Here is a 143,558-nt window from a genome sequence, read left to right as displayed (position 1 = left end):
CATGTGCCTAACATCATAAATGTCACCTGTACTCATTTATGAGCTGCACAGAAAAAGCAATAATAGAGAGCATACCATTTGCTTTCATCTTCATAGCCTTAAAAAACAAAATTATCCCATCCTGACTTTCCCATACCAAGGATGTTGTAAGCCAGAGTGAGCTCTCAGGAGACCTGGTGTGCAGTGTTGTTGTCATAATGGAGTACCCAGTACATGGCTCTCCACAGGGCTACGTTTGGGTACACCAGTGTAGAGAGAGGGAGGACAGATCTTGTGTGGCTCATGAAGCAATTTTTTAGGGGGATTTTACCTCCTTCTGTCTTGGATTCATCTCTTTTGAAACTATCTAACTGCCTCCGCCCCTCACTCAGTGCTTGCCCTTACTGTAAACCAACAGCAGCTCCTGGAGCCATGGTTCTCTGCAGGGTTATTGCTCCTGTCCAATCGTTGGGTCAGGTTGTGAAGAGCCCATTTGAGTGGTCAGGGATCCAAAGTAATTACACAACAGAGATCTATCTGCTCCGGTGGGTTCTGGTTCTCTGAATTTGTTGTAATGAGTCAAAAGACGTTTGACAGTAGTTACTACAGTTGGCCTCTAAAAGAATGCTCTAACATTATAGGGAATACACATGTGTGCTTTCTTGCTTTGAGTTAGACGAGAATTTTGTATCTATGAACAAAATGGCTATATGACAATTTTCCTTTAATGATAGGCTGAGCATGGACAGCTTGAAAATGGGTTATTTAGTACTGCAGTATAACAGGGTGTTACTTTAATAGGTTTAGGGTTTCTATCATATAACCCAGTGGTCTCCAACCCCCGGGCAGTGGACCAGTACCGGTCCGTGGGTCAAATGTTACGGTGCCACACATAAAAAATTCTCAAATTACATTATTTCAGTTTGATTCATTATCTGTTTCTTGGCAATGTTTTATTTTGAAAAATGACTGGATTCTCTCCATCATACCCGTCTATGACTCATTCTTGGTGCCACTGACAGAACATAAAATTGGGGTAACTATACTTAAAATAATACTACCTTTAGCTTTTATACCAACATAGACGCACATCTTCATGGAGGCTGTACCACACCACTTTTTGGTACCTTTGTTGTGGTGCCAGACGTACTGATCCGATCCCAGAAGGTGGAGTCAGAAACACTGCAGTCCGTTGATTAGTCAAAAAAATCGTTAGTTCCTGTGCAACAGTGGTAATGAAGAACAAAATATAAACCTGCCACGTTTAAATCTGCAGTCGACTTTGTGACGAGAACTTTCTTTTTGTTGGAAAATGGTGTCACGAAACTGCCGTCAAAACAAAACTGTCATGTTTTCCTTCTTTGTTGTATTTATTAGTGGGATACACTGTGTTGCACTGCTATGCTGTCATGCCATTACATAGCTGACCCAGCTATCAGCTGACACTACGCCTACCAAGAAGGGAACAGTTGGCTGAGTAAACACAAACAGGATCAAGCTGTATTGATCCCAAATACCAAACTGTTGTGATCCATACCAGACCACTTGGTGGAAAGTGACAGAACAGCTCGATGGTTCCTGGCTACACTCTGCTTCCCAGAAGCTGTAAAATTCACATTCATATATTTACAGCCAACCCACCACTAATCAATTAAAGATGTACTGAGTGTGTTCTTTCATTGTAGAATCTACATAAAGCATTACATATGTATCTCTACATTGCTTGATGTGGTTATATTTAGTTCATCTACTATCCAATGTTGAGATTTGCTTATTGAGAAGAGATGATGTTAGATGGTAGGGGAAAAAGTGCTAGGTTGGCACAAGAGGCAGGAGTATTAACTATTACTGGTAAAGCACATTGTGAGTAAACAACAGCTGCAAGTAAAAAAGCAATTTTCTTTCCTTTTTACTGTGTTGTGAGGGGTGAATTGGTCAGGAGAGAGCAGCAAAACCTGGCAAACGCCTCCTGTGACAAGATGCTGGGTGTTGAGCACAAGTAATAAAATCATTTTACCACCAGTGAACTACAGTAAATGCAAACACAGTGCGAGTGTTGAGATTAAAACCGCAAAGCAAGACAAGGGTCATAATGAAATTGAAATGGAGAAGAGTACTGTTAATAAGACATGGTGTACCCTGTCATGATTTCATGATAACAAGCAAATTTAATGTTCAAGACTTTTTTTCTGCTTTGTCAAAAATGTTCAAAAAGGAAACTCACTAAAATTTAATAGATAGATGCATACACATCGCATGGCTTTCTTTCACCAACAAAGCAAAACAAGGAGTTTTCCTAATTAATTTTCTGTAAATGCAGCTCTGTTTGTGTCATGGAGCAAAATTGTGCTCAGTTTATGTCCTAGAGGTGCGATATAAAAAACAGATCTCATTTATTGTCAACACTGAATTAAAGAACCTTGTCTTTTGTACAGTATTTCATAAAACACAGGATTATTAAGAAATAACATTCATTAAAAGAAGTGACAGGAGGCAAGGTGGGTGTTACATAGTGGGAGGCTGCGTCATAGACCAAGTTCACAATAGCAGCAGCTGACTGCAGAGCACTAGAGGTATAAAACCTCACTGGAAAGTATATCATTTTTATAATTAAGCAACAAACTGATAAATGAATGAGCGTCACATCCTGTTACAGAGATAAAAGGATGATTTGGTATTACAGCAACCACTTTAGTGTGGTTTGAATCACATCTGTCAGATTGCTCTGTTTGTGCATATTAATGAAAAATCTTCTGAGTACACTGAGGGCGGTCATGGTGTTACACACAGTTCAGTGCTTGGACTGATTCTTTTCACTTAATATATGCTTTCTCTAGACAATACCATTTGGCTGCAAAAATACATTTTTACAGACATCCCACCTATAACTCCAGGTATTTGTGTGATAATAGAGGATGTATCATTGAAAACACAGTAAATTAGGACATGTGCAAGTCTAGTTAAGGTTTCTGTAAAAGTGCCTTTAAGAGTGTTGACTGATGTACCTGGACACTCAGGTGAAGAGCCCAGACAAACAGGAGAGGCTCGGTGTACAGTGGCTGCTCCTCCGCATCAAGAGGAGCCGGATGAGGTGGTTTCAGGTACCTGGTGAGGATGCCTCCCAGACGCCTTTCCTAGGGAGTTGTTTTCAGTATGTCCAGCTGGACCCTGGGGTAGACCCACAACACGGTGGAGAGATATCTCTTATCTAGCCTGGGAACACACGGTATTCCTTTGGAGAAGCTGAAGTGGCTGGGGGCGGGTGCCACTGGTCTTTGCTGATGTCATTGCTTTCCCTGTTGCGTGGACCCAGACAAGATGTGGAAGATGGGATGGGAGCTTACTGTTTTGGTCAGTGCCTCCCCCAAAACCCCCACAAAAAAGAGGTATATTCCCAAGGAGCTGATGTAGAACAAAACAGAAGACAACAAATGTTACTTTCATCAGTTGTTTGGAAAAAGATGCTAAGAAAAAGTCACTGCAAATGTTATACCTTTGTCCTGCCTAATAACAGCCCTTTGACTTGAGAGCCTTGGTACTGTCTCATATCTCTTCTAAGCAGTGATAAAAAGGTAGAACTGTACACACAATTGTAAAAGTAATTATAGCCATTTCTTAGTTGTTAATTAAACCAGTCTCTTTTATTAAGGTGTTCATGACCTGGAGAACGCTATGATGAACACCTTGATACATTCTTTTGCAATGTCACAAAGTCACAAGACAAGTCTCTGGGATATTCAGTTTTTCGAACTTGATTTTTCACAATTTAATTTCCATCTAAAGGGAAACCACAAGTATTTTAGAAGTGGAATACAATCGCATAAAAAAGAGAAGACAGAAAAAAGAAGGTAGGGACAAGAGGAAAGGCAGGATCTCCTGAGAAATGAAAATCCCAATTCAAAACATCTGGAACGAGGAGAGTAAGGTCCCAGGACAACTGAGTGTCAAGCACATGGAAATAGCCTGATTAAAACAGACAGCTGTTTAAAAAAAACAGCAAAGAGAGAAAGGAAAGAGAAGCAGATGGTAAAAGTATCTTTTTAAAAAAGCCTGTCCATGGTTTCAATTCTGGCTCTTTTAAGATCAGTTGGCTGGGCTCAGTGTATGAGCTGGCGCTAAGACACGATTTATTAAGCCATCCTACTATTCATTAAATTTAAAAGAAAATAAGAAATCTTTGCTCCTAAGTCTTTCATGGCTGCCAAAACTTTCATACAGTTTAATCTCTAAAACTTGGAGACAGTCTTCTTGGCAATTGTACACACATGGACTTTAATCACTTATTTCTGAACTACACAATATTTACTTTCTTTTTCTACTTTTTATTCCTGTTATTCAGTTGTAGGGTAGTTTAGATAAATGTGCTGAATGCTGAAGAACATCAAAAATTAAAAAGTTGGAAATGTGTCAGGAAATTATTCACCTCATTAAACAAAGACAGCCAATGTGACTACTGAACGTCTCAGGCTCATTCATTATAAATAAAAGGTAAGGGTAGCACACAAGCTTCTTTACCAGCCCACTGCATAAGCAAACACAATGAAACATCACAAAAGGCTACGCTAGTTAACCCCTGTTTGAGTGGACTTTGACAGTTGTGACCTCACTGTGCTCTGACACAGCCAGATAAATGAGAAGCTCATCCTTGTTCGATGTGGAGCTGCATAAAATCCTTCAAACCGTTTGAAGAGTTCTCCGACTCATTGACTGACCCAGTTTGTTTGCAGAAATAACCTTCAGAGATTATTTCTTCACTCTTGTTTCTGTGCTGGAGTTTTCCATCCTGCCATTTTACAGCCCTGCTAAGTTTGTATTCCAGCCATCTAACAGGGGACATACTGAAACCTCAGATGCTTGGTAAATTTAATTAACGACAATTAACCACCTGGTAAGATAGATAACCAGTTGCACAGTGTGTCCTCAGGTCTGGATTGAACCCTAATTAAAGAAACAAATCACTGTGTCAATTAACAATGCATAGGATACATGATGCTGAATTTTTCAATTAAGTAAAGATAGAACAGGCAAAGAGGTCTGTACAATGTCGCATTCATAAAGTCAGAGCTGGACAAATCATCACTCACCAAAGCAGACAGGTGGGAAATTGCACTTATTATAGTCTTGTTTCGAGTTTGATGAAAACAGTTTCGCAAGTGCCTACAACACAATCAGCCGGTTTAACAGAGAAGCTGGAGTAAGGAGTCCACATATACCCCTTTCCTACAAAGCTGGTGCTAGTGCTAGTTCCAGGCCAGTGCCTGACTCAGCACTGCTTCTTTTTGTTTCCATTGACAAAGCACTGGGTGCTCAAAGCTGGTGCTTAGCAGGCACCAACTTTTTGTTGGGCTAGAGCAAGGTGCAGACTATGTCAGGGGTTGTGGATGAAGTTATTGTGACCATCGATCAGCGGTAAAAAAAAAAAAAAACAGCCATTCTTAAAAGCGAAAGCTGCCAAGAGAGTCGTCTGTTGTTTTGTTGGAGTTTTTTATTCAAAACTTGAAATAGAGGCGAAACTGAAGCAGCATTGCACCGGAGATCAGGTTTATGTTCTTCAATTTAACGGACTAAATCCCCTAGTGTTATTAATCTTATTTACATAACTGGATGACTGGATGTCATTTCTGCCTCATGTTTGTGCATTCACGTTTCTTCTCTGCTCTCTCTATCACACTCAGCAGAGTTCCACCTCGATGTGTTCACAGACACAAAAACAAATAGACCTGCACACCCCATGTAGCGCTCAGTTGGGAAAAACAATGTCACAAACACAGAATTAAAATAAATTGATAATATAGCTTTTTGTAAGTGCTTCCAAGGCCATCTTTGTTGCTGCCCCCCACCACCAGCAACACATGGAATAACGTACTTGTGTTTTGCTGATGGAAAACCAAACCGGTTTTTAGTAAGAAAATGATTAAAAACCAACTAAGTGGTAGCACTGAATGAGCAAAGGGGGTAGAAAAGGGGTATGAGAGAAAAACATGTTTTACACAGATTTCGCAACTTAAATGGATAAAACAAATGAGCTTCACTGTGTTATTCATTGATTATTAGAGGTACATTATGCAATAAGTTTTTACTTTTTCACATTTCAAATTCCACTGCCCCATCCTTGCCAACTGGGTAACTTCACCTACCTATACTTTAATAAAGGCTGTAACTGAGGGTGTAATCCATTTCTTCATTTAATTTTCAGCGACTATAAACAACTAAATTATCTATTGGCCTTTTGTTCTATCCATACTTTATCAACTGCTTGGCTTGACAGTTAAAACAGGACACTGAGAACAAAACTCAAAGGTTAAGAAAACCCTATTAGCTCAATGTTGTTCAATAAAATGTTAAAGAATAAAAAATAAAAAATCAACGCCACACTGCCCAGGGAAGCCAGAAAAGAGATGTTAATGAGGTGATATGCTGTGATTACTTAGTTGGCTTTATCAAATGCAGAAATGTGTTTATTTCCAAGTCCAGTCTCCCAGATAGCCGAGCTTTGATCAAAACTGAGATCTCTTCTATGTGTAAAATATCTGTTTTGTGTTTACCAGTAATGGTGTCTCCTGGGTCTGGATATACAGTATGTGTTTGGGTTTTAAATGAAACCCAAGACTTCTCAATAAAAGGACCACAAAGCAGGCTCACTGCCTCTCTGATTACACTAATTTGTTTTTTTTATCTGAGTAAACAAACCCCACCACTGATTCTGATACTATTGACAGAAAAATGTTTGCCAGAATGAACCCTAGGGGGTTTGATTATCCATCTATAGAGTGCCAAGTTGATAAAGCACTGAGCTTCACAAATGGCCTGACTTAGTTTTGTAAGCTGCGATGGTATTATAGCGTGTAATGTCATAATTGTTGCCACTGGCAACATGCTCAATATGGAATGGTGATTTCTTTGAGTTAAAATGTGCAATCTCATTTCCAGCAGAAGCTGTTTCCAGACATTACTTTTCTCTCACAACACTGGCAGCTCCCATACACAAAAGGGTCTCTATGTGATGTTTTATGCTTTTCTTGATTGTCTGATATTCCCCCTTCACCTTAGTACACAAACAATATATTTCTTACGCTGCGTTATTGCCAAACTTAATTTCATTTCCTCTGAATTGTGAGCTGCCACCATCTAAGCCCCAGATATAAGAAAACCCAGACAGACAGGACCACAGTGTAATCCACACAACACTGAGCCTCTAAATCACCGCGTTTAGAGATGAAAGCCTGCAGGATGCAGACTCAGGGCTGTAAACCAATTAATTCCTGTACTGCCTACTAGTGTACAAACACCAATTTTAAGCTACATAGTGTTGCAGCTCCCTCCAGTGTAAAGTGATGGACAGCAGTGAAATTATTACCCATTAAAACCTGCCTGGGGGCAAGGCATCAATAGAAATACCCAGTGCACCCTTAAAACAAGTCCACTAGATAGAAATCTCACAGTGGTGATAGTTCATATTTTGTCCTCCTGTCCGATTGATTTGACCCGAAGTCTCATATCAGAGAGTCTGGGATTTTGATAAGTGCCTCTGATTGAAAAACACGAAGGCTTCTTGAGGTTTCCGTTGCCAACTGGAGGCTGAGAAACTGTGCTCAATTCAATTTACCACATTGATTGTTTTCATTGCTGCCAAGGTTAGTTTGTAGCCCCATTTCATAAAGTGACCCAGTCAGTGGCCATGAGTATTCCTGTCAGCACAGACCAGGGTGTTTGATTTTGATATGACCTGCGGTTAAAAGACTAATTTTTTTTCTTTTTTTAACTAAGATGTGGGGCAGGCAGTTTTCTATTAGTACATAAGACATATGGGAACTATGTTTTTATGGCTGCTGCAAGGCAATTGACTTCCTGCACCATTCCAATAACTTATGGGATGTAAGAATTTGCCAAATTGGCATAAAAACTGAATTAACTTATTTAATACAGTTTCAAAACCTTAGTATCAACTTGCATGTGTATCAGCCAGTTTTACAGAGACTTGCAGCTAAGTGTACAGTAGATATTCTTTACAGCAACTCACAGTTTTACAATAATTACTTTAATATGCTACAAGAAAGACAACTTTTTACTGGATACAACACACTGAGGTAAGTATTAGTACATTTACCTAGCAATACACGTGTTTGAAACGTGACACCAAGCAAACGTTGTAGTAGCCGGCTTTATGTAGCCACATCGTTAGCCCAGTGCTCCGACATATCTGTAGGCTAACATGACAACAAGTAAACACTGTCAGTTTGTAAGTAGTTTAGTAGCTGTTTATATTTAGCGCAGCTGACAGCCCGGTGCTCTAAGACATGTCTGTAAAGTGTAACGTTAGTAAATCCTGGTTATATCCTGCCAGTCATCCACCAAGCAGAGCTAACGTAACCTCACTCTTCATTTTATTGATAGACTCTCAAGTTTGAACAGACCACTGCATAATAACTGCTGACCGAGGGTTGGAATGAACATTAGCACAAACAGATTAGCTCCTGTGTTTTAGCCTTCAGCTTGTGCTGTGTCACTCTCCCGTTTAGCTTTCTTTGGCTCTTCTGTCCTTTTTCTGTCAGACAGTTAGGTTCCAGTTTCCACCATCACTACAAAATAAATCACAGAAATTGTTTTCAGCAGAGAGAAACATGGCGCGATATTGTCATGGAGACCTAGACGTGCCATAAATCAATCTGGTCCTGCTTGGAAAGCTAAGAAGTAGCAATTTAAAACAACCTGTAACCCTTATTATTGGTGCTGATAATCTCATTTTAAAGTGTGGATTGTGATCAGGCAGATATCCAGAAGGGAGACTTTTTTCAAGATTACTTTCAAACTCCTCACAGTCACTTTAAGTATTAAGCAACATATATTTATCACTTGGAATTTTAATAAGAACTTGCAAAATGGTTTAAAATGATTCCTGAGAAACCAGGCTAATTTATAAGTTAATTCACAAGTTTGTTGAATGGATATGTTTGATGTTTGAACATTTCTTTTAGAAAACTTGTGTTGTTGGCTGTTTCCTGCTGTATTGTCCTCATAGAACACTGGAGTGCGTACTTTTATTTTTCCTTAGTAGTCATCTTGGTTACATCTGGCATGTATAAATTATAGTTAAGTTAGCAGTCCATTCTTGTGGAATGAACACCATGAAAATTTAATGCAGCTTTTGATATGGGAGGTGTGTATAAAACTCCTTACAAAAGCTTGGTTTAGAACTTGTGCGCTCTCATAGTGCTTCAGTTTTGTCAGTTGAGTTTCATTGTAATGTGTTTTGTGTCTTCGGCTTTAAAGGGGTATGACTGTTGAGTTTTTATTAATGTGTGTTTGCAAAATATCTTGTAGAGGTGCCATGTTTTAAAGGAGACTGATGTTGATTCTGCAGTCTCATCAGTTTAAAGGGGATCTTATTATGAATGGTTTGATGGATGGATTGGTGGGTTTTAATTTGGGATTGTCCTGTTTCCTGTGATTGTGGCTCCTTTAGTATTCTAGTTGTGCATGATAAAAATGTCCATCATAGCCCACTGAGTACGCCTGTATTCCACAGCAGCTTCAGAGCAAGAAAACCATGAATAAAAAAATGTACTAACCACAGGGTGAAAAACTATTTGCATTTTGACAACTTATAATTGCAAAACCAATATTTTAATTATATTAACACTCAAATGAATATGAGTCATGAAATACTTTAAAAAGGTTGATTTACGTGCAACAGTTCAAGGCAAAAAAGCATAAAACAAGTCTAACAATCTAACTGTATGCAGGAAAAATTAATAATAAATTAAAAGTGTTAAATGTTATTAAAGATAACAGCAAACCAATGATGCTGATGAACAAGAGGGAAGTGTACATATCCCATTTCAGGATGCTTTGAATCAAAAACAAAGAAAAAAATCAACATATATTTCTTTTGTAGAGTATTCATCAACCTAAATGTCATCCACAATCAATACCATCCATTGTTAGTGTTGTGGGAAATTTATGTTCATCTGTTTTCCGTAGAGAATTTCCTGTGGTTCGAGTCCTGGGGACAGAAACATTTGGCATGTAGTCTGGGTTTGCTATTTTTCATCCGGATTGCATTCCGCAGAGTCTTTGCAGCAGAGTAAACATATGCACCAACAACAAATAAGACAACAAGAATGAAAAAAGGCACTTCGGTTTTCTCAAACAACAAATTTGTTCTTGGTGGTTGAACCGCTCTTGGTGGCCGTGTCTGTGTGAGATTGGTAGCCAATGGTCATCTTCGGGGGGAGCCCCAAGCGCTCCTTGTAAACTCGCCTATTGAAAGGACAACAACAATGTAAGAGGATGTAAAGAATGTCTCCACATATATGTGGATGAATGTAAACATTTAGAAAACCCGCCTCACCCTATGTGCGTCACAGCTTCCCGGTTCTCAAAGTCTGATGTCCAGACAGCTATTTTATCTCCTTTTGTGCGGATGTTGACCACTGCGCCGCAAACATCATCACTGTAGTCGTCAAACGCTTCTCCAACTAAGCACAGGAGCTGTTAAAGGAATGGAAAAGAAAAACATTTGGGGTTTTTTCTTAAAATGACTTGCAATATTTTATTAAAAAAAATAGAGAAATCTTCTCTGCAAATATAACCTCTTTGGAAAAGTTCTCAGGAGTCTGAGCTTTGAATAAAAAAAATACTGAACAGCATTTATTTGTGTCATTATAACCAGACTATAAACTTTCCAGGGTTACTTGCGCTTGCTTTCAATCAAAGGTGTGACTCAGTTTTGAGCTGCTTAGTGTTGCCAATGTTTGTCAGAGGTAGTATTATAAAACAGATTTTATTAACCAATGACAGATCCCAACCTCCTGAATCCCTTTTCTAATTTTATGACGCAGGACATGAAAAGAAGCAGAAGTCCTGTACCAGAGCTACAGATTATCTTCAGGAGAAACAACTTTTCCTTTGACTGTCTGTATTCATTGAATGTATCATTTCCTGCTTCAGATATGCTGACGATGAAGTGTAAGTGACAGTCACAAAAGAGAGCAGTCAAACAACTGCAGTGAATTCACTTTGATAATAAAGTCAGAGCTGTTTTCTATAGTCAGTGTTTTTTTAAAGCAAATCCAAACACTTTGAAGACTGCAGACTTCACAAACAGGTAGTTGGTTTTCAGATGCTCTTATTTCAAAGTCTAATGTGGGCGCCCTTCCATCTAAACATAAAATTACATGCATTTTTTTTTTTTTAATTTTCCGTAAGTATTGTAAAACAGATCAATTCATTTTCAGCACAGCTTTTCCAAACATCCTGGTTTTACTTTGGATGCCTATGGTGTAGGGGTGTACCAATCTAGTTTTCTGGCCAGTCAACAATCACCAATCTTTAAAAAGCCTTACTTGCAGATACTGATTTTTTTTTTACTGGTTTTCAGTTTTTATTTTTTATAATTGACAGCATATACCTTCAATTTTCTAATCTAATTTCATTGAAAATCATTGAACAATACCTGTGAAAAAAGGAAATCTTTATGTTTTACAACCAATTAATTGTCCTGAGTTTTAGGTCTCAGAGCAAAAAGCAACAATGGCTGGCTGTTAGACCTTCCCGGAGATACATAAGGTCATTTTCATATGTAAGGATGGGCCAATCACCCATTCCCCAAACTTGGGGGAATCGGCACAGATCAATCGGCATGTCTACTACAATGTTTTACTTTGCACATAGAAACCAAATTATTTCACAACAAAAACAAAAGAAACTACCAGGGTCAAAATTATTAGCCTCTCTGATTTTTTTCTTAACTGTGTCTCCTTTATGCTGGATATTAGCATGCAGTCGTATGGGTTCACTCTTGTTTTCTGGAGGTAGCTCTTCACCAGGAGCTCCGTATGTTCTGGGTTGCTGTCTTGTCCCAGTTTTGCTGCTGACTGTTTGAGGTTTTCTCTCAGAAACTTCACATTTCCTTCTTTCTACATGATTCCACCAACTTGACGAGATTCCCAGTTCCAGATGCACTGAAGCGTCCCCACAGCATGATCCTCTCAGCACCATGTTTGGCTGTGGGCAGTGTTGTGGGTGAACGATTGAGTGCGCTCATATTTTCATAAACGGTGAACTGGACCGCTCAGTTTATAAGTCATGAACGGGAATGTGAGTGTAATTCACTCCTGGGGGGAGTGAACGGCCACTCACACCGCAAGAGGCGCCTGAAGGTGCTGAGCAAGCATGCAGCGAGCGTTGTGTTTTACAGCAACGGAAGTCGGATCTACAGCGGCACTCTTGGTGCATTCAGCAGGGCTAATCCTTCTGACAGTTCACAGCTAGCAGCAGCAGTGCATGTGAGACCAGCAGCAGCTTTGGTCCAGCTTTCAGTGCTAAAACTGTTCTTTTTGTTAGCTTAATATCTGTCTGTGGTGCTACAATAGCATACAGGGATTCATTTATTTTGGGAATTGGCTTGAGGAATTGGGTTTAAACTCTGATGGCTCCACTAAAAAGAGAAATTGTAGAGAAAAACTGAACGTGAACTAGTTCATTTTTTGGAAAATAGTTTAAGTTGAAAATGTTCAAAAATTGACTAAAACTATGAACTACTTCATTTTAACTGGTGTGAACTGAACTTTGAGCTACCTCACATTTTGCGTGAGCTGTCACAAAACTGCCAGCAGGGACAGTATTCTTTGGGTTATACCTATCTCCCTTCTTTCTCCAAACATAAAGTCTAGAGCTGAAACGATTCCTCGAATGATTCGAGGTACTCGATTACAAAAATTACTCGAGTAATTTTCTCCACCTCGAGGAATCGTTTAATTTTAAAAAAGATCAAAAAGTGGTATTTCAAATAGAGCTGAGGCCATATTAAGAGAGTCTTCAGACCCCTCAAGCTACCTCTTATACAAAATAGCAACTAGCAACAAATCTAGCTTCTTCTCTGGAGTTTGGAGACTAATGGGTCATTCTAAGAAACAGGTGCCATCTGGGTCCGCAACATTTGATGAGATGTACAAGGCACAAAAAATGTGTCAAAGTGTGTTTACAGATTTTGGAGCTACCAAAGCAAGTGCTCTTATTGACATGCTGTATCAGAAAATTCTATTTCTTAAAGAGAAAAAAATTCATTTGAAAAATAACTGCTCTTTAACTAAACAAAAATGTATTTTATCCGATTACTCGATTAATCGATGGGATTTTCAGTAGAATACTAAAATATTCTATAGCTGCAGCCCTAATAAAGTCTCTGTGTCCAAAGAGCTCTAGTTTGGTCTCATCTGACCATAGAAACTTCCAGTACGCTTTATCTTTCTACAGATTGTCTTTAGCATCCTTCACTCTGCTGGCTTAAAGGTGTCTCTTTCTCTTCTGTAGATGTGGAGTTTTTCTTGGCCTGCATCCTCCCCAGCAGTCCATTTCTGTGACATCAGGGCTCTAGAGACTGTCTTCTTTTACACTCTGACTCGGCTTAGCCATTAACTTGTGTTTTAGTTGTTGTTCTAGGGTCTCTAGACACATCTCTCACTAGTTTTCATTCCTTTTGAAATCTTTGCCTTCCTACCTCTGCTGAGTTGCTCTCTTTGAATTTCTTGATGATACGTCTCACTCCACTTCTTGACAGCTAGAAACCCTAACTCTACTTTTTGATATCCTTCTCCTGCTTTGTGAACATCAACATTTCTCTTTCTCAAATGCCTAATGAGGTTTTTATCCTGAGCATTAAGTGTAGGACAACCCTCAGTTTGAACTGGATTGATTGAATGATTACAAGCTGCGAGCATGTGACTACAACACAACAGTGGTTTGTGCTTTGGCTCAATAAAGAGGTCAGTTCTTAGAGTGACCAATGATCTGACCCTGGTAGTTTTAGGTTTTTGTGAAATGATTTTGTTTCTGTGTGCAAAGTGAAATAATGTAAACACCCAAAATAAAACTAGAATGTTTGGGTAAGCTGTGTTTTAAATTCATTGATCTGTTTAACGGCACTTGTGACATTTTTGATTTAAAAAAATCCTTGGAGGGCTAATCAATTTGATCCTAATTGTATGTGTATTGTATTGTACATGTTTGAGAGCTGGTGAACAAAGACATCCAATCAGCCAATCTCAAGACAGCAACTCAATAAATTCAGTTAAGTTGACGTGGTCAAGATTTAAGTGACTTTCACCATGGCATGGTTGTTGGTGCCAGACGGGTTGGTCTGAGTGTTTCAGACACTGCTGATCTACTGGGATTTTAACCAATAACCATCTCTAGGGCTTATACTATTGTGTCAACTGGGAGAAAAAAAGTCTAAGCCAGAAAGAATTAAGGCAGTTCTGACAGAAAAAGGGGTTCAACCTGGTACAAACAAGCTGTGGCTGGTAATTGTATATTTAAATGATTGAATGTTTTACATTTAATGTGATATTGTGTTACTGCAAATGTTAAAAACAATAGAAAATACTTTGTAGTGCACATGGCTTTTAAAAAACAACGTATTAAAGACTCATATCAGCAGTTTCACATGATGATAAAGATCATTTGAAATAATGACAGAGTCAAAAAACTTCTTTTAGCTGTTAGTAGGTAGCATGTGAACTGCTTTGGGTAGACACTAATGAAATAAGTAACAGCATCACCTCTTTCAGTGACAGTATTTAACAGATCAAAGAGCACAGAGGTCAAACCTACAGTTTCCAGCCAGAATCGGTCCAGGTCTAATCTTCTCTGCTGCTTGTTGAGTGTGATCAGCCAGCGGCCGCCACGCTTGTTTCTTTCGTCCTCCCACATGGGTTCAATGCCATCCTGAAGCAATGGTTGAAATTGTCAATACACATTCTAAACTGTGGCAGCAAAACTTAAAAAAATAAAAAAAACCTTTTAGTTGTGAAGTTTCAGCACGATTTAACATCACCCTAAAGAGATGTGTCTTTTCTAACTTTGCAACGATAACAGCAGAAAAGCTTTTGATCTGGTTAAAGAGTTTGAAGCTGAAACACTAAAAAGGTATCAGGAACTCAGGCTGTGCCTTTTGATGGTTGAAAACTGGGTAAACATTTTACTCTCAAGTTGTATTTCTGCTCTTCTACACAAAGCAAGTTATATATAACTTAACAGGATGTGTCATAAAGTTATAGAGGGAATAAACTAACACCCTTTCAATCAATGCAAAAGTAGCAGTCATGAACATGTTATATGAGCTGCAAATACAGGAACTGATTTTGTTTTGCTTTTCTGAGGCACTTTTATATTCAAAATGAGAATGAATGAATTTAAATTCAGTTCAAAACACTGCCAAAAGATAGCTGTTCCTTCGCCAAGCATGGATGACATCAACCGCCATATGTGAGGGCTACAGATTGGGTTCAGTCCTCAGTGACATGAAGCAGTTTAACATGAGACAAATAACATTGGTTTTCCTGGTCATGTTGATAAATTCACAATAGGAAATGTGGACATTCAAAGGTCATTTTTAAACATAGCTGACTAAACTTTAGTTGGTATCTGAACGCCTCTTTCTTTTCAGATTTAAATGAATGATGGTTTAAGCATACCTTAAATAGGGAGTAATCACAGCCTGACATGAGGTTGCTTGACAACTGGATATGGTTGTAGAGACTGAAATAAAAAATAATAATTATTAGAAATCATGACACACCAGTGTGTCAGCTTCAGTTACACCATTAAAGTACAAAAATACAACCGAAACTCAAAACATTTATTGCTCTTACGCCCAGAAATCTTCAACTGTGTCAAATTTAGAGATGAGTCGCAGGTTGGCCTGCCATGTTTTGCTCTTATCGTTTTTGAAGAACCACAGGGACCATCTGTTGGGTTAAAAACAGAACAGGGAATTAGCTCAAGTGTAACAAGCTCCTGATAAAACACAAGATAAACAGAGGTAGTTACGAGCAACAGAGGTTTGATACAAGTGAGCAATGTATGGATGCAGATGCTTAAATATGGATTTTTTTTTGTTGTTGCATTAACTAAGGTTTTCCCTTCTGTCTAAAATTTTTGCTTGTGTTGTAACTCGCTTTGGACAAAAGCATCTGCTAAATGAAACTGTAGAGTTGTAGAATTGGATTTTAGCCACACAGAAGGACATCATATAATTTTTTTCTCATTTCACCAAAAGCTATTCACTTCCAAATAAAGACACAATGTTAAAAGTTTAAAGTTTTGTCTTATTTCCTCATAATTTTCCCTTTCCAGGCCTGAGTGAGGGGTTTTTGTTGCTATAGTTGGATTTTAAAGCTGAAACAAGGAAGCACAGGAAAAAGGAGAAATAAGTAATAGGGCAAAGTAACTGTGGTGGATTTATTTCAACACAGTGACTTAAAACAACCCTCCACTGACAAACACACTCCTTTTAAAACATGTTTCTTTGTAATATCTTAATATACAGGGGTGCTCTGCAATTCTGACCAGCTGACAGTTAGTGACTGACTTAAACAGCTGTCTGACTGGCTGCTGAAACAGGTGATGTTCCTTATTTTCTAAAACTAGCTCATGCAGACCTCCAGTAACAAGCAGTTAGCACGAGCATAATGCTGAGATGGGCAAGTTAGCAGTGCTGCAATTTTCCTCTGCAGGACTTCTACTCTATTGTTATCTGCCTCAGCCTTAACAGACCTGATGCTCACACTCCCTAACACCCTGCACAGACCCTCCCAAGTCAAGAGGCACGATTGATGATTGTAGAATAACTTAAAACTAAACCACTAAATACCATGTTAATCCACGTTTTAAGTGCCATTTTTATCCAAACTTGTAGAAAAAAATATACTTATTTTAAACCACATTGCTGGGCACTGCAAATATTTCTACATTTGACTTTCATCTTTATGTTCCAAACCTTACTGCTGAATGGTAAACAGCATTCAAGTGTTTAAGGTCAAACTTTTCCCTGAGCTCAACAGTATTTTGTTTGGCTTTTAATATTTGACCCTTGAGGAGACAAATATCCTTGTGGAAATTCAATATACATAAAATATTCAATTGTTTCATATTTGTATTCAGCACAGAAGGGAGCTGGACCGGATCTGTGTGTGGACTAAAAGAAAACACTGAAGCACTCGAGACAGGTCGCCAGGCCATCACAGACAGTCACAGACACACTGTGGGGAAATAAAATCTTCAAACCATCAGACTTTATGGTCTGTGAGAGAAAAATCCACTCTAGTGCTCAAAGACAAAGAAAAAGACAGGCAGAGCTGGAACCATGAGTAACTGTGCAGATCACAGCTCATCATCTGTGGAAACACTGACATGAACAATCATTTCATCTTACAGTTCAAAACATGGTAAATATGTTAAACACCTCGTGTAATTTTAGAATTATTGACGTGTGATACATCTGTCATCAATTTTTTTCTGGCTCTACAAAGGATCCCTTTTTTAAAGTAATGACTTCATCTCAAGTGCAAACACGTTGACAGCTGGAGTAACACATATCTTTTACTTTAATGAGTTTTCTTTTTTTCTTTCATGTTCATGCCTTTACTGTGTGCCATGCACAAGCAGCTTGGCTAATTGTTCAGCTTCCTCCAGCTGAACAAAGCACTCATTGTTCTGTTGAACAGTATTCTCTTTCTCTACTATCTGTGCCATCATTTTAAAAAGTGAAGGAAGGGTCATTCAGTTTGGTACTTTGCTACGGATCAGACAACTGCATTACAAGCAGTGTTGGCAGTAACACATTTCAAGTAAAAAAGTTACAGGAACAAGTTACAGTAACATTACTTTTACTAGTAAAGAGTTGCGTATCGAATTTAGGGCTGCAGCTATCGAGTATTTTAGTATTCGAGTATTCGATTAATTAATCGAGTAATCGGATAAAACAGATGTTTGTTTAGTTAAAGAGCAGTTATTTTACAAAGCTCCAAAATTTGTAAACACACTTTGACACATTTTTTGTGCCTTGTACATCTCATCAAATGTTGCGGACCCAAATGGCACCCGTTTCGTAGAATGACCCATTAGTCTCCAAACTCCAGAGAAGAAGCTAGATTTGTTGCTAGTTGCTATTTTGTATAAGAGGTAGCTTGAGGGGTAAGAAAACTCTCTTAATATGGCCTCAGCTCTATTTGAAATACCACTCTTTGATCTTTTTTAAAATTAAACGATTCCTCGAGAAGAAGAAAATGACTCGAGTATTTATGTAATCGAGTACCTTGAATCATTCGAGGAATCGTTTCAGCTCTAATCGAATTACTCTTTAAATTCCAGTTAACTCACACACACAAAAAAAAATCATTACTTCCAATTAACCTGTTAATGATTAAAATACAACAATTTGCAGATCAATTTCATCGCACCAGCAGCTAAGTAGATGGCTTAATGGTTGCCAGGTATGCAGTTCTGAAGAATTGGACATCTTTTTGGGCACTGTCATGGGTAGCTTTTTTGGCAGATAAGCTTATTTAGGAACCATGGCTACCTAGAATTGAGGAGCAGTACAAGTTTACCTTCAGCGGCAGGAAATATACCCACCACTTCAGTTTTTTTAAGAGGAAAGATGACAGCAACAGTAGCCACATTTACATGAGGAGTTTTTCGTCTTTCCGAATTGAATCTTTCTGAACGACTTTTCCGAAAACAATAGTATACATGGAAAGGACTATTCCAATCTCTGGTCTACACGCGACGCTATAATCAAACAGAGTACTCAATGGGGCATGCGTGGAAAAACGTAAACATCATGTGATTTATCGAAGACGGAGGACAACAGTTTTTTTATCACGCAATACTCCATATTGCGAGTGTCCGTCCAGTCTTGAAATAATGTTCAGTTCTTCAAAGTTTGGACATTTTTAGAATAAAGGAACGTCTCTAGTTGCGTCTTATGTCATATCTGAGCATGCGCTGAAAGAACACACCCTGACAACTTTCCTTCTGAGTGGATACATGATACCTCAATCAGTTTGGGGAAAGGAATATTCCACCCCTGTGAAACCGATTAAATGTCCATTCGGATTGGCACTTTTCTTTCGGAATGAGGTGTATACAAAGGTTAAATTCTTTCCGTTTGAGCAAATAAACCGAATGCAAGCGGAATATTTGGGTCCATGTATACGTGGCTATTGTTGTCAAATGTAAACTGTGTCCTGCCACTGGGTCTCTTTCAGCTTTGATCAGCTTGGACCAGATTTCCCATTGTGTCTCCAGGTGAGCATGCAGTATATATTAATTTATGTATATTTATTGTATTTTAAATCTGTATTTTTTAACAACATCACCAATACATTACAATTACCAGTATTATATGTAAATCTACAATTCTTCAAGTTCTAGTTGGACACATAATGTTTGCAGATAAATACTAACATCAAAACAACAAAAGAAACCAATAACTGTTATTTAAAGGCCGTGATAACAAATAATCTTGTCCTTAATCAAGCTGCTGGGACCACCATCAATGACATCTCTCCCCTCAGAGTCCTACCTGTTCTGCAGAGGGTGTTTGATGTACGCCTCAGGGCTTACAATCTCCTGTCCAGACTCCTCGGCTCCATCTTCATCAGTCTGGGTTGGACTTGGGTTGCTATTCTGAAGGGAGTCATTTAATGTGAAATGTGAGCTTCTTTTTTTGCTACCCAACACATCACATTTTGTAGAGTAAATTGATGTTGACATAATAACAATCTTTTGACAATAATAAGATATCTGTCACAACATCATTAGCATCTCTTAAGTAGTGTTTCCATAATAAATCAGTCATGAACCAGACAGCAGTGATCTCTGGAAATTAGTAGCAGTAAATCAACTTTCCAAACAGTGAGAAAATACAGCATCATTATTATATCGTAAACGAAAATTATACAATTTTCTCAATAAATTGGATTAATACATAATAATATGTAGCTAACTGGTAAAATGTGATCAAGACCGGAAACATTTTATTAAGACGTGAGACTTGAGCAGAGTTAGTTCACTTGTTGTTCCTACATCTACTGTTTGCTAGGAGCGTCACTATAGCGTCTATACTTACACCTGGAGCTGCATGACGCTTGTTAATGAACGACAACCTACTTCTGGCTATTAATAAATCTTTAATCATAATTAAAGAATTTTTTTCATAAAAACGAATGCTCTCTTTAATTCTCTTAAGTTTTTGCTGAAGAAGAGAGGACTTTCAAAGTCGACTGTCTAGCTTTCTTGGAGTCTTGTTTAAGCATGACTTAAACATTAACTTCGTTAGTCCATGTTATCGTGAAGGTCGGACAGCACTGTTCACAGCGGGCAGATAAAACTCCAAAGGTGTTATTTAATCAGTACAAAATTAACACGACGAATTAAGAGCTCGTTTAAAACGTTCAAATTTGTTGAAATAAGCGCCATCAACGTCTTGAGATTTGCTAGGTTGAACCAATTACTCTCGCCATAAAACTTGGTGTGGCTCTCATCTGAAAGGTGAATGGCACGTCGGTTAGCTATAACGTCAGCCTTAAAGTTGGGAGCACTCACGAGCATTCCTTTTTTACGCCTAGGTCGTGGCACAGAAGAGAAACTTGAAACTGGTCAAGACAGCGCATGTGGTTGTAACAACTACCAATTTCCTTGAATTGAAAATCATAAAAAGTTGTACACAAACTTCCCATACGATCTAGCCTTCTATGTTTATAGATAATAGCCTGACGATTGTTTTGATATGTTCTTCAGAGAAAGTGCTCACCGGTTCGGCAGTCGCCATCTTACAAATCTGTGTTTGGAAAGTTAATGTTGATTGGACGGAACTGTCCAACGTGACGCTTCCGCTTCGGACATGCGCTGTGTGCTTCCGCTGGCTGGCTGCTTCTCTGCGACTCCACCCCTCCTGACCTGGAGACGAAGGCATGGCGAGCACCGAGGCTAGAAGGGAGTGCGAGACTGAAGGCTGCAGCAAGGACGCTAAACTTCAGTGTCCCACATGTATCAAGCTTGGTATTCAAGGCTCATATTTCTGTTCTCAGGTACTGTTGCTTCTTAGTCATGTCAAGTTTAAAAGTCGTCTCTTGTCACACACAAGGGCCCGGTGTTTCATCACGAGGCTGCTAACTGTCAAGCTAGGTGGACATGTGTGGGTGCTTGGTATCTCGTTAAAACGTTGATGATTTTGAAGAACTTTAGCCCTCTGGTTTTATAAGTATCCACAGATTGATGGGGATGCACGATGCATTTGGTGATAATAACAGACACTCTCTATGACACGGCCCCGAGAAAACGATAGGCTCACGTTAGCAGGCTGTCTGCAGGTTTGCTTAAGTTAAAAATACAGCGTCCGTAGTCTGTCAAAAAGTCTTTGTATGAAGTTATTTCGCTGCAGTTGTTTGCCTGCACTTCAAACAGTAAAATGTGTTTGGTGAACAGATTTCCAGAAGTGATTGTTACTGATTCTCTAAGTCCTGTTGGAAAATAGAGATTATGCTGATGTCTTGTTCACTATTTGCACCCTATTCCTACTTGTTGAAACCCCAATATGACCAATATAAGATCAAATTCAACTTAACCCTATATTTGTTAAATGCCCAGCTCAGGAGCTCATAGAGTCAGAATTTCAGATTTATGAAACTTTAATTTTGTTGATAGAAGGAAAACCATGTTGGACGAGGTCCTGATCAAGAACCACCGTACTTATACATGTCATAACTGCAGGTGATTATCCAAGAGGGTCCACTGACTTTAGATAAACAGGTTTATTTTTATTTGTGAAAATGTAAAAAAAAAAAAAAAAGACCAGAACACAGTTTATCAAGTCTTTATCTTGCATAGCTACACTTCAGCTATTTTAGGCAAGTGAGTATCACTTTCTTAGATATCTGCAATAGAGTAAAGTTTCACCAATTCTGAAAGTTTGTAAAACTACAGGGGCTCTGGATCAAGACCTTGCCCAATGTGGTCTAAGGAAAAAAAATAAGTCTCATTTTTGCATTTATCAAAAGAGACAGTTTGAAAACCTAAAACTTTATTTTTGTTCAGTAAATGTGCTAAGTGATGCATCATACATTGTTTAGACTTTTATTTTGATCTTATTCGAATGTTTATAACTGAGACCTGGCTTTATATCATTGTCCGTCTCAATTAACAGTTTGTGTTTGTGTCTTTAATACAGGAATGTTTCAAAGGAAGCTGGGTCTCTCACAAGCTGCTCCACAAAAAAGCAAGTATGTATGCTTGATCATTATCTCACACCTGGTACTTTTATGCCTGTGAGGAAGTTTTTTGAAAATGTTTTCAAGTTAGATTTTGAGTCCTTTAAAATAGTTCTAGCTTGGGACACTCTGTTTCTAAACTTATACAGAATGCTTAATTCTAGCTAATTTGTGCATGTCAGATAATATATAATACCTCTTTAAGCATGGTTTAGTCTTCTGCATTGACACAATGCCATAGTGGTTTTTGCTGATGTGAGAATTCAATCTGCATTTTAGTGTCTGTGTCAGTGTGCATTTCTTCACCCAACAGCTAGTTGGCAGTGGGATTTCTGGCAGTCGTTAGTCTCACAACGATTGCTATCCTTGTCTGCACAGGAAGCCAACCAACTCAGAGCAAACTATCAGTATATTGTGGTTGAATTGGAGCTGATAAATGTGAAGCCGCTTTTAAGTACTCTGCAGTTAATACAAAGAGGAAAAGAGATGAGATTTTTGAGCAGATGTCGTGACCAAATGACTGAAAGTGATTGACTCATTAAAGTTAAGAGACAAAATACAGAGAATAATATTGACTGAGCAGGGCTAGGGGTATGTTTTTTGTTTGTATATATAGAGAGAGATAGATATGTGTGTTTTAATTATATATTTGGGTGTTTTTAGTATTATTATATAATGAATAAAATAATTTTAGACATCATCAAAGAGATGGAATGTGGGGAGGGTAGAATGGGGAAAGAAAAGTACTAAATGACTCAGGCTGGAATTGAGACCATCGACCCCTGGGATTTAGACTTAAGGCCACATGCATATGCAGATGTGATATTTGGATCTGTGGAACATGCCACAGCATAGATCTAACATGGGAGTAAAAACCAGGCTTTATTTTTAATCAGCACAGTAGTTATAATCAGATATGTTTCAGAGGCTGTGTTATTTTTTTTTTTTTTAGAGGAGGATAAAAACCAGAATGACTCTAAGAACTGTGTGGAAAAGGACATTAACACAGACCCATGGCCAGGCTACCGCTACACAGGAAAACTACGCCCTCACTACCCACTGGTAAGATTTTGCATGCATGCAACTCCACTATGATCCCTGCTGACAATCTGCTTCAATACTCTGTATCAGAAACTGATAGGTGATGTCACAGAGACGACAAACCATATATTATACAGTCTGTGTGCCCAATCCAACCCCAACCACACACCCATCCCTAAAAACCTGACCAAGAGAGGAAGACAGGAACACAACAAGGAATGAGTGATGTATCAGGTTTTTACAATTAATGGATATATTTAAAAAAAGACGTGAGGGAGAACCATGGTATTGATTATGTAACAATAGTTATTTTACATTAAAACAACATAAAAAGGCTTCTTTAAAACCAAAACTAAAAATTGCCTCTTCTCCTTCCTCCCACTTTACAACAAAGCCAAATGACAACATGGTGCCAGATGAGGATGGGATAAAAGATGCAGGTGCTGGTTGAAAAATACTAGCTTTGTTATTTGGAGGTGGCTTAGGTTTAGAAGTTCAAAAGAGCAGCCAAAAGAAAAAAAAGGCATGTAGAATCAGCGGCTCTTTCATGTTGTACGACAGAGCTATGAAGTTTGTGTAAAAGTACATGCTTTACCATAGAACATGAAGTATTCGCAGCCTTATCACAGAAAAATATCTACATTACCATCATGTTGTTATTTGTAAAGAATGAGGTTTGGCATTACTTTCCTATTCTACACAAGTCCTTCCCTAAAAGGTATCGTTTGGGTTCAGTTGATTCCCAAAACCCTTAAATCTGCTTCCATCAGAATTTTACAAAGTGTCTCAGTTTATTTAACATAACTAAAACAGGAAATTTAAAAAAAGAAACATTTTATGACATAAAATCAGTGAGATCATATCCTGTTCTTTCCCCTCATGTAGACTCCCATGAGGCCTGTACCTGGTGACATCCAAAGACCTGACTACTCTGATCATCCCAGAGGTAACTATTGAACTCACTGTAAAATGTGGTATATAGGATGAGTGTTGATCCTTTGGTTGCACTAGTGCAACCAACATACCTGTTTGAAATACAGAGGAAGGTTTTCTAACATGTTACAGTTCCAAAAAGTTAGCAACCACTTTGCTGTGCGAAGCATGCTGGGTTCATGTGAAGGTGGGCCAGGCGAGCAGGTCCACTTTGTAACGTCTTTTTCCCTCCCTCTTTACCTCATTAAATTATAACCATGCAAGCATGTGTTAGGATAAAACTGTGTTGTGGATAAACCTTACATAATGCTGTCTTTATTAAAAAATGACCCCTCTAGTGACCAATGAAGGGAGGTAGCGTGAGTCTTTTGATTTGTCTGTACCACCCAACTATTAATGCCATAATGTTGCCAAAACTAAAAGCAAATGCTGTATAAATTTAACTAATAAAGCCATTTACACAGCTTGACCATAACAAAGGAAGGCCTGTTATAAATGATATGATGAAAACATTGGCAGTAACCCACTAAGCTAGGTGATTGGAATCAGAGCGTTTAGTGAGAGACTAAACAGAACATGTATCCCGCTAATCACCGGACAGAGGGATGCATAAATTCATCTTTTCTCTATTGTTAAGCCTATGTTTTGAAACTTAAAGTCAGATGTGTTTTCAAACATTTTTCTGGCTTTGTACTTCAAAAATATGGGTTAAAATATACTCAGAGTTCATTTCACTGACCCTGTAAGATAATTATTCATGTATTCTTTTATTTATTTTTGGATCAACCAATCACAGCTTCAGAGATGTCTTACTGAGCTTTTGAACTCAATGCTCCAAAGAGAAAAACATCAGTCCCTTCCTTCAGTTTGCTCTGAGCGTGCTCCTATACACAATACCTCCTTGCTTGAACTTTTCTAACTCAGATCAGTGTTTCAGAGTATTTTGTTTGAAAACACAATCCACCCCGGTGATGAGCTATAGCTGCTGAGGGCAAACCGTTAACCGTCCTTTGGCTTAGTGAACATTGCCCATTCACAGGTACGGTATGGTTACAAGAAAGAACAGTCGAGGTTACGACTTTGGTGTGGACAAAGCCGCCATGAGTGGGTAGACAGTGCTGACACACAATGAACCCAGAAGAGAAGAACAGATCTAATTACATGTGAAAAACAAATGTAAAGATTATTCCCTGTTCACTTGATTGTGTACAAACTTTTACAATTATTTACTTATTTTTTGTGTATTCAATGTGAATAAATTGAAACTATCACATTATATCAGTTCAGGTTTTCATAGATTATGAACAGCTTCAAATAAAATGTATATGAAAAAATAAAGAAAAGAACTTAAATTAATTTGCTCTGTTTTAAAGTTCAGCATTTTTTGTTATGCCATCATTTAGATTTACTGCAGGGAGGTGAACTCTGTCATTTTGGGTGCACTATGATCAGTGAGCTTCATAGTGCTAACGTTCCCACACCTTTAATTGTTACCTGGTTTATTTGTGTCTATATCTCTGGGCAAGTTACTCAATGTGCAACCATGGCAACCCCTACATCCCTGTCATCTGACTGCATAGATCCATGCTCAGGTAGTCATGGTTACAGTCTCCTTTTATTCTCCAGTGTTGCATCTCAGGCCCCCAGGCATAAACGTTACAGGCTAATATATTTTTAAGATAGAGCATCATTCTTTTTACTGTAGTAGAGTCCTGAGCCTTTTCAGCATCACATATGAAATACTGATGACCAAGCCTACAAATCACAAGGGGACAGGGTGCTGAAATATTTTAACGTACATGCTGTCATTCTTTTACACTTCCTTACACCCAGGCAGATGTATCAGAGCAGTTGTTAGTGATGTTGATATTTTTGCTCACATTGTTGTTTCTGCTGGTCTCAGGGAGGACTGTCTTTGACGTCTACACGATCCTGACCAAAGTCTGTGTTGCTAGGCAACTGTCTGTGTTCATTCAGCAGTCATCTCCGTGTGATGATAAATAATTTATTGGCAAATTGTTGATGACTCAGTGTGTTGGCCTACATGTATTTAAACACTATATTACTTCACTGGTTCACTCCAAGAATAATGCTCTGCTCGTAATAAACCCTAAGTGTGTTTTGTAACCAGACTAAACACAACTCCACCTTTGCCTCTGGTCTTCACATAACACTAACAGGCCTCCCATGTTTCTCTGAATCAATAGTCCAAGTGGCACCAGAGTCAGCCTTTGCTGAGATGCTGATTCTTTGAATCATTCTACACAGGAGCAGCTAGCATCCCAAAATAACACCACTGCAAGACCTTTCTGTGTTATTTTGTTTGAAAGAAACTTGAGCTTTAAATCAAAGACTGCTGTAACAAAAACTTTGAGCTATTAGAATGTTCAATTCTTCTAGTGATATTAACAAATGCATAAACAGACTTGATGGCTTAGATACAATTGTTTCTTTTGTTTCATAGCTGAGCCAAGGCATAGAAACTGTGAATACTTATCCTGATTTAAAGCAGGCTTATCCATGCAGTCCTCTCCTCTCATGGTTTGGGTTGAATGAAATACACTGTGTGGGTTGCGTCATCACAGAAGACAAAAAAAGAAAATCAATAAAACCGGTAGATGCAGCAGCCTTTCCCACTTTTCCACTGCTGAGTCCAAAATTAGATGTCTGGTTAATCTTTTGATAGCCTGTACTGAAAGAAAAAAATGGCAAATACATAAGTCACTACTTTTAGCTCAGCAGTTTTAACTCAGGGTTACTGTGAATAAATGGAGAACAAAGACCTGAAATATATTAAATATATATATATATATACATACATATTTTTAGTTTAGTTTAGTTTAGTTTACATATTCTCTGAAGCTTTTAGTGCATGACTGAAACTTTTAACCCAAAGACTGTTATGAGCGAGATGTTTGGCAAGCGTGTGTTTACAGGAAGTAGAACCTCTTCTTGTTGGAGAAGACCCCAATGTGAAGCAGAGGGCTCTTGTCCCTGTCAGGTTTTCTACCTCCTATAACCACCTGCTGACCGTTATACGGCTTATAACCAGGCTGCTTACTGAAGATGTAAATGTGTTGGCATATTATTGATTTATTTAAATGTTTTGAAAAAATAATCCATCTGAGTCCATGATGGTCAGCATTCCATGGCAGTGACCTCTTATCTGCTTGTTGAGGTTGTTTTAACATCAGTCAGTCCTCATTAAGCTTTCCGTATCCATGTGAAAATAAATACAACTGCTGAATTAGCATGCTAAAACTGATAAGAAGTGGATAAATCCATCAGAGAAGGTGCAACTTGAAAAGAATAGACGACTGCTCTATAGGTTCTCTCTGTAGTTTTTTTTCTATGTGTGAATGATGGTAATTGTCTGTTCTTGTATCCTTCACTTAGGGATATCTGAGTCCGAGCAGTTTCTGAAGGGAACATCACAAATCAAGATCCTTTCTCCAGAGGACATCGAAGGAATGAGAGTAGTCAGCAAGGTAACTGTTTTCCAGTTGTTACTGCTGTGGTGTTGCAATAGTTTAACAAAAGTTAAATACATGTTGGTTTGATTTTTGTTATTTACAGTTAGCACGAGAAGTCCTGGACATTGCGGCGATGATGGTGAAGCCAGGTGTCACGACGGAAGAAATCGATCACGCTGTGCATTTGGTACGTATCTACGCCAGGGGTTGGCAAATGGCAACCTGGGTTCTGAGTTCAGACCCAGACGCTATCACATACTGACCTGAACCTATCTTCACTAAATAATGAGGGCATTTTGAATTTGACAAGACACTTCTTCTGACACAGCTTTTAAAACGTTAATGGTTTTGGATTTTGCATTTGAGTTAAGCCATCCCACGCAACACCTTTCAGCCAATGAAGTCCCTGCATACCAGGCTTTAAATATTGCCGCTCTGCAAGCAGACGAAAGTTTAGAAGCGAGGGACAGATGACATGAAGATAGAAAGAGAAATAAAGTGATACAGAGATTGAAGACAGAGAGTCAAGTGAGCCGGAGTTATAGAGAGAATAACATCCACACATGGCGCAGTCTGAGAAAAGAAAAGTGATTCATGTTCATTTTTCCCTCTGGGAGCACAGGACCACTGTCTGATGCTCAGAGACCGTGCAGTTATTAAAAGTCTAGTTTTTATTTTTTTACTCTTATTTCTTAACACAGCCCTTCTTTTACTTAATAATAAAATAATACGTTGTTTAATCTATCTGTTGTTAATGTTTGTTTACTTGAGTGTTAATTGTCAACAAATATATCAAATATATGTGTATATATAAGTGCTTAACAACTTTATTGGACCACCAGTCACAAAAATGAGGAAACCAGCAGCATGAAGTACAATAGTTCCTCCCTAAGTTCCTAACAAATTCATGTTTTTCCCAAAAATTTGAGCCAGCGCACAGGAATTCTCTGAGAAGTCAGAAATTAATAAAGAATAACAAACCATTAAAACTGTTTTTTTTTTATACACACATTCTACATACATTTATATATGTATGTGTGTATGAAAACATACTCACACACCTTATGAGGTTCTGGACCTTTGAGTCAGCACATTTTCTTTGACTGGACCTTTTTAAAATTTGAGTTGCCTTCCCCTGATCCACACAATTGGGAACAAGTTATAAAGACTGGTGTGATTTTGTAGTGTCGTGAAGAAAGTAGCTGTCAGTTTGACACAGAGAGAAAAATGCACTTAATATACTCCTTAGAATTTAGATATTTTAGCCCAAGACCCACCATACACTTTGCAATGAATAAATATGCTTTCTGTAATGATTTATTATTAACTTTATTGTTATAAATTATTATTATATTATTATTCATTTTTTACTTATTAATGATCCTGAATTTCCCTTTTTCCTGAATTTCCCTTTGGGATAAATAAAGTATTTTTCATTTCATTCATTTCTAACTAAAAGCAATTAAATGTGTTGCACACAAAGTTAGTTTTTGTGAGGCCAGTCTGTGTTTCATTGTATAAGTACTTTTATCTCTGTATTTACTTTCATTTTCATCACACAACCTTAATTGACTACTCAAAGAATAAAAGTGTGATTATTAAAATTCCACTAACTGTATTTACAAACAAGGTAGCCACTTGATAAGAGGGTCACTGCTTTATCTATAATATCTATGATCTTTTCAGGCTTGTTCAGCAAGGAAATGCTACCCTTCACCCCTCAACTACTACAATTTCCCCAAATCCTGCTGCACATCTGTCAACGAAGTCATCTGCCATGGCATCCCAGACAGAAGAGAGCTACAAGAAGGGGATATCCTTAATGGTAAGCTGATCTGACTACATGTTACACGATTAGTGGGATGTTTTTTCCCTTCAAAAAGAAATGGAGTTATAGTTTCAGGTTCATTTCAACTTTAAATAGTCTTTCATATAGAATGTCCTTCAAACTACAAGTTTTAGCCCCAAAAGTCTTCAGTGTACGTCAGATGTCAAACCAGGTCTTGGACTTGAATAGTTAAGACGTAGGAAAAAGCTCAGTGCAAGAGTGGAGGAAAGAAGTTTCCTTCCAGCATCCTCAAATGGTATCAGCAGGAGTTTGGTCAATTTTAGCCTCTTTATGAATATTTCTGCTAAGTCGATGTTTTCCATCCAGCGCTCCCCTCAGAGCGTCTGATAGAGTACTTGCCAACAACTCAACTTGCGCTGCATGGTCCCGACAAGACAAATTGTTTCATTAGCCTTTAACAGCAGGGACTTCTGAGAGAGGGTCCCCCCTCCTCTGTATTTATCTGCAAGTTGGAAAAGTCCAGTTTGTATGAAACAGTTCTTGTTTTATTGGCAGCATAAAAACTCACCTCTTGTTTGGCCTTGCAGTTGGTTGATGTTGAAAATGTTAACAGAATTCCACGTATCTTAGTTCTTAACTCGATTGATTCACTTCTAAATGTTATATTGGCTGTTATACTCGAGAGTAGTATGTAAAGCAAGGGCTCTGACACTGTTATCTTCTTACTGTTTGAAGTTGACATCACTGTATACCACAATGGTTTCCATGGTGACCTCAATGAAACCTTCTTCGTTGGTGAAGTGGATGAAGAAGCAAAGAAACTGGTTCAGACAACATATGAATGCCTTATGCAAGCCATTGACTCTGGTAAGTGCTCCTTAAGTTTTCTTTCTTTTATTTTTTCATGAGCTGGTGACGTTAGCACACAGAATACTGCACTGCCAGGGAGATGATAGCTGTACATCTTCTCTGCTTTGTTTAGACTTTGAGACTATTTTTCATAATTTGGCTGAAATCTGTGCTTAATGAAACTTTATATAAAATATATTTCTAGTGCTTTAGGTGCTCAGATATATAGATTAATATCCATGTATACATTTTCATGTCTTTATTGTTTGGAAAAAAGTTTTTCCCGTACCACATCTCTCTTAAATAAACACAGTGTGCCAATATCTGCTCTGGCAAAGATCGAAAAAAAACTTTTTGTCAAACTGTTTTATGTCTCAGTGAAAAATGCCAGAAACTTGCTGTCAGCACTACTTTGAAGTCACAGAAACAAATATCAGCCTCAAACTTCTGGGACACATCAAACTGTAAAGTTTTGAAAGTTTTGCTCAGCATTCGTATGCTTACCTCTTTGCTTTATCATCTCTTTTTTTTTCTTACAGTGAAGCCTGGAATTAGATACAGAGAGTTAGGTAACATCATCCAGAAGCATGCTCAGGCTAACGGCTTCTCCGTGGTGAGGAGCTACTGCGGCCACGGCATCCACAAGCTTTTCCACACTGCTCCTAATGTGCCACATTATGCCAGTGAGTTGGTGCCGCCTTTCCACCGTACATGTGTCAGATGTCTTAAAGTCTTTGTGTGGCCTCATTTGAGATTATCATTGGTTTTCTAGAAAACAAAGCGGTTGGAGTTATGAAGCCTGGTCATGTGTTCACCATTGAGCCCATGATATGTGAAGGTGAGTGAAACCACCTGTGTGAATGTGATAAACAGGATGAATATTGATATAGTATTAGGTTCGGGTTCAGGTTCAGGTTACTTTATTTGTACCCGTAGGTAGATTTGTTTATGTTGTTATGTTTAGGTTGTAACTGGAGATGGCGACCTAGTGAGGTACTTTTATAGGTAGCAGTAGAGTAGGTGATTTTCCATGTTTGAGTTAAACACAGCATTGTAGGTTTACATCTTGAGAATAAATGTGTTAAATTGAAAAACTTTGAGATTTTATTATTACACATATTAATATTTATTACCACACAAACAAACACAAAAGTACTGATCCCTAGTTGTAACTATTCTACAAGTCAAGGTGGACAAGATTGGGTCAAAACACCTCAGAGATACCAACCATTCAACAGAAGATTGAAGATTTTTCTGTTGAGTTTTCAATGGATTTCTGAGGTTTCAGAGCTGCTAATGGCTTTTTGGAATGTGCATCTTTTTTTTTTCTTTTTAAGAAGGACCTCTTTCTGTTGTCAGTTTGTTGATCTGTATCAAAGCAGAAAAAAAATCAGGAAATATTTTGGTTGACTGCTTCATGATGTGTTAGAGGGAAGCACTTGGACAAAAATAGGTCACTCGGATCCTGAACCCTGAGTGAAATAGTACCAGACTGGTTTTTTATGATCGACCCTTCTTTCTTTGGGTTGTAGGCGGCTGGCAAGACGAGACTTGGCCTGACGGCTGGACAGCAGTGACCAGAGACGGGAAACGTTCAGCTCAGTTTGAACACACCCTGCTGGTGACGGAAACTGGCTGCGAGATCCTCACCCGCCGCCTGGAGGACAATGGCCGTGCTCATTTTCTCAGCCAAATGTAGGCTGGAGCTGCACCAATGACTGGACTCTCCAGACACAGACAACCCAGCACCTCTGGGTCTCACACGCACACACACACACACTCACACACATACACACAAATCAAGAGGCACCACTCCCAGAGCTCAGTCTAACAGTGGCTCTTATTGTTTTTGAATTAAATATTGGTTCCTCAAAAGTGGAAGTACTTGAATGGTCTGGAAAAAAAAACATTGGTCACTTTTTTAGTGACAGCTGTATCCTCCGAAGGAAAAATGAAAGTATTTATTAGATTTTGGTTTGCTTGTGGTTGAGCTTGAAATCAGGTCTATCTTGACCTTTAGATGATGTCATCCAGCGTTTTTACCAACTGGCTAGTTGTCGTCTGTGTAGTGCGAATGGAGCTCAGGGCAAATCCAGCTAGTGTTCCATGCTTTGCTTCTTTTCTCTCTGCCTCTGCTAACCTCATCAGACTACATCTAAATTCCTAAGTGATGGACTGAAAAGAGCAAGCAATACTGAAGAACGAGGAGGCGTTCCAAGAAACTGGGTCAGCAAGTCTCAGAACCATGACACCAGGAGCTCAAAAAGTTAGGTATGATGAGGAGGAGAAGAGAAAAGCAGCCAATTAATGGGGTCATTTGATATTTTTGGATTGAACTTCAAAGAAAAGTTACTGAAAAGATCAATATCACTCCCATATCTCTCCTTTTTAAAATGTAGCTTTATGCATTGGACGGTTAGCTTAGCTAGCATGACTCAGTACAGAGTTTGGGGAATCTTTGTAGCAGCCAAAAGCCACTAGTTAAATCATAGTGTGTCAGTTATTTGTCCAGTGAAAGTTTGCAGCAGTAGTTCTTATAATGAGCCCTACCATGAGATTTGAGATATTTAACAAATTCTAAAACGGTTAAAAATGAAAGAAAACAAGATGAGGCTGGATTAAACATGCAGGATGAGATTCCAGAGAGTAACGGTACTTTGGTTTTGCTACTTTTAGACGGAGTCAGGTTAGCCATTTCTTTCTTTTCTGAGCTTTACTCTTACTCAAGCTAAGATATCCATCTCCTTTCTGTGGCTTCATATTTAAAGGTTCAGCTTCTATGATCAGAGAATAAGTGCGTTATAAGAAGAAATGTTATGTATTTTCATAAGAAGTATATTACTGTATAAAATCAGATCTTAAAACTGATCAATGGGTTTACATGAGCTCACTGAGTCCACAGAATCTGTTATATTGCACATCATATTGGGTTTAACATTCTCCCAGATTAGCCCCCACCACAGATTCTTCTACAGGCTTAGGGAAGAGAGAAAGAGAGATGTTTATCAGCAGGTTGCAAACTAAAACCTCACCACTAGATGCCTCTAAATGTTAAAGGCTCTGCTGAAGGAAAGATATGGGAGTTTTATCAACCGTTTTTAACCAAAACTTGACTTAAAAGCAAAATTGTGGATGTTCCTAAAAGTGTTATCTGCGCTGGTTCTAAAATTCAAAGAAGAAACGATCATCACTGACTTCATATTTAGCTCTATGTTGGTCTCTTGGCTAAGATGAAATAGAATGACTAAATAATTCATCTTGTGATGTATTTAGCAGAAAGCTCCTCTAATTATAAAATGCTGAATGTGGCCGTTATCAGTAGACAGTAGTAGACGTGGGACGGTGTTAACGAGCAGCTGACCCAATCACAAAGTGTCGTTATCCACAGTGAGAATAACATTGCATGCAAAGTTGTTCCAAGTGCTGAGCTTGTCAGTCCTGCTCTGAGGAAATGTTCGAAGTGTCTCCTGTTTCCAACAGCTCTGGTGTAGCAAATCGAGCCTTAATGTGTGAATCTGTAAACTCAAACTTGCCAGGTAAATAAAGACATGTTCAGTGATGTTTACCCTCAACTCTACAGCTACCATTACCATTGATGTCTGGGTTTTACTGGTGCAAGAATCATTCATTTCTACATTTTCTGAGAACTTATGTGATTGCAGTTTCTCTGCCATCTTTGTATTTCTTCTAATGGAGTAATAAATGACTCTTCCGTATCCAAGTGTTTGTGACTTTGTCCTTTACAATGTTTCCTGTGGAGATCAGTTCACAAGCCTTAAATCCATAAAAATCACATTTTGGTAATCTGTCTGCATTGAAGCCTACGGAAATAGTTGAAAATTCAGCTTGATGTTGAATTCATTTTTAGATTGCAGTATTATCTTAAACTTTGGTTTTTTTTTTTATGAATTAAATATTTGATGATTTGTGAATTATCTTATATGGCACTTTTTCGAGATCGCTCACTACAAGGGATGGATGCCTTTCACTTTTGAAATGATACGGTACAGATTCCTGGTACCTGGCAATCAGTATCGGTACTCAACCGTACCACTTTTTAGTCCTTCTGTGTGTTTATGTGGTAAAAAAATATCAATTTGTTTGATATTAAAGGTCCCATATTAAGCAAAAATCACTTTATTAAGTCTTTAGTGAAATGTGTGGGTCTCTGGCTTTCCTCCCAGCCCACAAAATTTGATATTTAATGACAAAATCTGTACTTAGTAGTGCTTGTGAATATAAAATCCTGACCCAAAATGAGCTGTTTGGATTCTGGGGATTTGCTGATGTCATCAATTCCCTTTTTTGACCAATCAGGAGCAAGTCTGACCTGATTGGTCCACCGGAGCAGATAACCCCGAGCTTCTCCTCCTTGCTGCTAGAGAGAAATCTCTCCAGCAGCAAGGAGGAGAATGCCAAAGTTGTAGAGCCATCACTGCTCTGTTTTTGGATGTAAACAGCCACATAGTTCCTTGCACAAGCTTCCCAAAAGAAGACAAGACTAAGTGGCCAGAGTTCATTTATGAGGGAAATGTGCCAGCTACACTCAGTAAAACTGTGCATGTGTGTGCTAGTCACTTCACAGCCGACTGCATTTCCACCTTTGGACAGTCCAACAGAGGGCTAGCGAATAGACTGGTCCTGAATCCAGGAGCATTACCAACTATCCACCAACAAACCTCGGACCCTGGAAATGTGAGTATTTTAAATGCTGTGTGCTGTGGAGCAGATGTAAGAGCTTTTCCTCAGTGTCCCCCTGTCTCTGTGTTAGCTTCAGGATGCTAACTTTAGGTGTGGTTAGCCTGTTGTTTTAGCCTTTAATGTTACGGTAAAGGCGCTGTTTTCTAAACATTGTGCACTTGGAGCTCGTGGCGCCGCTCTCAGTGACGCTGAAGAGCAGGGCGGTATCAGCGGAGGCTCATTTACATATGAAGGCCACGCCCACTAAATCAGAGCGTTCTGAACAGAGGGGCTATGAGAGCCTGGAAACAATGCTGCTGTGCTTGATTTATTGGCTTTTTGGACCAAAACATGTTTCTACCATTTCTTGAAGACATCAATGATCCGTATTAAACTGCAGAAGAGGAGCAGAATATGGTTCCCAAACGTGGTACCATTCGAGCTCAGTCAGGATTAATGAAAGCTTGTTTTCCAAGGATCTACAATTTTTGTTGTAATGCTTTAGGTAAATTTAAACTGAGATGATTATTACCCACCATCACCATGTTTAATGTTGCTGAATCATTTGTGGGACACTCTTCTTTCATGGCTGCAGTAAAGTTTTTCTAATAAGGAGCCAGCCTCAGCACATCTGCTTTCTGCCCATTGAAAATGATTGTGTTCTTGATTGTCATTATTTTTGTTGTGTGATCTTCCTCTGAGGACAAAGGGAGATCTTTGAATATATAGACAATACTTTGACAGGATATCACCACCTACCTTGTGCTCAATGCCACAGAAAAAGTCATGAGTATTGCAAAAATAGCTGGCTAGTTTTGCTCTATCTGCAGATCTTCATCACACTTTGTCAGACTGCAATGTTTGTGTTGCTAATGTGCAAAAAAAAAAAAACACCCAAAAGCGTTCATATTAATAACCTTTCACTGATGCTGTTTGGTTGTTCATGGATGCTCTCATTATTCATGCAGTCTAGATCAAAGATGTTTCAGAATAATGTTGTTTTGGTTCCCCTGTTTTTCCTTGGCACACTGAGCTCTCTGTGTTTGGGTATTTCTTCAGGGGGGAAAGGCTGATCAAAGACTGTTTGACTGCATTGTTCACATAAAAAAAAGATAGACCTGAACAGTGTCTTGAAAAATTGTTTATTAAAGTGAGTAAGGTAAATATGGAGGATGGAGACCGTGGATTTTCTGTGCCCTTGTACGTCTATAACTGAAGGACTACCCGGATGCTGAAAGATGAGAATGGTGTTAGTTTTAGGATTAAACAGGCTCAAAACAGACTGTGCTGTAGTCTATTAATAGCATAATTATTGTTAGGTGAGTGACAGACTGAAGAATGCCCCCCTTAGCAAAAACAACTTTAAATCCTGCCCCATGGATCTGAACACAACTAAACTTTGTCCTCAATAGAGGGCAGCACTGATGCAGGAGGCTCAGAACAGACAACACCCAGAGGGACACTGAGTGCTGTACACACATTAGCATAACAAACAAATTCAAAAAAGAAACTTTAATCAGAGCTTACCATTTCCCAGCATGCATCAGATCAAAACCACCAGTGATGTTCTCAAAGGGCAGGGTGTGAGTCACAAACTCATCAACTTTGATCTTCTTGTTCATGTACTCCTCCACCAGTTTGGGGACACTTTCTACACTCTTATAGCCTGGAAATAGAGATGAGTCATTCAGTCTGTCGTAGTGAGAAGATTGCTCTCCAACACCTTGACTTCTTTCTGACTAACAACATATTTATGGCTGTAATGCATGAGTTTACACCCTGTATCAGAGATTGACTGTTTCATTCTCTTCTTTCTGCTTTTTTTTCTGTAAAGTTTGGTGGCTTGTTTCCATCGAAACTCCAGCTTTTGCAAATCAATACTTTTAAGGAAAGCCAAAATACTGTGAAACATGCCAAGGTGCCTGTAGCAGTTCTGGCAGTTTCATTAGGCTTTTGACACTCTTCACTTCAAGCAAGTTGCTTATCCAGCATGCTAATACAAACACTGAAATCACAGGGAAGTGCTTCCATGTAAATTTTTAGCAGGTTAACCCTTTAATACCACTCAGCTGGATAAGTAAGAATTATTTTACTCTCGCAATAACTGCTCGACACAAATAGCAAAGGGAGCAAACAGCAAGACAATGTCCCTTGTTTAGCCTCCTGAGACCTGAGCTTTTGCCTGGTCTGCATTTTTTTATTTCCCCTTTATTTGGGATAAGTAAGACCATATAAATGGAAAAACTAAACTTGGCTTTTATGCAGAAAGCTATAGTTTTGTGTGTTATTAGTTAGCTATAAGTTCTTAGTTATTTGTGTTAGTGCAGAAAAGTACAACTGAAATGGGTGATGAAAGATGACATGGGCATTGTCCCTAAATGTGGCTAAAAGGTCAGAGTTTTAAAAAATGAAGTATCATGGGTCCTAGAGGCAGAAATGTAATGTCCACATATGTGGATGCAAAGTCTCATTAAATGTCTCATAAAAACTTCTCAATAGTCCATCAATTAACTTTGAGTGTTGACGACTGTAAGACATAATCATTCCTCAAGACAAACCTCTGTCATAGATGTGCCAAAGCGTATTGCGCTCTATTTACCCTTGACTTTGTGTTAGACTTTTGAGCAGGAAACTTTGCTCTTTCATTCAAGAACTTTGCAAAGATATATCCAGAGTGCCTTCATCAGTTTTTCCTTAAGATGTGAAAGTTGGCTCATATGGCACTTGGAGCCAACTTCATCTGGACCACTTAGCCCTTGGCTTTGCACATTCACATCTAGTGAAGGGGGTAATCTAATTCTCTGTAACGTTATGGCAGGGAGGTCCAACTCGTGCCATGGAGGGCCAAGAGGCTGCAGGTTTTCTTTCCAACCCAAAACTCTACCAGCTGATTCCACTGATTACCTCACCTTGAAGCAGAGAGCAGGGACTAATCAGTGAAACCAGCTGGTGAAGTTTTTGGTTGTAAAGTAAACCTGCAGCCTCTTGGCCCTCTATGGCACGAGTTTGAGATCCCTGCGTTAGGGGAAGGGCTACACAGCAAGAGGTGTGATAAATTTCCCATGATATCGAAACTGCTGGAAAGAATGATACTCCTGTTTTTATCAGATTCCCAATCCTTTGCTACTCCACCTAATTATCAGCCATGTTTTGAATTGTAAGTTGTATTTTAAAATAATTGGTTATAAAGATCTACCTAACGCTGCTATAGCAACAGGTAAAGCTAATAATAGCTACACCGATGTCAGACAGAGTTGACAAATTCACAGCAAAATGGACTTTACTAAAATCAACTGCATTTTATGAACGATGAGACAGCTAAGCTGCATTCAGGAGCTGCATCAGCTACATTAGCTTTGAAAAGCAAACGTTACAGTATTCAGAAGCTCAAAATACTGTAACATTTGCTTTTCATAGATCAGCTGTCTCATCTTTCATGAATTGCAGTACATCATATTCAAGTCTTTTTTACTGTGAATTTGTGATCCTACACTGACATTGATTTACCATCAGTTTGTTGAAATGTGTTCAGTTTGGAAATGAATAAACAGTCGTTCTACCTACGACGCAGCCAGCAAGAGTCTAGGGGTGATGATATAGCAGGAATCTAGTGGTGTCATGTATTTTTCTAGAAGTGTTGTTTCCCCTTCTCCTTGGCCCTTAAAACAGAGGGCCAAAGAGAAGGGGTAGATGAAGGGGTAAGACGAAGAGAGAGAGGAAAGACTGATAACTGGGATTGGCCCTAAGTCCCTTAGAGATGACACAAAATGATCAGGTTTTGATTTACCGCTGCCAAATTACAGTACTGTTGACATGTTTGTAAGCATTGCTGACTAAATGATAGATACTCTTCATTGCTTGAAATACTAGGAATGCCTTCACTTCAGCATCTCAAAGGAACTAGCTTGTTACCTCCGAACGCAGTGCCTTTCCAGGTGCGCCCAGTCACCAGCTGAAAGGGTCGGGTGGATATCTCCTGTCCAGCAGCTGCCACCCCAATGATGATGCTGGTGCCCCATCCTTTATGACAGGCCTCCAAGGCTGCCCTCTGCCACCAAAGAAAAACTCTATCAGGAACAAGTCACAGCATCTGGCAACCACCATACCCTCACCCAAACACATTTCAACACCTAACTGTCCCAAAAGCACTTTTTCCAACCAGACAAGAATTCAACATTTTTTTTAACGACATGTGGATTGATTACCAGGACAATAGAGATGGACAACAGGACATGTGTTTTTAATGACACCACTCACCATGATGGCTACATTTCCCACACATTCAAAGGAGTAGTCCACACCTCCATCTGTCATCTCTACCAGGACCTCCTGAATGGGCTTGCTGTGGTCCTTTGGGTTCACCACGTCTGTGGCTCCAAACTCTCGAGCCACTTTAAACTTGTCAGGGTTGAGATCAACCCCAATAATCCTGGTTGCTCCAGCTGCTTTACAGCCCATGATTGCTGCAAGACCCAGTGCCCCCAGGCCAAACACAGCACAGGTTGAGCCGGCCTCTACCTGCAGAGCGGGGGACAGCAGAGGCGAGTGGGGGTCACAGTGGAGAAACCGTTAATATCCACAGGAAACACATGTGACATTGAAAGGAACAGAACAAAAGTGTATTGCCTGGGGTTGCTACACATGTCGCTAAGCTTGGTTCTTTGGGGTCTGCAGGGTGGTGCAGGGATTACTGTTATTGCCTTGCTGCAAAATGGGTCCTGCTCCCACCCCGGCTGGACAGGTGCATTTCTAAGCTTGCATCTTCACCCTGAGCATTTTTCCTGGTACTTCGGCTTCCTCTCACAGTCCAAAAACTCACTCATCAGAAAATAAAAACAATGATAATAAAATATAATTGTAATGCACTTATATTTCAGCAATCTCAAAGTGCTAGGACTAACTATTTTGGCGCTGATAATCTCATTTGAAATTGTGGATCACGATCAGGTATGTATCTAGAAGTGAGACTTTTTCAAGATCACTTTAGCCGCGTTTCCACCAAGCAGAGTGGTTCGGTTCGTCTTGGCGGTGCACATTTTGTGGCATTTCCACTGACTTTTCCCAGAACGGATCCCCTAATAACTGAGATGAGCCGTCCCACTTTTTGGGACCCTTTCGTAGGGGTGCCAGACTGAACCAATCCGCTCTCGAGAGGTGGAGAAACAACACTGCAGACTGTTGATTGGTGGAAAGAATCGTCACTTACCCCATGACGGCGACTGCATTTCTCCTGGTGGCACACAGTCTTCACTGTGACAAAGCTTGATTGCACTTTGTATCAAAGAGCTACATGCCAATCACAGAGAGGACTAAATGCTGTATGTCTTCCATCTATACGCTTTGTTTACTGTGTCACGTTTTTATCTTCGTTGGATTTATTAGCAGGGTATACTATGTCCCACTGCTACAGTGTCACACTATTGTCTAACAGCTGCAGCTTTCGCATCTGGCTTACACGCCGCCTACCACGAGAGGGCACAGTTTGCTGTGGAAACGCAAATGGGATCAGGCTCAACTGTATCAAACTGTGCCAAACCGTACTGAACCAAACCGGACTGCTTGGTGGAAATGCAATATTAGAGTCGCCGCAGTCCTTTTCGAGGGTACAAATGGCTTTAATTTTGCACTGCAAATTTTATCTTAAAATCTGTTTTTATATTAAAATCTTTTTTTCCAAATCTGTTTTAAAATCTGTTTTAAAATCTATTTTAATCTTTTGTTTGTTTTTTGTTTTATTGTATTTTTTTAATTAATCTCATTTTTAATTGAATTTTAATTGTTTTCTATAATTTGTTCTGCCTGTAAAGCACTTTGAATTGCATTGCTGAAATGTGCTATAGAAATAAACTTGCCTTGCCTTGCCTTTTGTGTCTTTCTGAGAGGAGGGAGTCTGACTCACCTTGGCCGTGTTCAGAGCAGCTCCATAACCAGTGGTGATGCCACAGCCCAGCAGACACACCTTGTCCAGAGGGGCTCTATGGTCCACTTTGGCTAGGGAGATCTCAGCCACCACAGTGTACTCAGAGAAAGTGCTGCAGCCCATAAAGTGGAAAAGGCTCTTGCCTTTGCAGGAGAAACGTGTTGTCCCATCAGGCATTACACCCCTGCCCTGAGTGAGCCTATAAAACAAGATGTCAGCAAAAGCTCCTTTAGAAACTTTAGAAAATGACTGGATGGCTATTAAGATCTTTGACTGGTAACATTTACCTGATCTTTTGGCACAAGTTGGTTTTGGGATTCCTACAAAACTTACACTCTCCACACTGTGGGACATACAACGGTATGACTGTGTCTCCTGAAACACAAAGAGCAGGGTACGTCAGCACATTCCCTTCAGCAAACAGTCATGTCGAGATAAGACAAGGAGGACCTGGTTGAAACTTGGTGACTCCTTCTCCGACACTCTCTACGATGCCAGCTCCCTCGTGACCCAGCACAACAGGAAAAACCCCCTCTGGGTCAGATCCGCTCAGTGTATAGGAGTCAGTGTGACAAATCCCTGTGGCCACAATCTGAAATGAAGGACATATACATAAATGAATACATAAACTTTAGTTGTAATATGTGCAGATCTTAAAGGATCTGATGTGTGCACTCAAATACATCTTGAATGAGATTGTTTTTCTTCTATTCAGATATGTTTGATTGATTGATTGGCAAACAAAAAATTCTTACCTTGAGGCGAACTTCTCCTCCTTTAGGAGGCGCCACTTCCACCTCCTCCATGGTAAGCGGTCCCCCAGCCTTCCATGCTACTGCAGCTTTGCACCGGATCACCTTCAACACAACAACCAAGAGCCTCAGCAGATCTGGTATCACTCATGATAATGATGTCTTAGCTATAAGAGTACAAGGGAAAACTTTATCTCTTCCTCTTCTTGTGTGGACTGTCACACTCAGTTTCCTTCACTGTTTCTCAGTGGGCTCAAAATCAAATCAACAGATCCATAAAACTATCGGCAAGACAAACTTTGACCTCTCTTTAATCTGTTCAGATATTACCCAATATCAGGGAGCCTCAATAAAGTAATGATAATTATATAAAGAGACACAGAAAACTCTACAAGTGCGCTTTTGAAAAGTCTGTCATATTTTAGAACAGGAAGCAGAATTATTTTGTGATTCTTGAGTTATCTTAAGGAGAACATAATATTTACACAGGAAATGTCATAGAAGCAAGTTCGAGTGGATGTGTGTGTGTCTGTGTGTGTGTAAACACATCCAGGTCAAATCCATTCATTTAAATATTCACGCAGCTCATCACTCTGATCCATCTCCATGTGAGGTGTACACTTACCTTTCCTGCTGTTTCCATGTTGTTTCTCAGCTGAACTGACACTTGCAAGGTTAACTCAGAGTTCAGGTTGCTTATAGAAATCCAAACCAATCACAGAGGAGGTTCCCGCCCTCTTCACCGTAAGCCTATCCAAACTCTGTTGATTTCCACTCTCCACTGAGACCTACTCCCCCTCTTCTTTCTGAGGGAGAACAGAGCACGGTGAAAAGCAGATGGTGTTACATAAGACAGTGGTGTGGGACGTTCTACAGCGTGTTTCCTTTTACTGTGAGGGTGTTGCTTAGGCTATAGTATACACAAAGGATTACGGATTGGGAAAGATTTTATGGATTATCTGCTCACTTGTTATTTCTCACATTACATCACTTTGAGGTCTCAGGTCAGAGTTGTCTGTGACTGTTTCCAGAAGCTGAGAGTGAAGATAAGTTAATCACACAAAAGAGTTTTATTCCAGTTTGGGGCATAGATGTAGATATTAATCTTTGCATATTATTAGAAGCCAAATATTTTATCTCTATTCAAATAACAATAAAAGGACAGTACTCTTCTGTTACCATCAGTAGTGGCCAGTAACAAAATAAATGTACTCATGATCTGTATGTAAATACATTTATGAGTATCAGTGCTTTACTGAAGCATTATTTCTGGGGAAACATTCCTATTGTTGTGGAAAAGAAGAAAATAAAGGATTCAGCAACATTTTTTCTAGTGAGCTCTGACAAAGATGAAAGATTTAGCACTTTAATTTTTGCCTGAATCAAGTAAAACGAAACTTATTCTCTCAAAAAGAACAGATTCTTCTTCTTATCTGTGCCCTCTCCCTTTGAACCGTAGCTACTTCCTTCCTTGCTGATAATATGGCAGCAATAGTAATAATGTGAAACTACTTTCTGAGAACTTGGTGGATAAAAAATACAAACCAGCCCTAGAATTTTATTAAACTGGTTCTTCACTGTGTTTAGAGAGAAAATATTGTACTTTTGACTCCACTACATTTCTATGGATGTCTTCATTACTCACTTTGTGGAGTTAGCTGTTGAGTTTTCTTTTTTCTTTTTCCTTTTCTTTTAGTGATAGAAGAATTTTATTCAGTCATCATACATAATACAAAACAATTCACACAGTAAAGACACTTTAAACAAGTCATTGGTCTTATAATGAGTGGTGACTGAACTGGCACAGGCATATTATCAGGTTATCAGCGCCAATATAGGTTATTCCTTAATGCTACTTGGTAGCTTCCCGATTTGATTTGAGTCTTTTTGACAACACCTCGCCAGCTGACGAAGTTGAGTAGTGAGAAGATTGAACTGAGTTTTTCTTTGCTGATAATTATTTCTGTGATTAATTTTGTAGTGGTGGTGGACACAGTAGCCTAACTGTCAGACAGAATAAAGGACAGAAGAGTAGGAGACAGATAAACAGGAGAGAGTGATAGAGCACATGGTAAAGGCTAAAAGGGCTAAAATGTTTGTGATAATGTTCATTCAAACTTGAGAGTCTATCAATAAAAAGAATAAAATGAAGAGTGAGGTTACGTTAGCTCTGATTGGAAGATGAGCACTGTTAGGACATAACCAGGATTCACTAACATTACACACTACAGGCATCTCTCTGGGCATGTACTGGGTTCGTACCATGGTACAAACTGACAAAGTTTGCTTGTTGTGATGTTTCAAACAACAGTGCTTCGTAACTGTTGACAAATACCTTACCTTACCAGTATCGGGTAAAACATCTTGAACAAAGAAAGTTTGTTTTAAAAACAAAATACGATCTTCATTCATTTCCATAACAAACAAACACTTTGTTATGAGTCATGTCTTCACGACAGTGTGCGTGGAACTCTGGGCCAAAAGGTGGCGCTGCAGTCCTCCTCACAGGGTCTTTAAGCTACACGCTTCTAAAAAGTAAAGAAAACAAAACAGACATATATATTTATCATGAACACTTATACAGTACATATGCTTAAAAAACAGCCTTGCAAACCCTTGTTTTGAAAACTAAAAGGCAATCACACGTTTTTAAATGCAAGCTAGAATCAGTCCAGAAATTTAGACCTGACAAAAACAAATCTTCTTTAAAACCTTTTATATAGATAGATTTTTGTATGGTTAATTTACCATCAGCTCTCAAATCAGACTGAGACTCTCAAACTGAAAGGACTTCTGTATCGAGTGTGGTAGTGACTTTGATTTTGTCCCAAACACTGGTTACATTATTTTTAAATACAATAATTCCTGAATTTTATAACATGAGGATGAAAAAATAATGATTCAGTGTGAGTGTTGTAATAAGTCTGGCAGTCTAAAAAGTCTGGCAGAGGGAGGAAGCTAGAGATTTTTAAGACTGGAAAGGAAACTTGTGTCTAAAGACACAAGCGCAATTACCAAACTACACAAGTTCATGACCTCCCCAAGTTAGGAATTGTAGAGTCAAAGACACAGTCGCTAGAAACCTGCACAAAAATAGACTGTGAGGATGCAGACCATGGAAAACTCTGTACAGAAGAGAGAGAAACCTTCAAAACAGCAGACTGATATATACTAAGGACAATCTGGAAGTGGATTCTGCAGACTCTCTGATCAGACAAGAGTAAACTAGAGTTCTTTGGCCAGAGCGCTGCTTATGTTTGGAGAAAGTAGGGAGAGACGGATGACCCAAGGAAAAACAGATCAACACAGGGGTGGGAGTATTGTGCTGTGGGGATGTTTCAGTGCCTAGTCTGAGACTTTGAATCTCATTAAGGTTAAAGGAATCATGAAGAAAGAAGGATAAATGAAAGCCCTTACTTGGGCCATGTTCATACCTGGGAAACTGCATATATTGTTATACCTTTACACCTGTCATCCACACAGAACTGCAGATTTACGACATTAAAAACGATGTTTTCTGAAAACTCTGGCCAAAGTGAAGTTTTGGAAAACTCCAGTTTCATATAGAGGCCAGTATATGAATCTCAAATGTTACAGCTAAATGAAGGGGGGACTATTTTGATTGGCTGGCACAGGTTTTACATCTGGAAAACATTGCCAAGTATTGGTTTGGCATGTCCCAAGCCACACTTATCAGCAGATTTGCTCGCTGCCAGTGGATGAAAGTATTTTCAAGCGAATGGGGTGGATTTGTTTTTGAAAATACCCAGCTGCGTGTATACAAGGCCTTAAATTCCATTAAAAATCTGTGGGCTGAACTGAAGACCAGGGTCCAGGCCAAAACACCATCAAATCTGGAGCTCGAAAGATTCCCCAAAGAAGAGTGGGCTGGGAATCCTCAGGAGATGTGTCAGAGACTCAGTAAAAACTACAATGACTGCTTGCTGTTGTCAGCAAAAGACAAACAGCTGACTGTTAGCATCAAGGGGGCTGAACAGGACACACATCTTTAGGCCAGCCTACTGTATATAACATATAAAATATACATGTGACAACCAACCCCAACTGGAATTTCTTGCGAGAATCAAGGCTTACAACAGTGTTTCAAGTAGTTAGCTGGCTAACAACAATCTTAAATACATCTTTCCTTTCACACTGTTTAAGAGTAAAAATTGTTTTGTTATAAACCCATTGTGTGAAAGCTTAAAAGAAAAATACTTAGGAGCTGAGTATTTACAACAGGGGTGGCCAACATGCGGCTTGCAAGCCGCATGTGGCTCTTTGCCTTCTGGTGTGTGGCTCTTCGATCCATTCATAAAAATATATATAAATATATTGTTAAGGGTAGTGATCTAAAATATTGATATATTGCTGCCGACGTTGGGATCAGTATTGGTCAATACTTGGGTGATGAGATTGATACTTAAGTTTCAGTTTCTTTTCTCTACATGTGCTCTTCTCAATCGCTCATAGATAGATAGATAGATAAATAGATAGATAGATAGATAGATAGATAGATAGATAGATAGATAGATAGATAGATAGATAGATAGATAGATGGAACATTGTCTCTTCTGCAGTAAAAACAGAAATTTGCCTTTGACACAGCTCCAAGTACAAATTCAAACACGCTTACAAACCCACTCAATCTTGCTTTGAAAATTGGTAATGTATTAATTTTCATTTCATGTCATTTCGTTAATGTGTGAGAGGAAGTTTGTTTGTAAGACCACACGTGTGATGTGGCCCTTTGTTGTACCACTGTAATTCTTGTGGTGCTTGGTCTCTGACAGGTTGGCCACCCCTGATTTTCAATTTGACATGAAAATCACAAAAGTCCTCTCACCTCAAGTTCAGCTGTCTTACTTCAAAGAGGGCTGTAGGTGTGGAATTCCCATACCACAATTTGAGAGGTAGCGCCCTCTGGTGGTGAGACAAAATTAGTGTGACAACTAACCCCATTCTCCCCTATATGGTTGAGATGAAGGGATGTCCAGAATCAGTTTATGGGGTTATGGCTCAGGCAAATAAACAGTTTCAGAGTCTGTTGGTCTTCACTTTGACGTGCTGTGGCCTGCTGAGGCATCAGGTTATTGAAGTAATATTTAACCAAGAGTATCTAAACCTTGACCTCTGAAGTTGAAAACTTTGTCCCCTGAGAATCATTGTGATCCAAACTGTCCACGTGCAAAAATTTCCTAGGGTGTAGTATTATATATAACATGTTCAGAGATGCCTATAGCTTACTTTGGTAGATGATTCATCAGTTCAAACAGTTTTTCCTCCCACCTGTTGACGTAGATAAACTGTCTTGAGCTGTAATCCATAAATAATCACAGCGACCAATCGCTGCTCTCATTTCATGGAGTCACAGGGTTTGTTATATTTAACTAATGTGCCGACTGTTACAATCAGATCATTCAAAAACTGAGAGAGTGGGAACCTGGAAAACTGTGGAAACCATCCTAACAAATAATTACAAACCTGTCTGCCAAGCTTCACTGGTACATTTCAGACTTCATTTAAAAAATGAAGCTAAAAATTTACTGAACCACTAAAGTAAGGACAGTGGGGACAGACAATGCTGTGTACATGTGTGAATGTTGAACCAGTTACATAATAAGCAAACCACAAACAAGGAAGCTACTGAGCCCATCTGTTCAGAGTATTTATTTTTTTTACATAAACACTTTGACATGTTTATCTTTGGCTTTCAACACTGCAGAACATTCTCACAAATGTGGTCTGCACATTATTTATAAAAAATGTGTATGATTTTTAAGATCAGGTATGTAAAATGTAGACACTTTGAGAGTCCTTACCACTGTTATGGTGAAATAGATATCAATTTTTTATGACAGGTAATGGATAACTGTTTTACTTTGTGGTCTTCAAATGCAAAAACTGATCTCATTTTGTAGAAGTGCTGAGGACTGTCCGGATGCTGAGAAGGAAAGTGACAGATGTTTAGACTAACATTGATTTCTCTGTGATGTTGATAAGTCATGAATTGACTGAAAATAATATGTGTTAACTGACCATTTTCCTTGCTTCATCATTTCAATGGCATCATTGATTTGTTCCAGAGGTAAGTTGTGAGTGATGAACTCATCCAGCTTCAGCTTCTTGTCCATGTAGGCTTTAACCATTGAGGGAACGGCATCTCGACCCTTGAAGCCTAACAGTGAAATTTTATAAAAATGACAAATGCAAAAATAGGTGAATAGATAAAAAACATAAACATTTAACAATTTGAAAAGTGCAGAGTGTTAACCCACAGCTATGACGGAGGATTAGCACCATGTTAATGGAAAAAAAGGGTTTATTTACAACAACTTTTAAATATATAAGAAGAAAGTCAATATCTTAGTTTTAAGTTTAAGGTTTGAATTTATGAGATTAATCTTGTATATTGACTTTTTTTAATGAGGCCCTAAGACCGTGTTTACATGGCAACGTTTCATCTGAAAATGCTAAAATGCAGTGAAAAAAATTTGCGTTTACTCGGAAACACTGATGGACTGAAAACACTGTAGTAAGCATGCCTGGCCTGCAGGTGGTGCTGTAACTGTCTTGTCCAGAAGCTGCTTTAGGGAGATCTCCACTGAAGTAGAGTTGGGCCGATCATCTGGTGTATTGGGGAATACTAAGTGCAAAAGTGGAACAACAGATGTACATTTTCAGCAGATTCAGCAGATTGAGCAGCACAAGCACGGCACGGTAGTTTGTGACGATCGTCACAACGGTTCTGTTGTCCTGTTGTATGCGCTTGCGCGAGGCGGAGCATGACGTCAGTGTTTCCACTAAAAACGGCTACTTACTGTTTACACGGCAACGGTGTCGGCAGCTTTTCAGAAAAATCCCACTCTGGAGGCTGTTTACATAAGTTTGCGTTTTAGGTGGGCTGAAACGCCGTTTCCATGTAAACGCGAGGCTGAAATGCAACAAAACTTTTGCGTTTCACCCTAAAACCGTTGTCGTGTAAATGGCCTCTAATCCTCCATCATAATGCTGGTAATGGTTGCATTACCTCCAAACACGGAGCCCTTCCATGTGCGCCCAGCTATCATCATAAGTGGTCGTGCAGAAACATCGTCCATCTCTGTCCAGCCAACAATCACGCTGACACCCCAGCCCTGAATACAAGACTCCAAAGCACTGCGCTGGATGAAGACACAGCTTAAAGTCAGCTGACTTGTTTTTAGTCATTGGTCTTTTCTGGAAACGAAAAAGACCTTGACTCTTAAGATCTGAGAAAACCTGTACATTAGAGCTCCACCTACCATAACTCCCACATTCCCAACACATTCCAGGGAGAAGTCCACTCCTCCATTGGTCATTTCAGACAGGACTTGGCTGATGGGTTCACTGTGATCCTTTGGATTCACAAAGTCTGTTGCACCTAACACCTTGGCCTTCTCAAATTTATCTGGGTTGATGTCAACGGCGATGATCCTCTTGGCTCCAGCTGCATGGCAGCCCATGACTGCAGCCAAACCCACAGCTCCCAGGCCAAATACAGCACAGGTGGAGCCTGGTTCCACCTGCAGTAAAATAGACTGTGTAAAAAGCTAGGTGGTAATATTGTAATATTTTCTTGTGAATAAAGCATCACATTTTCCAATCTTGGTGAGACAATCCTTTAAAAAAAAAAATGTGGCCAAATGTATCAGCACTTGACACATAATTCCCAGATCCATTGTTTATCTGCAAAAGACAAACATTTCAACCTTAGCTGTATTGACTGCAGCACCATATCCTGTGCAGATCCCACAGCCAATGAGACAGACTTTTTCCAGAGGGGCAGCTGGATCGATCTTTGCCACTGCCAGTTTGTGGACCACAGTGTATTCAGTGAAAGTACCGGTTCCTGCAAACAGCTGCAGGTTCTTCCCCTTACAGGTAATTGGTGTGTCTGACGTAGGGATTGCACCATCCCTAAGGAGAAAATACAGTCAGCACAATCTGAGTTTGTATTCATGTTTTGTCCTTTATCTTCAGACAGCATCAATGGACACCACGTGAAAAATGAAAGACAGAAAATGCAACTGATGGCCAAAGATGGGCTCTTACTGTACTCACCAAGCAACCACACACTGGTTGGTCTTTGGGCTCTTGCAGAAGTGACATTCTCTGCACTGGCGGATGAACAGTGGGATGACCTTGTCACCTGAAAGACAGAGACAATACTGTGAAAGTAGAACTAACTAAAAGTTTCAAAGCCAGTGCTTTCCCTTTTGAGCAGTTTTGTCTAGCAAAGCGACACACTTAGTGAGCTAAAGCGAAACACTGTGGTAATCTGTAATCCTACGGTTTTACATGTGAAGTTAGTGAAGCCAGAAACCAGAGTCAGTATTAACTCCTGGTTATTCTCCCAGTTAGCTGGCCAGCTTGTGGCTTTTTAAGTCTCTAATAGTAGCATGGGAGGTAGGGCCTTCAGTTATTAGATGCTCCTTAAGAATTGATGATACACAGGCAGACACTTTAAGGAGTCGGCTTAAAACTTTCCTTTTTGAGAAAGCTTTTAGTTGAGGCTAGCCTGGGCTTGGAGCAGCTCTTAGTTACGCTACTAAGGTCTAAGACTACCAGGGAAACTGGCACATTGCTCTTTCTGCTTCGTCTTTTATCTCACCAGATGGCTGTTCAACGTAAGTCTGTTCTTTGAAAGACTTCTGCCCTCTAAAGGACAGACATCTTTTGCCGTTGCAACTTGCTAAATACAGCAAAGTGCTGTGCTCCTGGTGGATAGGATGAGATTAAATACATATCTTATATTGTCTTAGTGAGTAATGTAATATAGATATAAACAAAAATTCCCTTTTTGTAAAGCTACAGTTTGGAATATACGTTTAACTTTATAACAACATAGCAGACGTATCAGCTGTCATGTCAAAGGTAACATGCATTTTGTGTCAAATATAATTAAAATATTAACAGATTACTTAGAGTCCAAGGTAACACCTTCAAGCTAAGCATGACGGTGCAACTACTCAGACTGATGTCAGTGTGCAACCCCATCACAAAACTCTTCACCACAGACCTTTGGATAAAACTAAATCACAGAAGTTAGCACTCCTTTCTAAATTCTTAGCAAAGATGGCGGAACACTTCACATTGTGGAAAACTTAGATCTAAGATTGACATGTTTTGATACTTTTTTACACATATCATGCATAAAGGTCCTCTATGAAATACTAACAGCAAAACCAAAGTGGAACTCCAATGTTTGTCGTACCTAGGGTTTTCTAAAAGTAGTATGGGAGGTCGAGCCTTTAGTTATCAGACTGGTCTTCTTGGGAATCACCTATAGCTGAGGTCCGAGGGCAGATATAGTCTCTATTTTAAGAGTAGACTTAAAACTTTCCGCTTTGGTAAAGCTTAAAGTCAAAGCTGGATCAGGCCTCAACCAGATCTTAGGTATGCCGCTATAGGTCAGTCTAACTTCTAATCTTAATGTCCCGTTATAGTTACTGACCATACATCTCCAGGATTGTCTGAGTTTGTCTTGTTGGTTCCTTTGAGTTTTTGCCGTTTGCACCCCAAACATTTTTTTATAGTTTCACCATACTCCACACTGCAACGCCACCACAATATCCATCTCTCTTATTGCCTCTGTCAACATCTACCTCTGTATCTCTCTCCCCTCTAACACAGCCATCCCAGTCTCCTCAGATGTCTGTCTAACATGAGTTTGGTTCTGTCTGAGGTTTCTGCCCTTTAAAGGGAAGTTTTTCTTTACCACTGTAACTTGCAAAATGCCGTTAAGCTCTATACTCATGGTGGGTCTAGACAAGATAAGACCCCTTATCTTGTCTCGGTGTTGGGTTTCTGCTGATAAAATTTTATAAACATTAAAGGATCTGGACCTGTCCATGTTTTTGGAAAATGTCCAGAGATAACGTTTGCTGTGATTTGGTGCTATATGAATAAAGATTGATTGATGTGTACCTGGTTTTATTTCAGTGACTCCAGGCCCAACGCTCTCGACAATCCCCGCTGCTTCGTGTCCCAGGATGGCTGGAAAGCCTGCTGAGTCTTTATTCTCAAAGAGCTGGTATAAGTCTGTATGGCACACTGCAGTTGCCACAATCTGTAACAAAAACAAACATTACATTTCAAGGAGAGTGCTAATAAGTCTTTGCTCTACCAGTCCTCTTCAGTATTACCAGTAACACATGTATTCTGACAATTTAATCTGGAAATTCAAAGATGTTTGTAGGAGGATTAATGTGCAAGAATGAAAAGCAGTAGTTTTCCTCCACTGGGTATGAAACGCTGGCCTTGCTGCCTATGGTAATGTAATTTTATTTAACATCTCTATTCTTATACAGACATGTAACTGTGTCTAAACAACAGGATAAATATCTATTTTCACCTCCTTTCTTTCTTCTTTTAGTCTGGTTGCCACAAGCAATTTATCAGAAAAAAAACAATATTTACATTTGTGATAAAGAAAATTTAAATCTAACAATCGAGACAGTTAACTCCTTGGAAACTGTTTACTCAGTAGAAAAGGAGTTATGTTTGGTTCCCTGCAGGTTTAAGAAAACTACAATTTTTGGCCTTTAGTATAATATGGGGCTCAATATACTGGTTTCATTTTAAAATCTAAAGGTTACTGTCATTTATTCATGTGGTTTGGGTAAGAAAGTACCCTTTGGGTGAATAAATTACAAACCAATTCAAGCTTCTGCTGGAGGATTCATGAAAACCAGTGACAGACTCTAAGTGGGTTACCTTTATACGGACTTCATTTTCCCTTGGGGGGGCGACCTCGATCTCTTCAATCACCAGAGGCTTGTTTAATTCCCAGGCCACTGCTGCCTTGCACTTGATAACCTAAATGCAAAGGGAAATGATAATTATGTCAATCAGCTGAAATATGAGGCAGGTACTGTTTAACAATTCTGGAGGGGAGCTGCCAAAACAGTGAAATGTTCACAACCTCTTGTTGAACTCTGACCGTAACTTTAGACCAACTTCAGTTCATTGCTCTGAGCATGGTGCCAGATTAAAAAGCTGTACAAAGGGCATAAATAAACTGCATTTTGCTTTATCATCCATCCATTATCTCCACATTATCTATTCCCCTTACTAGGGTTGAAAAAACACCGAACGATTATTGACAAGTGACACTTTCCTCCATAGTAATGAAAAGATTTGAATGAATTATAAAGCTGTGTGTTTTATTGATGGCACAGAGTGTTACTGACCCTATGCAATTCACCTATCAACAGCGTAAAAGAGTGGAAGATGCCACAGAAACGTTCCTATCTGGAGGAATCTGGAGGTTGGACACTTGGAAGGAATGATGACTCATGCTCAATTAGACTTTGTTGATTTCTCGCCAGCTTTGAACTTTATGCAGCCTAATGTTTAAGCTAACAGGCTCTGAAATACTTGGCTTTGACTTCCTGAGGTCACAAGCAACTCGCCCCAGGGGTGAGTCTCGTCACCCTTGCTTTTTGTGCTGTGCAGAGCACAGATGATTCAAGGTTCATTGCAAAGTTTGCAGATGACTCTGTTATTGCCAAGACCAGGAAGAAGATCACAGTATGTGTTAGACACTAAATGGTGCAATAATTCATGTTTACAACTAAATGTCAGTAAAACTAAAGAAATGCTGCCAAATTCTTAAAAAACAAAACTGGAACATTGTAAGCTAGTACAAGTATCTGGGCATGGTCTTTGACAACAAACTGACCTTGGAGGCCAGTATGGACTTTATCCACAAGAAAGCCCCTCAAAGACTACTCTTTTTAAAGAAGCTGAGGAGTTTAAATGTTGACAGATCCTTTTTAAAAATGTCTTACCCATCCTTTATTGAGTCAATCCTAACTTTCTGTGATTAGCTGGTACAAAACTCAGTGTCACTTATAAAAATCAGCCGCAGAGTGTTGACAAATTTTGCCAAGAAATTATTGACACTGAGCTGCAGCAACTTGACAATACTTATCAAGGAAGAGCAACTCAGAGGGCAAAGGTCAGTTTAGCTGACCCACATCACCCTCCCTAGGCTTCCTCCCTAGGGGTTTCAACCTTCGCCATCTGTAAAGAGGTTAATCTTCACTAAGAGGGTCAAATCAAACAGATATCTGATACAATGATAACTCACCTGTTGACTTGCATTATTCACATCTATGTCTCCGTGTATTGGACTGTACTGTTTTTATGGTATAAATGTTGTTGTCGACTGCTGCAGCAAATCTAACCACCCAAGTTAGGGCATTTCCGAATTCCTAATCTAATCTGAAAGCATATTTTTGGACTGTGTGAGGAAGTCATTGTAGGGAGGATAAACAGATTCCTCAGAGAAAGGCTCCTCCCTGGGTTTGGCTGTATCAACATGAACAGAAATGCATTTCAAGCCCAGTTTGACAGAAATGCAACTGGATGTTGACTATCTTTGTCTCATGTTCGTCTATGTTTTCTTTTTAAAATATGATTACATCATATGTTACTAGTTCATGTTTTCAGTGTAAGAGCTGCTGAATGAAGAGTTTTTAAGCCCACTCACAGTCAGAGTGGGACGTCCCCTGAGATAAATCACCAAGGCAGATTGGACAGAGACAGAGAAAGAAGGTCACAGACAGGGTACTTAAACACATGTTTAAAGATTTCTATATTTGTTGTTTTAATACTCTATCCCTCATATCTTAAACCAATTTAATACATGATACCTGTATTACATTAACAGAAATACTTCATACTTTATAATTTTACTAATTTGTTGTGTTGCTATTATTATCATATATGTAATCTATCATGTGACAATGACAATAAATCTTTCTTAAAAAAAAACTATTCCACATTAAAAATGACTTCCAGGTGTTGAATTCCTCTTACCTTACCAACTGTAGCCATTACATCCACAAGGTAAGCCAGGCACAGAGCTGCAGAGTAAACAGGAGGAGCTGGAGTGGGGAGCGCAGCTGCAGGATGGAATGGGGAGGAGAAAGACAGAGATCCTGGACTTTATACAGAGCACTCAGCTGGCCTATATTCAAACATGCAGGGCACCAAGAGACATCAACAGGTCAGGAGCTGGTGGTAAATTAATCAGCAGCACATATCACAGCTTCAACTGAAGAGTTTGTTGTGAAACAATATTGTTTCCAAATTGTCACAAGATTTTTACAAGCTTGAAAGACGTTTTACCTCCACAGGAAAGGTGGCCTTTATTTGCGCACTTGAAAGGTAGTTGATTGAGTTTGGCACCAAGAACTGGGGACTATCTGTCAACCTGTTGTCAGGTGTTGCCAAGCTATGTGCTGGGTCATATAAAGTAATTTAGTAAAGACTGTGGTACCATTCAATTACCTGTTTACAGACATTACAGTTCTGTCCCTTTGCCCTGTCCACCTGACCCCAAATGATCACCTGCTCCTATTTTGTTTTATCATAACTGTGTCATATAAAGGCCCATCTACTGGTGTTTCAGTGTAAAATGTTTTTTTTTTTTTTATTCATTTGTTCATTTATTTATTTATTTGTGACAAAGGAAGGAACCATATTGCCTAAAAAGGAATGGTTTATCACGGTAAAGGATAAAGGCCACTGAATTAAAAAAAAAAAAAAGTCCAATTTTTAACAATAATAATAATAATAATAATAATAATAATAATAATAATAATAATAATAATAATAATAATAATAATAATAATGATGATGATAAATAAGTCAGAATTCTGAGTTTTCTCAAAAAAAAAATTGTAACAAAAAAATGAATGAATTAAAAAAAAAAAAATTCTTTTTTTTGCAGTGGCCCTCTTCCGTAGTTTAATAGAATGTATATTCAGCGATGGTCTAATTATAATGTTACCAGGTTTTTTAAGTAGTTCTTGAAGCCCAACCTTTGGTTCTGCTTATATCCAAAGCTACCTGCACTATCACCTACCTGACTGTTGACTTAGATGTTTTATTGTGAACTAACATAACCTGCTTGCCTCCAAGTTCACTCGTGGTCAACAATTAAAGTTATTTGGAGAAAGGGTCATTGTAATGTTTGCCTGATACAGATTTACAGCTGGTTACTAAGTTACAAGAAGGTAAAAGATTTCTGCAGTTTAAGCCTCTAAAAGACAAGTTGCACTTTTAAAACAGAGGAATCAGGACCACAGAGTTTCATGCGTTCACATCAAAGTAAAATCTGATGTGTGATGAGTTTGGCAAAAATATATAAAGATGCTTGAGAAGTTTTCATTCATGTTCATACTTTCTGCTTTCACCTTCCTGTGTATGTCAGTCTCCTTGAACTGCTCACACCATTATGGGGTCAACAGAGACAGGGCTGCACCTGGAGAGCAGCTCTAGAGACAGTTTGAAGATTTCAAACAAAAAAAGCCCAAGGAGCTCATGGCCTCTGCAGCTGGCAGAAGTTGAACAGGGTTAATAATCAATCCACCCAGATACCCAGATACAATCACTGTGAAGTGTTTGGTTTAACTGGCCTGCCATGGCAGAGGAGTCTCTATCAGCTACCTGTTGGTTGTTGTTTCTTACAGATCTGATGCAAACAGAGAAGTGAAACAGATTACCCAATTCTTTGTTTGATCATCTCCCAAGAATCACACAAAGAGGAACATTTCTCAGTTCAGCATTTATTCAGGTCACGTGAAAAGTTTACAGCACTGGTTGTATATACGTATACATTACACTTTCAAAACAGCCTTTGGCTACGCCTACACAGAGGTTGGGTTTACCAATAACTGGCCATCGACTCTGATTGGCACAGCTGTCCCAACCCACAGCTGACGTCGACTTCCGGAGTGTGCTATGAGGTGTGTGGTGAAGTAGGGCTGGGGTTAAGAGAGATAGAGAAAGATCATGACTTGTTATCTTGACCCTCCTGCTAATCAAAATGAAGATAATGAGTACATATTGACAACGAGGGTATACAAGGACAGTCACATGTAAGGCCACGTAAAATTAGACAAAAGCTGAGCAAACATATTAAAAATATCAGTATATCACAGCTACAATCCAAAAATTAGTTTTTATTTGGTTTCATTAATTAGCCTTTTAGGCATGCCACGGAGGTCTAGTCCATCCCTGTCAAGTTAAAATGTAGTTTGAAGAAGGATTGGAAGGACTTAAAAACCACCTTTAAACGGAGTTAGACTAACGGAGGAAAAATAAGAGTCTACATGGAAAAAATGGCTTATATACTTTTTTCAGTCAAATAGAAATAAATGTCAGAAACATGTATAAAGAAATAAACGAGTACTGTAAATAATAAAAATATGATAAAAGAATTTAAAAAAACAAATAGGTATTGTCATTAGCTTTCATCACTTAAAAATGCTGATTCACTTCTGGAAGGGTTTGACCTCATTTGGCATGACACACCTGGAGCAGGTGAGGAACTCGTGTTGAAGCCTGCCAGGAGGAAAACAATGTGATCTTTAAAGGCTTAAAACTGAAGAGTGGAGCTGTGTAGACTACAACAAACTGCAAAAACCAAAAAGGCAGCTGCTGAGAGTCTACATCTTTTGATGAACGTAGTTAGTAAATGTTGTAGCAGCCATGACGGCACAGGCGTGAGTGGGGCCTGCGCTCTGCACAGGTGCCTGTGTCTCTTTGATCTCTGTGTTCATTGTTTGTAAAGCTGTAGCTGAATCCAATTTCTTTGATTTTGTAGAAATAGAGATTTTTATTACTTTTAAGGTGCTTAAACTAAATGCTAGTTTGAATGAAATATTTAATTTTTAAAATTGTTCTTTTGATCTGTTAACCAGGTTTTTCTTTTTCCTTTTTCTTTTTCCTTAATTTTTCTATTGTGCTTTCATGAGTGGATTCCAGTCTGCTTTGAGAAGTTTGTCATTCCTTTTTCAAGTTAGGAGACCACACAGCTAGAAAAAATAAAACTTGACTGTCCCTTTGTTCTAAAGTTTATGTAAATGGTTCAGATTTATATGCTGTTTATTTCGATGTTCGTTATCTCTGATAGTTTGATAATTATATCCATATTTATCCATACATACTATGGCTCTTTGATATAATTTAATGATATTAATGTATGCTACTTGAATGTAGTGGAAAAATATGACATGACAATGTATCCATGGAAATCCCCCCACCCAAAGAACTCCTCAACCCACAAAACCCAACACAGCCTGAGATCCACTCGCCCAAACCTCCTCTACACACAGAGAACCAGACTCAGGACCAGGGTAGGGTGTTCTGTGCTGCAGTGGGGTGCGCTCCCTGACACCTTGAGGGCACCACAATCAACTGACTGTTTTAAAGAAAGGACTTAAAACATTTCTTTTTTAATCAAGTTTTTAGCCACCTTGATGTTTTTGTAAAACCGCCTGTTGCGTCAAATTGTTTTTAAATTGTTTTATTGCCATTCCCCTCTCCCCTTCTCATATTTATTTATTTTCAATCTTTATTAAGCTGCAGCACTTTGAGATTGTCTGATGAAAAGGGCTTTATGAATAAAATATATCATTATTATTAACGTTAACATGATTCATGGTCTATGATACACTGAGAACCCATGTGACAAACAGTTAATGGCAGAAATTGTATTTGGCATTAAGTTATTCTGGAAAACACAAAACTAAAGTCTAATAGAGCTACTTGCTCAAAATGCTGACAGAGGAGAATGAAAATATTTAGCAGACACTAGTCTCACTGACAAAGCTTCTGCACATGATTTTTCATTAATGTTAGCGTAGGTCCTTTCAGGACAAATCTGCCTGTGAGTGGACCCAAATGTGATTAACCGCAGCTTCCGATCTCTTCCGTTGTAGAGGAAGTACTTAATGACCCTCCATGTTAAGCCCTGAACACTGCAGGGAGGACGGAGGAGTGAGAATAGAGGAGCAAACCACAGGAGTGAAGACAGGATGCACAAGAACAGCTTTCATGGAAATCTTTCCCCCTGGTTAACACTCCTCCGTATAAAATATCACTCAATGATTGGGAGCTGCAGCGGCTACACCAGAGATACTAACAATCACTAAGGGATACCCTGAAATGGAGCCAGCATGTGATGAGCTGGGATACAGTAAGTGTTTTAAAGACAAGTTTCAAACACAAAATTTAGATTATCACAGTCAAACAATCAGGACAACAGGTTAAAAGTGTCTGATTCCCCCAAATCATATGTGGGGGATGATTTGTAAAAGATGGTTTTGAATTCATATTGTCAAGTTACCATCTGTCTTTTACACAGCTGACCTACCAGTGATATGTTAGATCATTAGATTCCCATCATTGTGTCTGTGAGAACAGACTTAGCATAGCTCGATTAACACACCTAGATAATGTGGTTGCAATCAGACTTAGGGCTCTAATTTCATGGCGCAGCACAGGGGGTGCAAGCCTGGTACACCCCACACAGCGTTAATTTCGCCAATTTGACAATTTGGTAGACTGTCTGCGCAGAGATGGGTGTGACGGCACGCCAGGGGGAGTTGACGGCAGATTCATGTTGACGCAGTGACAATTTTGTGCAAAAAACAGTGCAGAAAGTGCGCTGAAAGCTCGCCAGCTCCAACCTGGTCTATTCTCAGCGCAAAGTGGAGCGCACCCTCTGCAGCTGTAATTTGGTGACAGGCGCACATGTGCGCACATGTCAACAAAGCCTCAGAGGCAGGTTTCCAGAGTGTCAGGCACATTTTGATGCAGTAAACAATCACAGTAATCACTATTTAATGTAACTGTCTGAACCAGCATATACATTTATATCTATATTAACTGTCCCGTCACATCTGATGTCAGATTAAAGCCGTTTGTCAAAATGGAAAGTTAACCTGACGGCAGCTGGAAGTTTGATGCACATCTTACAATTAAACAATAAACAGCCTTAAGATCTGATACTGAGTAAATATCTGGTTCTCTCATTTCATTTAATTCAAAGAAAAGAGGGAGAGAAAATACAAAGAAAAAAACAGACAAAATAAATGTTTGTCACTCAGGATTTACCCGTGATTTCCCATATTTCTCTCTTTTAGTCTTTATTTTTAACGTGATCTAAAAAGATGGAGTACATTATTGTGAGGAGGATGAGGTGGAGACACTGGGAGAGTATACAGTATATCACCAAAGGCTCTGCTTGGCGATGACAAACCAGGAGTGCAGGTGGATCAAAAGTATTCTGGATGGATAATCCAGCTGTGTACCTGCCTCTTCATTTTGTACTTCTATTAAAGACAAAAGAACAGATTACATCTGTCCCGGGAACTGGCCCACATGGTGATGCATTTCGTGTCCTCCGATGCGCCCCGCTGTCCATTCTCCTGCTGCAGGGACAGCAGCTCTGACCGTCTCCGCTACCGGGTCTTTCCAGCACACTGTTTCCGCGGTGGGAAACAGTGTGCGGGGGATCACTCAGATCAATCAGACGCTGCGCCTCGGCCGCAGCACATTTCAAGGCGAGGAGGGACGCTCATTTGATTGGTAAAAACAGCGCTCGGCTGTGTTAAACCCACTCACGGCTTTTCTCCTCCCTCTCTGCCATTTGCACAGAGGTAGGCATGGACACACTCCTCTGCACCTTGACTGCGCCTCTCTTGGCACTGCGGGAAACTTGCAAAGTGCGCCGGTCACACCCTGCCCCGCTCGGCGAAGGCCGGCGCAGGGCGCAGGGTGCAGGGTGCAGGGTGCAGGGCGCCTGCGCCTGGGCAGGGCGCCTGCGCCTGGTCTACGAAATTACAGCCCTGAGGTTGGATTAAGGAAGGGGAAGTAGATGACCATGGTTAATAGGGTTATCACGGTCATAAAGTCTATGGCTCCAACACAACAAACACCATGGCACATACTTATATAAAAATATAGAGAGCTACAGCTGCATCCAGCTGGGCTATCATTATTAGACAGTTGTTTCCTTTTTAGAGTGAAACGAAACTAGTTCGATACATATGCAGCTTCACTTATCAAAAAGGGGCACAGCGCCACCTATCGCAGCGGAGTGGGATGTTGGTTGCCAGAAGCTGATTCTCTTTTCTGCATGTATGCCAGTTAAGACCAGACCCCCTACTACGACCTTAGTCGGTAAACTTACTGAGTAAGTCCAATGTCCAGACTGAGTGGGGCAGTCAGACCCTACAGGTTTAACATCGTAAAGAGTTCACAACAGCTTGATTAGATTTGTGAAGGACGTTTTATTTACTGATGAGTTGATTGACAGATTGAGTACACATTATGCATTACAAATACAGTAGACTTGCTGTATTAGTGTTAGACTGCTGCGTAGGTTTTTTGAATTGCCAAAGTGAAACCAAGAGATCCTGATGGCCTTCATCAAAATGAAAGCCCTGTTTTTGGATCCTTTTCACAGCTTATATAAACATATGTCACAAAATAAGACAATAGAAGGCAATTATCTCTTGCTTATTAGAGTATTTGTTCAAGTTGTGAGTCTTTCTCATGTGCTGTTGACACGTTTCGCTAGGTATCACCTGAAAGTGTAAGAATGTAAATAAGTCATGTGGAAAAAGTGCAGAAAAGGTGTTTCCTGTGGCTGAGGGTTGATGCTGTGACTAATTCAGCTGCTGTTCAGACTGTTTATGTGGCTGACTGTTTCCTGTTTTAAAGTAACCAACTGGTGTGCCAAAGATACAGAGTGTTACTGATGCAAGAGTTGATTTGTTGCATTAAAATGAGACAGGGGCATGCCTTGCAATCAATTTTCATTAAACTGAGGGTCTATAGACCCAAAAATACACCTTTGTTTTCTTTAAGCGTTAAACATAGGAAAAGAGAGTTAGTGCACATATTTATGGTAAAACATGAAAATGTTAATTTTCAACCTGATCTTTATAATTATCTCTATGTTGCGCGTCAAGCCAAGCAAATACTGTTACAACAACTGGTTTGAGTACATGAAAGGAAACAAAGAAGTGATGGATCCTCTCTGCTCGAATAATCACTCCTTGTGTTTTTCACAGTAAAGACTTGATCATTCAAAGCCAGGAGGTTTCTCTGCTGAAGTCTGAAGATATTATCAATATATTTGTTTTGCTTCCTTTGTATTATGGTTAAACATGGCTGCAGGTCATCAAAAGGTTTTACAAAAAGCACAATGCTCTTATTGTGGGGAAACACTCAGGACGGTTCGAATGCTGTGGACACAGAAGCAGAACAGAGATCAGAGTGTTCTTTATCTGTGAAACTATTTTTTATCAAGTCTGAAGCAATGCACTACATGTAGGATGTAGGAGTGTCAACATACCACTTGCCGTGCTTCATCAGCTCAATGGCATCGTTGACCTGACTCAGGCTCATGTTGTGAGTGATGAACTCATCCAGCTTCACCTTCTTGTCCAGGTAGGCTTTGACCATCTGAGGCACGCCATCCTTACCCTTGAATCCTGAGTCACAGAGAACATGTATCCCATTAAATCACAGCAGGACAGTCTGTTGATAAGAACTGAAACTGCAGAAACTTGCTTCAAACTTGATCACCAATCAAGAAAAGATGAACGCATAGCCAGGAGTCCAAGGGGTCCTAGGAGCCCTTTCATTCATTATTTATATCAACAACAGAAATCATAATATTTTTTATACAAATTTCCACTTTTATGCTGATGACACCATGATGTTTTGCCCTGCACCTGTTCCAGCTGAACAGTCATTAGTGTCTGATATGGTGGCGTATACCCCCAATAAAATAAATGCTCTTTCAGGGCATTAACCTGGCTCATCCATACTTGCTAAATGATTTTTTTCCACCACTAGTACAGTCTGTTTTCAGCGCTAATGGCTGGATATATGGGCCCTGGCTTTGACAAAGCAACAAACTACTTTTAACACAATCAACAGTATTTTTAAGACTTGAACCTTGTTTTAAATGCTGACAAGACAGAATTCATGCTGTTCTCTGGTAAAATAAAAAATTAAATAAATTTAAAGCCTCCAAACCTGTCATCAATCAGCACTCTTGACAGGATGTAGATTGGCTCCCTTGCGTTTACTACCTTCAGTATCCGTCAGTAAAAATTGAGGCTAAAGTTGGGTTTATCAATCAGAATCAGATCCTGACTTTCTTTTAAAGCTAAATGAAATTTGTTGCTGATAATTTTCTTCCTACGCTTCATCAGAGAGTCTCAGAGGGTTAAAACTTTGGACTTCAAACCAGTTCTGAGTCAAAGTGATGAATAGAAATACTTGACCGGGGTATTCCTTGATTGACTGACTCTCACCCCCAAATGTAGTGCCCTTCCATGTGCGTCCAGCTATCAGCTGTATGGGCCTTGCAGAAAAGTCGTGCAAGTCTGTCCAGCCAACAATCACGCTGACACCCCAGCCTTTCACACAGGATTCCAAGGCACTGCGCTGGATGGACAAACAGCACAAACACAGAGGGATCCAATGGAGGAAACATTTGCTCTTGTAGCTTCATGATATTTTCTTCAGAACAGATTTGAAATATTATCCAAATCTTCCTACCATGACTCCCACATTCCCAACACATTCCAGGGAGAAGTCCACTCCTCCATTGGTCATCTCAGACAGGACTTGGCTGATGGGTTTGCTGTGATCCTTTGGATTCACAAAGTCTGTGGCGCCAAACACCTTGGCCTTCTCAAACTTCTCTGGGTTGACGTCAACAGCGATAATTTTCTTTGCTCCTGCAAAATGGCAGCCCATGACTGCAGCCAAACCCACAGCTCCCAGGCCAAACACAGCACAGGTAGAGCCAGGTTCCACCTGAAATGAGATGTTATTTGTTTACTCATAGCACCAAGGGTTAGATTTCAGGCCAATTGCAGTTGTAACTCTTTCTCCTCCTTCTTTACCATCATCTTGCCCAGTGGCGGACTGGGACTGAAAAACAGCCCGGGTCTTTGACTTTGGCCATCGGCCGACTGGCAGCACCAGCCATTCTGGTATTCTCCAAAAAGTCAAGATGACCAGTCCACCCCTGACGTCATTAGTCTTAAAAAAAATGCCCCGACTACCGGCTGATTAGGGTCTGGAAAACTCCAGCATTTCCCAATGGCCAGCTCGCCCCTGGTCTTACCCCTATGTCTACCGATTCCCTTTGGCCCTCTGTTTTTAGAGCCAAGGGGGCAGAGCGACTGTTAATTCACTACCAAACTGACTTTCATAGCTCGAGTAGCTTATGCAGCTCCTGAATGCAGCTTGGCTGTCTAATCATTGATGAAATGCAGTTCATTGTGGTAAAGTCCATTTGCTGTGAATTTGTCACCTTGGTCTGATATTGGTGTAGCTATGATTAGCTTGTTGCTATAGCAGCGTTGGGTAGATCTTTATAATGGGCGATTTTAAAAATACAACCAACAATTCAAAACATGACTAATATTTATATGGAGTAGCAAAGGATTGGATATCTCACAGGAAAATACTGATATCATGGGAAACTTGTAGTACCCCTTGGTTTTAAGTGAGGTCCTTGTTTGTCTTCGTTTCAAGGGCTGTGTAGCTCCTCACCTTGGCCTTACGGACAATTGGAACACCACTTTACAAGACATGTATGAGCAAAACCAAGGGCTAGTGGTACAACTGGGATTGGCCCTCAATGCTCCATCCAACAGTAAAGTTCAGCTCTCTTGTAAATTGAGATGATTGACCTGTAAAAGTCTGATACTGAAGGTTTTTTTTACTGAGTGTATTGAACACCAACAATATACGTTAGACCATTGTTTACAGTGACACATACAAACCTTGGCAGTATTAACTGCTGCTCCAAACCCTGTGCAGACCCCACATCCAAGGAGACACACTTTGTCCAGAGGGGCAGCTGGATCAATCTTAGCCACAGCGATCTGGTTTACCACGGTGTACTCGGAAAAGGTGCTGGTTCCCGTAAACTGAAGCAGCTTCTTACCCTTACAGGTGAACCTGGACTCTGCCGCTGCCATCACATCATAGCGGTCAGCAACCCTAATGAGAGGATTCACTAAAATTAGAAGTGCTCATGATGATTCATGATAAAGTTTTTCCTGTGTTATGGAGCTGAATCTTGAGATTAGATAGTTGTGAATAAGTGCTGTATGAAACTGGATCACTAATTAATTCCATTGCTTCATTCAGGCAAAATAAATAAAATGTTGACATACGAATGGCATTAGGACCTCAGTGAAATAGATCTTATATATTGTGATATAGGAAATATGTGCTCACCATCCCTTTTCACACTGGTTGGTCTTTGGGTTTTTACAGTAGCGACACTCTCTGCACTGGGAAATGAAGAGGGGAATCACAGTGTCCCCTGGAATAATGAAACCATGTGAAAGTCTCACATTATTTCATTTATGACAAAGGAAAACTGTTGAGTTTTGGAGCTGCCGCCAACCTGTTTGGAATTCTGTGACTCCAGGCCCAGTGCTCTCCACAATACCAGCTCCCTCATGGCCCAGGACTGCAGGGAAGCCGTTGGGATGCATGCTTTCAAAGAGATGATACAGGTCTGTGTGGCACACCCCGGTTGCCACAATCTTCACCCATCACCACACAATGAAAATATCAAAATTAATGTTTGTTAAAATTTAACTGCTAACTCACAGACTGTGTACCAAATGTTGATTGAGTGTCTGTGATGTCACACATTGTTTTTGACATCCTGAGTTTTAAAGGCTGTCGTTGTTGGGAGCAGTATTGGGTAAAGCTGAACTCAGCCTAGTTTGGTTCAAGTTTGTAGGCCATGCAAATGTGGATCTGATAAAATATTGTTGCACCTACAAGAGCAATGCGTTGAAGTGCTTTAAGATGAACGTAGGAAAAGAGCAAGTTCAGTGCTGGCTGGGTTATGCTTTCTGCATGAATGTGAAGCAAGGAAATGAGACATGCCGAAGTATCATGAGAGAACACGAGTGGCTCTTATAGTTTTTAACACATTCCCAAACTGCAGGGGGCAGTGTATCACATATGCATGTCTACCACAGTGCCAAATTGGAGTAGAAGAAGCTTTTTATACTGTTTACAACATTCTTTTATTTATTTATTTATTTTTTGGTCAATTCCTCTTCTCTGCAGAGTTAAGTTGCAATTTCTTATCAGGAATTGTTCATCACATGGTTGTTATGGTGATCTCTGTGTGATGAATGTCAATAGTTTTTGTACTTCCGACACCAGGGGGCTCCTGTCTGCACGCCTCTGTGTGAAAGTTTGAAATTTTTGGTTGTACGCAAAAGCAGAAATGTTCTGCTTGAAAAAGACCATGCAAAGGGACAAGGCTGCCAGATGACATCGTTTGTCTTCACAAAGTTAAGCAGACCTTGCAAACAAGTCAAGCATAAAACAAACTTGAGGCTAACTTAAGTTAAATTGAGCAGTATTTTTGGGAACAAAAACCAAATTTTCAACATAAATATGTTTGGTAGGTTGGAAAGTTTTTTTCACACTAGCTCATAACAGTCCCTATACTGGGGCTTGGATGATATGCTATTTTCACGATTCGGTTCTATATTGTTTTGTTTCATTGTGATTCTTCATTATTTATAATTTTTGCGATTTTTAGTACATTAGTACATTTTTAGAACATTTCACCCTCTGCTGGAGAAAAGTGGTAATTTCTTTACAATCCAGTTTATAAACAAACACTGAAATGAAGAACTTGGATTTAAATTGTAAAAAAACAACCAACCAACAAAAAACATTTTTTAGGACAAAGAATCCCGATGTTGATATTGTCAAACAAAAAAATCCCAATATATTAATTTTCCATTTTTTCTCCTACCCCTGCTTTAAACCTACTCCATCATGCAGTTCAGAGAAAGGCAGAGTTTGTTTCTAATGTTTCCTCACTCTCAGCGTTGCAAAACTTCAGAGACCGCCTCTTTCTTTCTCCAAACTGCATGTGGGTGAGTTCTCATGCCAGGAACTTCTTACTGAACCTTTGTTCTGCTTGGAAGGAAATCAACATTGTAAGACATGAATTTTCTGTTTGTGATATAAACTCCTTTTTATCTCCTGAAGCTTTACTCTGCAGAACAAGAACAATGCTGTTTTTGATCACGGCAAGAGTTTTGATCTGTTTTTTTCTACAACATGTTCACATTTAAAAACACAAACCATGAACAGCTAATTACAACTGAGGAGTCAAATGTTTCTTCTTTTATCTCCCTTTACTGGATTTTTATTTTACAGATGAAAGTCATTTTGAGAAAACTAGCCAACCACACACTTGCATCAAAAATTTAGCAGCTGAAACTTGGCAAAAATCAGGCCGATAGAAAAAGATGTCCTGGTTCTGTTTGTAATTGTAATTGATTAAAAAAAAAGTTCACAACTTTTTGCATTTTATTTGTTAGTTTTGTGTGCTTTGTGTAAATGAAAACTTGATATCTGTTTTTTTTTCTTTCCACAAACTCCCCAGAACTCTTTAAGCTCTTGATTTACTATCAGCTATATTTGTTTGGTTAAAATTGGGGTTAGTTTACCAAAGCTGATATGCACTGGGGCTAAGTATAAACACAGGTTGAGCATGTGCAGGTGCAAGCCCTGAAAAGGCATCATCTCTCACCTTGATGCGGACCTCATCGGCCTGGGGTGGGGCGACCTCGATCTCCTCGATCACCAGAGGCTTGTTGGGTTCCCAGGCCACTGCTGCCTTACACTTGATGACCTAAATGGCAGTGACACTGCTTTAATCTTATACCACTGGTTGTTTTCAGGATTGTACTGTGACGCAAATATTTGGGGTAATGATTACTGTTGCACTTTTTCATGAGGGTTACACAGTTCAATGTTTTTTGTTAATCTAAAACAGATGTTTCTAAAATGCTAACATTAAAACAAAAGTTTCAGGTCCACAGAACGCATTTGAAAAATATCTCCAGAAACAATAAATTTCAATGCAAATCTTTACAGGTTACAGAGAAGTAAATCTGTTATCAATGGTTTTTTACTCATCTGGTTTGCATTTAAGTGTTCTTGGATTTTTCTGTTATTTATTGAACTTTCCTTTGGGAAAAAAGATTAAATTCCTGAACTTCTTTTTTTTTTTTTGGCCTACCAGCCACTCATCTTTTGCCAAAACACACAGTTGCACAACACTGTCTGCATAGCTTCAATTGGAAACACAGGATTTCACTCAGTTGGAGAAAAAGAGACAAAAAGGTCAATTTATTTTTGAGAAATGTGAAAACGCATAAGACTCGCATACACTCTGACACATAAACTTTTACAACACTGCACATGAGAACACTACAGTAAATTTAAGCTAGATGTGGGTAATTACAATCCATACCAATACACTGTAATGATTTAAAAACTTTTCGATCAATGTTTGATCATAACAAACTAAACTTGAAGACACATGCAATAGTTCAATCACCCTAATGCACATATAAGTACTCCCATACTGAATTATGTACCTACCTTACCAATTGTTGCCATTTTTTTCCGCAGATTTAAACTGATAGGTGAGCAGTAAAAGAGCTACAGAGCTGTAAAGAGAGGAGGAGACGGCTTAGAGTGGATGTTTAAATACTGCTGAAAGAGTTGCGTAAAATTTGGGATGGGAAGGGGCCAAGTTCCTCCCGAGTCCAGATCAGAGCATTTTTTATTGTTAAGTCAGCTTTTCACTCCAGTTCACTCCCCCATTCCTCATCCCAGACTGAATTTATCTTGTAGATTCACTGTTATCCTCTGGATCCAGAAAGTCTGTTGCTCCGAACACCTCAGCCTTCTCAAACTTGTTTGGTTTGACTCCAACAGCAGTGTTTTTTTTATTTGCCCCTGCAGTGTGGCAGCCCATCACTGCAGCCAAACCCACAGAGCCCAAACACAGCACATGTGCATCCTTTCAGCCTGTAATAAAACTGTTCTAGTAATGTCGCCTCAAAAAGTCCCATTAAAAAAAAAAAAAAAAAATCTAATTTCTGTCAGATGTCAGTGAAACTACATTAATATAACTAGGGGAGACTGGGAACAGTTGTAACATTTTTGACATTTCTGTTTCTAACTCTGAACTCTTTTTACTGTCTTTAAACTGCTGCACAAACTACCTACAAGTGTCTACCAATAAATGACCAAAAATGCCTGTGCAACACAAACAGGAAATGCATGGCATAATCTCAAAAACAGGAAGTAAAATGTTACAATGGGCCTTATGCACAATCAAGCATGGTGTATGTGTGGTTAAGAACTGGGTGGCATGTAAACTTAGAGCGCCGTTCTACTGCATGATGATGTTAAATCTCTGTCATCAAATCATTCAAATTGCATTTTGTCATTGCTGTTTGGTTAACATTAATAGTTATGTTCGCGTTTTTAAATGTGGCCTGGTTTTTTACCAGCTGAAGGGGATTACGTGTGATCGTACATAGGTATCCTTTTCAAGACGGGATGACGACTCTTTCAGCCATCTCTAAACCACTGCTGTGGTGTAGGAGAGATATAATATGCTGAATGGACTGAAAATGAATCTCTTGTGAGGAAATTATGTACATTTGTTGGTGTGTTCGGTGATGAAATTTGATATTCTGCTGGAAAAAGTTTTATCGATGCATGCTAACCGCTAGCATACTAATAGATTTCCCGATGTACGATAGCATCAAGCTAGCACCAAGTGCCCCGTATCCTTTTTAGTAGATTAAGAGCTATATAACATGTTGAATGGATTAAAAATGACTCCCGTGGGAGATCATTATACTTGTTGTGTGTGTTTAGGGATGAATTTTGATAGTCTGCCGGAAAAAAACAAAGTTTATTGATGTGTTTATTTGTTTATTAGTTTATTTGAAAGGATCCCCATTAGCTGACGCCAAAACTACAGCTAGTCTTCCTGGGGTCCAGACAAAACATACACAATTTACATTGTCAATTACTCATAATTACAGGGGAAAAAAGAAAGAAATGACAACACTAAAAGCACTTGAAAAAAAACAAACAAAAAAAACAATAAAATTGTGAAAAACTACATCCCGTATGTGTACTATTGGTTAGCATATCATTGCAATTTCCAAAGTATTCCATAGCTATTTTGGTAGATTAAGAGCTATACAACGTGTTGAATGGATTCAAAATGACTCTCTTATGCAAGACTATTACACTTGTTTGTGTATTTATTGATGAAAAATGCTATTTTGCTGGAAAAACAAAGGTTTATCGATGCATGCTATCTGCTAGCATATATCTCGTATGAGAGCTCTTTTTTCCTTATGCTTTCATAAAATTACCAACATATGAAGTAAGATGTATTTACACAAGATTACATTAACTTCCAAGTATGATTAACCTGAGGTTCTCAAATTTAAACATGAAAGTAAGTCTTCTAGCACAGGCTAGCTACTGTTCGCAAGTTACCTGCAAAGCTCCAAACAAATCAAAACAAGCACATTTTAAAGCCTCTATACAACTTGCTACATGGTGTTGTACTAGATAGCTGGAAGATTCTCTTTATATCATTAACAGAAACTTTAGACAACTCCAGCAATCACCATATTCATTTAATCTCTGCCATCATAACACCGTCTACTGTCACTTTCTACCTCTTCTTTCGGTAACCGGAAATGCCCTTGCCGCTGCACGCCAAAGCGATGAAGCGATCTGTCTGGGTCATTTGTAACGTACCTTGAGGTGAAATGTAACATGATAAAAAACAGAACCAGGACCAAGACTTAAGATATTGTAACCTTTTTTTGGTTTAAAACTTTGAAACAAAATTTTTGTGGTTCTGTAGAGTTCAGAGCTGAACCCTATAACGCCTGCCAAATGGTTAAGCTGCAAGTCAAAGGGTTTGACTTTATTTTTTGGATCCATTTCACAGCAGATATACACTACTCACAAAAAAATCTATATTTAAACTTCAGATGAAATTTCGTAATGCACCTAAAATACTCCTGAACCCCTAGAGGTGAGCTTTATTTGACTGTATTTTAACATTTGCTGCATTTGATGCTAAAGTACACACAACAAGTTATTGAGACATTGACACTTTAATAAATTGTTTGCGATGAAGAAATTACAGTTTCATAGTTGTACGTAAAACCTGTATATTAATGATAAAATATCACTGGAGCGGGGACTTCTTACATTTTCCAGAAATTTCACATGCCAGGTAAATATCCATAACTTTTTATGAGTGGTGTATTGCACCAAAAAAGACAATAAAAGTTCATGATCTGTTGCTCATAAAGTCTTTGTTCAAGTTATGAGGTAAAAGCCTTTATCACCATGCAGTTGGAAAGATTTCACCAGGAATACTGGTGCAAAGTGTGTAAAAGTGTAAGACTGTAAATATGCTACAAGGAAAAAGAGCACAGGTAAGGTGTTTACTGTGGCCAAGGGTTGAACGCTGAATCTGTTCAGACTGTTTATATGGCAGACTGTTTGCTGTCTTCAAGTAACCAACTGGTGCACCATGGACATCCGGTGATGTTCATACAAGAGTTGATTTGTTGTAATAAAATGAGTCGGGGACATGGTTTAAAATCATCATCATTAAACTGAGGACCTATAGACCCAAGAATACACCTTTGTTTTCCTTTAAGGGTTAACATAAGAAAAGAGAGTTAGTGCATATATCTTTGGTGAAACATGAAAATGTTAATTTTCAGTCGACCTTTTTGATGAACTCTACATTGCATGTCAAGTTAAGCAAACACTGTTACAACAGCTGGTTTGAGTGAATAATAGGAAACACAGAAGTGATGGATCCTCTCTGCTTGTATGATCACTCCTCGTGTTTTTTACAGTAAATACTTATTTGTTCACAGCTGGTCACCATTCAGGAGGTTTCCCAGGTTTCTTATTGTGGGGAAACACTCAGGACTGTTCGAATGCTGTGGACACAGAAGCAGAACAGAGATCAGGGGGTTCTTTATCTGTGAAACTGTTTTTCATTAAGTCTGAAGCAATCCACTACATGTAGGAGTGTCAACATACCACTTGCCATTCTTCATCAGCTCAATGGCATCGTTGACCTGACTCAGGCTCATGTTGTGAGTGATGAACTCATCCAGCTTCACCTTTTTGTCCAGGTAGGCTTTGACCATCTGAGACACGCCGTCCTTACTCTTGAATCCTGAGTCACAGAGAACATGTGTCTCATTAAATCATAGCGGCAAAGTCTGTTGATAAGAACTGAAACTGTAGAAACTTGCTTTCAATCTTAAGAGAAAAGCAGCCAAAATGTTCGTGTTCAGAAAACTTGATCTCTATCAGCTGCTAGCAAGCCTTGAATGCTTTGACTTGATCACCAATCAAGAGAAGATGAAGGCCTGACTAGATCTTGATGGCTTGACAAACTTCCACTGGTTCAAGCTCCCACAAGAACTGAATGACAATAGCATAGTTAGGTTGTCCATCAACAGCAGTTTGAATCTTCAGCCATAACACCCAGGAATGAGGGTTATTTTTCATTCTGGTTGCCAATCTTAATGTCTACGGCCCTCAAAACAGAAGGAATTAAATTTTAATAAAATCTTTTTCCAACACACAGTTTTGGATAAACTTCACTCTTCTCGGTTTTTCTCAATAATCACATTATAAATCTGTGTAAATTAACAGACACTGATAAAGATGAAAAACCACCTGATAGGGTGAGGTACATTTCTTTTTCTGTTTTAGTGAAAACTGAATAAAGTTAAAAAGAAAAATCTTAAGTTTTGGTGCCACTTTTATCATCTAGAAAATCCGTCATAAATATTGGGCTTGTTGAGGTTCACCCAGGTGGAGGTGCTAAAAATATGAAACAATGCTGAAGAGCTAAAATCTGCTGTTCCTCAAGTGTACGCTTGAGGCTGGCTCCAAACATACCAAAAGTTACGCACCAAGCCAAAAAAAAAAAAAGCCGTTTCACAGCAGAAACAAACACATTTTTACAGTCTGGTTCAAGAAATGTCTCCTCATGTGAAATGTCACATGTTTTGTTTTTTCTCACTCAGTTTAGAAGATGTTAAGATCCCGAGTTCAGTCATCAGCATGGCCACACCAGCCAGTTTGCTTCAAAACTCTGATTCAGGAACAGACAGGCGACGTCAGGGAGACAGCATCCATTTATCGCACACAGTTTATGGGTTGGCCCAAAAGGCCAAACACCAATGAAATCCTCCATATTTGACTTGTTAAATCAAACTAATATTTAGAGCCTTAAAAAGTGTTTTTTGGCTGAATATTTTTCATCCTGTAGTTTGGCTCCAATGTTGAATCTGTGTTAAACAGACCTTGCACCTCAGTGTTCAAAGGACAGCAGTTTTTGGATTGATTTTTTCATTGAGCCATTTGTGGTCAACTCTTTGTGAGGATGAGTGTCTTTTAAAGTAATTAGAAATATATAGCACATAACTTCATCAGACAAAGAAGGTTTAAACTTTGGACTTCAAACTTGTGTAATTCAAAATGATAAATGGAAATGTGACCAGGGAAGTGACATTAATACCAACACTCTTTCTTTGTGATTGACTGAATCTCACCCCCAAACAAAGAGCCCTTCCATGTGCGTCCAGCTATCAGCTGTATGGGCCTTGCAGAAAAGTCGTACAAGTCTGTCCAGCCAACAATCACGCTGACACCCCAGCCTTTCACACAGGATTCCAAGGCACTGCGCTGGATGGACAAACAGCACAAACACAGAGGGATCCAATGGAGGAAACATTTGCTCTTGTAGCTTCATGATATTTTCTTCAGAACAGATTTGAAATATTATCCAAATCTTCCTACCATGACTCCCACATTCCCAACACATTCCAGGGAGAAGTCCACTCCTCCATTGGTCATCTCAGACAGGACTTGGCTGATGGGTTTGCTGTGATTCTTTGGATTCACAAAGTCTGTGGCGCCAAACACCTTGGCCTTCTCAAACTTCTCTGGGTTGATGTCAACGGCGATGATCCTCTTTGCTCCTGCAGCATGGCAGCCCATAACTGCAGCCAAACCCACAGCTCCCAGGCCAAACACAGCACAGGTGGAGCCAGGTTCCACCTGAAATAAGATGTTTCTTTTTTACACATAGTGCCTGGGGTTAAGATTTTATGTTCCATGCAACAATAAAGCTCAGATCTGGGTATTAGACACCATCAACATACATTTAACCATTGCTCACAGTGACATATACAAACCTTGGCAGTATTAACTGCTGCTCCAAACCCTGTGATGACTCCACACCCAAGGGGACTCACTTTATCCAGAGGGGCAGCTGGATCAATCTTAGCCACAGCGATCTGGTCTACCACAGTGTACTCAGAGAAGGTGCTGGTTCCTAAAAACTGCAGCAGCTTCTTACCCTTACAGGTAAACCTGGAATCTGGTAACGCCATCACATCACAATGGTCAGCAAGCCTAAAGTGAGATTTCACTAGAATTAACTTCTGCATTTTGTTCAGCTGAAGATAATCAGCTGAAATAACACTTTGGGCTCTAATTTCGTAGACCAGGCGCAAGCGCAGGCGCACCTGCCCTGCGCTGGCCTTTGCAGTGCTGACAGGGCGTGACCAGCGCATTTTGCAAGTTTCCTGCAGTGCCAAGAGAGGCGCAGTCAAGGCGCAGAGGAGCGCAGAGGAGCGCAGAGGAGCGCAGGGGTGTGCGTCCACTCCTCCCTCTGCGCAAATGGCAGAGAGGGAGGAGAAAAGCCGTGAGTGGGTTTAACACAGCCGAGTGCTGTTTTCACCAATCAAATGAGCGCCTCTTCTCGCCTTTAAATGTGCTGCGGCCAAGGCGCAGCATCTGATTGGTCTGAGTGATCGCCAGCAACGTGGAAGGTATGCTGGAAAGACCTGATAGCGGAGACGGTCAGAGGGGCACATTGGAGGACACAAAGCGCGTCACCTTGTGGGCCAGCTCCCGGGACAGATTTAATCTGTTCCTTTGTCATTAATTGGAGTACAAAATGAAGAGACAGATACACAGCTGGCTTATCCATTCAGAATACTTTTGATCCACCTGCACTCCTGGTTTGTCATCGCCAAATAGCAGAACCTTTGGTGATATACTGTATACTCTCCCGGTGTCTCCACCTCATCCTCCTTACAATAATGTACTCCATCTTTTTAGATCACGTTAAAAATAAAGACTAAAACAGAGAAATATGGGAAATCACGGGTAAATCCTGAATGACACACATTTATTTTGTCTCTTTTTTCTTCGTCTTTTCTCTCCCACTTTTCTTTGAATTAAATGAAAAGAGAGAACCAGATATATACTCAGTATCAGATGTTAAGGCTGTTTATTATTTAATTGTAAGACGTGCATCAAACTTCCAGCTGCCGTCAGGTTAACTTTCCATTATGACAAACGGCTTTAATCCGACATCAGATGTGACGGGACAGTTAATATAGATATAAATGTATATGCTGGTTCAGACAGTTACATTAAATAGTGATTGCGGTGATTGTTTACTGCATTAAAATGTGCCTGACACTCTGGAAACCTGCCTCTGAGGCTTTGTTGACATGTGCGCACATGTGCACCTGTCACCAAATTACAGCTGCGGATCGTGCGCTCCGCTTTGCGCTGAGGATAGACCAGGTTGGAGCTGGCGAGCTTTCAGCGCCCCCTGCGCTGCGCCATGAAATTGGAGCCCTTTGTTTGAATACAAGTTAAAGAAGGTCTTTATTGACCATTAAATGGCCTCAAAGGTGCAGTGTGTAAAATGGGTGTATTCAAAAGTATACAGAGATCAGAGACTGGATCATTTCTTTGGTGAACTCTCTTACAGGTAAAGCGATGGGAGTCTTCCAGAACAAAGGGCAGCTGTTTTGCAAGATAAATGTCATCGTCCTTAGAGTTTTTACACACTTTTAACACTTTCCTTCTTTCCTTTCTTCTTGTGCCATTTTTTCAGCAAGTGCTCAGTACAAGCAGGGAATCATGAATTCATAGATACACATTGCTCTTATCAGCCCGTCCATTTTTTGCCAAAACATGGTGAATGCACAGTGGTGCAGCGGTTAACTGTGTTGCTACAAAGTAAGATGGTTCCTGGTTTGATTTCCTGGCCATCCTGTGGCTTGTTTCTGTGTTTCCCCCACCCAGTCCCAAACATGCTCAGCAGGTGAACCATCCTCTCTTAATTCCAATAGGTGTAAGTGTGTGCATGAATAGATGTTGGTCCCTGTGATAGCCAACAACCCGCCTAGCCAAATGATAGCTGGGATAGGCTCTACCCCTAAAGGGATGAACTGGTAAAGACAATGGATGGATAGAAACGCAAGGCTGTCAGGTGGCATCCCCCATGGAACAATCTCATTTTGAGTTAAAAAACAAACACAAAAACAACTTATATTATCAAAATACTGTACAAAATTACAATTACTCAAGTTAATTTTGACCATGTTTGTTTTGCCAAATGCCACTTAGCACAATAACACCTATCTACCCTTTCTAAAATTCTACAGTTTCATTTAGCAGATAATTTTGTCCAAAGCAACGTACAACACAAGCAAGAAAGTAGACAAAAGGGAAAACCTTGGTGTGACAAATTGCCTTAAGTTACATGGCCACAGGTGCTGCCATTAAGTAGCAGAAGTGCTCTCCCCCACCCCCTTAAAAAAGGACCCCGAAGGACCAAAAGGAGAAGGGTTAGATTAAGTGCCTTATGTTCCCTGAACAGGCAAGTCTTCAGACATCTCTTTAAGTAGAAAGGGACTCTGTGGATCGTACAGAGTTAGGTAATTCATTCCACCAATTGGGCACAACTGAGGAGAAGAGTCTGGCTAGAGATTTAGAGCTGCGCTGGGCCAGAACACCAGGCTTCTTTCACAAGCAGAGGGTAGTGGGCCAGAAGGACCTGGATAGACCTGGATAAGGGACTCCTTAAAAACTTTGCTGGTAGATGAATACATTTTTTAAAAGAAGAAGAACATGTGCTTACCATACCTTGTCACACTGGTTGGTCTTTGGGTTCTTACAGAAGTCACATTCCCTACACTGAGGGGTAGCCAGGGGAATCACAGTGTCCCCTGTAATTTTAAAATAATGTTTTGATGTGAATGTTTGAAATAACAATAAGCAAGATGACTGACATGAATTTACAATCTACAAACATGAGGAAGACATGATAATAAGGTCAATGAAGTTGGTTCGCTAAGCTGTGACAGACCTGTCTTGAATTCTGTGACTCCAGGCCCAACACTTTCTACGATGCCCGCTGCCTCGTGGCCAAGTACTGTAGGGAATCCGGCCGGGTACATGTTTTCAAAGAGGTGATGCAGGTCTGTGTGGCACAGCGCAGTTGCCTTGATCTGGACCCAGAAAATGAACACATCAGCAAAAAGACAGTCAAGACCCAGAAATACTTGAGTAGTTTTTTGTCTTTATGTAATATATCAGTAGATCACAGTTAGCTTAATCCACTCTGAAGTTCATTATTTTGCTCAGTATTTTTTTGCCCATGTAAAGGCCTGGGCCACTGGTTTGTGATTCCCTGGGTGAAAATCACTGACAACATCATGAAAGCATGGATCCATCCTGCCTTGTATCAACGGGTCAGGCTGCTGCTGGTGGTGTAATGGTGTGGGGGAGGTTTCTTGGCACATCGCACCCCTTAGTTCCAACTAAGCATGGTTTAAAGTCCACAGTCTACCTGAGTATTGTTGTTGACATGTTCATCCCTTTATGAGCACAGTGTACCCATCTTCTGATGGAGACTTACTGCGCGAAGACGCTCCATGTCACAAAACTTAAATCATTTTAAACTGTTTTCTTGAACATGACACTAGCCACGGTTACATGAGGAGTTTTTCGTCTTTCCGAATGGAATCTTTCTGAAAGATTTTTCCGCAAACATCAGTAAACATGGAAAGGAATATTCCAATCTCTGGTCCACATGCGCAGCTAAAATCAAACAGAATAGTCAATGGGGCATGCGCAAACAAATGTAAACAAACATAAACATATTGAGGAACGTCTCAAGCTGTGTCTTACGTCATATCTGAGCATGCGCTGAAAGAACATACCCTGAAAACTTTCCGTTTGAGTGGATACATGATACCTCAATTGGTTTGGGGAAAGAAATATTCCACCCCTGTGAAACCGATTAAATGTCCATTCGGATTGGCACTTTTCTTTCAGAATGAGGTGTATACAAAGGTTAAATTCTTTCTGTTTGAGCAAATAAACCAAATGCAAGCGTAATATTTGGGTCCATGTGTACGTGGCTAATGAGTTCCCTGTTCTCCCATGGCCTCCACCGTTCCCAGATCTCAATCTAATAGAGCTCCACTGAGATATGGGAGAACAGGTGATTCACATTATGGATATTTACTCAAAAATCTGCAGCAAATGTATGATGTTATAGGGTTGTCGATATGGTCAAATATCACCGTAGAAGGTTTCCAGCACCCTTCTGAATGTGTGTCATGAAGGTTTAGGTCGGTCTTGAAGGAAAAGGAGGGTACAACCTTCTAACAAAGTATACCTAGTAAAGTGGCTAAAGAGTGTGTATATGTATCACTCAAAAATGATATGTCACATGTGCAGTTGTAAGGTTTTAAGCAGACATATCTCACCTCGATGCGGACCTCATTGGCCTGAGGTGGTGAGACTTCAATCTCTTCAATCACCAGAGGCTTGTTGGGTTCCCAGGCCACAGCTGCCTTGCACTTGATGACCTAGATGGCAGTAAAACTTCTTCAGTCCCACTGCTTCTTACCAGCTACTCTGTCAGATAACACTTTTTAAAAAGAATTCTGACAATTATCATGCTTAATTTGAAGTGCATTTTACATAAATGGATGAATAGCTTTGTCATTGCACAGGTTTCAGAGCAATGGAATTACATTTCAGCAGCGTGTGCAGCGCCCCCCAGTAGCCTTGTAAAAAAAAAAAAGACTGCACAGAGCACTCAAAACATGAGGCAGGAGAAAACTTCAGAGAAATAAGACAAGGCAGGAGAGAGGAGTGCAGACATGCAGCAAAGCCCCCTGCTGGAAATGAGCCAAACTGCTCTGGTACAAGAACAGAACATTACTGGCAACTGACCAGTGGAGCAGTAACAACATTCACACATGCTACTAATAAAAATTAACACAAGAGCAAAATAATCATTTTCAAACCATGTCTGTTTTGTACAGAATACACAGACAGGCACAGAAGTTGATGTAAAAACATAGTAATAAAGAAAGTAGAACATTGTTTCTTCTGTGTCAGGTTTGATCATACTGTCTGAGGAAACAAAGGACCACAGTTGTAAATGGAAATCTTGTGTCGAATTAAGTACCTACCTTACCAACTGTTGCCATTTTTTCCAGCTTTAGGTTAAAATGAGGGCTGAGATGTTAGAAAGCTGCAGGTCTTGGTCGAGAGGAGGGGAGATGTTGATGTAGATGTTTTAGTATTGTCAAAAGAACAAGCAGTTTCATACAAGTCCATATGGGTGGGACATATGTTCTTTTCTTTTCAACAACTTATCACGTTTGATTTGGAGCCCCCTATTGGGAAACTGGTACCTCATATATTTTCTGTATTGTTCTGTACATGTTTGAGCTGTGTTTTTTTTCCACTTCACCAGTCAAACATACAGAGGTGGAAGAAATTTTTTTTTTTCACCTCAAAATTTGTAAAATAGTGCATCAGGGATCACTCTGAGGTCTTCAAGTGCAATTTGTTTAAACAAACCCTAAAAAAACCCATAAAAACTCAAAATGGATTGGTTCCGTAAAATACATCAACATTTTAAGTTTTGGGTCATACTGGTGCCAGTAATCCACTAATGAAGGCCGTGCTTTTTAACTTTTTTTTTGGCTGTGCTTAGTGTATATAAAGCCAGCACATTTGAAAGTTCTTTAGAAACAAAAAAAGTTTTAAACACGGGACCTAACACAGGAAACACGCCTGAAGATACAGACACTCAGCCAGGAAGGGTAAAGCTACTACCAGAGAGCCAGGAGGTGTAGATGCAACCCTTCAGCAGATATACAAACAAACCAACAGCTTGGAAGATAAACCAAGATCTGAGCGTCCAAGGGTTTCTTAAGCAAGAAATGACCACATCCAGATCCACGTATGAAGGGAAAACCACCAAATGATATCAGGAGCTTTAGCAGCGGTGGTCAAACCAAATTGGCGTCCAGTGTTCTACCCACTCTGTACGTGGACCGCTTTAGATCATGGCTCAAGGTCCTTCAAGGCTGTCCAAAAAAAACCCTGATCAATGAGACAGACACATACCCCTTTTCCACCAAGCTGGTTCCAGGGCTGGTGCTAGAGCCGGTACGCAGTTGGCTCAAGTGTGAACTGGTTAAGAACCATTTGCCGTTCCACAAACAGGTGCCAGCTTATTAACTTATCTTCTTCTTCTATTGTTTCGCTTACCCCAAACTTGTCTTCATACAGATAGCGCTCTTCCGTGTTTTTACTCTGCTTTGGTTGGTCAATAATCTCCCCCCTACCCCCTGACGTAAGCCCGTAGCCCTTGATGTAATGTGGTTCTTTCTGCTGGCCCAGCAAAGATTTGGTGCTTGCCAAGCACCAGCTTTGAGAGCCAGCAACCCGTGCAACCAGAGAGTGCACGGGTGCAACCCCACAAACACTGGACAGCCAGGGACTGGAAGAAGATTCTGTGGTCAGATGAGTCCAGTTTCCAGCTTTCTTTCGATCTTCCTCCTGCTAATGTGAGGGTACCAGGCCAGGAGACCAGGCCAAGCATTATCTCCAGTGTGTATGTCATTAGCCCCATTTCCACTGAGTGGTTCAGTTCGTCTCTGTACGCCCAAATTACCAACCCATACCATCCCACTTTTTTGGTACCCTTCTGTTGGGATGCCAGACGTACCGATTCCAACACAGAAGGTGGAGCTAGAAACACTGCAGTTCGTCGATTGGTCAAAAGAATTGTTGTTTACTGTGTGACAGTGGCCGCTTTATTTGTCCTCATGGCACACAGCCTTCTCTGGAACGAAGCTCGATTGCGCTTTGTAACAAAGAGCCACATGCCAATCACAAAGTAGACGAATAGCTGGATTTCTCCCATTGTTGCTCTTTGTTTACTGTTTCTTCTGCATTGGATTTATTAGCAGGGAAAATTAGCATCACTCTGCCATAGCTTAATGCTTTTACACAGCTGATGTGGCCATCTGCAAACCACCTACCAAGAGGAGAACAGTTGGGTGTGGCAACACAAACAGGATCATGCTTTACCCATCCAACCCGTACCAAAGTGTACAGATCCATACTGGACCGCTTGGTGGAAACTGGACCAATGTTTGCCCATTTTAGGATCTGGCTGTACTTAAAAAAACCCTCTCATTACACTTGCCACATAATAAGTTCAATATTAAATGTGCTGGTTCCCATGTACAGATGGCGAGCATTATAATGATAACAATAATATCTTGAATTCATAAAGCACCTTTCAAGGAACACAAGGTCACTTTACAACAGTAAGAAACATCATGAGTGATAAAAGGATGTAAGATTATGAAGAAGTCTGACGTAACTGAAGTAGTCATACTGCTTATCTGTTACAGGCCAGTCTTGAAAAAATCGACAGCAATTCAGAAAACCTTGTTTTAGTGGTTTAATAATCTAATCTGACTTCATGGACATGGTTAGCTTAAGGTAGATATGCTGATGTATTGCAAAGAGTGCATTCGTTTTTATCATCAAAGGCAATGCAACAGGTTAAAGTGGGAACATTTCTAGGTCTGTTTGAGACAATGAAGTACAACAACAGTTAAGACTGTCAAGCAAACAATCCAAGTGACGACAGGCATGAAAAATCATTTTTTTAAAGGCACTGTCCCAGAGAGCCATCATCTCTGATCTGTGGTAACATGCAGTTCACCACTGAAATGGTTGCCTCAGTTTTTGGCACACCAGAGCAGTGTTAACAAAGGTGGCTAGTTCAAGGGATAAACACATTTCTTAAGGATCTCCATGTTTTTTTTAAAAAAAACCCTTATGCTTCAAAGAAGCCACTGTATTTCTTACAGACCTAACAGTTGTGGCCAAAAGTTTTGAGAATGGCACAAATTTTGGTTTTCACAGAAGTAATTTTTCACGATAGGGAATGACTTGGAATGTCATTTGCAACTCATTTGTTCACTCATCACAATCTAGAGATAGTATAGATTTAAGTGGTGGGAAAAATTGATTCATTTAACTAAGGATTTTAAGTTTTAAGATATTTAAATAAGGATTCCTTCTTTAAAAATTGACTTTTTTTCTAGCAGAGAGCAAAATGTTGATTTCTGAATCACATTTGATGTGCATTTTTGGGATAAATATGGCTCCAAAAATAGTCTGTAGACAACATCTTCATCACTGTTTCACAATGTCTGGTGTTAAAGAAGCAAACTAAAAATAGATATTTAAAAGAAAAGAAAAGAAAAAAAAAACAATCAAAACAAAAATATTGAAGAATTGCAACTTAAGACTGAATCGGCAAAGATTCAAATCAGGAGAAAACCCTGACAAATTGCCTCTATAAGAACTGAAGCAGCAAGCTTTGTGAAAACCAAAATTTGTGCCATTCTCTAAACTTCTGGCCATGACCGTAGACCCAGGACTGAACAGATTATTCGTTGAAATATCACAACAGGATGTTCTTGATCAAACTTAAACACATCAGAAGAAACAGAAGAGAGATTAAATATAGAAAAGCTAAACAAAGAAATGACAACAGCTTCTTTAAGACACATCTTGGGGTTCTTCATAGTCATAGTTTGATGGTGAACTTGCTCTAAATGCCCTCTTTACATCATTTCATCAATTTTTTTATGTGCAAATTTAAAAAGGATTCTGACAGACATTCTGTTTCTACAGTGATGTAATAACCCCTCAAAGTTTAGCACATGGACAATCATTTCTGTGAGTGTGACTAAGGTTTTTAAAACCTTTCACACATTGGTGGCAGTAGAAAAACACAAGGTCCTCTCATTTAAAGTAACAGCAACCATTAGTGTGGAAAAAAAAAAAAAACTAGAACCTTCCATTAACAAGGACACATAGGATAGATTTGATTGGAGTGTTTTTCATGATAACATTCAAAAAGGTCTGATCTAGCAGAACAGTGTATAGAATTGCAAACTGCGGGCTGTGGAGCAGCCTCAGTGACTAACTCTGACAGTACATGCATTATTATGAGGAATGAGTGGTTATGTAATACTTGTCAGTGTGTATAAAGGCAAGATTAAATGTACACAAGTGGGATTTTCCTCTCCCTCCTTCTGCTTTTACAGCTGCCTTGATTTGAGAGTGTTGTCTTACAGCTAAGTAGAACAAAATGTACAGTTAAACCCAAAGTACAAAAGGCAAAAGTGCACACTGTCATAAAAGCTCACATCTATGCTCGCAAGCACACAATCCTACCCCCCTCTGATTAAGTTATTAATGACTTCTCCGTCTCAACAAAAGATAGCACTTTGTTTTACAAGGCATTAGAACAATGTTATCTGACACAGCAATGAGGCTCTTACTAATAAACACACTGAGGACAGGGTGGAAACACAGAGGAGGTGGATACACAAGTACATGAATATATTTTTTCAGTTTGTTTTTGTAACATAACCAGGGATGTGATTAAACAAACTGAACTGAAATTTGGCAGTTAATGGTTTCCAAACAAAATAAAACACAGATCTTATCAGTGCATTACCATTTTGAAACATACTACATTGATAATGCCATGTAATGTAACAGCAGAGACAAACAAAATCCAAGTGTAACAGATGGCTGTTGTTAAAATTCACCCAATATGGTGAATTCATTTCTGTTTTGGCACTGTTGTTTTGAGCGAGAGCTGGTGCTAATTCAAACAGATCAAGTCCTCAAGCTGTTGTAAGTATTTTATATTTTATTTCATTTTATTTTATTTATTTACTTGTCTTTGTATGGCTTGCACGAATTTTAAAAATGCTAAGTAAAAGCTCACAGTCGCAAGCATTTAAAATGTAACCTACATCCAACAAAACAATTTATAAAATTGTTTAACATCTTTGGGAGAGTAGTTTTTTTTCTTCAATGTAGATAATCGAAATGATGATTCTGTTTGCTACTTAATTTGCCAGTAACCAAAGTACAAAGCTTATAGAACCAGGTCATTACCCTTGTTTAGCAGTCATTAGGGGAATGGATGAAGGAATTAGTATTCCTGTTTAGATAAATAGTAGTATTATATGAGGTAAATGGACTTCCTTCATGAAGCTCCTTCTTGAAGTCTTTGGACCAAACAACTGATGACAAAGACTTGCATGGAAATGGAAAACCTGCTTCTCAGTATATACTTCAAAACCCAAGGAGGTTTATGGAACAACATGGAATGACACGGAACGACATGGAATGATATGGAATGATAATATTTTAGTGTGATTAAATGAAACTTGGTTTTGAGAATAGTCTGTCAAGTCAGGTTTAGAAAACCCAATTTTTTTGAGACCATACACAAATTTTCAAATGTGTAGAAAGTCTAAATCTTAATTGAGAACCCTTGAAAGGAACCCCTCATCCAAAGACATGTTGACCTTATTATCGTGTTAACATTGCAACTGTCATTAGCATAAATATCTCTTTAGAAGACAATAATAGATTTTAACATTTTGAGACCACAACCACCATTGGTCTACTTCCCATAAACTCTCTCTGTATGACATGTCCACAGAGCCTTTCCAGTTATAACCACGGCTCACAACTTTGTAGATAATGATGATAGAGTTACTTTTATTGAGAGCTAAAACAATGTTATCTGTGCTTCTCGTGAATTCTAACTCAAGGGGGGGGGGGGGGGGGGGGGGGGGGGTACCTGCAAAGTGTTCTGGTTGATCTGACAGGTGGACAGCTTGGTACTGCAGTTCCAAACAGGACAGGTCGTGCGTTTGTAAATGACTCTGTAGTAAAATATCTTTCATTACTATACAGCTGATGAAACACTCCAGAGTCATATGGTGGTGGCCAAAATTATGAAACTCCTTGGCTTATTTAAAAGGTTTCAGTTAATTTGTTTAATTGACCGTCAAAATACCCAAATTAAACATCTACAAAGTCATTGTTTTATCATGGCTCTCTTAAAACCATATGTTGGAGCTATCACAAGGAGATTTAGGTTCATTGTCCTTATAAAAAGGGACAATGAAAATGGCCCCCTCAAGTCTAGAAACTCCACCCCGACCAGAAGAATTTGGGCAAGTTATAAAATAAAGTGGACAGATCTCCTGAGCATCCAAAGGAAAGCCTTGGTCTTGAGGTAGGGATGTCCCGATATTACATTTTCACTTCTGATACGATACCGATACTGAAGCATCGAGTATGGGCCGATACCGATATATTTATCGGATACGACATCAGCACCAAACATGCATACTTTTATTACTTATTTTGTAGTACGTCTGTCATGTTAGTATGTCATGTTAGCTTACAGCTCTCTTCTATTCTATGTTAGAAAAGGCTTGATTAAGTGATATTATTCAAAGAACAGTAGTCAGCAACAGTAGGTATGGGGAAAAACGGACCTATTTATTAGTAACCAATGGGTAACAGAAACTGCTGATATCGGAGATTTTAGATGCATTCCGATACGATACCGCTACTTGTTTATTTGCTGATATCGGACCGATATCAGATATCAATATCGGACTGGGACACCTCTATCTTGAGGTACAGAAAACATTGTATTACATTGGTGTTAAAGCTCTCACGAAATATACTGACATTATGCAAGAGACGTGCAGCTGTAACTGCTGCACAAGGTGGAAAAAACAAATATTAAAGTTCAAAGTGGATAAAGACAGCAGGACCCACTTCATCTGATATTTGCTGAACTCAGAGCAACTATCTGCATGCTTCATGATAAAATAAGCTCAGTGTCTTCAGATCTGTCAGGCGTTTTAATAATTTTGGTCACCACTGTATGTCCTGTCATTTAGAGCAGTGGTCCCCAACCCCAGACCGTGGACCGGTACCTGTCCATGGGTCAATTAGTATTGAGCTGCACATAAAAAATACTCAACTTACATTATCAGGGCTTGAAGCAGGAAAAAATCCTGTGCCTGAAAGCGGGGGTGGGGGGGGTATTTACTGCGTTTAATATTGTTTTTATCAATAATAATAATAATAATAATAGTAATAATAATAATAATAATAATAATAATAATAATAATAATAAAAACAACATTAAACACAGTAACACTAATTTTTTGTTCACACAAACGGTCAGTCAGCGATACAGCATAAGTACCTGTGGCCATCGCTTCTGGTAGGGTCCACAATTTTGTTGTTGGATAATTATGTTTGATATGATCAAGGCGGATGATGAAATGCTAAAGTTTACCTGAAATAGATTTAAAACCTTTTTAAATATAAATGACCCCTGTGCACACTCAAATAAAGACTACCTAAATCAGGTATTCAGCTCTGAAATGGTTGTGCTCCTTAAATATGAAAATATGCAGACTATAGAAACAAAGTAATTAAAGGAGGAGCATAATATTGCATTCAATGAAAGTTGTGAAGGTTGAAGATTAATTGAAAAAATAAAAACTAAACTGAAAAAGCTTTCTAGAAACACTGTCTACTTTAATATTTATTTGCAACAGTAATTTTTCACTAATAAACTAGTACCATACTTTCTGGACTACAAGTCACTTCGTAGTACTATCATACGTTTTTTGAGGTCGTATCAGTCAAAAAAATGCGTCATGAAGACGAAAATAACGTAGGCCTACATAAGTCACACTGGACCATAAGTTTCATTTATTTAGAATGATTTGGTTTGTTTACAGTATTTCCAGAGTAAACTTTTTACATATAACTTTTAAAATGTTTGTTTATCAGGAGGTTTAAATACTGTTCCTACGGCTTCTCATATCTATGATCAGTTTCACTTCTCTACGTGTGCTCCTGTCTTCTCCTCCTCCCCTGCTCTAGGTGAGTGTTACTGGTGAGAACGGTGCACTGTGAGCTTAAATGAGCTCCATCTGATAAATGTCCTCACTTTTAACAAGTTACGGAATATTTGGCGCTAGATTGTGACTTAAATCCCGGAATCCGTTTACCATAGAGAGCAAATAAGACGCGAGTGAAGTTTTAAAACACGTTATCAGGCGCTAAACACCGGGAGCTGTCACAGTGTCCGAGACGAAGGCTGAAGACCAGCGCGTCTGGGGCGCCTGTCAGTAGAAGACTTTGCGAAGGGACCAATGAGCAAACACTGTGTGCAGGCAGTGCTCGTGGGAGTTGTGGTGTCGTAGTCTCATACTGCAATGGGTTTAGTATTTCAGATGCCGTTTCAGAAAACTACAATTAAATAATTCAACCCGCCGAAGTCGCTAGTAGGAGTGACGGTTTTACTGAAATTCGCATGGATGAAAAATACATCCATGCGCGCCCGATTGCGTGATTACAGACTCGCTGGCGGCGCAGTTTTCGAGCGGGTATCCCGATTACGTGGTAAACTTGCTCTCTGAAGCCAAGCTTCTTTGTTGTCCAAAAACATCTCTCAATATCACTGCTTCATTATAAGGGTTGCTACGCTGCTTCTGCTCTCCGCCTCCGTCATTAATTACTCTCTTCACGAAGCACATTTATCTGACAAATTAGACGGACAGTGCCATATTGGACGATCGTTCTGCCAGTCACACTCATCATAGACCAATACGCATCAAGCCACGGTATGACGTAGCGGATTTGGGCCGCTGCTGCTTGTTTGTGAAAGAGAGACGGGAGCTGCTCTCTGCAGCTCCCGCCTCTCTTTCCTGACTGGTTCAGTCGGAACTCGATCGAGTGAAATCAACGGAGGGCAGCCAGACCGACCTGCAGGATTTCACAATCTGGCAGGTTTGTCTACGCCGGATTTCCGGCACTATGCCGGAGGTCTTCAAGCCCTGCATTATTTCAGTTTGATTTATTATCTGATTCTGGACAATGTTTTATTTTGAAAGATGACCAGATTCTCTCTGTCATACTATGAGTCTATGACTCATTCCTGACGCCAAACCCCCCAAAATAGACAAAGAAGAAACATCTTTAAAAAGTAGTTCATATCTTTGTGTTATTTGGTCTGAGGTTCCCAGAGTGGGGGTCCAAATCAAAAAGCTATTTAGAATTGTGTGTGTCATCAATTGTTGTAAAAAAAAAAAAAAAAAAAAAAAAAATCACAAACTGGAGTTTAATGGAAAATAAAACCATTAAAAAAAAAAAGAAAAAATTTGATCTGTTTTCCACATTTCTTTGTTTCTATGAGGTGACTAAGCCAGGATGACGACACATCAGTACCTGCTGCATCAATTAAAATAAACACAACAATATGGAAAATGACCAGCTAAATCAAGTATCTTATGCCTTTTTTTGATCCCTCTTTTGTTTTTTGGATTGGACTCTTGGTATATAATTCAAAAGGGGTCCACTGGTCTCTGCTATTTTGGGGGTATCGGGCTTAAAAGTTTTTGGAATCTTGAACTTGACTACATTAATTTCAATACAGATCATAGGTCTAAATGTCAACATGCTTTTGATGCAGGGTTCCTTTTAAACTGATTTTGTTTTAAATTAGCGTTGATAAAATTTAAGCTAACAGAGAGAAATTATTACTGAAAGTAATTTTGAAGGCAGTTTAACTTCAACAATGTTTACGATGTTTCAAGCACTGCAGACATATCTAGATGTAACTTTGAAAGAAATCTAAGACTTAAAAAAAGGACAAAAATTATAAAAATACAAAAAGCAGATGACAGTTTATAAATCCTGCACATTTCTGTAAGGCAAACAACATTAAATGATAGTTCAAAGTGTTTTTTTTTTTTTGTTGGGGGTTATGTAAGGGAAATCTGCTGACACTGGGCACCTGTGCACATCTGAGTCCTTGTGGAAGACGTGATCCATCCTTGATCCACTTTGTATTTTCTGGGGTTGTTCTGGTTCACACCACTTTGGGAAAGGAGGGTTTCATCAGTCATCAATTTCTTCATACACGTTATCGTCAAAGGGCCGCTCCAAAGACGGGTGTATCCTGAGACGGGAATACTTGAGCTGCAGAAGGTCTCCAACTTCACTGATGACACTCAGTGCCTGTGGAGACATTTATACCATGTAAAAGCTGTCAGCATGAAGGGCAGAGTGTAGCAAGGAAATCTAAAAGCAGCACCGAGCACACCTGTCTCAGCAAATTAAATCAGGAAACTTGGGCTAAGACATAAAAACACCACTCACTTCACTTCAATATTTCATTTATATTCCTTGGATATGGGAGGTAGAAGAACATTTTGTTGGGGCACAGGCAGTGAAAGTGAACTTTCTACTGGACATGGATGTTGTTTAACATCTTTGGGAGAGTAGTTTGATGTCTTGAAGGGCAGGACTTATCAATCACGTGATCAAAACAAACTTTTAAGGGAGAGATATGGAGTTTGGAACTGGACTTTAGAAGCCATATAACTGTGACCTTTAGATTACCACAAACAGTGAAACACATCACTGACACCTAAAGTGTTGACATGGAACATTTTTAGGTCTTCATAAAGAAAACACATGTTTCAAATGAATTCAACTTCTCTTCGCCTGAAGTTTGTAAATGTTGGGCTTACATTGTTATTTCAATCTTAATACTGATCACAACTTTGGCCTTTCCTCAATTGAAGAAACATGGTTAGCATTCACAGCTCTGACCATTGAAGACTTCATATCTGTGTGGTGCTGCTGACTTGAAATAATTTCCAAAAAAGAAAATCCCAAAATAAATAGACTTGTAAAAACAATGAGTTGGAAAATTAGTCCAATATTTCCTTCTTTGGCAGCATAATCCACGATATCAGCTATTAGCAAGCAGACGTCTTGAGCTAACCCCTTCACAACAAGAACAGTTAAACTTATTTATTAACAACTACGCTTTGAAACGTGACAACAAGCAAGCTCTGTCAGTTTGTACCGTAGTTAAGTAGCAGGCTATATTACAGCCCAGTGCTCTGAGACATGTCTGTAGCATGTAACGTTAGCAAATCCTTGTTAGCTATGTCCTGCCAGTCATCTACCAATCAGAGCTAACGTAACCTCACTCTTCATTTTATTGACAGACTCTCCAGTTTGAAAAGACCACTGAAGAATAACTGCTGACTGTGGGTTGGAATGGACACCATGTTTTAGCCTTTAGCCTGTATTTTAGCCTTCAGCTTGTGCTCTATCACTCTCTGGTTTGGCTTTCTTCCGCTTTTTTGTCCTTTTTCTGTCCGACAGTTAGGCTCCTGTGTCCACCATCACTACAAAATTAATCACATAAATCATTTTAAAGCTGCGAAAAACACAGCTCTAACTTCTCACTATTAAACTTCACAGGCTAGCGTGGTGTTGTCACGGAGACTTCGACATGAATCAGTGTGGTTCTGTCCGACCAGATAGGGAAGATGAAAAAATAGCATTTAGGAATAATCTATATTGGTGCTGATAATCTCATTTCAGGTTGTGGATAACAATCAGGCATATATCTAGAAATTAGACTTTTTAAGATCACAAAGAAATTCATCATAGTTCCTTTAATTAAGCCATGCAAACACTGGTCACATAATCTCCATTTTTTAAATCCAAGTTAATTGACTAGACTGATTTCTGTATCCATCATTCGTCAGGTTTGACCTAAAAAAAAATCTACTTTTTACCGTGTGTATCTAATGAAAAAAAAGTGTTTTTGAGCCAAAGTTATGACCAAACTTCCCACTTAGGACTCAATATGAAGAGTGAATCATGAAGGTAAGTTTAAATTATGATTAACAGAAAGATATTTCATGTTCACAGCAAAAACTATATGGTGCAGTTTGTTGTCTGGACATAGTGTTCTGGATCATTTATTGTGACCAAGGTTTCTGGTTAATGAAGTCAATGTTGATATGATGGTCTATAAATGTCCACAGATAATGTAACCACAAGCAATTAGGGACTTGTGGTTAAGTTACTTTCTGTTGTACATGATGTGTTTCTCAACCTTAAATATTTGTCCACTTGTTGTGGTCTTCATCCTCTCACTAGTTTGTCATGGAGCTGGGTGACATTTACTGTTTGTCAAAAAGAAAAATTGTGGTTTTGCGGGTGAAGCATAATAGGAGGAGAATAATCAAGGCTCAGAATATCCTGATAATAGAGCAGGCATTCGAAAACTGTCTCCAAAGACAGTTTGAAGAATGACCAGCCTAATGTGTTCATGACACTGGTGACAGTTTTAGGAGTCAGCTGAAAACTAAGCAGCTTGTGTAATACCACCTTGTTCAGAAAGCGAAAACATTTCTCCCTGCTTTAAAAACGGTGAAAACCTTTTTTAAACTTGCATTTCAATGTCATCATCAAACCACTTTAGCCAAGGATGGCCTAAATGAGATTGCTTAGATCTGTTTTCACTTTTTCAAGGGGTAAGTATAGCTAAGTGTGATCTGACATTTGCTTAAGCCTTAAAGGTAAGGACATCAACGAGGCCAGAGAAATGAAAGGTCTTTGGAAGGACAAGAAATTTGTGTGTGGGTGTGTAGAGTTCAAAGACAATACTGGAAAAACTCTTCAGGAGATAAAAGGGGCACACAAAGTGGACACGACACATTAAAGTGTGACAGAATAATACAGAGATGAATGGTAAGAGGGGGATATTTGAACATCTTGACAGATAAAAGGTATTCAACACTGCAATTCTCCCAAACCCTGTCTTTACTTTGCATTGTGCACGTCCAAAAGGACAGGCTTGTTAAATTGGGGAGGGTTGACAATCTGTGCGAACTGATTTTGATTTAAGATAAAGAGGGAGAAAGACTGAGGAGTACATAAGGTGAAAACATGTAGTTAGTTCAGTTTTTTAAAATAAGTTAAGCTTTCAGTTTAGGGAAGCGGACAGCCTTCTGTTTTGTTTCACAGAACACTGACACACTTGGACCAGCTGTATTCAAAACAGGCAGCACATTGTGTACGGAGGATGTTTAGAAGCTGAACTCTAAACATGTGGACTGAAATGAGAATAACCTCCACTTTAACACAGTGGAGTGATCCAGTCTAAACTTTACCCATAAAAAAAAAAAGATTCTGCCTGACATTCTGATCCGGTCTGAGGGGAAGAGCCGTCTCTTGGCTGTTTTTTCTTCTTATTTCAGTCACACATTGTGCAGGGGGTCATTAGTCAGTCTTGGAACTGGAGGGCCGCTCTTCATCATATCAAGAGTCTCACAAAAACCTGAAGGTGAAGCTTGGTGTCCTTTCCACCAACGTTAATTTCTTTTTTGTTGCCAGACTAAAAACTCATTTAAAAACAAAAAAAAACTTTCTATCTGTGTTTGACTCTGGTGACATCTCTTACACGCTTCCTCTGCCTCATAAGATGTTGGACTTGGTGTACTGTGCTGTTGTGTTTTCTCCATACTAGAAGGCCATACTTCCTGATCTGCCACCATACTTATGCTTTTTACTGAGCCTTAAAGTTGTCAGCTGTAACTTTCAGTCCTACAGATGAATTCTGTTTTTCGCTGTTTGGGTTGCTCTTGATTTGATCAAATGATCAATGAATTTTAGCCATGTTTCCACCAAGTAGACTGGTTTGGTTCGTCTCGGTACAGCGCGCATTTTGTGGTGTTTCCACTGACTTATGCCGGGACAGATCCCCAAATAACCAAGATGAGCCGTCCCACTTTTTGGGACCCCTTCGAATGGGTGCCAGACTGGTAGGTGGAGCTACAACACTGCAGACCGTTGATTGGTCAAAAGAATCATCACTTACCCCGACAGTGGCTGCATTTCTCCTGGTGGCACACAGACTTCTCTGAAACAAAGCTTGATTACACTTTGTATCAAAGAGCTACATGAAAATCACAGAGAGGAAAAATGCTGCAATTCTTATATTGGTGCTCTTTGTTTACTGTGTTTTTCTTCTTCGTTGGATTTATTAGCGGGCTACACTGTGTCACGCTGCTACGGCGTCAAGCTATTATTTAACAGCTGCTGCTTTTGGCATCCGGCTTACATGCCGCCTACCACAAGAGTTTTGCCATGGAAATGCAATCGGGATTAACTGTACCAAACCGCGCCAAACCATACTGAATCAAACTGGACTGCTTGGTGGAAACTCGGCTTTTGTTTCCTCATCCTGGTTTGAGCAACATGGTCACGTAAAACTAGATTACTCCGTTAGTGTAGAGGAGTGAGTTTCATCTGATCAGTGAGTGCACCTTTTACCACAGATAATTTACTGATTGATGAAATGTTGCTTTTCAATTTATTTTTCTAGTGTTTTATGCTTTTAATAAGAGAGGATAGGACAGTAGATAGATTAGGAAACAAGGTGAGGAAACAGGCCACAGGCTGGATTCGCACCCAGGCCATCCAATCAAGGACGAACCTCATGGGGCGTGATTTAGACGCGCCCCAATTGATGAAATATTTACTTGTTTTTGTCTTTTTTTGTCTGGCTCTTTGTGTGAAACTTTTCATGCTGCTGTCTCGGTCAGGACTTCCTTGTAAAAGAGACTTTGTTTCTCAAAGAGGAATATTCCTGGTAAAATGAAGTAGGGGCTACTCTCACTCTCAAAATGTGTGTGGCTCTCGGGTAGTATCACATTTTTTTCTTCCATATGGAGAATATAAATAACCTAATTGGAAGATAAGGTTAAGAAACTCTGAGATCTTGGCCACAGTAATTATTTCTCAGTAAAGCTATCCATGTTTTGTTGGCCCATTAAGCCAGAAAACTGTTTTTGTTTAAAGTTTCTGAAACAGTTGCTTCACTTTGCCAGAAGATAAACATTTCGTTTCAAACCAGTTTAAAAGTCTGTTGCACAACAGCAGATACTCACTCTGTCGAGCATGCCTTTTGTGTGGGCGGCTGAGATGCAGAAGCGTGCTCGGGACTCGATAATGGGTGTAGCAGGGAAGCCAACAACCACAACCCCAATGTTCCTCTTCAGCATCTCTCTGCCAAATGCTCTGGTGGGACAGACATGAGGAGACGGTTCATGAAATGAAACATCTGTTGTGAGGCATTTTTCATGAACAGACACACATTTAGCTCATTTAGAAATCTTCATCAGAAAAACAGATCCTGCTTGAGGGTTGTGTGGTCTTTGATGCACAGTTTTTTGAGATGAATGAGGAACACTACTGGAGAAATGCTCAGATTTAACATTATTGACCGGACTTAAATGTGAGCTCAGGGTGAAACTTATTTAAGAATACATTTTTGTTCATAAATAGGGACAAGGTTAAAATAGATATTCACTTTGACTTTGATTAACTAAGTACAGAGCTCCCATTTTTTTTTAAAGGATTACAAAAGATTTCTTACGACAGGTGAGACCTTGACATTGTGGCACATGTGGTAATAAAAATCCACGTTTTCCAAGTTATAGTTAAGTTGCCAAGGTTTAGTAGCAAAGAAATTTCCAAACAAACATTTCATGTCAAGTAGGCTTTAAGTGTGTTTAAGAGTTTCGAAGCCTCCCCTCAGGTCCATCGCTGCTCAACGTTAAATACTGGATATGGATGGAGCCTTCTGTCTGTACTCTGCACTCATTTCATTTATATTTCTGCATTTTTCCAGAAAGCTGCAACAACTGAAATATAAGCAAGTTTTTTGTCTTATTTTAGTGAAATTGTCTTGTGTGTGCTTGTCAAGTTCTTTGAAATTAGAAAAAAATGTCTTAATACAAGAAACTCTTCTCTTACCCCACTGGTAGATACATAAATATTTCGTCACAAACAATTCACTTAGACATTTTTCTAAACTGGTCAGGTGAATGTGGCTCATTGAGGCTAAAAAGACATTTTTTACTGAAAATAAGACATAAACATCGGCTTGGATTTCAGTTTTTTGCTGTGTACAGAGCAGTACCACTGGAAACCATGGGGGCAGTGTTGCTGTTAATAACTAATAAGTAGCTCTTGTGAGGCACGAAGAAGAAATAACAATAGTGGAATATTTTGAAAATAACTTTGCAAGTTGGTGAGGAGCTTTTGCCTCTGTTTTTGTCTTTCTTAGGAGGGGTAAAATAGCAGTACATCCATGATTGTTTGTTTTTTAATTAGTTGTAATAAAGTTCTGACTCAAGGCTGCCCCCCAGTGGATGTTTTGGTTAGCATCAATGCTAATCTAAATGGAAGTATGTGAGCAGTGACGTGACATCATTTAAAGAGGATGTTTACATTTCTGTATGTAAAGGGAGTATCAATAGGTCTTTAGTTCCCACAAACATTTTGAAAAGACACAAAAGGTTAATTAGCCCAATCTTTCCCAGTCCTCGTTCACAGTCAAATTAAAACCCTTGATACTACTATCTAAATAATCTGAGTCATTCAAGTTTTTTCTTTGGCCTGTAAACACTAGCCACATGGATGTGAGGCTCACCCTATTTTGGCTGGCATGTAGAGCATCATGGGTACTACAGGTGAGTCCTCATTTCCGTAGATGATGAAGCCCATTTCTCGAAGCCTCTTGCGGAAGTAGACTGTGTTCTCTGCCAGCTGTTGCACTCGCTCAAAACCTTGGGAGACAGGAAATGATTTTAAAAGAACAGATAAGACATGACATGACATAAATGTAAATCACACTTTCATTAAGTAGCTCCAAACTGTGAACAGGCAAATGTTTTTGCAGCAGTCGACTAGTTGTCCTGTATTTCTCTCCATGGCTGTGCTGTTTGTGGGGTAATGGTCACATATTAAATAATTATGAGTTTAGCTTCCCAGTGTAGCTGAGGAAGTGACGAAGCTCAGAGACATTGGAATTTTTTGGTATCAAACTTAGAGGAATAAATTATTCAAGACATTTGTTTTAGGCATGGGCACATTTTGAGTAAACATACCATTCAACAGTCACTGTAGCTAGTTGTTTAGCTCGTTAGAGGATGTGATCTAAGTTTATATCTAGTTTCTCATAGAAGAGCACACACCTGTTTTACTGGCTGCTGACACTTCTTCATGCTATTTGTAATGTTATTATTTTGAGTTTTCTGTTGTTTAGTGACAAAAATCAAAAAACTTTCAAATGACCTTATATTTTTCAGATGAAATAGCTGTCACATGAGCTGCTCTATTTTTGTTTTATTTTGAAAGGAATATTTGAAAATCACTACTTATCCTCATGATTTTTTTTCATCAACAGGGTGATAAAAAGACTGCAGAAGAAAACGTTTAATAAAGGAGACTGTGAGCGCGGCTTTGGGCCATGAAAAGGTCAAACTGATCATATGCTCTTAGATAAACACAAGCTGTTTGTGCTCTTATGAAAAGGGTGAGCCCTCAGTACAGGAACCCATCCCAATAGGTCCTTATTTAAATATTTATGCTCCAGCTACAGATAACAGACCATATGGCCACTAATGTCCCCCACGACCCGAACATGCAGATAGGTGTGCAGGGAGAAAGAGGGCCCCTTCCTTCACTGGTGTGTCACTGAGTTCGGCCTACAGTACTTCTGGAGAATCAACAGTTAGCCCCGACATCCTGGACACACCTTAAACCATGCCACCTTTCACCTCCCACTAAACCCACAACTCATCCTGTTTGAGGATCCACTGTTTTTTAACCATGTGATTTGCACTAACACAAAAGATGTAGCGTGTACTGACATCTAGTGGTGAGAAATGAAAAATACAACTGTTTGTTTTAAATCCTTTGAGTGCTACTAGATCAAAATGTGGCAAAGAGAGTTTGTTTTAATCACTCATTTCCTTTTAATTATTTTTAAGACAAAGTATTCTGTGCTGATAGACACTGATAAGATCTAACTAAGCTAACATGAGGAATATTACATCATGTAGCATACATTTTATATATGTGGTGGGTAGAATATGGACAAGCAGTGGCTGCTTTAAACATCTCTGTGATTTGTTACTAAAACAAAAATATGAGGACAGACTATATTTTAGAAGCCTTTGTGAAAAAACCTAGTGAAAAATAAACTTTAAAAGATAACACATACTCACTCACTCATAGGGATGGGTACCGACTTAGGAACTTTTATAGGAACTAACCAAATTCTATCAAAAGTACCGGGTACTGATTCATGTAAAATCAAAAGATACCATGTTTAGGTACCTAAATGCATCCTTGTGACTGTGAGGGAGTGGAAGAGAAGGCGATTTTCCATGCTGGGCATGAACACAGCATTGCAAGGTTATGTATTGATTAATAAATACGTTCAATTGAAAAACCTTTTATACTTTATTATCAAACAAATTGATATGTTTTATCACAGAAACACAGAAAAGTATTGAAAACTGGTACCGTTGAGTACCGGTACCGATTGCCAGGTACCGGGTATCGGTACTGTATTGTTTCAAATGTGAAAGGTACCCATCCCTACTCAATCACAAAACATGGCATAGACTTACAAAGGGAATGTCAATCACCAGTTTTGGTGAACAGTACAAGCAAAATTCCTAAAACTAGGATGATCTAAAGTTGATTTTGGAGGTTAACTTCTTTATAAACATGTTATTCAAAGAGAAATTAAACAGACACATAGTGATTTAAAACAACTTCATACACACTTTCAGGTGTTTTGAGAAGTGTTGTACCACTCACCTAAAGTTGTGCCACCCTTTCCCATAATGCACTTCATAGAAGTGATGATTTGCTCCACCACAGGAGGAGACATGGAGGCAGCATAGACTGCACTGTGGGAATGGGAGCGCAGGTACTCAATAAGCTCCTAAGTCCAGCAGATACATGGGAGATGTAAGAAGATAAAAAATGCATTACAGGCTTAAATCACTCTGCTGTCTCTTCAAGCATAAACAATCCAGGATTCCTTCTCGCTGGAACTTAGGAGTGGCACGGCAAGATTTCTTTGAGCCAAGCCTTTAGATTATAAGCTTTATAAGCTGCTTTCATAACAAAGTATATCATGAAACTGGGCTAAAATTCCTGGAATGCAGCTGACACAGACTTCAAGGCTGCAAGTCCACATTGCTGGGATGACAGGTGAGATTTTTTCAAACTTAAATCTTTGTGGCTTAATGTTCTGAGCCCTGCTCCTCAGATTTACTTTTTACTGTATTCTCACTGTGATACATGCTTCTCTTTGTTAACTAACACAGTCAGAGGACTGGGTTGTCAAATTGGAAAAATTCACAACAACAGCTCTAGATTGCCGCTTCTTGAACCAGAACTCCTTCAGACAAATTAAAATGTTGATAAAATAATTGAATAACTTTGTGTCCTCACCCTTTTTCCTGCGATGTATCCCCCTGCTGCGCCGAAGCTCTTGGTAAACGTGCCCATCATGACATCCACATCGCAGGGGTCTAGGTCAAAGTAATCCACTACACCTCTCCCTCTGGGCCCCAGGGCCCCTATGCTGTGGGCCTCATCTAGATACAGGTAGGCCCGGTAGCGCTTTTTTAAGGCAATCACCTCTGGCAGACGCACTATGCTGCCCTCCATGCTGCAGGGTGGGAGACAGAAAGTGAAAAGTGAAAAGCAAAGTAGTAACTTGTGGATCTACTGTTCATCTATCTTAAGATTTGTTTATTGTGTGATGATTAAAAATTGCCAAAGGAAATAACGGAACAGCTAAAAAGTGTAAATCTAGATGCATTGTGAAGTTGTTGACTCTACAGTGCAGCAGCCAGTTAGGCGGGATGAACTAAATCATCAAACTCAAAGCGCACACAACCACGAAGAGCTAACCAAGCAGTGAATCTGCTCTGTCAACCAGCAGTCCTCCCCCAGGAGCACTGATACTGCTGAACCTAATAGAACCACATCAAAAGAGGATAAATGCTGCCTGTGAAAGCCTGTTTCCTGTGAGTGTGTGTGTATGTGTGTGTGTGTTCACCTACTTTCAAAGCTGACACAGTACTGGATTTCAAAAGCAGCAACTTCAACTTAAATATTGAACTTAAAACAGCTAACCCGTGGCGTTAGTTTGTTTTACTCAGCGTAGAACGTTGTGATCTGAAACACTTCAAAAGACACAAATGTCCCTGAGTGAATTAATGAAAGTTTCTAGGATAAAACAAGAAAGATAATAAATGGAAACCTCCAATGTCCTACTGCTGTGTGCATGTGAAAATCTTTTAACACTCCAAACATGAAACTGGGTGTTCCCTCTTCTGGACTGTCTGCACTGACAACATCAAAACCTATAACTTATACATCAACATTAAACCATTTCATAGACAAAATGTTACAACATTTTTAAAAAAACTTTAAACTTGATAGGTTTTGTTGACATTAATTTATCAAGAAGTGTATAAGTTACCTGTAAATACCCTCCACTACAATAAGGATCTTCTTCCATGGTCTGTGAGTCCTTGGCTGTCCATGGACTATGGCTTCTCTGAGCAGCTTCTCAAGGCTCTGCATATCTTAAAGGGAAATCAAGACATTCGGATGAGAAAAGTGGAACAAAAAATGACAATTTACATAAAGTCCCTTAAAAAGTGGAGGGAAGGAACAGAATGCTGAAAAATTAATCAGTCTTTTAACAACACTGACAGTGTCAGAAGCTTAATTAAAGCTGATCCTGTTCCCAGCTCATCAGTTCATTAGCATAATCTAAAAAAAGTATGTACCAACACATTGTTATGAAGTGAATTTGGTGTGTTTGTGGCCTAAAGGTACAGTGTGTACAAATTATCAGCATTTAGCAGAACTTGGCTTGAACAGTCTGAACTGTCTGTTTTTAAAATCAGTTTACTTAAGGGACAATCTGTGTTCACAGGTGATGGTTTCTGGATGTGATTTTGAGGTCATGCAGGGATTTCCCAAACAGGGTCGTTTCTGATTTTAATGCAGTGCTGCTTCAAGGCCAGAAGATCATAGCCATGAGCCATTCTCCATGCAAGTTGTTGGGTTTTTTAAATGAGGCACTAGAATTTTCTCCATCCCCTATTTGATCAAGTATAAGACTTTTCAGTGTAGCCCCTGTCACACCTGTTTTTTTTTAATGTATTGCAGACATAAAATGTAAAATAAACACGTTTTTCACAATATGATAACATTTTTCAGATTCAACATTTGATATCTTGTGATCCCAGAGCCTCTTCTCAGAATGGACCCCAAAATATAAAAAAAAGAAAACCCAAACATGGGAAACAAAAGGGACTGGAGACTCAGGCCAATATAAACAAAAACTGGGAAAGTGCCAGGTCTGCCACTCAATGCTCCCAGAACCTGAACTGAAACTAAGAATCAGAGCCAAGGCTAGGAAAAGAAAAGAGAGAAAAATACAGAAAGCTTCTTTAGATCAGCTTCAAAACTAACATACTAAAGGAGCAGTCTTAGGATATCCAAAGCACACAATGTTTATTTATAGGTGAATCTGTGGAGCCTAGATTAGACTACATAGTCAAGATCAAGGTGATAATGAGCACCAATCATTTCTGTGAATCATCTGGAGGATGATCTCAATGTTTGCTAGCCCTGTGCCTTGTTTTCCTGCATTAGAGATAGTTTGTCCCCCCCCCCATAAGAAATGCCAAGCCAATATGAGAGCTTTCTTTACTCTCACAGCTAGAAAGATGATACTACTGGAAAGAACCAATCAATGCCACCTGTATATGGACACTGGGTGAGAGAAGTCATGTATTATGTCCAACTGGACAAAAATCTGAGGAGGAAAGCCCAGAGAATCCTGGCAGACAGCTCCCATCAAATCAATACAATTTTCTGGCCGATCACCGATCTTTAAAAAGCCTGATCTGCTGATGCCAATATGGGCCGATATCCATTTTTATTTTTTTGTAACTGACAGTATATACCTTCAATGTACCAATCTTATTTTATTGAAAATCATTGAACAATGTGAAATACCTGTGAAACGATAAAATCTTGAAAATGAAAATGTTTTAACTTAAACAACCAATAAAGTGTCCTGAGTTAAAGGTCTCAGAGCAAAAAGCAACACTGGCTGGCTGTCAGACCTTCCCGGAGATATAAGATCAGTTTCATATGTAAAGATGGGCTGATAACTGATCACCTAAAATTAAGAAAAGCGATTGATTGGTCTAATTCTATCCATCTATTGACTCTGAAGATCTTAGATGCTTGGCAACACTTTGAAACTGTAAATGTGGACATAATTAAAATGTAAGGTGTATAGATTTTTCTGTAGTGGTATGTGGGTGTTTATGCTGGTAGTTTACATTTACATGTTTTTTTCAAACTTTATGGCCATTTTTTTTCTGAAGTTGTTTTTTGGGTTGGGTAGTAAACATTATTGCTATTATAATTTTTAAATATTGAAGTAGAGGAATGGCTGTAAAGATTGCAGGTGCATAGAAAAGAAAATCATCCTCTCTGTGTGGGCAGAAGATTCCCACAGCCGTCACAAACTCACTGTTGTGTTTGAAGACTCTGATGATGGACCCAGACAGTCTGGCTCCAAGGACCAGCGAGGCATGGTTCAGCTCATCACTCAGGATGAGGCAGCCCTGTTGAACACCAGACAAACCTCAGTCAGGAAAAATAATGTCACAATCCTTTGTTGTTGTTTTGTTAAATGAAAGCAAGCAAATGACCTTTGTGAGAATCCCCTTTACTTTTTAGTCCACTGGTTGATGAGTCTGGTGAGTTTATCGGGTATGTCTTTCATTTTATTTAGCAAACAATCTGTAACTTTATGGTTGTAATTCTGTGAAAAACTTTTCTGGTTGAGAAAACTCTGAGACTGAATTAGATTAACTGAATATGTGTAATAATGAAACTTGAACCTGAGCTTCCTGTTTCAGTCAAAACATTTTTTTGGTTGGAAATCCATGGATCTGAAAGTAAAAGTCATATCATGAATGTGAATTTAACTAATCGACTGCAAGTAAATAAAGTTTGCTCAGCCGTAACATTAACCCCAAACATGTTTAAAAGTAAATTCATGAATTATGTTTGGCAGGATTTTAAATGATATTGGTCATTTTAGTTTGAGCCAGTTAAGATTTTCTATGCAGGGCTGGAATCTATACTGGAATCTGTCATTGTGAAACATTGCTAAAATACTTCACCTACCACCTAACCTGTATGTAGGAATTTTAAGCAGCAGTCTCACATTTTCCAGGAATGGCCCACTTTAACAATGAAAACCATTTGTGTGATGAAGTATCAACCTTTAAGACAACATTGGTCGTGAGGGTCAAACAGACTGCTGTGGCATTTTTCAATTCTGACTTCCACTTGAGCAACAAGCTGCTGAAGTCAACGAGGAAGTGTTTCCTCCTGATATGAGCCCAGACAGAGTTTGTGTGCCTCTTTGGGTTTGGTGCCACTGGTGACCTGTGATAGTGTGTTGTTATGGAACAGTTTTATCCTGGCTGATTGTATCTGTGACAAAAAACTTGTTATTTACAGAAAAAACAATCACCAGTAGGAAAAAAAACAAAAACATCAGAATACTGGCGAAAGAGTGACACGTGGCAGATAGAGAGTAGGACGAGAACAGAAACCTCTGTGACAAGATGAGGTAAATCTGACAATGGAAGCAACCACCAAGCTGGAAGGCTGAGATAAGAAATGATAGCAAATAAAGCAAACAAGTCCCCCCTGTGCTCATACTTTGCCTGCCAGCGCTGGGATGTTCATGGAGTTGGTTGCAAAGCCCATTCCAAACGCCATGGCTGACTCCACGCCAAGGAACTCTGCTACCAGCTTCTCCATCTCCTCATGTCTATCCAGATTACCTGAGAAGCACACATTCAGGAGATCAGCAAAGATCAGCGAAGATCTCCCATTTACAGCCTCCAACATCTGTAAAGCAGGCTACCAATATAGTTTATGTGAAGCAAAATAAGCTGAACAAGGAATGAATTTATAGCTTAATCTGTTCAAAGTTTGAAAGGAGACCACTGACTCAGCATTATACGTGTTACACTGCTGTTGGTTTGATCCATACTAAATGTAATAGTAAAAATGACCACTCATGTTTGACTGTGGGAACTTGCTCATGTGGGGCCGTGCAGCGACTTCCTGTAGTCTTTTCATCACTCAACAAATATTTTGTGTATTGAACAAACGGCTTAAACTGTGCCTCTTAGAAAGATAAGGGCTAGCTTAAACACCCAGCTACCAATCCATATAGTGACCTCAGTCAACTAGCTGTAAGTTCACATGTATAGAGTCTTTTTGTTTGTAAAGATAATCCTGTGTCAAACTTTTGTCTAAGTCTAGGTGAGAAAGAATGCATGTGTATGTCCTTAAATGTATTTTGAGCTTCAAAATACCAAAGTACAAATGTGATTTTTGAGGCACCTAAAATCTTGAGTGCAAGAAACTTGTGGAGTCAGTTTATCCTCCAGTGCATGTCTGCAGAGATATATTCGATTTATGCCTGGCAGCTTGTAGACTCCACAGATTTCTGTTGATCAGGATGTGAGCTAGCTTTCTCGTTGTATTTGAAGAGAAGCAGCATTGGCTTTACTTCACCACAGAAATATCTGCTAACCATATGATGCACTCTTCTTCCCCCAGAGAAATCTGGATCATATCAGACTCGCCTAGAAGACTGACATATAAAGTGATCACTTAGTGCACTTCTTCAATATTTTTTACATTACGCTGTAATAAATTACAATCAAACAGGAAGTGGGACTTCTAGCTCCTCTAGTTTCAGAGACTTATCATATGTAGATTATCTAATGTGTCTATTTTTATCTGTCAAATCTTCATTAAGTTTTGATCCAACAATTTTGGGTAGATTAAAAAATCTGAGAATTTGAGAAATTTGCTCACCTTTTGTTTTAATTACTGAACTGGGCTCACTTTTAAGCAGATCTTGAATGATTGAATGATTTAAAGGCAGATGTTTTGTCTAATCTATCCAGTGATGTTTTGAACCCTGAAGGTTGTTGCGATGAATACTTGATGTTGAGAGTGTGATATTTGTATTTGTGTCTGTTGTAACTATGTAACTCTCCGGCTGTTCGTCTTGGCCATGAAACTCCTGGAAAACAGATTTGTAATTACAACAAGCTTCTTCCTGGTCAAATAAAGGATACATAAAATATAAGATGAAACTGTAAAAGTTAGCTGAAAATGAAGATTAACAGCACTATCATGTCAGAATGCTAAATATGAAGATACGGCTAGCAGCTGTTTAGCATCGTATATAAAGTAAAAAAAAAAACAGGGTAAACAAAGAAAGCTTGGGCTTGTTCAAAAATCATCTTACAGGCCCAAAAAGTTTTCAAAACAGTTTCTTATAGATAAAAAGACAGACTCAAGGCTGATGTTTCCTCTGTTTCACAGCTTTGCTGAGTTAAACTGACTTAGCAGCAGCTGTAGCTTTTTTTTTTTTTTTTTTTTTTTTAGCTTTTATTAAATTTTATTAGCAGATTTTTTTTAATCTAATTTCAAGTTATTATAAATGAGAAATTTTAAAAATTGTTGAAATGTGTTCATTTTTTAGCCAAAATGTCTCGGAGCCCTGTTGAGTCACCACTTTTTAGGGTTCTCGGCCTAAGGATGAGGACTAACAAGGGAGTAGGTGCCCTCGGCCGAGGACACTATTGTATTTTACTTATCTGTTAGCTTGTAAATGGAACTTTAAATACTATATTTTTTTTTTAGAGGTGTCCCAATCCGATATTGATATCTGATATCGTTCCGATATCAGCAAAAAAACAAATATTGGTATCTTATCGGAATGCATCTAAAATATCCGATATAAGCACTCCGATAAGCAGTCCATTCCAGACTCCATTCCTGCTGTTTTTATTTGATTTATTTAGGTTATTTTCTGGGTCTTCTAATCTATTCTTTATTTTATTAAATTACTAGTATTTTTTATGTTTAATGTTAAAATTTCTGTTACCCATTGGTTAATAATAAATGGGTCAGTTTTTCCTCATACCTACTGTTGCTGACTACTGTTCTCTGTTTGAATAATATCACTTAATCAAGCCTTTTCAAACATGACAGACATACTACAAAATAAGTAATAAAAGTATGCATGTTTAATGCTGATATCGTATCGAATCAATATCGGTATCGGCCAATACTCAATGCTGCAGTATCGGTATCGTATCGGAAGTGAAAATGTAATGTCGGGACATCCCTATTTTTTTTGCTCTTTTGGTAAAGATGACGTTATTCTGGTGAACTGTGTTTTATTTTCTGACTATCGTGGCACTTAGTTTCAATCTGTATTTATTTATCTCTTTCTTTTATTGATCTTTAGGGGACTGTAGATGAAAATAACCCTTACAGCTGACTCGGGTATATTTACATGGATGCTGCAATGAAATGTTTATAAATAAGTACGATTCAAATAATATTAAAACATGGAAAAAAAAATAAAATTTGATGCACCTCTTAAGACCTATGATTGGTTCAAAGTAAGAACAAGGCTAAGATATTTGACAAAGAAAAAAAAAAAACACGAGTATGAAAATGTTTTTTTTGACTACTCTCAAATTAAGTGACCTATTTTGCATTGTGACCAATAATACCAGTTATTACAGCCCAATCCTGCTCTTATCTGGTTGACTGTGTCTGGTTTTGTCATGTGTTCGTACCAATTTCCTGCCTGGTGCTGGCAACTCCAACTCCATACTTCACAGTGACCTCAGCTGCAGAGTCAGCGCACGGGCCTGTGTTCTCAGCAAAGCCGAGGTAATTATATGAGCCCAAGTTAATCACATCATGCACCACCCGCCCAGTGTACCTGTGTGAGAGACAGGGAGAAAGAAAGGAGACGATAAGCCAAAGGCGACAACCAATCACAGGCAGACTCTACAAGCTTTTGTTCTCTGGTTTTGATCTCAGCCGTCTTTTATGGAAACTGTGATTCCTGACCTCACACAACCCCACAGCTGCCCTGCTGGATACTTGAGGTAGTTTTAGAAAACAAGGAGTTGAGAGCTTTTTCTAATGACAGTTCTTGGAGAAGAGTATGTGATTTAAACTACAGCATAATATAAATATACAAAAACATTTTTGGACTCTCCATGCATTTGTGAAATATTGCTGTCAGAATCATTCTTAGGTCTTCATGTGTAATTTCTTTTAGTCTCAGCCTAAATACTGAAGAAATCTAAAAAGCCATTAAAAACTTCAAAATGATTGGTTCCATAATGGTTCATTTATTTTTTGTCCAGTTTTGAACATATTCTCTGTTATTTGTCAACTTTGGTATCAAAAATGTTGATAATATAGATCTTTTAAAATTTTAAAGGTGTTTTTAGGAGATTCTGAAATCTTTTTTCCACCACTGTGATTGTGTCGACAAGTTATCCCAAAGAGATGTGAGAAAATTGCCATACATCTAGGATAAATGTACTTGCAGCAAGGACAGGTTCTTTGAGTTCACCCGATCAATATAAATGTGCATCTCATAAAATTATGATGTCACAAAAATGTTCAACAAGATCCTCGACACATTCCACGAGGGGGCTAAGCCAAACTGAGTCACTGCTGTAAAGAGTAGAGTGTTTGCAGAGGCTGAATCAAAGCTTATCGATGGAAAGCTGAGGGAAAGGTGTAGAGCACTGACAACAGGGCTGACAGGGGCTGCAGCTCTTCTTCTAAACCAGAGACAATACCAAATGTATTATCTGAGCTAGGAAAAAACATATGAACTGTTTTTCAGTGGTTAACATTCAATTTTCTGATGAAAGTCAATTCTGCATTTACAGCGCATCAGGAGAGTATTTAAAATGCTTCTCTTTTCCCACATTTAGCTCTGTTACAGCCTCATTCCCTCAAAATTCTACCCATAACACCCAATAATTACGACAAGAAAAGGGTTATTTTGAATTGTTGAAAATGTATTAAGTGCTGTAAATACTTTCCAGAAGTACTATAATTTGCTAATCAAAGCCCAAGAAGCCCAAAGAAGAGCAGAATCTGAGGTGTTTAAAATCAAGCGTGGCATTCAGCAGTCTTTGACAAATACGAGTGACGAGACATCTTGGTTGGTCCACTGTGTTCTATAAAACCCAAAGTGTTCACAGTTGTCTACCTGGACATTTTAAAGCCCTCTATGCTCCCATTTGCTGACAAGCATTATAAAGATACCAATTTCATCTACAGCGGGACTGAGCACCTGTTCAAAGAGCAAAGCTACAACCAAATGGTTGACCAGTCAATGTACCCACAAATAAGGATGTCCTGATCTGATACACTGATTGGTATCAGCGCCTGATATGGCTATTTTTGGAGGATCGAATAGCATCGGATTTCATTACGTGACCGGGACCGATCCAGTTTTCACGTGTTTTCAGCACTGTCATGCTTTACGGCTGATGCAAATCAAACCATGTTGCAAACGTGTTTGCTGTGTAGGACTACTTCTCTGGAAAGCAATGATGGTAAAACAGCGTCTTGCAACATTCCTTGAGGAGGTACCAACATGGCTCACTTTAATACAACAAAAATGATTTGTTGTTCACAACAAAATCACCAAACGTAGTACGGGATTTCTCAGAGAAAGGTACCCGATTGGTATTGGCAAAACATATCATGAAAAAATCGGATCAGAAAGGAAGCAAAAAAAAAATCTGTATCAGGACATCCATACCCACAAACACTCCTTTCTGCGGGAGTCTTCCACTTTTTAACCTGTCCTCTTGCTGTACTTTTGATTTGTAGCTTCTCCTGATTCACCACGTTGAGACACAAGGGTGTGTGCGTGTGTGTTCATGTATGTGTGTTGGGGAAATCCTGCTTTATCCAAGTCTAATGTTGACCAGTATTCAGTTAGTTCAACTGACTCAAACTATTTTCTCAGGCTACAAGGTCAGCTTAAATATACATGTGTTTACTGTCTTGAATAAATGGTTTGGCTGTCTCACTCAAAAGTCCAATTGTAATCCAGGGAGGTTCGTTCCATCAAGTCCATTTTGGCTCCTGGAACGCTGCATATTGGCCTGTTCCAGTTGTCTCTTATGCGCATGTAGAGGTTTCTGGTGTAAAAGTTCTCAAAGTCCTGGTAGAGAGGAACAAAGTCCTACACAGGGGTAAAAACAGAAAGATAGAAACACTTTTAAGGAGATTTAAAGACAAGACTCAGAAAATGGTGAAATTTACCTTTAGTCTTTTGGAGATAAAAACAAGGCTCACCATATAAAGGCATGACTGAGAGAGCCTAATCAATGTGACTTCCAGTTGTCAACATAAACTAATTCTAAAACAATGGGCCTCACAATTAGATATGGCATCATCAAGAGGATATACTTTTGATTGAGGCATAATGTAGCCCATGAGGACATTGCACTAAAGAAAAATGAGAACCTAAGAAGAAAACCCAAGACTCAAAAATCATAAACCCTTAGGCCTGTAACGTTCCCCGCTGTCTTTGAGGATCAGGAGTGTTTTACTGAGTGTAACACAAAATAAAACTCACATATTTTCTACCATCTATGACAGACAACATGTTACTGAATGAGCATCATATATTTTTTTCAAAGACTGTTCCCACCTTTTGCTCCTCTTTCTCCCTGGCGATGTGACACCGCTCAATCTTCCACTGGCGCAGAAAGTCACGGAGGTAGCCAAAGATGGTTAAGATGCCATATCCCATGTAGGTAAGTACAGCCACCAACATGGGTGTCTCCTCGAAAGACTCAATGAAAGGCCGCTTGTACAGGACCCCATGATGTGGTACAGCGTGGACCTGGGCAACACGGAAAGCAGAAAATCATTTCAACAGCACTTATTACTGTTACAGTACACATGTTTTAATCTTAACTTTAGAGAAAACACTATGTTTCAGGCTTTATTTCTTAAATACTTGTGAAAACAAATCTAAGTTTTATTGGGAACAATGTCTTACAGTGCCTATTAATCCTTTTATAACTGAGCTTTTTGACACTGTCTTCTGGTGTATACATTTACTATTTATATCTTGAGTGAGACAATATTCTAACACAAATCAATTCTGTATAAGAAATAAAAACAGACAGTAGACAGTAATGGAAATGTAGTTTGTCATTTGCTATTGTTGGTTTTTTTCCAATCAGTAACTCTAGCTTAGATAGATTATCTGTGTTCACCCAAATTGCAACAAGGGAAACTACAAGACCGCTGACACAGTATCAAGCTTGTCAAGTTGTACAGTCAACAGGAAAGACACAGTGTGACAAAGGCCAGAGACAAGGAAGGGAAGAAGTGGATGTGTTAAGGTAAATGTGCACACTTTGAGCTCAGCGAATAGATATACATTACATTTATATGCTTTCAAATATATAATCGTTTCAATTTTGTTCTGTTGATAAATCTATCTCATGTCTTCTTGACTTTATCTATGGAAGCTGTTGGACAGAAAGTCACTACTTGTTAGTTCCCCTTCCTACTCTGCTCATCCCCATGCTCAGGCCTATTAGGCACTACATGTGACCAGTCATGCCCCACTCTCAAATACCTTACAGAGCAGCAATGCTGACATCCACATGAACTGTAATCAGCTGAAGTTCAGTCACCAGGCTCTCAGTTTTTTTTTTCTTTCAACCAACCATACCCAGTTCAACGAAGCATCAACAGAGAAACAGCTACTGTTAGCCTACAGTGTCTGGTGATGAGAGCAGCCTGTCAGCAGTCTGTCTCTACTCTTACTGTCTTTGGAATCTAAACAAGAAAAATGAAGACTTTATTTTGTTACTGATTGTTCTACAGTCAGATATCACTATCTAATATCCAAAACTGAGGCAGATTATGCTTGACCTCGCAGACAAATTCACCCTGCAGTTTGTTTGTTTTTTGCTGTACACATCTAGCAGTAAGAATGAAATAAAGTTTGTTTCCATTTCAAGTTAGGCTCCAATCAATTAAAAATTAATATAACATATCCATGAGGGAACAGTTAATTGGAACAATAACAACATGGGCATCCAAAAGTGGAAACTTAATGAGTCTCTAAGGAGGAGTCAGGTCAGAGCAGGCATGTAGTCTCAATGGACAGCTTTACCTGAGAGGAAGCACAGGTTCAGTTCTTTCTCATCGCTTACTCACCACAGTTTCAGTCTTTTACATTTGTGAGGAATCAGTTTTTGAGAAGAAGGAGATAACCCTTTAAAAAAGGTTTCCGCTAAAAGGACTACTGTCACAGGACACATTGAAATATGTGGATAAATGAAGAAATATATCTTTTTACATCTGTTCTTAAGATATTGGCAGCATTTGAAAAATTTAAATGATTATTTGATATGATTTGATTAAGGTACGATGATTTGCAAAACAGGGAAAAAACATATTTAATCTGATGCCAGTTTGTGCTTTCTACTTTATTTACAACTATCAACTCGGAACTCCTGACTTAAAGCAAAAACCAGAAAGAAAGTTCCACCAATTATCAAAGTTGAGGAATAATTATTAATCTATTTTGAGACGGGCAATAAAATCAACTTTGGATTGTTCTTGAAATCAACTTGTGTATGCATTAGGGTGGGAGCCGGGTAGAAACCAGTGAAATGCACAGTGAGCTGATGCCAAATGGAATCGCTTTGTGTTGGAAAGAACCAGACATACAGCAGCAGCAGCAGCAGCATCTCACCCTGGATTGAGTCTACCGGCTCACTGAACATTATCCCTTACACAGCCAACAGACAGTTCATGTTGAAAATGAGAAATTAAACAGGATCAGTTTGACTTTGGTACCAGCAATAGGTTTCGAAACAATTGGGACAGGGTCTTGGTACACACTTGTGCATCTGTCCCTCTTTCAATCAACCACTCTTTATTTGTATAGCTTCAAATCATGACACTTTTCAAAAAATATTAACTGATCTAGATCTGTTAACATTAAAAAAAGTTACTGGATTAACACAGACCAACATCAAGACAAGATAAGAAGTCTGATCTCATCTTAACCCACCATGAGTGCAGACTCTTGCAGCATTTAGCAAGTTACAATGGCAAGAAAAAACTTCTCTTCAGCAGGCAGAAACCTCGAGCAGAAACAGACTCATGACTAGCAGACATCCACCTAGACTGTGTTGGGATTTTAGAGACAGGGTATCCGTTTTTTACAAGTCATTAAGTTCTGTTTCTGTTAACATTTCAATAATGTCTGTAAAAATAAGCTTTTTAATTCAGTTACTTGTAGACTTATTAAGGCTGGGACAACATGCTTTTCTTCTGATTTGATTCTTGTACCATTCTTGGGGTGCCGATTCAATTTAAACTGCAATTTCTTCGATAGTTGTGAAAAAGTTGAGTGATGATGATGTCTACAGACTATATCAGGAGCCATATTTTCCCAAAAAATGTACATCACGTGTGAGTGAGTTTTTAAGATTTATATTTATTATTATGACATCTCAACTTTTTTCCAAACCAGCTTATAAATAACGAATAAAACGAAGGACTTCAATTTGAAAAAAAAATGAACAAAAAATCCTGATTTAAAATCATTAAACAAAAAATCCCAATATCACGATACATTGATATGTTTCTCCCACCTCAAAGATTTATAAACCCTCGTTGTTTGAAACACATTGATTGTGAAGAAATGTTGGTTTGAGTTAATTTAAGCAGCATCTGTAATCAAAGCTGTTCATGTGTTATTTTGTCAATGTTTAATTTTAAAATGGCAAATCTAATCCTGCCATTCCCAATTGTAAAACTTGGGAAATAGCCTGTTAACAAATGTCAATAAATCACATTTCTGAAACAATCTGCAAGGCATCATGAATTACAGTGCTTTTCACAACCAACCAACAACAAAAAAAAAATCATCAGGAAGAGCTATAACTGATGACAGATGCAACCAGGAAACTTTTTGCTGTCATCATAGTAAAGAAACGTAAACAGACTCAAGTTGTTGGACTGGAAGAGTCGGCTTTATCTGCCATAAGATAACGTCCTGGAAGATTTCACAGTGTTAGGTACTACTCCATCCCAAGTATGAGACCTCGTTCTTCTTCAGCTCATCAATCATGGATGTAACTACTGGAATGCAGCGCGGTGTCAACTTTTGGAGCTGCCTTCAACCTCTCTGCATAACAGAGGAATAAAAGTGTACTATAGCCCATTTAGATACATATGTGTGAGATTAAAAAAAGTTAGCTGGTGCCTCAATACCTGTGCTGTATTTTTAGATACATACCGGTAGTTATATTTGAATATTAGAATTGAGGAATATTTGAGGACAGAGAAAACTTTTGACACTGTAGTTCATTCTATGTATTTGGGCGTTTACTTTAAGTTATCAAGACTATCAGAGCAGGAACAAACTACTGAGCAGGGCAACGTCAATACACATGGTTCAAATATTTCTTATTATAAACGCAGGAACAGGAGGGTACAAACATAGTTTAGTATAATAACACTATCGCCCGGGTGTTTCCGGGTCCGTACTATCCAGGTTTCACCAGTCTCTCCTCCCCGTCCCATCCCGGGCCTTACCTCCTCCTCCCCGGGCTGGTGCTTCGCTTGCCGCTCACTGCGGTGGTGGAGGGTCCTCAACAAACCATTCCGCTCGGGCTTTAGTCCGTTCTTGACGCGCTGACACACATCCCCGTTGACTGACTTGGTTGCGGGGCTCTCGGTCATTGCTGGCCAAAGATTGTGGAGCCGCGGCGTTATCTTGCATGAAGAAACACGGCGCCTGCCTGTGGTACAAGGCGATGACAGTATCCACGCTGGGAACGGGTACAACCACACTACAAACTCCCTCTCACTCACACACACACATGCACTCGGAAACAACACATATACACATACTCGCACTTGCACTCGGTGGAACCTGAAAATCCAGGCGCCGAATACCGGAAATCAACGCCCATCAATAATATCGGTGCCTGCAGGAGAGGGCGGGACCACATGTTTCGCATGTCCACGAAGGCGCGGCTTACTGTACACAAACCATTTGACCTGCACTTGTCATACTGATATCTAATACATCTCAAACGGTGACGTTCAATTAAAAAAGCATAAAGAAGAATTGATAAATAAGCCGGGAATCTTGTTCTTTTTTTTCTTTTCTTTTTTTCTTTTTTTTTTTTTTTAAGATTATCCAAAGACGTGTTCCTGTGGTAGTGTAAAGAATAAATAAAAGAATATAAAAATGAAAGAACAATTATTTAAATTAAAAAGTAAACTTTCAAATTAAAACAGTTACTCTAAAAGTATATATGTAATGCTCAAAATAAGTCTGTATTTCATTATATCAGCAAAACCTAAAAAAATGATATAAGTTTTTATTTAATCAAAACACTAGCAAAATTGAGATTCATTCCCATAGAGCTGGTTAAACAAAATCTATAAAGCCTGTTATGCCCTCACCAAGCTGAAAAATAGCCATAGTTTCTCTAAATAAGGATTTAAATTTAAGTCAGTATAAGTTTAAAAAACTCGTTCTGTTTTCCAAGAAGTGTTGCTGTCCCTGTCAGATCAGTTTATCCAAGTCCTATAATAAATCACTCATAAATAGTGTTGTACATAAGCATTGGAAGTAAAATGATTTGCCTGTCATTTGCAAATACGTGGTTTGTGCATTTGAATTTGGTATGGGGTTAGTGAATTAAGAACTGAGTCAGTCAAGAGTCTTTTGGCATTTCAAAAATATATTTATCATATTAATTTCACTGGTGTTATTTAAGTTATGGTTAAATACACATTTTTGTTAGTTTAAAGTTGAAGCAGGTCGCAAATTTTTCTTTAACATGATTTGGACATTGACATTGACATAGCTGAAGCTTTCACAGCTCAGCTGCTCCCTCTTGTGGTTTGAGCCTGCACTGGCAACACAGAAAATGAGAGAAGCACTGGAGCCTTGGTGTGGTATTATTCAAAACTTGCAATTGCATCCAGTGTACACTGTGCATCCAATAAAACAACAACAACAAAAACAACGTTTTTAACAACCTCTTGATGTTTTTACAAAAAGTCTGCAGTGATTTTCAGGTGGTAAACAGGTCTTCATTTCTTATAAACCTGTATTTTTTCTTTTTCCAAGTCAGGTCTTTCTTTGAATATAGACAGATGTCACTCAGTGGACATAGTGTCACATAATACATGATTAAATCATCCGTGCTCTGTAAAGAAGAAGTTTTTTTTCTATGCACTGTTTGATAGGCTGACTAACACTTTCCCTTACCCAAAGTAGTCCTTCTTTTTGGAAGTTACAAAGCACAGTTTCCATCTCAGTCCTCTAAATCTGCCATTCACTCTATCTGTGTGTCTTTGTCTGTGAATTGTTGGTTCGAATTTAACCTCAATTACTCCTTTGTTTGTTCATACTGCCAGAGATTTCTGCTAAGCTGCATTGCCAAGAATCCAGAGGCCTGGCCTGCCCTAGGAGCTTCAAGGACCAAACCTTGGCTGGAATCAGACCAGCAGGCTGAATGACGGGAGTGTATATGCATCTCCAGCCACTACTTTTTTCCAAGATTAGCATTGTTTCCCAATAGTCTCCATCCTGTTTTAAACAGCAGAAATAAAATCAAAGTTCCCATATTATGCTCCTTTTCTGCAGTTTAATATGGATCATTGATGTCTTCATGAAATGGTAGTAACATGTTTTGATCCAAAAAGCCAATAAATCAAGCACAGCAGCATTGTTTCCAGGCTCTCATAGCCCCTCTGTTCAGAACGCTCTGATTTAGTGGGTGTGGCCTTCATATGTAAATGAGCCACCGCTGATACCGCCCAGCTCTTCCGCGACACTGAGAGCAGCACCACGAGCTCCAAGTGCACAATGTTTAGAAAACAGAGAAGCTTGTTTACCATAACATTACAGGCTAAAACAACAGGCTAACCACAGCTAAAGTTAGCATCCTGAAGCTAACACAGAGACAGGGGACACTGAGGAAAAGCTCTTACATCTGCTCAACAGCTCACAGCATTTAAAATACTCACATTTCCAGGGTCGGAGGTTTGTTTGTGGATGGTTGGTAATGCGCCTGGATTCAGGACCAGTCTATTCTCTAGCCCTCTGTTGTACTGTCCAAAGTTGGAAAAGCAGTTGGCCCTGAAGTGACTAGCACACACATGCACAATTTTACTGAGTGTAGCTGGCACATTTCCATGATGAATGAACTCTAGCCACTTAGTCTTGTCTTCTTCCGAGATGGGAAGCTTGTGCATGGAACTATGTGGCTGTTTACAGCCAAAAACAGAGCAATGATGGCTCTTCCACTTTGACATTCTCCTCCCTGCTGCTGGAGAGATTTCTCTCTCTCAATCACTGATGTCAGCAAATAATGAATAATGAATAATGAGAACAATGCTGGTTGTTAAGTTGAACTCAATACTGTAAGCAATGTGAGTGCACAAACAATATCTGCTAACACTCAGGGCATTTTTGTGCTGAAGACGCCAAGCACTAAAAACACTGAACTGCATGTGGTTTGAATGGAAATTAGGCCAGGCTTAAAGAATTAAATCAAAATGTGCCTTGGAGTTCACAGTATTTGCATATTCTATCATCTCTTAGGGTCATACAAGATGTGTAGGACAAAATTTACATCAGTATTACACCAGCTTCCTGAATACTAAAATATGCTAACACAGGGTATTAATTCAGTGACCTTTGTTTTCAGTGTCCAAATGTATTTCAGGTGAGTTTACTGGATCATGTTGCTGCTACCTGCCAAGCAAATGGGTAGTTTTAACACAAAATCCACTTCATTTTAAGTTAGAAACTAGAAGTAGTGGCAAGTAGAAACTGCAAACAGACATCTTTGAAAGAGACTGAATCTGCTTTCTATCACATGCATCTCTGTAAATCAAACTGAAGCCAGATTTGGACAGGATGGGATGAAGAGAGGTTGGGAAAAGTCACTGTCTCACTGTGGACGCTTGAGGGGGATGGAGGCTCACCTGTGGGAGGATGTGAGGTGCACAGGTGGATGTTAAAAATGGGGTGGAATGGGCTGGCGGCGCGTGAGACGGACGCTAGACCGCTGTCGTTTGTGATTTTTAGTGTTACCGACAGTCAAAACAGTTACAGAGGGGAACTGTTCCTGCGTGAGGGGGAGGCTCCTGTAGGCAGAGAGTGGATGTTATTAAGTCCCTGAGTTGGGTCCACGGAGCTGTTCGTGTCGCTGTTCCTGTGTGCTTCTTCTCCACACCTACGCGCAGTTTGCCGCTCACCGGATGTCTTTCTACCTGTTTGCCCGGCTGCCGCGGGCGCTTCCGGAGCTGCGGGAGAGTCCATGTTCCTACCCAACGGGGGGGTCTCGACGCCAGCCGGGCGAGAAAAGTTATTCCAAAAGTTTGGCCTTTGTTTGATTAATGGGTAATTATCGATCTTTAGTTGCTTGTTTGTATGTGTTTAGGCCTATTTTATTATTCTTTATACGCTAATGTCCGGGTTTCTTCGAGGTGCAGCACCGTGCTACAGTTCTCTGCCCCCCTGGTGTTTGTAGTGGAACTGACCTGCGTGGTGTCCTTCGTGAGTGAGATGCATTCTGTTACCTGAGTTTTATTTTTGGTCTGAGCAATGATTGCAGTGTGATGAAGTGCGGTGTCCTGAATGGAGTGTTTTTACAAGGGTTGTCCCTTTTTAATAATGCTCAGTGAAGACTGAGGCAGAGTCACTGGGCCATATTTTTTATGAATTTGTGATCTCAATAAAGTTTATTTTGTTGTACCTTTTAATGAAGTTTCGGTAGATTTCTTTTGCCTCTGACACTGGACCAGACCGGATAAAGGGGGCAGCGTAGACCTTCATAATAAACCAAAAATAAACTTTCCTTTCAACTGTATTAGTGCTTTGCCTATTTAACTCGTATAACAAAACACCTTCACATAAAGACAGCCTGCACTCCGTTTTTTCTGCCCTGAAGCAGATCAGATCACGGTAATCTTCATCTTCATTAAATTATTTATTAATTATTAAGCTTATATTTGAAATCAGGGGCCTGTGACTAGTCTGAGGCTGTTGAAATGAAGTCTGTTTCACATCTGGTGTTTGTTTTTGATTTTTATACTCCCCTCCAGCCTCTTGTGGCAAATTCAAATCATTAAATCTGTTTTGTCAAAGTGACTTTTATTGTTGGCTATAATATTCATAGGTCTGTAAGCCACATGACACCCACTGGCAAAAATATCAGAAGTCTCCATTTTGTCTTCTAAATGGCCAAAAAGAATGTTGCCACATATGCTTGTTTCAAAGAGCTTTTTGATTGCTTTTCAATATGAAACTTGCTACAGGTTAATGTGAAGTCTGCAGTTTTAAAATCGTTATTCAGAATATTGTTGAAATTAAACTTTAATACGATGTGTTTTAATGGGCGCCCAAAGACTCAATAACGGTAGTTACAAAAATGTCTTGCTGTATGTCATTGAACAGACCCAGCCGTATCTTAACCACATGCTGAAACAAGCGAAACAGGAATGTTTGGTTTGCTTAGCGGACACACTGTTTGAATTCTATTTGGTCACCAAGACGACGGATCTTCCAAAGCGCCATCCAATCAGAAGTCGAACAAGTTTTCTCTCAGCCAATTGTGTCCCCGCTCTTTTTTTAACGGACGTTTGGCTTGTCCAATGGCGGGGGTGTATTGCTTGTGTTTGGTACAGTTTCTGAGTACTCAGGTTAGTACGTTACTGGAGCTGAAGTGGCTGCAACTTTTTCTATGCGCACCTCGTTAAGAAGTTCTACTTTTTGAGAAAATGAGGGAAATTGTACATCTGCAAGCGGGCCAGTGTGGAAACCAGATCGGAGCAAAGGTAGGAGAAAGTTGATGTCAAGCTGATAAACGTAGTGTGAACTAATGGAAATGTTTATTTTGGTTTAGGCGGGCTGATCAATGAGCTTACTTAGCAACAAAGCTAATGCTAGCACACTTTGTGCTCTACCAAGCCTTTGGATTTAACATGGAGTCCAGTCTGCTTAACGTAATTCGTGGTTTCTATTTAATGTCTTTTCTCCGATTGTAGTTCTGGGAGGTAATAAGTGACGAACATGGCATCGACCCGTCCGGGACATACCATGGAGACAGCGACCTGCAGCTGGAGCGGATCAACGTCTATTACAACGAAGCAACAGGTTAACACCACTTTGCTAAAGCTCCCGTTCTACAGTTAGATTATCTAATTTCTGAGTGAGCCAAGGTAATTCAATACCCTCTGCAAGGCTTGATAGTACCGTGGCCATCCAGCAGGGGGTCTTCATCCTGCTTGGGAGCCATTTGAAAGCCTAATGATTGACTCACCTTCCTGGTTACTGTCGGCCCGTTTCCAAGATACAAAAACTAAACGGATCTCCATCTAACGACAAAATTAATAAGGAATATGGCGGTCATAATGGAAGAAACACAATGTATGGATACAACTTATAATAAAAGATTATTACCTTAAACGATTGGTAGCAGGAAGTAATCAAAGTGAACAAAATTCACTTGATCTGAATTCACAACTGAAATTAAACTACTTCTTATGTGTTAAAAGAAGCACCATTAAAATTTGTTCTGTATTCATACATGCAGGAAAAATGCTTTGTTATATATTAGATAAGATGTTAAAAGAAACAACTGTTAAATACAATTACAGCCAGTGGATTAAACATAATGTGTGGATGGACTGAAGGATGCTGTGTTTAGCAGAAAATGGTTTGTAGCTATTTTTAGTTATTTGTTGAAGCTTTATTATTCTTATTATTGTGTAGCTTCAATCACTTGATACGTCATTCTAAAAGTAGTGATCAGTATAACAACTACAAGATATAAATATTCATTTTTTTAAATCTGAATACACACTACCGCAGAAACTTTCAGGTTGTCTTTGCTTGAGTAATTCTTCCTATATTATTTGAGGATTTCCTTTAATCTTAAGTTTTTCTTTGCTTCTTTAGGTGGCAAGTATGTCCCTCGTGCAGTGCTGGTGGACTTGGAGCCAGGCACAATGGATTCTGTGAGGTCTGGTCCCTTTGGCCAAATCTTCAGACCAGACAATTTTGTCTTTGGTGAGAGTCAAATATTTTGATATGCAGCATGCCCTTACCCATGCTGCTACATTCTCCATTGTCATAGCTGTTAAGTACAGGGTGTCCGCGGGGTCTTGAAAAGTATTAAAAGTTGATCAATCAATTTTGGGAAAATTAAAAGTATTAAAAAGTCATAATTGTGGTTTTATGAGGTATTAAGTTTCATAGGTATTCAAGCTGTGACCCAAAATATACCCATGGATATATATTTTCCTCCTTGCAACTGTCCCCTGATTGGGACGTTCAACATTCAACTGATAAAGTTCTAAAATAGAAAAGAATAGAGTTACTTTATTGATCCCAAACTGGAAAAATTGTTGTGTTAACAGCAGAAATTGATGGAGTCAGTTGAAAAATACAAAAATAAAAAATAATAAAATAAAAGAAATACATAAAGACTCTAGTTACAATAAAATACAACAATAAGGATTGTGAGCGGTATAAACACCAGCTATAAATTAACGTCTTTTCTAGTTTCATAAAGAGAAATTAGACACAACATTAAAGCAAATCACTCAATCTCTGGCACATGTCTTAAATTTTAAAAATGATTAAATGATTTCTCATTTTCTTCAGCAAGTTGGCCTTGAATAACTCCTGTATCTTGTTGTGGGAGTGTTGATAAACCTGCCTTTAGTTTCATTTGTTCTTTCAAGCTTTATTCCTCCTTAGCTTACATCATTTCTGTAAAAATGTAAACTACAACTGTTAAAAAGTGGATGCCAACAACATCTGAAAGTTGCGATTAAGTCTTAGAACTTTTTTAAAGGTTTTTGAAAAAGTCTTAAAAAGCTATTGAAATCAACCTCAGGATTTCAGCATATACCCTGAAGTAGCTTTACACTGTTGAGAAAGAGAAAAGCACACTTTCACACGTATGTATTGCACATTACAAGTAAATTATGTGATGGAGTCATATTTCAAGTAGAACATGATCCAGGAAGCGTTGACTCCACAGTGGTGATAGATCTCTGTATTTGCATGTTTCACAGGCCAGAGTGGAGCTGGTAACAACTGGGCCAAAGGCCACTACACTGAGGGAGCTGAGCTGGTGGACTCAGTCCTGGATGTGGTCAGGAAGGAGGCAGAGAGCTGCGACTGCCTCCAGGGCTTCCAGCTCACACATTCGCTGGGAGGAGGTACCGGCTCTGGTATGGGTACACTGCTCATCAGCAAAATCCGTGAAGAGTATCCTGACCGTATCATGAACACTTTCAGCGTGGTGCCCTCACCAAAGGTTCATTCATTTATATCATTTTAAAGCACATCTCCTCTTCTTTAGGCTTTTCTCTAAAGTCCTTCCTTTGTCTCTTCCCTCTGCCTCCTCTCTCCTACCTCAGGTGTCAGACACAGTGGTGGAACCATACAATGCCACCCTCTCTGTTCACCAGCTGGTCGAGAATACAGATGAAACCTACTGCATTGATAATGAGGCCCTGTACGACATCTGCTTCCGCACACTCAAGCTCACCACGCCCACCTATGGCGACCTCAACCACCTGGTTTCAGCCACCATGAGTGGAGTGACTACCTGCCTGCGCTTTCCAGGCCAGCTGAATGCAGATCTGAGGAAGCTGGCCGTTAACATGGTGCCCTTCCCCAGGCTGCACTTCTTTATGCCAGGTTTCGCCCCGCTGACCAGCCGTGGCAGCCAACAGTACAGGTAGAGAGGAAGGAGCCACTCGACTTCACACCTTTAGGTTGATAACATTGAAGATTTTATAAATTATGTCAAATTAATCCAAATTGTATTATTGTCTATATTTCTAGAGCACTGACAGTTCCTGAACTCACCCAGCAGATGTTTGATGCCAAAAACATGATGGCAGCTTGTGACCCTCGTCACGGGCGCTATCTAACAGTCGCAGCCATCTTCAGAGGCCGCATGTCTATGAAGGAGGTGGACGAGCAGATGCTCAACGTGCAGAACAAAAACAGCAGCTACTTTGTGGAGTGGATCCCCAACAATGTCAAGACAGCTGTCTGCGACATCCCTCCCCGCGGCCTCAAGATGGCAGCCACCTTCGTTGGCAACAGTACGGCCATTCAGGAGCTGTTCAAGCGCATTTCAGAGCAGTTCACCGCCATGTTCCGTCGCAAAGCCTTCCTTCACTGGTGAGTGAAACGGTGTCTGCACTTATGCAGGACTGTTCAAACATTCAAATAACAAAACACTGTTTTGATCTCATGCATTCGTGACATAACTACACATTTTTAAGGCTTTATAAAACTCTTAACTGTAAGACTCAAGCAAATTTGTCAAAAAGCATTTGAGTGAGTATTTTCTTGTTGCAGGTACACTGGTGAAGGCATGGATGAGATGGAGTTCACTGAGGCTGAGAGCAACATGAATGACCTTGTGTCTGAGTACCAACAATACCAGGAAGCTACTGTTGAGGAGGATGGCGAGTTTGAGGACGAGGCTGAAGAGGAAATGGCCTAAACACTACCACGACCCTCTTTCTTTACTATGCAACAGTTGGTCTGAGCAGCGTGATTTAAATCATTGTTCATCAGCGTATGGCTCCTCCACTTTTGTTTTTTAAATGTCGTCTGTTCTTGTTTGTTTCTCGTCTTTTTGTCTGTTTTTGATGTTAATGTTTAAACTTTTCCTGTCCTCTTCTCTTCTTAGTTATCCGCTGTATTCAAACCAAAAAAAGAAAATACTATCATGTCCTTCTGTTGATCTTTTTCAAGCTACAGGCTTTAAATGTTTCAGTTGAAAGAGAACGTGGCAGATCAAGGCAAATTTAAAGCCCATTCTGTTTCGTTCAGCAGAAAAAAAATCAAAGATAGAGAAACTACCTTCACTTTAACAGGACTAAAAGCTTTAAAAAGTGTGGCGAGGTGATCACTGTTACATTCAAACTGACTCCTGCTGGTTGTAATCATGACACTCACAGATGAGTTTAATAAAGATTTTATGAGTTGGTGCTAGTCTGTGTGGATTACTGGTATCTTTTGTGAATCCAGGATTTTTTTTTTATCTCAAATAATGAAGACAAAAGCAATTTACCATTGGGACAAAAAGAAATAAGAAGCTTTAAAAAAAACTTCCATTGATATAAAATAATCAGGGTGTTTGCGGGGTCTTGAAAAGTATTAAAAAGTTTTAATCATAATTTAATGAGGTATTAAAGTTTATTGGTATTCAAGCTTTGACTCCAAATGTATCCATGAATATTTATTTTCCTCTTTGCGTCTGTTACAAATTAACCTGACACACCAGACAGCTCCATATATCCACCATGGAAACAGTCCATCATCAAAAATATCCACACCTGGTGATTGGACGATCATTCTGCTCGTCACACTCATCACAGACCAGCTAGAGGATCTAGAAAAAGCTTTAGCATCTCATAGTATTTCTCTCTAGATCATAAGAGTTTCTCAAGCTTCCTGAGAAAATTTCTCGGACTTTTGGTGACCTGGGATCTTGGATCCTTACAATTTAGAGAAAGCTTCCCCTGATCTCAGGTGATTTGGAACAAATTTTCTTTGTTAAAATCACCTTTCTACTGGATACAACGTGATGAGATAAGGTATTTATCAATACAGTTACGTAGCACTTGTTTGAGATTTGACAACAAGCAAAGTTGTAATTTTGTGGGGCATGGGCTAAATGTAGCGCTAGCAGCCCAACATATCCGTAGGCTAATGTGACAACAAACTCAGTTTGTACAGTAGTTTAGTAGCTGTCTGTATGTAGCGCTGATAGAAAGCAACACAATCTCAAGCACGTGTCCTAAATTTTGACAATGATGAAATAAATTCTTGATTTTTTTGTGCAAGTTATCCTTGAATAACTGCTGTTACTTGTTGTGGGAATGGTAATGTTAATTAACCTGCCTTTAGTTTCATTTATTCCTTCAAGCTTTATTCCTTCTCATTTTACCCAATTTATGTTAAAATGCAAACTACAGTCATCAAAGATTGTTTGCTAACAACAGCTTAAAGTGGCAATAAGGTCTTAAGACATTTTGAAAGGTTTTTTTTAAAAAGTCTTAAAAAGGTATTGAATTTAACCTCAGGATTTCAGCATGTACCCTGATAATGTAGATCGTTTTTTTTTTTTTTTTTGACTGTGTTTCTTTAATTTTCTGATGGAAAGACATTGGAATCAGGTTAATTATGTAATACAGTGTCTGGCTTTTTCCAGCTGATATGTAATAAATTTGCTTAGGTGAATAAATTAGATCAGCTTGAATTTTCCCTGAGACCTTAAAACTGGAGGGTCCCTATGACAGTAGATTTAAAGCTGTGCTAAACTTTTTTTTTTTTTTGTACCCGACTGTCAAAAGCACGTCCCTCAAACAGCTGAGCATGCACTGCTTCCCTGTGACACCATCACATCCGTATCATCTGCAAATCTTGATACGGCTTTCCGAGTGGTGACAGTGAAATGGGCAAGTGTGAAAGTCTTCACTCATGCTGAAGGTGTACATAATGAGTATACACAGCAGTTATTTAGGTAAAGGCTAGTAAATTATTCACTGAATTCATTTTGCTCACAACACAATGACAGACTTATTTAAGGCCTGCCACTGCCTTGGAGACAAAAGTTTTCCTTTTAAACCCTCCCAGAGCATTTCATTTAATTAATGTAATGATTTCAAGATAATGTCAAGATATTGAACCCAAAGCTAAAAAAAAAAAAAACATACACTGCATGAAAGTTATTCACTGCAAATAATATAATAAGGAAACCTGTGCAATAACAGAGTACTGACACATGCAGTCACATGAAGTTAAAAGGACTCAGGGTATGATTGAGCATTTGTATTTCAGGTCATTGTTCATGTGAACAACATGAGACATTTACAGGGGACAAGTCATTTTAACACTAATATCAAACATGTTCAGATTTCACAGCGTGACTGATATCCACATGTCTGTATCTTTTATATCACGTTAGTATCTCACAGTTATTTCTTTGTTAGAGATGCAAAACTGTTATGTAAAATCTCTGACAGTCACATCAGATTAAAGGAAGTTATCCAGCACAACAGGCCATGTACCTGATAACATCTTACATCCTGCTTTCACTTCAGCAGAGTATGGATTAACTCTGCTTTGATCCTTATCCATCCACACAAACGTACTGACACGGCACTGAACAGCAAAGCTCTTTGTTTAACTGAATACACAGAACAACTTCAAATGGTAACAATATCAAAAGTAGGGGAGAGCAGGGTTGGTTGTCACGCTTTTTACTCTTGTGTAAGTTTCTTATCATCAAAAGATCTTGAAATTGTCATTCCTACACTAACTTGAAGCCAAGCCACACTTGGCCTGCAGGTTACTTCCTGAAGAGGCAGGGTAAGCCTGAGCTCATTTGCATTCTGTGTTCCAGAGGATGAAACAGGTTGCTGGGAAATGCGGTGAAACAAAGGGATTTTTCTCGCAGGCCTGAATAAATGATCCAACTGTTTTTTTTCTTTTCCTTTTTTTTTTAGGAAAGAATGTGACATATGGGGACATCGGAGTATTTTTGGATGTGGCAGGACTCAGAGTTGCAGACTTCAAATACAACTCTGAGTCCTGCCACATCCAAAAATACTCCGATGACACTGCTATTGTGGCGTGTATCCAAAATGGACAGGAATCTGAATACAGGGATCTGATAAAAGCTTTCTGTGACTGGAGTCATAGAAATTGTCTCCTACTGAACACCTCAAAAACAAAGGAAATGATTGTGGATTTCCGAAAGTCTGGGCTCTGCCATCAGCCAGTTAACATCCATGGGGTGGACGTGGAGGTGGTGCCAACCTACAAATATCTTGGTGTACATCTGGACAACAAGTTGGACTGGTCCCTTAATACAGATGCACTCTTTAAGAAGGGGCAGAGCCGTCTCTTTTTCTTAAGGAAGCTCAGATCAATTGATGTCTGTGGAAAGCTGCTGCAGATGTTTTATCAGTCCGTGGTAGCCAGTGCTTTGTTTTATGGTGCAGTCTGCTGGGGAAATAGTTTAAAGCAGAAGGACAAGAGGCGACTGGAAAAACTGGTGAAGAGAGCTAGCTCTGTGGTTGGATCCAGTTTGGACTCACTGGAGGCTGTGGTGGAAAGGTATACACAGAAGAAAGTGGAGGCCATCATCCGTCACTCTGATCACCCACTTCACAACATCATAGTCCAGAGGATCAGCAGCAGGGGACGCCTTACCTCTGTGCGCTGCAGGACCGAGAGGTTCCGAAGATCATTCCTCCCTGCAGCCATCAGAGTGTACAATTCTTTGCTTGGAAGAGAGCCCAAACAACTTGAATTTCCCTCCGGGGATTAATAAAGTATGACTTATCTTATCTTATCTTATCTTATCAAACATCAAATCAATTGACTTAAAGATTTTTTTAAATTGGATTTCAAGTTTCAAATACACAACTTAATGCAGCTTAACAAAAATGAGCTCGGAACATGACCAGGAAACACCGGTGTTCTGTGTTTTTTGGAGGGTCAGAAAAGAGCCGAACATGGTTTTCAACACAAAGCTGGCTGCCAGTCCTGAAATCTACAGGGAAGTCAGGTGGAGAAGAAGAGAGGGGGCTGTTGTTGTTTTTTTCAGTAGAAGAAGAAGAAAAGGCGAAAAAGATGGTTTTTATTGTTTTGCACAAAAGAATTGATGTTGAGAGTATTTTAAAATGTAGAATCACAAACATGCATCACATGAGTGTAAATCCATCACATTTTTGTCAGAACAGATCAGGAAGAAAGGAAGTAAAACCTGGACAGACAACAACTAAAATGGAAAGTAAACATCGATGTCAAGTTTCCAAGCTAGGAGTCATCAATAAAATTGTTTGGTTCGAGGGACAACTCTGAAGTTGGCTGTTTTCTGCGACACAGGTAAAGGTGCAACGTACTGTTGGATAACGTTTCCATATCAATTTTTATCCACTCTGAACTGCGTTGTTTTACATTTGACAATCGGAGGTGTAATGGTGGTTCATTTTTGACGGCTAGCTCTGTCAAACAGAACATGAGCTATCAGAGGGTTATGCTGCTGTCATGGAGCTTTCTGCCTGTTCTTCCTCCAGCTATAGGCTAACAACCCTGTAGCAAGTAGTTGGCTAGCTAATAACAATCTAAACTATGACTTTACCTTCACACTGTTTAGGGATAACAGCTGTTTGTCCTAACTTAATAACTTCATTGTGTGAAAGCCTAAAAGAAAAATAGCGATGAGCTGAATATTTACAATTTGACATGAAAAAAAACAAAAAGTCCTGTCACCTCAAGTTCATCTGTTTTACTCCAGAGAAGGCTTTATAAATGCCCTGGTCCAGATTTTGTAAATTTCCATACCACAAAATGAGAGACAGCACCCTCTGGTGGTAAGATATGAGTGCAACCACCAACTCTGCTGGCCCCTAAGTGTGAATAAAGAGTTGACTGCCAGCAAACTGGTGAAGTGTGCTGAAGTGGTCATGTGCAGGAATTGTGTTTTATGAAAAGTTTTATTTAAATAAAAAAAACATCTTAACCTCTAGATTTAACTGCTACAGCCATCTTTAAATAAGAAAATGTCTAACACATTCGATTATATGTAATCATATCACTTTAGACTGTCCTCAAATTCATCAGAGGGCAACAAACATATTGTCTTCAGAAATTTGCCTCAGACAAAATGAAATGAGCTTGTTCATGAAAACAGCTTGATAGGCTGATTGTGGTAAATGGATTTGTGAATTAACTTCGAGTTTGTCCTCAGAAAACATGACATGTACCACCAGGGGTGATCAGTCGCTATAATGTCATTAGTCTGGTGCACCCCTCTGCAATGTCCTAATGCTTCCAAAGCTTATATTCTCAACGTCTATCAACAATTACAGGATATTTTCAAAGCGCTGGTTTTGTGTCTTCTTTGCTGTAGAAAATATAAAGAGAGGCAGACTCAGCAGTATGACAGTCAGCTGCCTTCCTGCCAATAGTGTCAGACTTTGAAAATACTTCATCTTAATGCTGATGGTCTTGTTTGCTCCACTAGTTCATGGAGAAGTTAAAATCTAGTTCTGTCTTTTTCATCACCAGCTGAAATCTCACATGAGCTGAGAACAGATTTTTGATACAGACTTTGATAGACTCCATGTAAAAAAGTAAAAAAGGAATAAATAAAAGAAAAGGCACATTGACATCCATGCCTTCATTTGAGAGCAGCAGAAAAAAAATACAGTTTGTGTACAAAATGAAATATGCAAGCTCCCTACCTGACCACAAGGTGTTCTGGGTAGTGGAGTTATTGTAACCATTTTATATAGGACACATATAATATTTCAAATTCTAACATGTATGAATGCATTAATTGTCCTTTCAAACAGCTGAACAACAGCTCAATAACAATTTTCCTTTAAACTTCAGCTATGAATGACAAAAGAGCCAGGGGGCCCAAAGGAACAACATATATATTTAGGCGTTTGGGTCATTTTAACACCTTTGAAACATGTGCTGATTTCAGGTTTACATTTATTCACTGTAATAAATGTGATGTAGCGTGTAAAACTTAACTTAAAGTCTTCACGGAAGTAAAAGTGAAGTTATTAACTCATCATGGCAGGGGCAGTAACCAAGATAACCAAAATTCCACACTTTTAAAATGTCTCTTTCACCAATCAAGTGGATGTCTTTGTCTCTTGTGTATTTCTTCTTTCTCTCCATCCAATATCAAAGGCCTGACACCCACAGTATGAGTGAGGTGTGATGATGCAGCTTTAATTTACTGTAAAGCATTCAGCATCAGACGAGGTTTCTGAATCATAAGTGGATCATAAGCAGGATGTACACATTACATGAAGAGAAATGAAAGTTCAAGACCTAAAAGTAACTGACTTTGACTGCCTTAACGCAGTGGTTCCCAAACTCTTCACATCCCTCCTGTACCCTTTCAGACATCTGCAAAAGAAATGTGTCAGTAAGCCACCTCCACCTCCCTCATTTGGCACGCACAACATACAAACAAAACCTCTTAAGATGAATTATTTCTCACAAGAAAGAGTCATTTACTAGTATTTCCAGCGAACAACGCCAGTCCACTCTTGACAAAAGAAGAAATTTACTGGTGCTAGACGATAATGTCTCTCTGGAAGCGCAATTTATCTATTTTAGCCATTCATCTATTTATGGTGTACTTTTTTGGCAATGTGAGCAGGCACCTCAGACTGTAGCCAAATTCTACGCTAGTCTTAAAATGTAATCAGGCTTTTTTCAGATCACCTTTCATTTTTACATTTTTCTTATCCTGCTATGTAAATTTCCGCACCCCTTGGGGAACGATTACCCCAGTTTGGAAATCACTGCCTTAAGTGAACCATCAAAACAAATAGGATAAAACCCAGGCTCAAACATAGCAACTCTTTTTGGTAACCCACTGTATCCCAAATCATATATCTAGCAAAATTTGAGGCTTGAGGTTTCTGCTATGAGTGTACTAGACCACTGGTAAATCACCTGTTTCAATGTCAGGATTCCACAAACATATACTGTTTTACTAAAAGATGTTATACTCTGTGGAATACTACAATATGTTAAATAAGAACAAATCTTTATTATATACAGGCTTGCATAGGAGAAATATGGGGTTTATAAGTGACTTAACTGATACTGACAGTGATCTTCTCAACTATAAACAATTCTGCAGCGAGAATAATTTCAACCTCTCAGAGTCAGAGTTTATTAACCTCAACAAAGCACTTCCCCAAAGCTCAACAAAGCTTTTCTGAATCCAATCAGCAAATACACTGCAAGTCTGTAGACACACAAAAAGAAGTGTGGGTATTTACTTGTCAGCATATGTGAAGCTGAATATTAAAAGAAAATCAATATCTGCCGTCCATTGTGTGACAACGCTAAACAGGATAATGAGTGTTAAAAGTCATGTAGGGCAAAAAATGCTTGAATCACTGCATATTTATCAGCTGCATTTAGAAAAAAAAACTTGGTCTTGGTCCACTCAATCATCCTCTGACTGGCTCTTACAGACCTCCAGGGCAGCTACTCCATGAGAGGACTCCTGATCCTTCACCTTTGCTCTTCTTCTATGGACACACAAACTTACAGAAAAAACACCAGTTTCTTGTTATTTTTATAACAATTTTCCAATAATACATACGATCTACTTCCAACAGGACTCCACAAGCCCAGCCTGCATCTGTTTTTGCCTGCATTAGGTCATACCCGCCTTTCTCTTTTGTTATTGCTTCTAGGTTTTACAACCTCAGGCTCCCACTGCCCAAACTCTGGCCTCCCCGCTGCCTCAGAATGGGACTGTAAAGGGACTGGAATTAACCACACGCTCTTTTTTTTTTTTTTTTTTTTTTTTTTTTTTTTCAGATTACGGGAGCTCTATCGTGTGTTCTTGTGTTTTCAAATTTTACAGTAGTCATATAACGTGCATATTAGCAGCCTTTACTCATAATCATTAGTTCATCTTAATTAAGTCTCAGTTGTATAAAATAACAATGTTAAGTTACACATATATGTATGTGAAAATATATCTGATACAAAACTGGTTATTTTCACTAAACATCATTTGTTATTACAAGTCATGTTTTCTAGTTCAATTATATTCTTTCGATTTTTGGGATTGTATAAAATACATTGTCGGTGAATTTGTAAGAGAATGAATCAATAAAATGATACATTATAGTATTCCAATGTATTCTATTCTTATTACAAGCAAGTGATGCTTACAATGCATCACTGCATTGTAATCAATAAATTCCTTATCTTGTAAGGAAAACAACTAAAAACACACAACATTTATGCTCTTTAAGACACTGAGTTTCAACATGCTGATCTCACTATCTGCTGTATTCTTAACAACTGGATACATAACAGTCCTACGTTAAAACTGGATATAAGCTTTCAAATATCAACCTGATTAGAGAAGAAATGAATAAAACATATTGCATTCAGTGAAATAAATAAATAAATAAATAAACAAGAGTTAAAATGATAATTATCTTGGAAATTTTAAAATATTATTTCAATTATAAACATACTCTTTGTTTTTTTTTTAATTAATGAGATGATTTTTTTTTTTTCCTCAGATCCACAACCTTCTTCCAGGATCTCTAAAACCTCCTTCACAGCACAAGAATCTGTAAAAAAAAAAAAAAAAAAGAAAGAAAAAAAAGAAAAACGTAAACACATTTAGCTCGGTTGCAGTAGCATTTACTTCACTGCAAAGGATGTAGCACTGTTTAGGAATACACAAGCCATATTGCTGTAAGTTCACAGCCCCTTCTTTTGTGCAACTCCTAAAAACAGCTATTTCAAATGAGCATGTTGGCCATATTCACTTTCTTTTATCAACAACTGATGCTCTTTAGCTAGTCATTTACAGTTAAAAAACACACACGGACACACAAAGAATCCATTCACCTGCAGAACTTGAAAAATCTTTTCAGCTATTACACAGACACACATCCATCTGAACACACAGTCACGTGTTTTCCTCCTATTCCACTCAGTCATAGTCAAAGTCATAACTCATGTTACCATGGCAACAATCTCCTCCTTTTACCTGGTTTTGATTGCAACCTGGGAGGTGTTCACAGAGGTTGAATGAAGTGAATGTTACATTAGTTAGTGTGAGTTGGACTGTTTCACCTCTGATTGACCAAAGTTTGATTCCAGTCCACACTGGGACAAACAGAAAAGTTTGAGAGTGAAGAACAAACATTCAGATCTTCCATCAGTCAGACAAAAACTGAAGTTCCTCAAACTGCAGTGCAGTCAGGGTTCAGTATTTCCAACAAGTTCACTGTTTAAATGGGAATGCTACCTCGAGCTGTTTGAAGTAATGTGTTTACCAGCAGTCAGAGAAAAAAAAAGATAAAAGGTTTGATATTCATTTTTGAAGCTTCATTATCTTTTAAAATCAGACCCTGATCCATATTTTCAGTTCTCACTTTTTTATTCACTTTTGTCACATTTCTCAGTCCCTTTGTGCATTTTCTATCCATCAATACTAAAATGTGCTCTGTGAATATCCAAATCTACACAAACATTGCTGCTGAGATTTCTGACTTGAGTAAATGTGTTTGTACAAGTCTGTATTTCACACACACACACACACACACACACACACACACACACACACACACACACACACACACACACACACACACACACAAACACACACACACACACACACACACACACACACACACACACACACACACACACACACACACATGGCATCACTAATGGTGTCATCAGCACATACTTTTTTTGTTTGTCTTCATTGGAATAAGTTGTTCTCAGATGAGCTTTGAGCTTATTGGTTCAGATCAATAAACAATTACTGATCTCTTTGGCTGCTGAAGTTCCATAGAGCTTCTTTCTCTGCCCACGGAGAGACAAAGAGACAAAGAGACAAAGAGACAAAGGCAGCCATCCATAAAGATAATTCAGAGGATTGCTTTCAGGCGTGAAACTCATACTGTAACAGTCGTCACCTCTGCTTATTACTACATGACAGGACATGGTTTATAAATCACATGTAGCTCTGCTGATCCAACCAATGACTTACAAATGATTCTATAGAAACCTACACGTCAGATGAAGTGAGTAGTTCATCATCTCAGTAAATGAACAGGAAAACATAAAACAAACAGTCAGCATTGCTACAGATCCTTTAGACAGACTGTGCCTCGAACAGTGTCACAGTCATCTGCTGAACAGTAGATAACACTTTACCTGACAGATGTAACATTTACCAACATTTAAACCATGTCAGAGTTGATGCTGTAGTGCTGTGGCTCTCTACAAGGTGCTGATCCTGTCCCAACCTACTGTTCTCTAGTAATGCTCAGGTTTCTGCCTGTATAAAACATGGACGTAGCCTCCGTGACGTCACCCGTCTGTTCCTGCAGCCACATTCGCTAAGACGCCGGCTGTGAGTTTTTCTTCGAGCAGCTACAGGGCGCCCGCCGTTCACATGACCTGAGCTGTGGCTCTGATTGGAAAATCAAACAATCCTCCTACTAAACCACAGAGATAGAAAAAAGTTAACTCTCCTAACAGTGTGTGCTGATAGTGAAACAGCGTTTTAGACTCAAGCTGTTTTTTAAACCAGGCTGTAAATATGCATTTTAATGCCATAAAAGTCAGTTTTTATGGATGTGACTTCTGGTCTCTCTGCAGCCAACCCTTACGTGGATCATCAATGAACAGCGACTTTTAGCGCTTCCATAGGCTTCATTTTTACTAAGTCTGTTTTTTTAAAAGAACATTTTGCTTTGTGTTTTGTCTTATCCAAGCAGATCACACACACTGTCTGCTCTCACACTTCACACAGTTGATTTGTGTCTCAAGTGCTGCCCCCCAGGTGGAGGATCTGCTTCCCTGTATCATCAAAGAACAAAGACCCAGAGAGCAGAAGTTGGACGGAGACTGATTCAACGTGACTGTGTAGGACCATCAAAGCCTCCAAGAAGTGCCAGAGAAGACGGGAAGGTTTCATATATGACAGCTGAAGGTTCTGCGTTTCTTGCCCAAAGGTTCTCTGGGCCTGTGAATCAGCAGGAGGGAGGCAGATCTGCCATTTTCACACTTCACTCTTGATGTTTCCAAAGTTACCCCACGCTGTTCAGCTGTGATCTAGCTAACACAGCCTCACACTGAAAAGACGAGAACGCTGCAACGGTGAAACTTTCTGTTTATGTGTAATGTGTTATTCAAGCTAATGTGATTGTAATTCATCTCAAGGATGATCCTCAGGAAATAAATCCATCTTTGATTCAAAAAGACTTTCAATAAAATTATGTTACAGTGAAACTCTTTGTTTGAGAGTAATGAACCTGACAATCTTATTTCCCATAAATCTGATATGAGACTAACATTTAAGATTCTGCAAACCTTGTTGAAAAGAAAAAAGTGCTTATTTTGCTCTTTAGACCGTTACTCATAACTGTGGAGGATGATCATGGTTTTATTTATATCCTGCCTGGCTCATCTGCACAGTAATAGTGCCTGTAACAACCAATTTAAGGCAGCGTGTTGGAGCAGTACGATTCAGAGACAGATGAATGAAGAGATAATGCTATCTCATGTGAATCCCCCTCTGAACCTCTGTGGAGGTACCAAAGTACATCATCACAGCATAGGGAAAGCTCAGGTACCCATATTTCAGTTCAAAATGATGTTGAAGGGTGGATTAAAAGTGTTGACTTTAGCAGTTAAACAAAAATCTGTACAGAGTGCTGAAACCCATAGTGGTAGGTTTTCCAAAGGACAGGACTTGGACAAGAGGTCAACTTCTCAACTGCAGCAGGGAGACGATGTGATATAAATTGCATACTGAGAATGGAGCATGTGGAAGCTGTAAGAGCAGCCTGCCACTGAGATAAGCAGTAGTAATATGTTTGAATTTATTACAGTTGTTAAAAGGCGGCATACAGGTAGATTTTACAAAGCTCACCTTAACGAGGCTGTGAGGAGTTTGAAAGTGATCTTGAAAAAGTTCTAGATATGTGCCTGATTGTAATCCACACTTTAAAATGAGATTATCAGCACCAATATTACAGGTTACAGGTTGGTTTGAATTGCTACTTTTTAGCTTCCAGATCAGGTCGACCAGGACTAGATTGATCTACGGCACGTCTAAGTCTCTATGGCAACACCACACCAGCTGATGAAGTTTAGTAGAGAGAAGGAATAAGACACAGAGATCTGTGTTTTTCTCTGCTGAAAACGATTTCTGTGATTAATTTTGTAGTGATGGTGGACACTGGAGCCTAACTGTCAGACAGAAAAAGGAGCAGAAGAAAGATAGACGGGGGAGTGAAAGAGCCCAAGCTAAAGGCTAATTAGCATTTAGCTCAGGCTGTATCACTCCATAACACAGGGGCTAAACTGTTAGCGATAATGTTGATTCCAACCCACAGTCAGCAGTTATTTTGCAGTGGTCTGTTCAAACTTGAGAGTCTTTCAATAAAATGAAGAGTGAGGTTACGTTAGCTCTGATTGGTAGATGACTGGCAGGACATAGCTAACCAGGATTTACTAACGTTTCACATAACAGACATGTCTGAGAGCACCTTGCTGCCAGCTGTGCTAAATATGAACAGCTACTAACTACTTACAAACTAACAGTGTTTACTTGTTGTCACATTAGCCCACAGATATATCGGAGCACCAGGCTGCAGATGTTGCTAACATATAGGCGGCTCCTGCAACGTTTGCTTGATGTCACATTTCAAACCATAGTGCTACATAACTATACTGATAAATACCTTACCATGCCGCTTTGATCTACAAGACCAGAGTCAATTAAAGAGGATGAGCTGGGACTAAAGCAAGGTAACCTGTTGTTATCTATGAATTTTCTCATGTACTGTTTTAAACACAAGCAGGAAAAGTAGTGTAACACATTATCGTTCATTGATTGCAAAATTACCATTGTTTGCTTTTGTTTTATTGTTATTTAATTTCTTTTTGTGCATGTACATTTTTATATTTTTGTTTATAATCTTGATTCATTTCTGACTGAGAATTTTAGTGTGCTGGCTCAAATTTGGGTATAAAAACATAAATTAGGTTTGGGATTCTTCTTTTCTGCTCACAAATGGTTCAAATGGTCAATGAAAGCATCTCATGATGACAGGTGGTGTAATACAGTTGTTAGGCACTGTAAATATATCTTAAAAATCAGTTAGCAGCTGCTTTGGGTGTGTGTTGTTGGGATGATAAAGGACCTTTCAGAGGTAAGCACAATTAATTTTTACCAGACTCTCTGTCCTGAGAGACAAAGATCAAATGTGAAACTTGCCAAAGGGGACATGAAAGAGAAGAAGACGGAGACATGCTGTGAAAAACATAGAGAGGGCGATATGTGTCCCATTCAGAATGTCCAGCGAGTGGAATGGAATTTGACTCCCTGAGCGTTTTCTGCTAAGTGACTTTACAAATCTGTCTAAAACCCAAAATAAATAAATAAATAAAACCATCAGATACAACAGATTTTTATAAAATTGATTGAGTGTCTTTTAATCTGGACCAAGTCCATTGCTGACTTGTTGGCGCCGCCATCATGAGTGCCCGCCATTAGTGCGGTGGAAGAGCAGTGTCTACAACCACATGTTGGCTGTGACAGCCACAAGAGCACTGTAATCAAAAGGGCTGAGGCTTATGTTATATTTCACAGATTGAGGGTTTCAAACACCTCAGATATGTATTTAAGAAATAACATAAATTAGGTCCAGAGTTCATGCTAAGCTCTCTCTTAGCTGACCAACCTCCAGGGTTCAGTCTAATAACACGATCAGGCATAGCCAGCGTTTAACAGCAACACAGACACTGATCCTGTATCATGTCTCACAAAAACAAGGCTGGAGCCACATGTTTCAGTACAAAACTCCGCCTGAGTTCAAGACACCAAAAAATGAACCCAACCACAGCCTTAACTGATGACTTGTTATAGTGTTGTCTGTATGGTTAAAGGTTTTTTTTTTTTTTTTTTTTTTTTTTTCTTTTTTGAGGCTCAAGTAAAGGATATTAAAAAAATACCTTGGGAAAAAAGTCACACATCACAGGGCCATACTTAAAAAATAGGGAGGTAATCTGGAAAAAATTACAAGTCAGGAGAACAGCGAGACAAAAGGTGAAAAACTGGAAAAGTCACACCTCAATCAGGAGTGTTGGCAGGTCTGTTACCCGTTAATCTGAAATGTTGTGCTCCTCAAATTAACTAAGAGTAATTACAAAAGTCACCTCTGTGTTGATTACTGATGCTATCAGTAACAACAAAAAGAGGTGAATTCATAACGCTGTACACTGGTGGCCAAAACTGATAGAACAGCTGACAAATCTGAAAGTACTGACCTCCAACACATGATCATTTTTGATTTAATGTCTGTAATCTTGTTGCCCTGGTGTCTCTTTTACAATAAATAATTAATGGCAAAAAGAAGATTTGGCCAATCAGAGTAAAGAACTAGTCACAGCACAGAATGACTGGGTAAAAGAGCCAATAGTAACTCATGTTAGTGTTTGTGTGTTGGTTTAGGAGAAGACAACTTGTTCTGTCTCCAACCCATGATGGTTGAAAAACAAATGGTTTACATTGAGTGATCAAATCAATATTCAGTGGGTTTATTTCAGAGTAAGAATATAAAACCAGTTTAATGGATGCCAACAACCATGTTTCCACATAGCGATGAAATCTCAGCGTTGCTACTTTTGTTTCAGATGCCATGACACCATATTGTCCATAATTAGCCAAATGAAGCTAGTTGTTGACATTCAAACTGACATTCTAATGTTGACAACAGAGAACAAACCTCTGTGATGTCACAGCTGTCGGAACATTCTGAGGTCCCTCATAGGGTCAGAGAACTTTAGACACAAAGACACTAGTTCAAGAGGCAGCAGCGAGACACAAGCTTGATACCTGCTTGATACTGGTGAGATACCTAGAAAGACCAAAGGTCACTTGCCATTTGTAGTTTCAACAAAGAAGCACAAGTGTCAAAGACAATGGAGTCGAGATCGTGCTGCTTCAACTCTGTTGAACCCTCAGCCTCCGCTGCACAAATGAGTAAGTATGCAACAAATTATTTACAAAAACATGTAGATGAAGGATTTTTAAACACTGATTGTTACCTGAGTCACCCAGACTTTGAATAATTCAGGGAACACACACATCTTACATGTTTGTAATTTACTGTTTTTCCAGGGAACAACACCTACCCATTCGGCAATGCAGGAAAAGGTTGCAGATCAGAGTTGGTCAAGACTGGCTCCAAAAGAAAATCGATGGAGAGCCTTGAAGGACCTGAGAAGAGGAGTAGGATCGCTCCAAGTAGGGGGGGCGTGAATTCAACGACCAACTGGAATATGTTGGCTCGCCAGGGTCTCTTTGGCTTTGAAGGTAAGATGAGAGAGAAATGATATTGATTACACCTGTTTTTAACAAGGAAAATGTTTGACACATGAGATCAGCTCAGAACTTGGTAAATGGTCATTAGTGACATTAAACAAATCAAGAGTTAGAGGAAGTAGATTAAGTCCTCTCCTTTTTCTCAGCTAGAGTCTGAACTTCAAGTCTGAAATCTATACTCAGTTTATATAAACAACCCAACTGTTTTATAGGTCTGTGTAGTCCACAGGTTAATACAACTGGTTAGTCTAAATACCAATGTTAGAGTGTGGGGTTTAGTGTTGGCTTCCTGACTCACGTGTTTTTGTTTTCTTCCTTTTTTTGTCTTCTTGATTATCTCGCTTATTCAAGATGCCTTGAGCCTGTCCTCGAGCCTCAGTGAGTCCTCGAGCCTCAGTGAGTCCTCATTTCTCACTGTGAGCAGTTACACCAGTGGGAAAAGGAAATCCACGGATGACGAGGCTGAAGAGGTGCCCAGGAAGAGGAGCAGAGGCCCTGACTGTGAGGTGGACCACCAAACCTCCAACCCCCTCCTCAGTGGATCCGATTCAGCCAGGAGAGGTATGATATATTTAACATTTTCATTATTATAAGGCTGAGAGAGCATGAGAATTATTTCATCCTGATATGATAAATGTGATTATGATAGGGTTAAGATACGTCACTCAGTGGATGATGTTTACATTCAGAGCCCAGCTTTTTAGCTCTGCTTTGTTTTCACTTTGGAAACAAGAGATTTTTACTTATATGAATGAAGCTGAATGAGAACGACCACAAGTAGAATCAATGACCGTGCAAAGAAAGTTTTCTCTGACTGTTTTTCTCTGTGTTTGTTTTTTGTAGCTGTCTTTGAGGCCAAGTACGAGCAACATCAACTGCTCGGTGAAGGAGGCTTTGGAGCAGTTTATGCCGGCTTCAGGAGAGCAGACAACGTGCCAGTAAGTTTATTATCTGTTCGATGACACACACACACACAGACACACAGACACAGACACAGACACACACACACACACACACACACAGACACAGACACAGACACACACACACACACACACACACACACACACACACACACACACACACACACACACACACCTGCCTCTGCACTTTGTTAATAGTAAAAACTAAACCAAACTCTTTCTGTTTTTTTTCTGAAGGTCGCAATCAAACACATCTCTGGGGCACCAGTAAAGAAAATATCAGTGGTAAGTTGTTTCTTCCTTTTCAGTTATATGAATTCGTTAAATATCTGCTGGCTTCTTTTTTCTGCACGTTAACTGAAAAACAAGTGCTTTTTTTAAACGTAAAGTTGAAACATTGTTGACTGTTTATCTGTTTGCGCAACTCTGCTCAACTTTTTCTCTCTCTGTGTGAAGATCCGAGATGGGAAACAGCAGAGGATCCCTCTGGAGGTCGCGCTCCTTGAGAAGTTTCCTCCGAGCACATCAGGATCCAGTGCAGTCGTAGCCCTGCTGGACTGGTTCGATCTAGGGGAGGAGGTGATCCTTGTTCTGGAGAGACCAGTTCCCTGCATGGACCTGGACAGTTATGTGGACACTTGGGGGTCCTACGTGCCAGAGCGTCAGGCAAAGGTAAGTCCTTGTTCTGTCGTGTTTATCTTTGGCACAGTGTCTGTGTGAACCATGAAGTTTAAACTCTTTGTGTGTCTCTTTCTCCTTCAGGTCATCACCAAACAACTGCTGGACGCTCTGATCGAGATCGAGTCCCGAGGAGTTTTCCACAGGGACATCAAGCTGGAGAACATCCTTGTAGAGACCGGCTCTGACGTCCCTCGTGTGAGGATTATTGATTTCGGCTGTGGCACGTTAATGAAAGACGGATTTTACACCTCAGCAACAGGTACGCTGTCCCTCTGATCAAAAACCTTTTCTATGAACCAACCAGACATACTTCATGTCCCAGTCCTCCACATCTGTCCTCACCTCTGACCTGTGTGTCTTTGTTCCTGTTTCTGTGTATTATAGGAACTTTTGTGTACATGCCCCCTGAGTTCTTCCTGGAGGACAGATACCAGGCCTCCCAGACCTCAGTGTGGCAGCTCGGGGTCGTGCTGTACGCACTGGTTCATGGACGGCTCCCATTTCGTCTGATCCGGGACATAGCCCGTGTCAACCCAGGGCTCAGCAGCAGTCTATCCATCAGTAAGTCATCTACACACACACACACACACACACACACACACACACACACACACCCACACACACACACACACACACGCACACACACACACACACACACACACACACACACACACACACACACACACACACACACACACACACACACACAAACAAAAAAACAAAGTTATACCCACATTGAAAAGAGTGTTTGTATTTAACCATAACTCCTGTTTTCTCTGTCCAGGCTGTCAGAGTTTTCTGAAGGGTTGTCTCTCAAAGGATCCAGAGACCAGATCCACCCTGGAAAGCCTGAAGGACCACCCTTGGCTGAGATGAAGACTCTATCCAGCTAAAACAAAAGGAGGACTTCGTGTACATAAAAATCAAAAATGAAATTGAAACAAAACAAAAATCAACATAAAAAAATATGTTTTAAAACTCCTCTTACCATCTTCACTGGTTCAGTTTGAGCGCTGATGGAGAACGCCTCCTTTCACACCTCCTTCTCAGTCACTTCATTCTCCTATAATGTCATGAGATCTGTGTTTAGGTCACTCACATCAGGTCTTACTTTTATGGCTTCACCACATGAACTATGTGTTAAGAAATATCACAGGTTTTAATGTTGATTGGTGCAATTATTGAGCGTACAGAGTCAAAAGAGCTCAAAAAGCCAATCGTTGGTCCAGGTGAAGAAAAGGAAGTGTAACACTTAACGGAGGGTCAAAGATTTCAAACATCAGATCCATGTATGGACCACTGGCTAACACTCATGGAGTGTTAAAATGAGACTCAGGGGAAAAATAGATGAACTGTTGTTGTTTACAAACTCAATCAAACATTGTTGCAGACTTAAGATATTAACAACAGTCATCAAATAACCCCAAAGTTAATTCTGTCCTGGATCTTTAATATTTTGGGTCCACCTTTGTGACCTGATTGTGTTCACCAACCTTAATTTAAGGTATTTGTATCAAAGTCAAAAACAAACACACAACAACAACAAAATGGTATGGTTACATAAGTTTATATTATAGGCACTAGTTGTTTGGAATAACTTTACACACTGCAGCTCAGCCTACCTCACTCATCGATCAACAAGAACAATCCAACACAGACAATAACATCTAACCTGACAGCAGACGGTCAGTGAAACACCATGGGCTGAACAAGGTGTCGTGATATTTGCACCGACCTTTTGATTAGCATGATTTATCAGGTCTTATCATGATACCTTTTTATCTATTAAATTATTTTTTTCATTAATGTGCCTTTTAATCCATTATCTCTCTCATTTTAATGATAGTCGGAGAAACTCAAGTACTTGTTTTCCCGTGTTTTAGTGTTTTACCAGGGTGTCCGTTCTGACTGTTATGTTTGGTTTTGTGTTTTTGTTGTTTTATGGCTAAATGTCAAAGTGGATGTCATCATAATCTTACAGCAAATCAAATCTACCAGCAGGTAAAAATATAGTAACCTACCCTACCTACCTACAGATAGGCGCTGCCCAAGTAGCTGCCTGTTGCAGTAGCTCTCTCGTCTTTGTCCGTTTCTTGTAATTTCTTTCGTCTCTTTTTCGTCATCTTTGTATCTGGAGTGGATCATCACTTTGTATGGTTTATTGTTGGTCATGGACACTAAACTTTTTGTGGCTTCAGCGATATTTTTACTACTTTTCTCCTGTGTTTGTCTGGAGACCCTACATGTAACCATGACTGCATTGTTTACATGTGAAATTAGCTGTTAGCAGCCTGTAGCATGTCAATGCTAACTGGTGATTTCCCTCGAGGTGAGGAGAAGGAGGTGAGGATGACGTGCTGGTTCTCTGGTGTGAGCTGGGAGGTGACGACGTGGACCTGTCCTTTCATCCATCGTTGTTGGGAACGTGGGATCTATCTCTGGTGGGATGGACGAGCTAGCCATGTTAGCCCAGCGGCATCATGCTGTTCACGGACGTGGATGACGGAGCTGACATCGGTTGCCGGCGCCACATTGGAGGAGCTTCGCCTGCTGTGGGCAGACAGGATCCAGGAGACGGAGACTGAACAGACTGCTGGGGAGGCTCAGTCCTGGACCCTGTGGAGGTGGAGGCTGGCTGGGCTGGAGAATGGTGGACGAGTGGTGGACAGGATATCGTCACCTATTTTCTTGTGGACCTTTTTGCACTTTCAATACACTTTCCTACTTTTGTTTTATTGATTGCTGCTGTGACTCCTGAATTTCCCCTCGGGGATAAATAAAGTATTTTCTATTCTATTCTATTCTATTCTAATCTTCAGGGTAAGACAATACCCCGACAGGAAGTGGACTTCAGGTTGTCCTTTCAAGAACAACCTGTTTGCAGTTGGTAGAAACAAGGTCAGTGAGGATGTTTTAATCAAGAAAAACTCTTCTTACCTCAGAGGTCAAATGGATTAAGTATTCTCAAATCATATTTGAGGAAGAAACAAAGAGAAACATATAGCTCCAAAACCTAACTGTATTAACCAATGCTCTGACGGATAATCTTCTCAGAGAGCTCCTGGGTTGGCAGAGAATCCTGTACAATTTCTGACCCTGTTGACACATACCTGGTTTGCAGAAAGCTAACTTGTCCTGTGCTGCTCTCTAAGTGCCAGAAAAGAAGTAAAAGCCGAGCCAAGCTCCACCATCGTTTAGGAAAAAGCTTTATCTGTTTGATGTTTTGTTCCAATTTGGTTGTTTTTTTCTTTCTCTGTGCTACGTCCACTATCGTAGCCGCTAAGGATAGCTTCTTCCAGTCGCTACTCAACACCAAAAACCACAAGGGCAGGCTGTGATTGGCTGAGGTAACCACGTTTACTCTGCCCAGAAACACCCCAAACAATCAAAACATCAACTTACAGGCTGAGTATGGGGCTGAGGCAGACACAGACACTGACACTCATGCATAGAGGCCTGTAGGAGACGATTGAGCTGAATTAGTCCGATAAAAGTTAACTTCCTGCAGACTCTACCTTAACAAACAACTCCATGAAAACTTCCAATGTTTCATTATTATTATTATTTTTTTTGCTTTTTGCGCAAAAACCAAAACTGAAATTCATGAGTACAAACAAACACAAATACTCAACATTAAAAAATAAAGCCAGCAGAAAAGGTTACAGGGGTTTAGATTAAGGTAGCAAACTGCTTTGATCAGCTTATGTACTGAATCTATTAGAAATGATTTACATTTAAACTGAGTGCAAGCATTAATACAGGTACACTTTGAAGATATTAACACACACACACACACACACACACACACACACACACACACACACACACACACATTTATGCAGACAAGTCCTCCTTGCTCACAGATGCAGCCAGAGCAGGCGACTGCATGCATATAAAACAAGTTCAAGGGAAAAGGGTTTAACTTTGACATAAAAACAAGAACCGACAGAAAAAATATTATTTCAAGTTGCAAACACACTTATGTTTTTTTTTTACACACTTCCTGTTCCTGTTCCCTCCCTCCCACCATGTTATTCCTCTCCAGCAGCGGCAGATACTTAGCTCTACACAGCCAGCAGAAAGAAGGAGAAAGAGTTGGGTTAGCATAACACTTAGCTAACTTAGCATTTAGCTAACTTGTTGTCAATAGACAAGTCTTTTAAATGACCTTAAAAAAATAACTAACCTCTCAATTATGCATTTTACACATTCTCACATTCCCTGGTATAAAGTTGTTTCCAAAAGCATGGAATCAGATGCAGCAGCTATGACAAGTAGGAACACCTGAAGTTTTGGTGTGTGTGTGTGTGTGTGTGTGTGTGTGTGTGTGTGTGTGTGTGTGTGTGTGTGTGTGTGTGTGTGTGTGTGTGTGTGTGTTACCTGCCCCTCAGTGGACATCTTCTGTAAACTGTCAGCTGGTAGCAGCTGTGATACTGAGATTTTCCACAAGATGGCGGTCACATATAAGTGTTGATAAGTAAAGTCAGCCCATGGACATGAGAACGTTATGAATCCTACATTTACACATTTGAAAAACAGGCCTTGAAATCTACATCCGGCCTTAAAAGAAACAGATTTCTGCTGGCCTTAAGCTGGCTGTTCCTGGGTTATTAACGTGACCAGGGGTCTGCAACCTTTACTTTAATAGGAGCCATTTTGCCTCGGCTCACCTGGACTCATTCCAGAAACACAGAATCCACAGTAACTTCACAATAAAGACAAAGTTTGTACAATTTTATTCATAGTTAAAACTAAGTGAATATTTATCTAAACAAGAAGTTTTTTGATTTTTTTTTTTTTTTTAAATGTACATGTGATGTCTTGTTTTTTTTTATTTTTTTTATAAATAAATTATGTCTTGTTTTTTTTATCATTTTTTTTATAAATAAATTAGCAAATATTTTAATTTCATAGTTTTTGCCAATCTTCAAAAGGTTTTAGAATTACACAATGTGAAAAAATGACAAAAATTTTTAAATAAAAGAATGCAAAAATTAAAAAGAAAATAATTTAATTAATTTGCATAAAATGTAAAATTTCTGATTTTTTTTTTTTGTTTTTTTTACAAAAATTTCAACACATTTTGAAATTTTTAAAATTTGCAAAAAAAAGAAAAGAAAAGATAATTTAATTTATTTTATGGAAATCTATAATAAGATATTAAATTTATATTTATATGTATAATATCACCAAACTCATCATTTCTTGTTGTTTGCTATGTCTTGCCACATATCAACCATGTATAATAAGCTGGCATGTTGGTAGTCAAATGAATCTATACGCATAAAATTGGTATTATTTTTATTCCCACATTCGTCTTTCTGTTGATGAATCATCATTAATACCATCTGAAAGTAAAATAGAAAATGTTTATTTCAATAACATTTTTTTAAAGCTATAAGAAGCCACTGCAAAGGATTCAAAGAGAGGCACAGGGCGCCAGGGTGCCAGGGCTGCAGGTTGCAGACCCTTGAACGTGACCATGTTCATTTTCCGGACTGATGTTGGCTCAAATTTAAACTTAACAACAATGTATATGCCCTTACACAGAGCCCCAAACCCTTATAAGAAGCAAACCCCAGCTAAGTAGGATGTATTTGATTTATTTACTGAGTAGCATGGCTTCTTATTCTGAATGTTCATTTCACTCCTTTCAGTTTCTCTGTCCTCGATCTCTTTCTCTCACTCACCCTGCCCTCTCCTGTCCTCCCTGTCCCTGTAAATCGTCTCAGCTTGCTAATGAGGGCAGGCCCATAAGCCCCCCGACTCTATCAATGATAGATTACAGCGATAACTTTAGTCATTAATAGTCCTAACATTGCTGGTTTTAAAACAGCTGATCCCTGCACCTATGACACCCATGGGGGCAGACCTTTAACTTCTTTATCTTTATAAGAGAGAAAAGGAGGAAACTTTACTGGAGCATAAAGACTTTTTTATGATTATTCCACTCAGTTTCTCTGCTCGTACTCAACACCCACTCTATGAGGGATGCTACATCAATTTTAACC

At 39.3% G+C, this 143,558-nt stretch overlaps 8 protein-coding genes across 10 annotated transcripts; 2 read left to right on the top strand and 6 right to left on the bottom strand.

Annotated features, from left to right (window-relative positions):
- Positions 1-9,632: 9,632 nt before the first annotated feature.
- eif4eb (eukaryotic translation initiation factor 4eb) lies at positions 9,633-20,740 on the bottom strand. 2 transcript variants are annotated; one of them, XM_074691944.1, is made up of 7 exons: positions 20,579-20,740; positions 19,349-19,452; positions 15,633-15,728; positions 15,456-15,519; positions 14,593-14,706; positions 10,331-10,470; positions 9,633-10,239 (listed from the first exon to the last, which is right to left on the bottom strand). In XM_074691944.1, exons 1-7 carry the CDS (start codon positions 20,738-20,740, stop codon positions 10,125-10,127), a joined length of 795 nt encoding a protein of 264 aa, XP_074548045.1. In that variant the 3' UTR covers positions 9,633-10,124. The 2 variants fall into 2 exon arrangements, with proteins under 2 accessions (XP_074548045.1, XP_074548046.1); XM_074691945.1 differs by lacking the exon at positions 20,579-20,740 and adding an exon at positions 20,371-20,572 and having other exon boundaries at positions 9,639-10,239.
- Positions 20,689-32,562, top strand: metap1 (methionyl aminopeptidase 1). Its single transcript, XM_074691943.1, has 11 exons — positions 20,689-20,855; positions 21,995-22,046; positions 22,987-23,096; positions 23,961-24,021; positions 27,405-27,496; positions 27,585-27,668; positions 29,168-29,306; positions 30,006-30,137; positions 30,659-30,802; positions 30,892-30,957; positions 31,652-32,562. Exons 1-11 carry the CDS (start codon positions 20,739-20,741, stop codon positions 31,816-31,818), a joined length of 1,164 nt encoding a protein of 387 aa, XP_074548044.1. The 5' UTR covers positions 20,689-20,738; the 3' UTR covers positions 31,819-32,562.
- A 3,375-nt stretch (positions 32,563-35,937) lies between these two features.
- LOC141806459 (alcohol dehydrogenase class-3 chain L) lies at positions 35,938-41,572 on the bottom strand. The gene is made up of 8 exons (XM_074692009.1): positions 41,475-41,572; positions 41,170-41,311; positions 41,007-41,094; positions 40,699-40,918; positions 39,057-39,317; positions 38,712-38,847; positions 36,327-36,465; positions 35,938-36,030 (listed from the first exon to the last, which is right to left on the bottom strand). Exons 1-8 carry the CDS (start codon positions 41,523-41,525, stop codon positions 36,006-36,008), a joined length of 1,062 nt encoding a protein of 353 aa, XP_074548110.1. The 5' UTR covers positions 41,526-41,572; the 3' UTR covers positions 35,938-36,005.
- Positions 41,573-47,128: 5,556 nt separating this feature from the next.
- LOC141806380 (alcohol dehydrogenase 1-like) lies at positions 47,129-54,392 on the bottom strand. Its single transcript, XM_074691873.1, has 9 exons — positions 54,318-54,392; positions 52,209-52,310; positions 51,420-51,561; positions 49,554-49,641; positions 49,202-49,409; positions 48,755-49,015; positions 48,502-48,634; positions 47,511-47,649; positions 47,129-47,415 (listed from the first exon to the last, which is right to left on the bottom strand). Exons 1-9 carry the CDS (start codon positions 54,333-54,335, stop codon positions 47,382-47,384), a joined length of 1,125 nt encoding a protein of 374 aa, XP_074547974.1. The 5' UTR covers positions 54,336-54,392; the 3' UTR covers positions 47,129-47,381.
- A 6,136-nt stretch (positions 54,393-60,528) lies between these two features.
- LOC141806379 (alcohol dehydrogenase 1-like) lies at positions 60,529-68,068 on the bottom strand. The gene is made up of 9 exons (XM_074691872.1): positions 67,767-68,068; positions 66,910-67,011; positions 64,741-64,882; positions 64,569-64,656; positions 64,109-64,328; positions 62,871-63,131; positions 62,624-62,756; positions 61,654-61,792; positions 60,529-61,543 (listed from the first exon to the last, which is right to left on the bottom strand). Exons 1-9 carry the CDS (start codon positions 67,782-67,784, stop codon positions 61,510-61,512), a joined length of 1,137 nt encoding a protein of 378 aa, XP_074547973.1. The 5' UTR covers positions 67,785-68,068; the 3' UTR covers positions 60,529-61,509.
- A 2,648-nt stretch (positions 68,069-70,716) lies between these two features.
- LOC141806468 (alcohol dehydrogenase 1-like) lies at positions 70,717-78,568 on the bottom strand. Its single transcript, XM_074692020.1, has 9 exons — positions 78,551-78,568; positions 77,837-77,938; positions 76,429-76,570; positions 76,201-76,288; positions 73,451-73,670; positions 73,053-73,313; positions 72,806-72,938; positions 71,277-71,415; positions 70,717-71,173 (listed from the first exon to the last, which is right to left on the bottom strand). Exons 1-9 carry the CDS (start codon positions 78,566-78,568, stop codon positions 71,140-71,142), a joined length of 1,137 nt encoding a protein of 378 aa, XP_074548121.1. The 3' UTR covers positions 70,717-71,139.
- Positions 78,569-87,151: 8,583 nt separating this feature from the next.
- Positions 87,152-114,078, bottom strand: LOC141806073 (serine palmitoyltransferase 2-like). Of its 2 annotated transcripts, XM_074691302.1 has the most exons (13): positions 113,997-114,078; positions 111,543-111,748; positions 107,620-107,814; positions 106,994-107,148; positions 104,717-104,865; positions 101,760-101,884; positions 100,555-100,648; positions 98,476-98,581; positions 97,437-97,656; positions 96,795-96,921; positions 94,615-94,750; positions 93,068-93,197; positions 87,152-88,325 (listed from the first exon to the last, which is right to left on the bottom strand). In XM_074691302.1, the coding sequence occupies exons 2-13, from the start codon at positions 111,687-111,689 to the stop codon at positions 88,206-88,208; spliced, it is 1,704 nt and encodes a 567-aa protein (XP_074547403.1). In that variant the 5' UTR covers positions 111,690-111,748; positions 113,997-114,078; the 3' UTR covers positions 87,152-88,205. The 2 variants fall into 2 exon arrangements, with proteins under 2 accessions (XP_074547403.1, XP_074547402.1); XM_074691301.1 differs by lacking the exon at positions 113,997-114,078 and having other exon boundaries at positions 111,543-112,073.
- A 2,554-nt stretch (positions 114,079-116,632) lies between these two features.
- On the top strand, positions 116,633-121,012 carry LOC141806554 (tubulin beta-4B chain-like). Its single transcript, XM_074692138.1, has 7 exons — positions 116,633-116,813; positions 117,024-117,132; positions 117,937-118,047; positions 119,061-119,305; positions 119,409-119,731; positions 119,839-120,183; positions 120,364-121,012. The coding sequence occupies exons 1-7, from the start codon at positions 116,757-116,759 to the stop codon at positions 120,509-120,511; spliced, it is 1,338 nt and encodes a 445-aa protein (XP_074548239.1). The 5' UTR covers positions 116,633-116,756; the 3' UTR covers positions 120,512-121,012.
- Positions 121,013-143,558: the final 22,546 nt, after the last annotated feature.

The sequence above is a fragment of the Halichoeres trimaculatus genome, unplaced genomic scaffold (genome assembly GCF_033239565.1).
Source record: "Halichoeres trimaculatus isolate MK-OKI-2021-1 unplaced genomic scaffold, fHalTri1.1 fHalTri1_scaffold_17, whole genome shotgun sequence".
Lineage (NCBI taxonomy): Eukaryota > Metazoa > Chordata > Actinopteri > Labriformes > Labridae > Halichoeres > Halichoeres trimaculatus.
The sequence above is the reverse complement of the archived record's forward strand: the minus strand, read 5'-3'. Positions and strand labels throughout refer to the sequence as shown.

Excerpts from the sequence above, each read along its gene's own strand:
- metap1 (XM_074691943.1), top strand. The coding sequence starts at position 20,739 with ATGGCGAGCACCGAGGCTAGAAGGGAGTGCGAGACTGAAGGCTGCAGC. Across the intron at positions 20,856-21,994 it reads GCTCATATTTCTGTTCTCAG|GAATGTTTCAAAGGAAGCTG; the intron begins GTACTGTTGCTT and ends TCTTTAATACAG. Across the intron at positions 27,497-27,584 it reads GAATGAGAGTAGTCAGCAAG|TTAGCACGAGAAGTCCTGGA; the intron begins GTAACTGTTTTC and ends TGTTATTTACAG.
- eif4eb (XM_074691944.1), bottom strand. The coding sequence starts at position 20,740 with ATGCCTTCGTCTCCAGGTCAGGAGGGGTGGAGTCGCAGAGAAGCAGCC. Across the intron at positions 19,453-20,578 it reads AGATGGCGACTGCCGAACCG|AATAGCAACCCAAGTCCAAC; the intron begins GTGAGCACTTTC and ends GACTCCCTTCAG. Across the intron at positions 15,520-15,632 it reads ACAGTTGAAGATTTCTGGGC|TCTCTACAACCATATCCAGT; the intron begins GTAAGAGCAATA and ends TTTTTATTTCAG.
- LOC141806459 (XM_074692009.1), bottom strand. The coding sequence starts at position 41,525 with ATGGAGGAGGTGGAAGTGGCGCCTCCTAAAGGAGGAGAAGTTCGCCTC. Across the intron at positions 41,312-41,474 it reads GAGGAGAAGTTCGCCTCAAG|ATTGTGGCCACAGGGATTTG; the intron begins GTAAGAATTTTT and ends CCTTCATTTCAG. Across the intron at positions 36,466-38,711 it reads GAAAGGCACTGCGTTCGGAG|GCTATAAGAGTGTAGAAAGT; the intron begins GTAACAAGCTAG and ends CTCTATTTCCAG.
- LOC141806380 (XM_074691873.1), bottom strand. Across the intron at positions 49,016-49,201 it reads CTGCAGTCAATACAGCTAAG|GTGGAACCAGGCTCCACCTG; the intron begins GTTGAAATGTTT and ends ATTTTACTGCAG. Across the intron at positions 48,635-48,754 it reads TTGGGAATGTGGGAGTTATG|CGCAGTGCTTTGGAGTCTTG; the intron begins GTAGGTGGAGCT and ends GTCTTCATCCAG.
- LOC141806379 (XM_074691872.1), bottom strand. Across the intron at positions 64,883-66,909 it reads CCGATGAGGTCCGCATCAAG|ATTGTGGCAACCGGGGTGTG; the intron begins GTGAGAGATGAT and ends TGATGGGTGAAG. Across the intron at positions 64,657-64,740 it reads AGTCACAGAATTCCAAACAG|GGGACACTGTGATTCCCCTC; the intron begins GTTGGCGGCAGC and ends TCATTATTCCAG.
- LOC141806468 (XM_074692020.1), bottom strand. Across the intron at positions 73,671-76,200 it reads AACCAGTGTGACAAGGTATG|GCTTGCTGACCATTGTGATG; the intron begins GTAAGCACATGT and ends ATCTCACTTTAG. Across the intron at positions 71,174-71,276 it reads CTGATGAAGAATGGCAAGTG|CATTCGAACAGTCCTGAGTG; the intron begins GTATGTTGACAC and ends CTGTGTCCACAG.
- LOC141806073 (XM_074691302.1), bottom strand. The coding sequence starts at position 111,689 with ATGACCGAGAGCCCCGCAACCAAGTCAGTCAACGGGGATGTGTGTCAG. Across the intron at positions 107,815-111,542 it reads ACCAGCCCGGGGAGGAGGAG|GTCCACGCTGTACCACATCA; the intron begins GTAAGGCCCGGG and ends CGTGTTGCCCAG. Across the intron at positions 96,922-97,436 it reads GATACATCGCAGGAAAAAGG|GAGCTTATTGAGTACCTGCG; the intron begins GTGAGGACACAA and ends TGCTGGACTTAG.
- LOC141806554 (XM_074692138.1), top strand. The coding sequence starts at position 116,757 with ATGAGGGAAATTGTACATCTGCAAGCGGGCCAGTGTGGAAACCAGATC. Across the intron at positions 118,048-119,060 it reads ACCAGACAATTTTGTCTTTG|GCCAGAGTGGAGCTGGTAAC; the intron begins GTGAGAGTCAAA and ends CATGTTTCACAG. Across the intron at positions 119,306-119,408 it reads GCGTGGTGCCCTCACCAAAG|GTGTCAGACACAGTGGTGGA; the intron begins GTTCATTCATTT and ends CTCCTACCTCAG.